Here is a 142,403-nt window from a genome sequence, read left to right on the forward strand (position 1 = left end):
ATGGTTCCGACGCGTTTCGAATGCAGTTGCGTTCTTCTTCAGGGCTGTTATAGCATTCGTTAAGTTCCTTCCTGAAATCCCTTTTCAAAGTGCTGGTATTGACATTCAAAGCCCTAAATGGTTTGGGGCCAGGTTATTTGAAGGAACGCCTCCTCCCATATGTACCTGCCCGGACCGTAAGATCATCTACAGGCGCCCTTCTCCGTGAGCCCCTGCCAAAGGAAGTGAGGCAGGTGGCAACTAGGAGGAGGGCCTTCTCCGCTGTGGCACCCCGGTTGTGGAATTAGTCAACACGCTGAAAGAGCGACCCGCTAGATAGGAGGCAAACCAGTTATAGACAGAGCCACAAAATCCAAGGTCATGAAGGGAATCTAAGAGAAGATCATGATCAACCGTGTCAAAGGCTGCAGTTAGATCAAGGAGAATAAGAACGGAATAATGGCCTTTAGACTTGGCAGTAAGGAGATCATTGGTGATCTTAGTAAGGGCTGTTTCGGTGGAATGCAGAGGACGGAATCCAGATTGAAAAGGATCCAAAGCAGAGTTACTAGAAAGAAAGTCAAGACAGCGAGAGTAGACCGCACGCTCCAGGATCTTTGAAACAAACGGCAACAAAGAGACAGGTCGGTAGTTAGACAGAGATAGCCTATCAAGAGTAGGTTTCTTGAGAATGGGAGAGACTGTAGCATGTTTAAAAGCAGAAGGAAATGAACCAGAGGACAGAGAAAGATTAATAATATGAAGCAAGGAAGGGAGGATAGCAGGAATAAGATTAATAAAGACGCGAGAAGGAATCGGATCACGAGAACAAGTGGAAGGCTTCGAAGAGCGCAGTATTGTAGACAGTTCATCCTCTGAGACCGAAGGAAACGCAGAGAAATTTGCAGGAGGAACTGACAGATGAGGAACAGGAACTGGAAGAGGAGCAGAACTGGCCAGATCAGAGCGGATAGTTTGGATTTTAGTATTGAAAAAAGAGGCAAAGTTATTAGCAGACAGAGAGGCGGGGAGAGATGGCGGATTAGGCTTCAGAAGAGAATTGAGGGACGCAAAGAACCGCTGAGGATGCCTAGCATTTGACTGGATCAGCGTTGAGTAGTACTGCTGTTTGGCCAATGAAATGGCAGAAGAGAAAGAGTAGAGTACAAATTTGTAATGGACAAAGTCCGCCCAGTCCCTGGTCTTACGCCAAAGACGTTCAGCTGCCCGGGAACAAGAGCGAAGGTAGCGGAGGAAAGAGGTGAGCCACGGTTGGGGTTGAGAAGGGCGAACTATCCGAGTTGTAGATGGAGCAAGATTATCAAGAGTTGAAGATAAGGAGGAATTAAAGAAGGGGACAGCTGAGTCCAAGGAGACAGCCGAAGAGACAGAAGGAAGGGAGGAGGCTAGAGACTGGGAAAAAGCCTCATAATTGATAGATTGCAAGTCACGACAAGAGCGAGAAGCGGGACGTGAAGGAGGAGGATTATGAGTAATATTGAAAGAAACTAAGTGATGATCTGACAACGGAAAGTGAGCAGTAGAAAAGTCCAACACAGAGCAATTCTGAGTGAGAACAAGATCCAGACAGTGTCCAAGGGAATGTGTGGGTGCATCAGACCAAAGCTTAAGATCATAAGAGGAAGATAATGAGCGAAATCGTAGAGCTGCAGCATCTTGAGGGTCATCCACATGAATATTGAAATCACCCAAAATAAGAGTAGGACAGTTATCAGAGAGGAAAAAGGACAGCCACGAATCAAAATCAGAGATAAATTTTGAGGACGAGCCTGGGGGGCGGTACAGAACTGCAATCCGCAGTCGCAATGGAGCGAAGAGCCTCACCACATGTACCTCAAAGGAGGAGAAGCAATGTGAAGATGGAATGGAAAGAGGCTGGAACTGGCACAAACTAGATAATAAAAGACCCACACCACCACCCCGACCCTCTGGGCGACTAGTGTGAGAGAAAGAGAGTCCTCCAAGAGAGAGGGCAGCAGAGATGGCAGTATCATGGGCAGGAAGCCAGGTTTCAGTAAGAGCAAGGAGGTGGAGAGACCTAGAGATAAACAAGTCCTGGATGACAGGGGCCTTAGAAGCAACAGAGCGACAGTTCCATAAGGAACACGAAAAAGGCAGGTGAGAAGAGGGGAGACACCGAATAGGAACTAAGTTAGGAGAGACGAGATTGGAACGAGCCATAAGGAACAGATATGAGGAGAAAAGAATTGAGAGGAGACAATGAGAAGATTGTGTCCTGAATCAGAAAGTGGCAGCGACCGGACCGCGGCTGGAGTATTTCCTCCGGAGTAGAAGTTCCGCTTGACCGGCTTCGCGCCCACGGCAGAGAGCCACAGGCCGAGACCCCTTGTGCTCTCACCCTTCAGCTCGCGCCGAAGGCTCGCGCCTCCAGCAGACTGGAGGCTAAAGAACCTGAAAAAGGGGAGGAGCAGATGCTGAAATACAGCAGATGCTGTATTTAGCCCCTACTTGTTGAGCGTATCTTCCGAGCCGCCACTGGGGTGCAGGAGCAGGATTTTTAAAAAATGCTTACATCTGTGAAAGCTTTAAAGATAAAGACACCAAAATTGGCACAGTAATAGATGTTAGGGAGAGCTTTAAGCATACCAGATTTGAATTGAATTGGGTCATCCGTTGATTTTTTATGATTTTTTATATTTCCTTCCCCCTTAAACTCACTTCCTGGTATGCAAAGGATCGATGTTGCCCAGTAGCAAAAACAACAACAACTGCGAAAGCTTAGCACTACGGGGATAATCCGAGGGAAGCAGGGACCTGGGATGAAGCTTTATAACTCTTAACACCAGGTGCTGACAATTCGCCCTGTAGCTTCTGAGCTCTGGCCTGCCGATGGAGGAGCCTTCTGATCCCCTTCACCATCATCCGATTCCATCCAAGGGGTGTCAGCTGGGTCTTTCCTGCCCTCTGGAAGTACGGGGTCCTGTTCTACTTGGCAGCTTGTCCCTTCCCCAGGATCTGCTGGAGTTTGCTCTTCTCCTTCATCCTCTGATGATGAGGACTCTGGTGGCACATCCTCAGGGGGAGGACTGTACCATGTGCTCCCCCATCCCCCAAAGATATAGCTCGGTCCTGCCTGATGACCCTGATCTCTTTGGCTGCCTGACGTTACTAGAAAACTAAATGAGGGTACTTTTGGTTGTAGGCAGCTCTTGAAAGGAGGTGGCTGAATACCTTTCAGATGATTTGTGAAAGGAAATGGGAAGGCAGGACGGCGTTCTGCATACGAGCCATGAATTAATCAAATTAAATTGTGCTCTCTGCAGCCATTGAAGAGACAGGGAGAAAAGGAAAATGACTGCCGTGCCAATAGCCTCTCCTTTATTAAAAGCTACTCTTCAGTTCTCTTTCTCTCTCCCACTCCTCTCCCCGAAGCTTTTAAAGCTCAGAGAGGTAAATTAAAATCCATCCAGCAGTTAAAAGCTACTTAGAGCCTGCTACTGAATGAACGAAAAAGTGCACTCTGGAAATTAGACCCATTAACAATTTTGGAGGAGTCATGGGGACGGGGGAACCAAAAGAGGAACGTTGCCTCCTTCACCCCAGAATGGATAAAAATGTGAAGTTCTGCAACATCAGGCTGGAACAAGACCTGACAATAAGCGCAGGGTTGGCGCAATTATATGCCATCCGGTTCCTCCTCCTCTCCTCCCACGGCACGTTCTTACGGAAGTGGGTCACGTGGCATTGTCCCGTTGTGTGATTCCTGCCCTGGCCCCGGTAGCAGCAACAGGCAGTAATTTTGCAGAGGAACAAATACGATAACATTAATATTATTAATAATAACTCATGTTTTTAGGCATTTATGTTATGATGGTTTGAACAAAATGTCTATTTTAATACTTAATACTCCTTGAGTGGAAATTAGGATATGAATAAATAAATAAATAAAAATAAAAATGCGTGATGGAGTGCGTGGGGTGGCAGAGGATGTGAAATATTTCTGTTACTTGAAGCACGGACCTCCCATCCCAGTTCCAGTACTGGATGTCCAGGTGATGTTTGCCCTGTCCTGGACGGGGTTGCACTCTCCCTAAAGGATCGGGTCCGTAGTTTGGGGATGCGCTTGGATCCAGAACTGTCACTTGAGGCACAGGTGAACTCAGTGGCAAAGAGCAGCTTTTATCAGCTTAGGCTGATATACCAACTGCGCCCTTATCTGAATCATAGAATCATAGAATAGCAGAGTTGGAAGGGTCCTACAAGGCCATCGAGTCCAACCCCCCGGTCAATGCAGGAATCTATCCTAAAGCATCCCTGACAGATGGTTGTCCAACTGCCACTTGAATGCCTCTAGTGTGGGAGAGCCCACAACCTCCCTAGGTAACTGATTCCATTGTTGTACTGCTCTAACAGTCAGGAAGTTTTTCCTGATGTCCAGCCGGAATCTGGCTTCCTTTAATTTGAGCCCGTTATTCCGTGTCCTGCACTCTGGGAGGATCGAGAAGAGATCTTGGCCCTCCTCTGTGTGACACCTTTTAAGTCTTTGAAGAGTGCTATCATGGCTCCCCTCAATCTTCTCTTCTCCAGGCTAAACATGCCCAGTTCTTTCAGTCTCTCTTCATAGGGCTTTGTTTCTAGACCCCTGATCATCCTGGTTGCCCTCTTCTGAACACGCTCCAGCTTGTCTGCGTCCTTCTTGAATTGTGGAGCCCAGAACTGGACACAATACTCTAGATGAGGCCTAACCAGGGCCGAATAGAGAGGAACCAGTACCTCACGTGATTTGGAAGCTATACTTCTATTAATGCAGCCCAAAATAGCATTTGCCTTTCTTGCAGCCATATCACACTGTTGGCTCATATTCAGCTTGCGATCTACAACAATTCCAAGATCTTTCTCGTTTGTAGTATTGCTGAGCCAAGTGTCCCCCATCTTGTAACTGTGCATTTGGTTTCTATTCCCTAAATGTAGAACTTGGCATTTATTCCTATTAAATTTCATTCTGTTGTTTTCAGCCCAGCACTCCAGCCTATCAAGATCACTTTGAAGTTTGTTTCTGTCTTCCAGGGTATTAGCTATCCCACCCAATTTTGTGTCATCTGCAAATTTGATCAGCGTTCCCTGCACCTCCTCATCCAAATCATTAATAAAAATGTTGAAGAGCACTGGGCCCAGGACTGAGCCCTGCGGCACCCACTCGTTGCCTCTCCCCAGTTTGAGAATGTTCCATTGATAAGCACTCTTTGAGTCCGATTCTGTAGCCAACTGTGAATCCACCTAATAATTGTTCCATATAGCCCACTTTTAGCTAGTTTGTTAATCAGAATGTCATGTGGTATTTTGTCAAAAGCTTTGCTGAAGTCAAGATATATGACGTCCACAGCATTCCCACAGTCCACAAGGGAGGTTAGCCGATCAAAAAATGAGATCAAATTAGTCTGACAGCATTTCTTCCTGACAAATCCATGTTGGCTTCTAGTAATCACTGCATTGATTTCAAGGTGTTTACAGATTGACTTCTTTATAATCTGCTCTAGAATTTTCCCAGGGATGGATGTCGGACTGACTGGTCTGTAGTTCCCAGGTTCCTCCTTTTTGCCCTTTTTGAAGATAGGGACAACGTTAGCTATCTGGACAGAGATAACCTAGCTACAGTTATACATGCTCTGATAACCTCTCGTTTGGATTACTGCAATGCGTTATACGTGGGGCTGCCTTTGAAAACGGTCCAGAAGCTTCAGCTGGTACAAAACAGAGAAGCCCATTTACTAACAGGGACTGGCCAATGAGACCACATCACACCAGTCCTTTTCCAGCTTCATTGGCTGCCAGTCCAGGTCCGGGCCCGATTCAAAGTGCTGGTATTAACATTTAAAGCCCTAAACGGCTTGGGGCCAGGCTATCTGAAGGAACGCCTCCTCCCATATGTACCTGCCCGGACCCTAAGGTCATCCTCAGGGGTCCTTCTCCGTGAGCCCCTGCCAAAGGCAGTGAGGCAGGTGGCTACCAGGAGGAGGGCCTTCTCTGCTGTGGCACCCCGGCTGTGGAATAAGCTCCCTAAGGAGGTTTGCTTGGCACCTACATTATATGCTTTTAGACGCCAGGTGAAGACCTTTTGTCCTGAGGAAGCGGCTTTGCAACCAGCCACTTTTTAACTTATCTACATGGGCTGTGTGCCCAGACTGGGAAGACCGCCAGGTACCAGCAAACACACCAAATGAAGAGATAACACTTAATTTGTATTTCTCACACAGTTCAAAACATAAAGAAACAGAACAGTCTTTCTGTGCTTACGCCGAAGTCAAAGCCAGTCCATAAATCCATCCAGTTGTCATAAAGGGTCCGGGAGAGAGGGTCACGAAAGTCCACAAAGCCAGTCCGAGTTCCAAAGGGCAGGAGACAGTCACAGAGTCCAAGAAGTCCGTAGTCCAACCGGTATAGCAGAAACACGACAAGGCCAAGGTTTCAAGGTCCAGAGCTTTCTCAGGCAAACCAGATTAAGTCTGACAAGATCCTGGCCTGCGCACTGTTCCTTAAATACCCAAGCCCAGAATCACAGCTGTTCCCTGTTTATCTGGCGTTTAGTAGCAATACGCTTGGATCTGCGTAACGCCTCCTTCTCCGCCCTTTGTTGTTTGAACGATGGCACCGGTAAGATGTTTGTTTGCTCTTCCTCTAAGGCTGAGCTGGATACCTCACAGTTCCTAACACTACTCCCCTCTCCATAATCCCCTCCTGCCGCCCTAGCCGGGCCAGGCTTTGAAGGGTAGTTATTGTGAAAGTCCTGCACCAAGAGAGGAGCATGAACATCCCCAGCATTCTCCCAGGAGCGCTCCTCCAGCCCATACCCCAGCCAATCTATTAAATACTGCAACCGCCCCTGATGTCTCCAAGAGTCTAGGACCTGTGCAACTTCATACTCCTCCTCCCCATCCACTAAAACCGGGACTGGAGGAGCCTTTGAGCCAGCATCCGGCCTCACCCCTGCTGCTGGGACCAATAGGGAGCGATGAAATACTGGGTGAATACGGAACGTCCGAGGCAGCTGCAACCGGAAAGCCACTGGATTGACCTGTGATGTCACTAAAAAAGGGCTGATGAAGTGGGCGTCCAACTTCCTGCAAGGTCGATGCCGTGGAAGATTCCGCGTCGACATCCACACCCGATCACCAACCGCGATTGCCGGACCCTCCTGCCTTTTCCAATCTGCCCCCACCTTGTAGGCTTCCTTGGCAACCTGCAGCTGCTCCTGCACAATAGATTGCACCGCCTGTAATTCCTGCAACCACTGGTCTGCCGCAGGAATTTTGGTGGAGGGCACCACTGCAGGGAACCAACGTGGATGGAAACCACCGGTTGCAAAGAAAGGTGTTCACTGTATCGAGGCGTGTACCGAGTTATTATAGGCGAACTCCGCCAAGGGAAGCAACCCCGCCCAATTGTCCTGTTGGTAATTAGAGTAGCAGCGCAGGTATTGCTCCAGCGTGCCATTTGTCCGCTCTGTCTGGCCGTCTGTCTGCGGATGAAAGGCTGAAGACATGTGTGCCTTGATATCCAAAACCTGCATCACAGCCTTCCAAAAACGTGCCGTAAACTGTGCTCCCCTATCAGAAACAATCCCCTCAGGCAGTCCATGCAAACGAAAGACATTATTTACAAACAAACGAGCAGTCTCCTGAGCGGTAGGCAAACCTGGACACGGGACAAAATGTGCCATCTTAGAGAAAAGATCGACCACCACAAATATAGTGGTGTGTCCTGCAGAAAGTGGCAAGTCCGTAGTAAAGTCCATCGAAATCACCCGCCACGGTCCATCAGGAGTAGGCAACGGATGCAGCAAACCTGTAGGCCGCCCCCTTGTATCCTTTGCCCGGTGGCACACCGGACAGCTCTGGATGTACCGAGCAACATCCGCTTGTACCCTAGGCCACCAAAAGTCTCTAGAAAGCAGGTGCAAAGTCTTGTATAGGCCACAATGTCCAGCTGTCTGTCTGTCATGGCACAGCTGTAATACAGAGTCCCTACATACACCTGCTGGCACATACAACCAGCCACGGTGATATAGGAGCCCCTCTCTCATGCAGAAAGGTGAAGTTGCCTCCTCTGCTGCGTGGTCCCGCACAAAAGCGTCCTGCCTCTGCAACTGGTGAATCTGCTCCCGCAACGTCGGGGACACCTGCGCCGCAGCAAAATGTTCAGGTCGCAAAATCGTTGAAAGAACCTCCCCCTCTGCCTGCGCTGCATACTCAGGCTTGCGGGACAAGGCGTCTGCCTGGCGATTTTGAGCACGAGGAATGTACTTCAACTGAAAGTTGAAGCGCCCCCCAAAAAAAGACCAATGCTTCTACCATTGTGTCAGCTTCCAGGCCGTCTGCAGGTGTTCCAGGTTCCAATGATCGGTACGAACTTCCACCGGATACGCCGCCCCCTCCAACAGATGTCGCCAAACCTCGAAAGCTGCCTTAACTGCCAAGAGTTCCTTCTCCCAGATAGTGTAGTTCCGTTCTGGAGGAGTAAGCTGCCTGGAAAAAAAAGCACAAGGCAACCAAAAAGAGCCTCTTGTACTTGCCTGCAGAAGAACTGCACCCACGGCGACATCAGAAGCATCAGTCTCCACCACAAAAGGTTTACGCGGATCTGGATGCTGCAAAATTGGGGCTGCCGTAAAACGCTGCTTCAGCTACTCAAAAGCGGACTGCGCCGCTGGCGTCCACTGAAAAACCAGCTTGCCCCTCAGCAACTGCATGATTTGTTCCACCAGAATCGCAAACTCTGGAATAAAGCAACGGTAGAAGTTCGCGAAACCCAGAAAGCGCTGCACTTCCTTTTGAGTCCTAGGAGGCTGCCAGGACAGAACCACCTCGACCTTGGAGTGATCCATCACCACCCCCTTTGCAGAGATCGTATACCCCAAGAAGTCCACTTCTGTGAGATCAAATGCACATTTGTCCAATTTTGCATATAATCTGTGCTCACGAAGTCTCTGCAAAACACCCTTGACATGAGCATCATGCACCGCCTGATTAGGGGAATAGATCAAAAAGTCATCTAGATAAATAATCACAAAACGATCCAGGTAGTCCCTGAAAACGTCATTGACAAAATGCTGGAACACGGCTGGGGCATTACACAACCCGAACAACATCACGGTATATTCATAGTGACCATATCTGGTCTGGAAAGCAGTCTTCTCGTCCCCTTCCTTTATTCTCACCAAATTATAGGCCCTGCGAAAATCTAATTTGGTAAAAATCTTCGCATGTCGCAGACTTTCCAAAAGTTCCGGAATCAAAGGTAAGGGGTAGCGGTTACGCACCGTGATGCGGTTCAAGCCTCTATAATCATTACAGAGACGCAAATCTCCTGTCTTCTTGCATACAAAGAACACTGGAACGCCCACAGGAGACTTAGAAGGGCGAATAAACCCCTTCTGTAGGTTGGTTTCCAAAAATTCCCGCAAAACCGCCAACTCCGGTTCTGAAAGAGAATAAAGGCGCCCCGCTGGTATAGAGGCCCCTGGTAACAAGTCAATAGTACAATCATATGGTCTATGCGGTGGAAGCCTATCCGCCTCCTTCTTGTCAAAAACATCTGCAAAGTCTGTGTACTTAGCCGGGAGAGCTACAGCCGCAGATATTGGAGACGATGCCACGGCTGCCTGCACACGCTCCGGCCAACAATATTCCTGACAATAGGGAGAGGCAAAAAGTACTTCCCGCCGACCCCAAGAGATATGGGGATCATGCTGAGTTAGCCAGGGCATCCCCAAGACTACTGCAAAATGCGGAACAGCTGCCACATAAAAACGTAGTCGTTCCACATGCCCCTGGATCTCCAACCTCAACACAGTAGTCTGATGAGTCACGGGACCCGATTTCAAAAGCCGCCCATCAATTGTCTCCACCTGCCTTGGCTTTGCAAGCGGCTCTAGCGAGATGTTGTGTTGACAAGCAAATGCCCAGTCCATAAAATTGCTGGATGCTCCAGAGTCAATCATAACTCCAACTGAACACCCCTGAGCATGCTCCCATGACAGAGTTGCTGAGACCAAGAGAGGGTCTTTTCTGGATTCTGCATGAGGCAAACCCGCCTCTGCCCCCAAAATTCCCAGGCTAGCGACCCCTCCTAAGCCTGGGGAGTCCCGTTTCCCGACATAGACCCCTTCTGTCCCTTGGCAGGGCATACTCGAGCAAAATGCCCCCCAAGCCCACAATATAAACACAAGCCTGCTGCTCTCCTTCGCTGCTTTTCTGCCACAGAGAGGCATGATTGCACAGCTCCCAGCTGCATGGGCTCCTCTCCAGTACAGGGAGAGACCACGACCGCAGGTGCTGATGATGACTCCACCACTGGCTCCACCTTCCACCCTGTTGTTCCTCTCCACGCCAAATGACGAGCCGACAGCCAAGCGTCCATATGGGTAGCCTGTTCTATGAGCAAAGCAAGCGACATAGGTGGTGCTGAGAGAGCCAATTCATCCAATAGCTCCTCAGCGAGGCCATAACGAAACTGGGACTGGAGCGCACTGTCGTTCCAGGTCAGGTCTTGCGCAAGGAGATGAAAGTGAGTAGCATATTCTGCCACAGACCCCTTTCCTTGACGCAACTCTCTAATGCAGTGCTCAGCTGTCTCTGCTTTCACAGGGTCTCCCCAGATGGCTGCCATTTCCTTAAGAAAATCATCTAAATTGCTAAGCAAAGGGCTATCCTGATTGAGATAAGGCGTAACCCATTTGCTCGCAGACCCAGACAGCAAGGAAACAATAAAGGCTACTTTATGCCCATCTGTAGCAAAATCCTCAGGTCTGACTTTGAAATGCAGCTTGCAGGTTGCAATGAAGCTGTCCAGCATTCCCCTTTCTCCTGAAAATCTCTCTGGCATTGCTGCAAAACATTTACTCCTACGAGGAGGCAGCGGCGGAGGCTGAGAAGCCGCAGTAGTTGCCTGATTCACTTGAGCTTGGACCGTGATTACTAATTGGGTGAGTTGGGTCACTTGGGCAGCTAACTGATTCTGCTGTTCAAGAAGGTTTTCCATTATTACTTTACTTAACAGCAAAAAGTGCTGGTTATCATTGGTCAGACTTAATTCTGTCCTGAGGAAGCGGCTTTGCAACCAGCCACTTTTTAACTTATCTACATGGGCTGTGTGCCCAGACTGGGAAGACCGCCAGGTACCAGCAAACACACCAAATGAAGAGATAACACTTAATTTGTATTTCTCACACAGTTCAAAACATAAAGAAACAAAACAGTCTTTCTGTGCTTACGCCGAAGTCAAAGCCAGTCCATAAATCCATCCAGTTGTCATAAAGGGTCCGGGAGAGAGGGTCACGACAGTCCACAAAGCCAGTCCGAGTTCCAAAGGGCAGGAGAGAGTCACAGAGTCCAAGAAGTCCGTAGTCCAACCGATATAGCAGAAACACGACAAGGCCAAGGTTTCAAGGTCCAGAGCTTTCTCAGGCAAACCAGATTAAGTCTGACAAGATCCTGGCCTGCGCACTGTTCCTTAAATACCCAAGCCCAGAATCACAGCTGTTCCCTGTTTATCTGGCGTTTAGTAGCAATACGCTTGGATCTGCGTAACGCCTCCTTCTCCGCCCTTTGTTGTTTGAACGATGGCACCGGTAAGATGTTTGTTTGCTCTTCCTCTAAGGCTGAGCTGGAGGGAGCCTCTGCAGGCTGCTGCCCAGCCATGCTGGTACTGGGTCCAGCCTGCGGCTCTTCATCCCCAGACTCCTCATCATCAGATACCTCACAGTTCCTAACACCTTTTTATTCTCCCAGCATTTTAACAGTCTATAAATACATTTTAACTTGGTGTTTTAAATTTGTAATTTTGCATTGCTGCTGTTTTTATCTGGTTGAGCTTTTATATTGTATTTTATATTATGATTCTATACTGTTGTTTTATACTTTGAATGTTTTTAAATTTTGTGAACCGCCCAGAGAGCTCCAGCTATTGGACGGTATAGAAATGCAGCGAATAAATAAATAAATAAATAAATAAATAATAAATATGTCATCTGTGCTAGGAACAAGTCGTTGGAAGCCATGTTTCAGATGGAGGGAATGCAGGGGAGGTTGGGGGGGGACTTCCCACTCTATTTTAACACAAAACAGTGTAACCTTGCCCCAGTGCATTATGGGGAATTAAAATGGCAGGTGATCCACAGCTGCCTGGGGCAGTGTTGGAGCGGGTGCCACCAGAGGGCGCTTTGCCAGGGATTCCCTGAGGATCTTGTTTGAGTTTGCAAATCACTTGAAAATGCCCCTGTTTGCAACCTTGAATGTGAATGGAAGCAGATGCGCTCTGAAAATGTTCACAAACTACTGAACTTGCATCTGCAAAATGTGCACTCCAAAAATGCACGTCTCGAAGTGCATTTTCATTTTTCAATGGGGGGAAAGTGCACACTTTTTAAAAAATACACACAATAAGAAATTCATGACTTTTTTTTTTAAAAAAAAGCATAACTTTTGAAAATGTGTGTAAAGACGATGTGTGCCTTTTCCTGATCCTCTTCTTTCATTTTTAGTGAGGGCTGGCTCCAAGTTTGAGACGCGCCCTGACAAATTGGCCCCCGGTGGGTCTTTCCTACTTAGGTGAACCCCCTCAATGTGTCTGGGCATTGTGGGTCGTTAAAAATGGCAGACACACATCAACCCATACATGCCGCAGCAGCATTGGATCTATCAACAAAATGCTAAAAGTTGGGAAATTGCAGAACTTCTAACACATGGGGCATATAGAACTGTGTCAAATAGGGTAGATTCCTGCCTTGAGCAGGGGGTTGGACTCGATGGCCTTATAGGCCCCTTCCAACTCTACTATTCTATGATTCTATGAAATAGCTATGGGACAAAAAAAGACATACCAACTGAAACTAGTCAAAGGCAATGTCAAACACTTGACTTTAAAAAAATAAATATATGGCAGGATTTTATTTTATATATCAATCAGGGTCGTATGAAGCAGTATTTGTCAAGGCTTTCCCCCAGACTCTGGAAAGGAGATTAAATATAATCTCTTATGATGAAGAAGTAGAAAGAAAACTTCCAAGCAGCCTATGGATTCCAGCTATATCTTGATTTGTAAGGTAAGGAGGGAAAATATACATGTATTTTAAATGTACTATTCTCTGGCAATAATTAGATTTAAATCCAATGTATTTCTTTTTCTTTTTCTTTCTGTGGGTTTATTAATTTTGTTTTGGAAAACTAATGAACCTTTAAATAAAAATAATAATGGCAGCTGGCATGCAGACCCAACCATCTGGTGCAATGGCGGGGACAGATTGAACATCAGAGTGGGTGTTATTATTATTATTATTATTATTTTATTATTATTATTATTTATATAGCACCATCAGTGTACATGGTGCTGTACAGAGTAAAACAGTAAATAGCAAGATCCTGCCGCATAGGCTTACAATCTAATAAAATCATAGTAAAACAATAAGGAGGGGAAGAGAATGCAAACAGGTACAGGGTAGGGTAAGCAGGCACAGGGTAGGGAAAAACTAACAGTAGAAAGTAACAGTAGAAGTCTGCACAACATCAAGTTTTAAAAGCTTTAGGAAAAAGAAAAGTTTTTAGTTGAGCTTTAAAAGCTGCGGTTGAACTTGTAGTTCTCAAATGTTCTGGAAGAGTGTTCCAGGCGTAAGGGGCAGCAGAAGAGAATGGACGAAGCCGAGCAAGGGAAGTAGAGGCCCTTGGGCAGGCGAGAAACATGGCATCAGAGGAGCGAAGAGCACGAGCGGGGCAATAGTGTGAGATGAGAGAGGAGAGATAGGAAGGAGCTAGACCGTGAAAAGCTTTGAAGGTTAACAGGAGAAGTTTATATTGGATTCTGTAGTGAATTGGAAGTGTAGTGTTCTTGGGGGGTTTGTCTGTGGGGGCCCCTGACACCTCCCTGAGGATTCCAGATGGCGGCACTGGCCTTGATTTCAGGGCTATCCTTTTGCCTTTAAACAAATCTATGGTGCACCCACACTTAGAATACTGTGTACAGTTCTGGTCACTACACCTAAAAAAAGATATTATAAAGCTGGGGAAAGTGCAGGAAAGTTTCAGAAAGTGCTGGAAGGGATTCAAAGGAATCCCCTGACCTCCAGAGACAGGGTATTCCATAGGAAGGGGGCCACCACACTGAAGGCTCTTCTGTGGACTCCAATCAGATTATAGGTCCATGTGGAATCACCAGGAGCATGTCCTCAGACGACTGGAGTGGAGCATCTCCCCTACGAGGGAAGGTTACATCAACTGGGATTGTTTAGCTTGGAAAAAAGGAGGCTAAGGGGAGACATGAGTAGTACAAGTATGACCATCCATCAAACTCCTAAGCCCCGCCCCCTGACAGGTGCCCCTCCCCTTTTAGACCGGAAGTCCCGCCTTAGACGGAAGTCCCGCCTCCGGAAGTCCCTCCTCCGGAAAGAGTGGTCACCTGACATGGATCACATGACCCCAGCGGGGTCATGTGACCCCTCTAGGGTTGCGTCAGACCCCCCTCGACCAATAGGAAGGGGTTTTAGAGCCCTAACCCTTACGGGATTGGAGAAATCCCCCCTAGATTGATATCTCGATGTTGATTGGTCCAAAGGGGGTCATGTGACCCCTCTAGGATTGCGGAAGGCTGGGCTCGACCAATAGGAAGGGGTTTTAGAGCCCTAACCCTTACGGGATTGGAGAAATCCCCCCTAGATTGATATCTCGATGCTGATTGGTCCAAAGGGGGTCATGTGACCCCTCACGGAAAGCGGAAGGCCGGCCTCGACCAATAGGATGAGGTTTTAGAGGGTGCATGTGGTCCTGTAAGGCCAACCCCCTCGCTCTAGACGCGTATAGAAGGGAGCCCCCCATTTTGCCTGCCCAGACACGTTTTCCTGCATAGAGAAGATGGCGAATCCAACCCCAGCCAGCGGATCTTCAACAGTGCCTCTACAGACCCCCCTGAGGAATCAAAACAGAAAGATGAATAAGATGGCGAATCCAACCTCCGCCAGTGGCTCTTCACCAGTTCCTCCACAGACACCCTTGAGGAATCAAAACAGAAAAATGAATAAAGCCTCACGTAAACGGTATATCAGCTCTAGTTCTGAAGATGATGTTTTCCTCCCATGTAAACGTCTAGACATGGAACAAACGGATCAGCCTGAGACACTCCAAATGTGGCACAGCGTCTTAGAAGTAATTTCTGCAGAGAACCTTGAGGTAATCAAAAATCAATCTATCCGTCTCTGTGCAATACTTACCTGTGGTATAAAGGCCCTCATACATGTTCTATTTATAGGCATCCGCTGTGAAAACACCCAACACAGAAAGTTCAGAGGTCCCCCCAGTTTCGGCCTTGATAAATATGTCTTCAAATGGAAATGCTGAAATAGAGGTGTGTGATTAATTCTATAATTTTAGACTGAAAACTCTGATGTGTATCTTTAATATACTAACCACCATCTTATAATTATTTTTTCAGGATTTTAATCTTACAGCTGGTCAAACAGGACCCGTCCACATGTGTGAGATTCTCGGGCTGCAAGCTAGTGAAATAGCTTATACCTCTCCACGAATGAGACGCAAAGCTATGGATATGCTAGTGCGATCTACAGTTTTTGCAATTTTGAGACATTGTTTAAACCAGTACCTGCATGAAACCTGCATGGGGTGTACTTTGAAGGCGCCTGGGCAATCCGCACACGAGTGTCTAGTCTGGCCCAAAAGTGTCATATCTAGAAAATTGCGAATTGTATGTGGGAAAATCAGTTTTAAAAGCATATTACATGTTGTCATTCTAATCGGTTACAGTTTAAACTGTCTTGTTCTCACACCAAGGCACGTTGATCAAATTTTGATATTAATTACAAAAATTGGGAGGTCACACAACGCCTTGAAAACATTAAATACACTCCTGAAACCAGTACATGAACCGTTTTTAAACCGTGTCGTACATGTTATTCAGAAAAGAAAATATCAATACTTCATGCAGTAGGTATAATAAAAGTGATTTATTTTTTAAAAAAAACATTAGTGTTTGCCTGTTTTGTAAAAAGAAAAATCATAAGTTGATCCATGCAGGGGCATTGCGTTGCCTTTGCTTTTTAGCACTTCTGTGAGAAAGGATAGGTGTGTGAACTGTTGTTGTTGTAAGGCTCTTGGGGGATTTTAGCTCATCCAAAGCTTCTCTGTTAGCAGGGTTGCCCACTACTGAGGTTGGAACGTTCAGTTCAGCCAGTGCCCTCATAAAAACATCCCAGCCTTTACACAGTATTAGAAATGCTGAAGGTCATGATTTAAAAGGAGAAATTATAATCATAGAAAATTAGTAAAGGAAAAGACAAGTTTTACGTTATGAAGGGGAAAGACAGAATCATGTACATTGTATTTTAAATCATATGAATTACACCTTCGTATAACATTAGTTTTCTAAGAAAACATGTGCCTAAGAAATGTATGTGCCTATTTAGACATTTCTCTTAAATTACAGCAAAAAAAAAAACTAGCTATATCTACACAGACTTCAGACCCTTAGATAAAATACCCCCAAACATACAGGTAAATAATACTCACGTGTTTTTGTTGCGCTGTATCTGCAGGCCAGGTTCAGGAAAGAGCATATCCGCGCAGCGTCTTTTATAACCCCATGTCTGGGGGCGTCTTCTATAACGATTGGTTCCCCTTGGGATAGTTTCTAATTGGTCATTAGATACATCATGTGACATAGGGCATCTCCACCCCCCGCCACACACACCCCGCCCTACCCAACCAATAACGGGCTCCCCCTAGGGAGAGATTCTAATTGGACATTGGGGACATCATATGATATATGACCATGCCACACCCCCACCACCCCACCCACCCACCCACCACCCAAAGAACAAACAAAAAAAGACCCTGCAAATCAAGCTTTTTTAAGTATAATTAGTAAATTGTAGGTCAGTCATATTTATTAAAATATTCTAGAAGACGGTTTTAGGGTGTGTGCGTGCTCTACTATTGACCAAGGTTTGATTCTCCAACATCTGCATGAAATAAAAGTTATAGGAGCTCAAATAGGCAGGCTTTTATTGATTTAAAATTGACCTAATTTCAAGAGAGAGGTTATGGGGGGGGGGGGGGAAAAACTGAGGTTACATATACTGATCCCAACTTTTTTAATGGGGTAAAGCAAAGAAACCAAAACAAAAATAATAAAGTATGTCCTCTTTAAGCCACACAAACAAATTTGTGTGTGTGTGTGTGTGTGTGTGTCCAGTGTTAGGATGCCCCAATGTTGTGTTCCAGATGTAATTGTCCATTTAGAGATAGGGTATATTTCTTTTTGAGACCTATATATGGATCCTTGAAAAGTTCAATCACAACTTTTAAAGCACAGCTAGAACCTTTTTCTTTTTTTCCTAAAGCTTTTAAAACTTAATTTTATTATGATTTTATTAGAATGTAAGCCTATGCATTAGGGTTTTGCTATTTTATTGTTTTACTCTGTACAACAACAACATGTACAGTGATGGTGCTATATTATTATTAATAATAATAATCCTTAGGATTTATTACAGTTTGTAAAGCTTATTTTCTCACCCAAAAGCTAAAATGACAATTCAAGAATGTTTTGTTAGGACCAGTTTTTGTGCAGCCGTCTGGAAAAAGGCTGTTGATTAATTTTATTGTCTGTTGGGATTTTTAATATTACAATGTAGGGTGTCTCAGAAGTATAGAGTTTATTATTGGCTGAGGTTACTTCAGGTCAAACAATACGGTGGTTCTCAGAAACACTGGTTCTTGCATTTTATCTTCTAATCAAGATTAAGTAAAATTATAACGATGAGTCTATCACCTAACCGATGTCACCTTTTAAGAATCTTAGAATGTTTCCCCTGAGAACAATGGATCGTCACATTTAGGACATTTCCCCATCACCCACCCCAGACTAGGAATGTCAAAATGATGAGTCTATCACCTAGCCGATGTCACCTTTTAAGCCTCTTAGAATGTTTCCCCTGAGAACAATGGATCGTCACATTTAGGACATTTCCCCATCACCCACCCCAGACTAGGAATCTCAAAATGATGAGTCTATCACCTGGCCAGGTCACCTTTTAAGCCTCTTAGAATGTTTCCCCTGAGAACAATGGATCGTCACGGAAACCTTTTAATCACATTCAGGACATTTCCCCATCACTCACCCCAGACTAGGAATCTCAAAATAAGGTGCTGTTTTTTTCCCCAGTCCTAAAAATAAATTTTTTAAAACATATTTATTTTGTGATATGAAACACCCAGCTATAAAAAAAGAAGAAGTCTTTTTTTAAAAACAACAACAACCCCCCTATTAGAGGTGGCTTTTATTGTGAAACTCATTACATGATATACAGCATTGTGATGTTTGGAACATATCTGATCTATGTCTGTACATATTCTTCTGGGTTTTTAAAGATTGCACCACCATCCGGTCATTTCTTTCCAAGTTTCGAGAATACAAGTCTTGAATCTGTCCAAATGTTAAACCCTTTGAGCGCTGTTGAAGAAAAAATATACAGTGATACCCACAAACCATCGAATCTGGGGCTTGAACTTGTCTTGGTTGATACACAATCTTGGTTGCATTTTTTCTTAAAAATGACAAAATAGTTTTAGGAAATTGTTCATAGTTGGGGGGATGACCGTAGGAATCAAAAAATTCCCCTCCCGTGCCTTCTGTCAAGTAGATAGCCAACCAATGCTCTCCAGGTAATTTATGAGGATGTGTGTTCACCACCAATGATACAGGTCTCTGTTGTAACCGCAGTCTGGGTAGAATGTCGCAGGGAAACACGCCATAGAATGACCGTTTAGTATGGGGGTTTGAACTGAGTTCATGTGCTAACTGGATGCTATCCATGTTACATATAGTCAAAAAGAACATTCCGTCGGTTATTAATCTGAATTAAGCTATCAAAAACCCCATAGACAATCATATTTATAGTGTCAGGCAGGGCTCTACTAAAGCGAAATTCAGCCCTCAGGTTTCCTGTTTTAATCAAAGAATAGTGGTCACCCCCCTCTTGATCGGGGGTTAGATCAAATGCAAACAGGGTGTAACCTCTGGCATACTCCTCACGGTTAATTAAAAGCGCCCGGTCTTTCATGTGTTTGCCAGCCGCCTGTACAAGGCTCATGTATTCTCTGACACAATTTCCGTCCTCAAAACACGGTTGAAAAGGTTTGGTGGGTATCTGTTCTCCATCCAGGTAAAGGGCCGCGAAATTGGTATTAAAATGTTGAAAATTAAATGGGTTTTTATGATAATCACCGCTATAAGAGTCATTGTCGACCATACCGATAATAACTTGCTTAGGTAATTGACCCAAAAACAGGTTTTCCTGATTGGCTACACGGCTCCCTCTAGGAATGCTAAACACTTTCATGCTGACACGGTCCACAGGATATTTGGCGTTAGAGGTCAGCAACGCTTCGGCATGGCCCAGACGTACACCTGGAGCTACTCTGACTTTTTTAACAAAAAGTGAGGCTGCCACAATTTGAAGTTTGAAAGGCCTATCTGCAACGTCAGACATTAAGCAGAAGGCATCTTTGCTCCGGGTAAGTTTGATTTTCACATCAACCCCATTTAAGAGCAGCTTTTCTTGGAAAAACAGGTCGGAGTGGAGATGACCCAACAGATCTATCTTCCTGCTTTGCGCGGTCAGATTTGCCCTTCTAATAAAACCGGTATTATCTCCCTCCAGATCCGCAGATTCATGTTCGCCAGCGACATCTTTGAAAAACAAGGCTGTAGAGAATTGTGTCTCCAAGGTAGCCTGACTGTAGTTTAGCACAGCTTCAAAATACCCTCGATAGGGATAGGAATTGTTGCTTTGGCTTATTAAACGATCGCCAAGTGTCACATCCAGCTGACTAAAGAGGGATGCTATTGGATAATTCACCAGGCCTACCTCCTCATTTACAGCGAGGTTGGTTCTGTCAGGATTGACAATTTTGCAACACACATAAAGCAAAGTGTTATTTAAGTCCATATAATCTTCCCCATTCCCTGGAATGTAGAAATCCAGTGGTGCAGAGTCTGAAAGGGCAGAGAGAGGGGGTACCTCTATAAACAGGCTTCTCTCAATACTGGTCTGTGTTGGGCCAATGTTGAATAAATCAAGTTCAGATTTAGCGCATTCTTCAGAGCCGCAGTGGATGAAAGCCATGGCGATGATTTTAAAATATATCTCTTTTAGCTGTAACAGACCGTCGTCTCTTTGATACAACACGTCTCTTCTGACGTTTCTTTCCTCTTGGTCGTTTTCTTTTAAGGTGGCGGGGTGGTCCAACCAATCTAACCCGTGAGGCCTTTCTTTTTAGAGGGCCCCGCCTTTTAATGTACATCAGGCCTGATCCGTCTTGCGGTGTTGGGGTGTTCACTCTGTTCAAAACCTCATGTGTAACATGTCCTATCATGTCTTTAGCAATATTACGTGCAGCAGTTTTTGCATGGGGTTTAATGATGTCTATACCTCTTCTCAACAGGGGTATAGCTTTTCGGAAAAGGCTTCTGAAAATACCACCAAGCCCTGCGCCATACATCACGGGGGCCCCATGGTAACCAGGCAATGCATAGCCAGCCTGTGCCTTATAATAATTCCTATAAACAGCTGGATCACCATAGCTTTTCAGAATAGCCATTTTTTTTAAAATACAGAGGCTCTCCGTGGGCGAAAGTGCAACTTCACAGACACCTTCCCAAAACAAAATGCTACGTTTTTGTTCTGGTCGTTCTTTATTTCTATCGTGATGGTGTCAATGTGATCCTTGATTACAGGCAGGTAGTGTGGTTTGTCATAACCAATGGTTACACAGCGGTTGTTCTTTCCACTCACGGGTACGCAACGCAGTAACGGTACATAATAGTCTCCTACTATCTGGTGCTCCACTATATCTGTGTACACGTATAAGGTATTAAAGCCCTGGGTAATGTCCGCATGAAAAGGGAATTCTTTGACTGGCATACCAGGCTTTGCGCCTAATATGTGGGCCAACTCTGCATCACATTGAAAGATAACACCTTCTTCGGGGTTTAGACTGACTTTTCTAGTCACAGAGTCGTACTGTAGGACCACTTTATCCCCCCCATATATAACTTTGTTCATCGCATTAATCAGCTCGGGGATGTCTGCATAATAACCATTGCACACAACTAAATGATGCATACTTCCCTTGTCAGAAATGTCAAATCGTGCGCAGGTTGTTAGAGTCTCCCAGGTGTGTGGATACTGTATTTCAGCTAACCCCACTTCCCAAGGCCCCTGGAGATCCAGAGCTCTTGCTAGTTGTATAGTGTATGCAGAACTCTTGTTATTTGGAAAAGCTGAAACACAGGCGTTGCTGGGCAAGGTAACGTAAAACCCTTGATCACCCATACTTCCTCTATACAGGTTCACGTAGATCAGAAGCGTTCACCCAGCTGTTGAACTTGCTAGGCCAACCTAACCATTTAACTAGGTGACATTTTCTTCGACCCCTGCCTTTTGTAGCTAAGATTTCTTCAATCCTATATGCCCTATCCGACCTGGCATTCACTTTTTGTAATTCTTCAGGATAGAAGGTCCCCAGCACTGCATCTCCTTCATAATCTTTTAACAGATATACAGGTCTCTTTGCTCTTTTGATGACTTCATCCACGATAAATAACTCCGTGGTAAAATTCTGTTCATAGCCCTTAGCAAAAACACCCTTACATTTAGATACCCGTACATGATCCCCTTTTTTGAAAAGTGGTAACTCTGCCTTTCTCTCTATATCGTGAACATATACGGTTCTCCAAACAGCCAAGGAGTTAGACTTATTAACATCAACGGGCCTAGTTTTGATAGTTCTGTGAAAGCTATGGTTATAACTTTTTAGGAATTGGGGTAGGACATCTATATATGTGTATGTGTTGTTAGCTGTGAAATACCTCCACATTTTTGTTTTTAAAGTCCTATTGAACCTCTCCACAACCCCAGCTTTGACTTCATTATTGGTAACAAAATGGTGTACCCCCTGTTTCTTGAATAGCTGATTCACATCCCTGTTTAGGAACTCACGACCTTTATCTGTCTGTATTTTGCCAGGAACTCTTCCGTCTCGTGTGAAAATAGCTTTGAAAGCGGCGGACACCTGCCTACCTGTCTTGTCTTTTAGAACCTCTGCCCAACCATATTTAGACAGAATATCTATAACCGTTAGAATGTATTTGTAGCCCTTGTTATATTTAGAAAATTGCTGCATATCGACTAGATCGGCCTGCCATTGGGCATCCACCTCAGACACAATTGTTCTATTCCTTTTAAAATGGATCCTGGCTGGTTTATGCAGGGTGTAAGCATCCTGATCTGACAGCCATCTGATAACATCTCTTCTGCTCAGGTCTTTGCTCTGTTTTTTGGCCTCCTGAAATAGGGAGTTCACACCACCCAACCCTCCTACGTGTCCGGGGTTATAATAAATATCCCTTAGGATTTCTTCATGATCTGCCATATTATAGGTTAACACAAGAATGGTAACGTAAGTTCACAACAAAATGTTTTTATTGACTCTGCGGCATCATTTTTTTAAATTTTATTTTAATTTTCATTGTTCAGATTTTTTGGAAACACATGATATGCAGGAAATGTTGACTGCTCGTGAAGTGTCAATCTGCATTTTCTCAAAAGCACCATGGGCCTGTGTAAAAACAAAAATATAGGGGTTTTTAGTAACCAATCTGGCCTTAATACTATGAGCAAAATTCATATATAAAAATACTCACATTCTCCGTCATAACGTCCATCGGTTCTTCCATTGGCGGGTATGTATCAGGATCTTCCTGCTCCATTTTCTCTTCAGACGGTAGAACCAATTTCATAAGGCCACTGCCATCCACAGCTTCATCATTGTACTTCTCCGCCTTTAGGCGCACATTTTTTAAATCACAGCCACAATCACACTCTGTATCAGACCATTGCTCGGTACAATCCATTCTCCAATCACCCCACTGTGAGGTTTCAGGAAAATAATTTGGCTCTGCCGGGTGCACAGATGAGGGTAAACTCCCGGGCATTCTCCAATCGAGCCATTGTGAGGTTTCAGGAAAAGAATTTGGCTCTGACGGGTACACAGATCCAGGTAAACGCCCAGTTGGCGGGTATGAGAAAGACCGAAACAGCTCCGGCTTTTGGGGCTGAAGAGGCAGGGGTGCCAGTGGATAAGAAAATCCAGAAGGCCCAATGGATAAGGGTTCACTCATTGTGGCATCAGAACTATTATTTATAATATTCTGTGCTGGCGTTGCAATTTCTCTGTCTTCTGGAGGATATGTGACAGCACGACTCACCCCTTTCTTTCTGTTTTGATTCCTCAGGGGGGTCTGTGGAGGTACTGTTGAAGATCCGCTGGCTGGGGTTGGATTCGCCATCTTCTCTATGCAGGAAAACGTGTCTGGGCAGGCAAAATGGGGGGCTCCCTTCTATACGCGTCTAGAGCGAGGGGGTTGGCCTTACAGGACCACATGCACCCTCTAAAACCTCATCCTATTGGTCGAGGCCGGCCTTCCGCTTTCCGTGAGGGGTCACATGACCCCCTTTGGACCAATCAGCATCGAGATATCAATCTAGGGGGGATTTCTCCAATCCCGTAAGGGTTAGGGCTCTAAAACCCCTTCCTATTGGTCGAGCCCGGCCTTCCGCAATCCTAGAGGGGTCACATGACCCCCTTTGGACCAATCAACATCGAGATATCAATCTAGGGGGGATTTCTCCAATCCCGTAAGGGTTAGGGCTCTAAAACCCCTTCCTATTGGTCGAGGGGGGTCTGATGCAACCCTAGAGGGGTCACATGACCCCCTTTGGACCAATCAACATCGAGATATCAATCTAGGGGGGATTTCTCCAATCCCGTAAGGGTTAGGGCTCTAAAACCCCTTCCTATTGGTCGAGGGGGGTCTGACGCAACCCTAGAGGGGTCACATGACCCCACTGGGGTCATGTGATCCATGTCAGGTGACCACTCTTTCCGGAGGAGGGACTTCCGGAGGCGGGACTTCCGTCTAAGGTGGGACTTCCGGTCTAAAAGGGGAGGGGCACCTGTCAGGGGGCGGGGCTTAGGAGTTTGATGGATGGTCATACTTGTACTACTGACATGATAGAGGTGTACAAAGTTATGCATGGTGTGGAGAATGTGGAGAGGGAGACGTTTTTCTCCCTCTCTCAAAATACTAGAACCCAAAGAAAATACTACTTCACACAGCGCATAGTTAAACTATGGAACTCACTACCGCAAGATGTGGTGACAGCCACCAATTTGGATGGCTTTAAAAGGGGGTTGGATAAATTCCTGGAGGAGAAGTCTATCAATGGCCACTAGCCCTGATGGTTGCGTGCTACCTCCAGTATTTGAGGCAGTAAGGCTGTGCGCACCAGTTGCTGGGGAACATGGGTGGGACGGTGCTGTTGCCCAGAGAGCTTCGGCTATTGGGCGGTATAAAAATGTAATAAATAAATAAATAAATAAATAATGTCCTGCTTTGTTGGTCCCTGGCCGATGCCTGCTTGACCACTCTGTGAACAGAGTGCTGGACTGGATGGACCATTTGTCTAAATCAGCATGACACTCCTTATGTCCTTATAGATAGCACAGCATATAGGCTAAATTCCTCAGCACTACATTCTTTATTGCACTAGAAAATTGTGTGTGAATATGGAGGGGGGGTCTTAATTCTTTGCAGCTTCCTTCCCTTCCCTTATGCAGCTGAATCTCTGCTGATGCATGTCTTACAGGCACCAGGGATGATTTCCAGGGGGTTGTCTTTGTGCTTAGACTTCTGAATGGGAAGTTAGCAAGGCGATGTTATTATCCTCCTCAGATTTTTCTCTCCTCTGCTTGCATGAATGTGGGGGGTTGCGGGTCAGTGAATGAAGAAACAAGAAATTGGCTCTTGTCCAGTGTTAACTCAAAGGCCCATGAACAATGCTTGAGATGAGGGACTCTTGATTTGCACGAAAGAGCCAGCTTGTTATCTGCACAGCAAAGAACGGGAAATTGTCCATCTCCTTCTACAGACATTAAGGCAGGCATTCAACAAGGGGGTTAAACCATTGTAGAGGACTGGAGGCCTTGGAAGGCCCTCACAGTTTTATTAAATAACTAACCAAGTGCCCTTTGTCATGATGAGCAGAGGGAGCAGAAATCCCGCACGCCTCCATTGGTTGGTCTGTTGGAAACATTGTCAACACCACTCTCCAGGTTTACAGCTCCTAGGGTGGATTCCAGTTGAGTATTTTAAACAATTAATAGCTTAAATAAAAATTCAAAACATCCCTGAAATAGCAGAGCAGAACAGGAGTAAGGGCTGTTGCAGAGGGGGGGAAAAAGAGGGGGGAGAGAGGTCTCAGGAGAAAAGTTTATTGTAGACATTTCAGCCTCTGGTTTTTTTTAAGGCCTTCTTCGGAGGGGCTGTAAGAGTACCGATATCAAAAGCAAAGATGAGACCACACAGAACTTAAACCCTTTTTCAATTATAACAGCACGTTGCAAGCACAGCCTGTGGAACCACGTAAACAACAACTTAACTTCAAGAAAATATGCAAAATTAAAATAAGAGGCTGAAACGCGTCGGACTTTTGTACAATGAAATTTTCAACAGTGAGCCTTCTCTCCTTTTTTGTGTACCTCTTGGATGCTCACCGGCCTTGTGCCCTATCTTTGAGGAGACTTGTGGGGAAATCGGGTGTTGAGCGTGGTCTTTGGTAGTGAAGGGTGGCCTCCACTGGGCTTGTGTTGGAATGGCTCAGATTAAGCTGAGCTATTCCTCCTCATGGTCATGAATGATCATCTACTTGGTAGGACCACCCCAGAACTAGATGAGACCCCACAGAGGAGGAGGCCCTTATTCCTAGTTCTACTCTTCATAGTGGTCAAGTAAGTCAACAAAAATGTCAACGGCCCTGCCGAGACCACCACCCTGGGGTGACACTAGAGATATGCGAATTAGCAAAACTTGAGCTCACCAGTATTCTCCAAATTCCATCTTGAAGCTGGTTCAGACACAAGTCCTTGTCAGATTGTGAGCATTTTTCTTTTCTTTTCACATGAAACCCCGTGTGTATTTTCGTGTATAGTCTGCCTCGTGTGACGCAGAGTGGTAAGCGGCAGTTACTGCAGCCAAAACTCTCCTCACGGCCTGAGTTCGATCCCAGTGGAAGCTGGTTCTCAGGCAGCCGGCTCAGGTCGACTCAGCCTTCCATCCTTCTGAGGTTGGTAAAATGAGTACCCAGCTAGCTGGGGGAAAGGTAACCGCGACTGGGGAAGGCAACAGCAAACCACCCCGCTACAAAGTCTGCCAAGAAAATGTCAGCGAAAGCAGGCGTCCCTCTAGGAGTCAGCAATGACTCAAGTGCTTGCACGAGAGGTTCCTTTCCTTTCTTTTCTGCCAAATATATGCATCAGTTGTGTGCATCTTTGAAATGGACGTGTTCTTCTCCCATGGATTAAAGTGTGTTTCTGTGCATTTTTCAAAACTGCGCATTTTTTCATGCACATTTTTCAAATGTATGCATGCTATCAAATGCATTTTCAAGGGATGTGTCTGCTCCGTGAATCACATTGCCAGCTCAGAAATGTACCAACTTTGACCACACATGGTGTCCAAGGCCTCATCTACACCAAGCAGGATATTGCACTATGAAAGTGGTATGAAAGCAGTATATAAAAAGCAGGAGCCACACTACCGCTTTATAGCAGTATTGAAGTGCACTGACAACTGTTGGGGCCCATTGACGCATACCATGTTCAGCTTTCATACCACTATATCCTGCTTGGTGTGGCTCCTGCCTTTTATATACTACTTTCATACCACTTTCATAGTGCAATATCCTGCTTGGTGTAGATGAGTCCCAAGTCTCTCTTTGGTTCAGAAAGTGCCGAACGGGTAAATGCTGATCAAAAATGAACTGAAACAAAATTGTCATACCTCCCTAGATTATGCTCCATGGTTTTGGACCCATTCCCCCACCTGCAGATCACCCCCAAGACAAAAGGCAGCACTACGTCTATACAGGATACACAGGCCGTAGCTAGACCTACCTTTTAACCCACGACGGAGGAGGGAAGATCTTGCTTTGTGTTTAACGTGAGATCCCTCCTCTGTTTACATGTGATGCACAGAAGGAGAGGTGTCGCACCCGCCATTTTTTATTTTTTAAAGGGACAGCAGCGCACAAACACTCGTGTGCAAAAAGGTAAATGTTTTTTTAAAACATTAAATTACTTTCCCCTCTCCCCCCTCCCTACCCCCAAAGGGCGCAGCTCCTGGCTCCTCACGAGGAATCGCACGGAGCTGGGTCAACCTGCTGCACCTGGCCACACGTTCCGTGGTCTCCGGCTCAGCCCAGGACCGTGGAAAAACTGGGGCCAAAGGGGAGGGTGAGATCCTGGGGCAAGGGAGGGAACATCCCTCCCTGATCCTAGGATCCCCTGCGCATCATGTGGACACACAGGGACGATCCCAGGGTTTGCCCTGGGATAAAGCCCCGTCTACCAATGGCCCCAGAGTAGGAGGAATGGTGTACATCTGGCAGCACTTCAAGTATCTCCGAGCCCTATTCATGAGAAGGCTGCACACTCTGGAACAGGGCCTTAATAATCATCCAGGAATGCTTTGGGCAGCAATATCAACCTTAAAGCTGGTCAACTGGACTCCAGCCATTGTTAAAGCAACATCTCTCTTTTTGTGCACCGTGCTGGACAGCTCCTTTGCTAGCTTGAACTTCTTTATCCTTTACCCACGGGTCTACTCTTGGTAAGGCAGGATTTGATCTACAGGGCATTGCTGGCAGGAACGGGGCACTCATGCCCTCTTTCAAAATTGAGAGATATCTTTACATATGAGCCTATCTGAACAACACGAGTCTATCTGAATCAATAGCAACCATATCTCTGTTCCAGAGCCTCCATCACCTAGGGATGGATGAATCTGTCAGTTTTATGTTCCAACACATCACTTAAAAAAAATAATAATTCTCAAGGGTGTTTTTGCTCCAAACGTGAAGAATTTTGCAAATTTTGGGAAACTATTATCAAACGTAAATTAAAGTCTTGCTCCTCCACAGTGGTCAAAATCTATAGGTACACCTATTACAGCATGGACAGGACCATGTTGTACCTGTCTGCCATGTAGCTGGTAAAAATGAGGAGTCAAAGATGGGTCAAGGCACATTCCTAAAAAAGAATTTTGGGATTCTTGAAGGACTACCTTCTCCCACATGAGGTTGAGCACCCACTGTGATCTTCATCTGAGACTTTGCTCTGTGTTCCATTACCATCAGAAATTTGGCCGCGTAGGACATGGTCTTTTTGGTTGTGATACCCAGGCTATGGAAGGCTTTCACCAGGGAATCCAAAAGACCCTGTTTCAATGCGTTTGGGGCACTCTGTTAAGACCTTTCTTTTTAGGCAGCTTTTCATGCTGATTTAAGTTCCACCCACCCATTGTAAGTGAATTATATTTTAGCTGGCTCTGTTTTTCAGCTCTCTTTTTTGGTTTTGTTGTCTTGGTTATAGCATGTTTCAACTTACATCTAGGGATGTACAAGAATTTCATTTCATTTCATTAAACATCAGAACATTAGTTTGCGCAAAGTGATCAGAAATTTGGGCAAATTGCGCAACCCGCAAAAACAAAATGAGCAAAGAAAGTTCCTGGAAAGAAAGGAAAGGAACCTCTCGTGCAAGCACTGAGTCACTACTGACTCTTGGAGGGGCGCCAGCTTTCGCTGACGTTTTCTTGGCAGGCCTTATAGCGGGGTGGTTTGCCGTTGCCTTCCCCAGCCATTATTACCTTTCCCCCAGCTAGCTGGGTACTCATTTTACCGACCTCGGGAGGATGGAAGGCTGAGTCGACCTGAGCCGGCTGCCTGAAACCAGCTTCTGCTCAGGCCGTGGGGAGAATTTCAGCTGCAGAAACTGCTGCTTTACCGCTCTGCGCCGCACAAGGCTAAAGTTCCTGGAGTTTAGGGGAAAGCTCATACCTCGGCTCGCCTGCACAAATCTCATCGTGCACATGGTGGAACTCATTTGACTCGAAAAAGAACTGAATTTCCTAGTGAAAGGCACCCCCAGCTGAACCTAGTCACTGTTTTAATTTCCCACAATGCCTTTGACCTAGCATCAATATGGTGTATTGTGGGAAAATTAAAAGGCTCTGGGTTTCAATCAGAACTAGCCAGAACTTTAAAGGAGCTATGCTAGATGATGAACTTGATGCTGAATCCTACTCCAAAAGTATGCTCAGTACCTTGGATAGTTCTTTCAGAGTTTTGATTGGTTCTGATTGGAATCCAGAGTGGATTCTAATCCCATTGACAATGGACCCACCAGCTTTCACTGTGCTCAATCCTAATTGGGCTGCTTTGGGGTCCCCCCTTAAGTCTCCCCCCCCCGAAATTTTGCCTTTTTTCTACTTCTGCAAACTTTTGGTTCTCTCAAGCTTTCTGATTCCTCCATCTTGTGCATGGATGGTGCTATTTTGGCTACAAAAGGACACAGGGAGAATTGAGTTTTCTACTGGAATATAAGACACTAGCTGTACCCGGCGTAACATACGCCGTTGCAGCATATCGTAAAGTTTATTAATTAAATATCATCGCAGGGGCGGGGGCCACACAGGTGGGTCTCCACACAAGAGAGAGCCTTCTCAGCAGTGGCCCCACACCTGTGGAATGAACTCCCACCGGTGGTCCACCGTGCACCATCCTTACAAGCTTTTAAGAAGGCCTTTAAAACGTTTTATTTTACTATGGCCTTTTCATAAATGAACTAGCTGTACCTGGCGTAACATACGCCGCTGTAGCATATCGTAAAGTTTATTAATTAAATATCATCGCAGGGGCGGGGGCTGCTTGGAGGCCACCGATACAGCGCTGTCTGGCAGAGCTGGGGGGCAGGGAGGTCAGAGGGTGGGGGAGCAGGTGTCTCCCTCTCCCCAGAGTTCCTGTCAGACTTGGGCCACCCACCCAGTTCGCATGAGATTAGGCTGGGGCCAGGGCTCGCAGCAGGTGAGCGGCCTCCCATCCAGCCACCAAGGGCCCCGGCCGTGCCTCACTCATGATCCAGACCGTGGCACTGCCCCCTTCATGAGGGGGAGTGAAGACAAAGAAAGGGGGGTAGGATTACCTTGGAAAGCCCGGAAGAGTCGGACGAGGGGCTTAGCAAACTCTATCAGCTGACGTTACATGTTGTTACTGTTGCTTAGCAACCTGTATCAGCTGAAGCCTTTACAGAAACATACCTAAGCATTTTATATATATAGATGCAGGCCCAATGCAAATCTCTTTCCCCTCCCTTGCCAATCATATATAGAAATAAAATGCCCTGAAACCAAATGGAGGCCCAGTCGAGATGGTCTAAGGCCAGTGTTACATGGTACATAGCGCACACGCCTGACGAAATTTGGGCCACTGGGTTTTGCACTTGCTGTAGTTTCTGAACACTTTGAGATCAGTCCTCAATAGAAGGCAATATAACAATCAAAGGGCACAATCCTGCACGTGTTTAGACTGAACAAAAGTCCTACAACTCCTACTATTCCCCGCCAGTATTTATTTTATTTATTTATTTATTTCATTTCATTTCTATACCGTCCAATAGCTGAAGCTCTCTGGGCGGTTCACAAAGATTAAAACCATGAAGAACACATTAAAACAACCAACAATTTAAAAACACAAATACTAAATACAATCTAAAAACCACCACCAGGATAAGACCACACAGCAAAAATTGATGTAGGTTAAAATATGAGATTAAAACAGCAGAGATTAAATTTAAGTTAAATTAGGTGTTAAAATACTGAGAAAATAAAAAGGTCTTCAGCTGGCAACAAAAGGAAAACAATGTAGGCACCAAGCAAACCTCTCTGGGGAGCTCATTCCACGGCCAGGGTGCCACAGCAGAGAAAGCCCTCCTCCTAGTAGCCACCTGCCTCACTTCTTTTGGCAGGGGCTCACGGAGAAAGACCCCTGTGGATGATCTTAAGGTCCAGGCAGGTACATTAGGAGGAGGTGTTCCTTCAAATAACCTGGCCCCAAGCCTATTTAGGGCTGGCAGTATCCACTCTAAATGACTGGTGATTAAGGCATAGGGTCACAATGGCCAGATTCTCCTTATGTAATGATGTCAGTGTGACATGGGTTGTCATGGGAACGGAAGGAGGGAGGAGAAGGGAGTGGCAGTTGGAAGCAGTTGGAAGGAGGAACTGGTGGGACAGAAAGGAGAAAGAAAGGAGGAGGGGGGGAAAGGAAAGGAGGGAAGTTTTCTGGGGATTTGGGGAAGAAAAGAAGGGCTTCCATGTTTGACTAAGGCTGTAGCTAGACCTAAGGTTTATCCCAGGATCATCCCGGGTTTGTCCCTGCCTGAACATTGGATGCCCTGTGTGGCACTTAGATGAACAGGTTTGACCCCAGGACAATCCTGGAATAAACCTTAGGTCTAGCTGTGGCCCCAGTCCTGGTGCGTCATCCAGATTCCTTATTTCCGGTCACATCAGGATAGGGTGTATGTTGGTATTGGGAAGACAGGTAATTGGGGAAAACTTTACAGTGGGCTTCCATTTTTAGCAGTTCCTCTTCATTCCATATAACATTTAATTCCAAGGAAGCCAAGGATCCCCCATGGAAATCAAGATCTTCTGCTATATTCCATTCCTTCTCCCACCCAAACATCCTCACATCAAACAATAACTCAAATATCCAACCGTCCTTCTGTTGGCGAAGCCGACCACGTATAAGGCAGAAAAGCCATTCTCTTGCCTTAATGAGATCTCTTGAGTCCTGCCGGCCTTCTGAACACTGCTACGATGATTCTGTTGGTACCTTTATGTATATCGTGGGAATGCAAAATAGAAACTGTAGATTTCGGTGGCTGAAGGGGACCTATTCATCAAGTTCAACATCATTGCAAGTAAGCGCAATCATAAGCCAATGGAGAAATCAAAACGCAATAAAATTATAGGCAGTTTGTGGAACAGAATCTCCAGTGTAATTTGCAAGTATTTGCTTCTTTAGTCATGTTTTTACGTATGTAGAATCGCAGACAGAAGTTCTCATAAAGCAAGGATGGGAACTGTAAACTTCCAGATTTTGCTGTGGACTTCCAGATGTTGCATTCTGAATCCAATCAGCCCTAGGTAGTATGGGATGCATTGGTCAGGGATGATAGAAGGTGTAGTCCACCAGTGTCTGGAGGGCTACAGGTTACTGTCCCGTTTCATAAAGATACCTTGCCTCTGTTGACTTTGGGGGAAGCCAATGAAGTTTACATAAGACTAGCAAGATTACTGAGGGCTGGTGAACTTTGATGCAAATAGGGAGGCTAAACCTCCTCAGCTTAGATGGCTGATAAAGCAAATTTGTGGAGGATGGGAGCTGTAGCAACAGCCACTACCCTTAATATCCAATTCCATCTTCCATATCCAGAGGCAGTATACCTCTGAAATCCAGTTGTTGTATGGATAACAATAGGGGAGGAATGCCCTTCCTGGAGGCTTCTCTCAGAAGCATCTGGCTGGACACTGCTGGAAACAAGATGCTCTCTAGGTAGATCTTTTGGCCTGGTGCAACTGGAATTTTTTAATATCCTGATGTTCAACATGAAAGGACAAAAGCCATGATCAAGAAACTAACATAAAGCCAGGGTCATAGGTAGGGATGTCATAAGAGTCCACGGTGAGGTGCTGGAGTTGCCAGAAGTTGATCGACCATGTCGGCATTTGACCTACAGGTCTGTGAACATGCTGTAGGCTGTGACGACCACCCTTCACTGGGCTTACTCTGGATCTCCCTTATTCTTTCTGGAACCCAAAGGTCCCAGCTCAGGTGCCTTCGTCAGGTGTTTGGGATGCTAAAGCCGTCCCTGTGCCGTGCCTACTTCTGCTTAGGCCCCACAGCTATACAGATCTGCACCCTCGCCCCAAACTTCTCCCTTCCACTGCCACCATTGATCGACCTGTACCCTTCCCCAATGACCACACCAGGTGTAAATGAATGTAATTTAATAACAAGACCTTAATGCAGGTTCAAAAGCTTAAAGGTTTCTCTCAGTTTACAAGCGTCATGGTTTCAAAGTACAATGCGTAACGGTTTCAGATGGTAATTTCACTTCAATGTTTCACAATATAACAAGGTTCTCCTACCTACTCTACCCCTTCTAGACTACTCTATTCTCTTTCCCACACTCTAATCCACCAAAACAACAAAACACGCAGACCCTTCTTATCTCAATTTCACATATCTCTCTCAACAACTCTCTTTACATACCCGACAGCAGCAGTATATAATATTAGGGGTGTGCACGGACCCCCCGCTCCGCTTCACTTGCAGATGCGCCATTTTTGGAGTGGGCCACTTCGCCCTGCCCCCGCTCCACTCATTTCCGCTCCGCTCCGCTCGGAGCTCCGGATCCGGATCGGAGCTCCGTTTTTTCCCCCCATAGGGTTGCATTGAAAGCTAAAAAAGTAAACAACTTTTTTTCTGTTCAAGTTAGAAACCTCATGTTTGGCACCATGATACCTCATGGGGGTATACACACGCATGCCAAGTTTCAAGCCAATCCCATCATCCCCTGATTTTTGGGGAATTTTTGAAAATCGGGCACCCCATTCAGACCCCTTTCCATAGCTCCGTCAATTTGCACATTAGAAACCTCAAACTCGCCACCATGATAGCTTATCCATGTGTCCACATGGACGCCAAGTTTCAAGGCAATCCCATCATCCCCTGATTTTTGGGGAATTTTTGAAAATCGGGCACCCCATTCAGACCCCTTTCCATAGCTCCGTCAATTTGCACGTTAGAAACCTCAAACTCGGCACCATGACAGCTTATCCAGGGATACACATACGCCGCACGCCAAGACTCAAGGCAGTCCCATCATCCCCTGTTTTTTGGCGGGGCTTAAACCTGCAGAACTCTCAATGGGGCCATTTCAAAGGAAATCCCAACATGCCATGAATTGGGGAGTAGAGATCAACCTATATGAATGTTCTTCCACACTTGAAAAATGGATTTGGAACTTGAGCACAGGAAGGACTTCTCCCCTGAGTCAAAGCCACACACACACAACATCCCTGCAAGGCGGGCAGGGGAGGAGAGAGGGAAGGCAGGCAGGCAGGCAGCAGACATTTCTGGGGGTATAAGGAAGTGAGCCAAGGATAAGCCAGTAATGCATATAAAATGGAATAAATAAATAAATAAATAAACGAAGGAGGGGTGGAATTAAAAGCAGCAGTGTTGCTGAATAAGCAACAAGAAGAATTTTTTAAAAAAGGCTATATCTGTCTTTTACCAGTAATAGGGGGACGTGCCCGGGGGAGAGGGAAGCAGCTGCCAGTTCAACTCAAGACAGCCATTGCTTCACCAACAGCTCTGAGGTAAACGCTCACTTCAACTCATAATAGGCATTGCTCCACCACTAAGAAGTAAACGCTCACTTCGACTCATGACAGGCATTGCTCCACTGTTTTACTCTCTTTGGAAGGCTCTGATGGCCTTCCAGTACAGGAGAGAGTGGGGGCACGTCCACGATGAGATGCCCTAGGGGAGCTCATCCGCTTGCACCACATCTTTTCAGTTGTTCCCCAAAGGTAGGGTGGGTAGCAGTGCTGTGTTTCTCTCTCTTATTATTAGCTTAGTATATGATTTCAGGTTGTGTTTGTGCATTTGGTGGGGCTACTGTGTTAAAAAACACTGGGAAAAGTCCGTTCAGATGAAGAAAGAGAAGTTTCCCAGAATCCCAAGTTACCCGTTTTGCCTATGCCCTCCTCTAACTTTGGGATCATGTGATCATGACCGGGAGCTGACTCTGCCCCTCAGCCCTTTGAAAAAGGTATTTTTCCCGCCGATTTTTTAAAAAATTCTAGCGCACGACCTGCACCACGCAGAGAGCTGAGAGTAGTCTCAAAATGACCCCCATCCATGACTCTCTGTGCTCAAGAATTTCCAGAACGATTTTTAAGCTATCAACCCAGTTATCCCCGATTCTTTCCCGCAATGCAATCCTATGGGCGAAAAGCCGAAAACTGCCGTTTGAGCCGCGCTGTCCCTGTTTGTTGACCCGATTTTTAAAAAAATATAGCACGCGACCCGCACGATGCAGAGAGGTGAGAGTAGTCTCAAAATGACCCCCATCCACGACTCTCTGTGCACAAGAATTTCCAGAACGATAGCTTCAAAAACAACCTAGTTATCCGCGATTATTTCCCGCAATGCAATCCTATGGCAAAATGTTTTCAAGATGGCGACCAGAGCGCTCCGCCTGGACTAGGAGCTCCGAAAAATGGGCGCTTCTCTTCGCCTTGCTTCTAGGGGTCCACGGTCCGCTTCTACTCCGCCTCTGGGTAAGGCGGAGCAGGCCAATCCACTACTGCTTCTCCGCTCCTAATCGGAGAGGAGCACATGCCTAGTATATATACCGCACAGCCCTCTGACTCCTCCCCTTCTCTCACAGCCAATCGAGATGCTCCACTCAAACATCCAATCAGCACTCTCCTTCCATCCAGCACTCACTCCACCCTCTATGGCATCATACTTAACATTCTGCTGCAAACACACAGTGAGTACCCTCTTTAAACTCTGCAAACCTTAATAAACTTTTATATTACACTTAACAACATAGCTATATGCAGTAAAACATCACATCGGCCTCTGATTGGGTCAGGGGGGCGGACACAGGGAAGTCCATTGGACTCTTGGACCAGTTTGGCGCCCATGACGCCCATGACATCCCTACCACAGAGCTACTGAGCAACTAGGAGGAGGGCTTTCTCCGCTGTGGCACCCCGGTTGTGGAGTGAGCTCCCCAGAGAGGTCCGCCTGGCGCCTACACTGCACTCCTTTCGTCGCCAGCTGAAGACCTTTTTATTCTCTCTGTATTTTAACACTTAATTTTAACTTAGATTTAAATTTTACTGTTCTAACTCTGTATTTTAATCTTTTATCAATTTTGCTGCGTGGTTTTATCCTGGTTGTGCTTTTGATGCTGTATTTTGTAATTGTGCTTTTAACCTGTTGATTGTTTTTATTATGGTCTCAATTTTTGTAAACCGCCCAGAGAGCTTCGGCTATCGGGCGGTATAAAAATGTAACAAATACATAAATAAATAAAATCGAGCTTGATGGATGCATCAACCCCTCAGGGCAAATATGTCTGGATACAGCTTGGTGATCCACAAGCCATTTTTGTGATGCACCTGGTTATGTCTGCAAGCACACCAGAAATAAACAAACAAACACTTTTGTAGCCAATATCAAAGAACCACAATTTCTTTCTTTCTTTCTTTCTTTCTTTCTTTTAAAAAGAAAGCAATGGCGCTCAATTAAAAGATGAAACGCTTGAAACAATCTGCACTCTACACTTTGCTGGCATCCATTTGCAGGATCAAAACTAAAAAGGAACCATGACCGCTGCAGCTGGGTAAATGTTAAAAATATCACCAATGTCTGGATTTTATGCCATTTCAAAAGTCTGCTATGTCTGCCCAACTAAAATCCATTGATTAATTTCAGGAAATAATGCAGCGTATTCAAAGCTCGTGTGTGTGTGTGTGTGTTTTAAAGCAAATTGCTCTGCAGCATTTAACAGCTTTTGCCCTAGCCTTTGGGCTTTTTTAAATCCTCAAAACAACAACAACACACTGAAAGCAGTGCGAGGAATCTAATTTGCTTTCTCGTCAAAAGCTGCTAGCTTGTTCATGCTAGCTTACATTTTATCCAACCTGACACTGAGGAAAGGGAGTTGCCTCTTGCGCTTGTTTCAGTTTTTACATTTCTTTAGATATCGTAAGAACATCCCTGGTGGGTCAAACCACAGGTCCATCAAATTCAGCGCCCTGCTTCCCAAAGTGGCCATCCAGATGGCTATGGAAAGGCCACAAGCAGGCAAGGGAGGGAATTGGACTCGCCAGCAACTGCTTCTCAGAGGCGCCTTGCTTCTAAATACTAAAGGCATTCTGGCCCGCTTGCATTGGCTGCCTGTACATTTCCAAGCCCAATTCAAGGTGCTAGTTTTGACCTATAAAGCCTTACACAGCTTGGGACCACAATACCTGATGGAACGCCTCTCCCGACATGAACCGACCTGCTCACTGCGCTCAGCATCTAAGGTCCTCCTCCGAGTGCCTACTCTGAGGGAAGCTTGGAGGATGGCAACAAGGGAGAGGGCCTTTTCGGTGGTGGCCCCCCAATTCTGGAATGATCTCCCCGATGAGGCTCGCCTGGCCCCAACAGTATCTTTTTGGCACCAGGTTAATACCTTTCTCTTCTCCCAGGCATTTAACATCATTTATCAACATATGCTGTTTGTTTTTAACGCACCCCAGAATAGCTGTGTTGTTTTTATGCTTTTTATGTTTTTAAACTTTGCATATTTGTTTTTAATGTTCACTGTTTTTAACTTTTGCAAGCCGCCCAGAGAGCTTCGGCTATGGGGTGGTATATAAATGCAATAAATAAATAAATAAACAAATACCACATATGGCCATCGTGACTAGAAACCATTTGTTAAGTATGTAATTTTCATATTTTGTTTCCCAATACAATCTCTTAAGACAGTAACAATGCTTCAGCTGAACACATATAGAGAGAGGAGCATAAAGGCAGCATTTGCGCCTTTAGCCTTGCATCAATGGGGGCTTTAATTGCGCAATTTAAGGAGGCTGCTGAAATTGCGCACATCCACCCATAGAATCAACGGTGGCTGCCTTTGATGCAGGAAGGGGGAACTGCATGATATCGGTGCCTGGGCGGGTGGCTGACAATAGTTTGGCCAGGTCTCACAAGCGTTTGAGTAGGGATCCACGTTCATGCCAGAAGCGCCTGAGTGGGTCTGGGGGCCATGTGCTGGGGGATCCACTGGATTCCTGGACTTGGTCGGGCACTCACAACATCCTTATCCCATTCCTAAAATAAGACCATCCCTGAATTCAAACCCCAGTCTAGCTATAATTGTACAGCTTCCATGTAACGGCACATCCAGGGGATTGAGATGTACAAGGCAACACACATTTGTGTCCATATTTCATCCATGTTTTGGAGTGCCAAGGCAGGTCACATTGCATATTTCACATACATCTGTGCACATCTGGAGGCCTATATGGAACCAGACCATAAATTTAATTTCTCATCTAGTAGGGAAATTGGCATGCTGATATTCTCATGTTCTTATATCCTTATACAGATGTGCCCACGTGTCCTGTATTCCACCAAGGTGCAGGGATACCTCTACAACAGTGATATATCTACTGCCTGGCAGTGCTATGCCATTCCGTAGTTACATAATTCAACATTTAACACTACTCGGTGCATAAAACTAAAAGAGTATCATCACTTGGGTTTTGTTTTCTTTTTAAAACCCAGCTACCATTAACAAAAGGCTTATCAGTAATCTAATTAATTTCCTTACTACAATTATTCTTCCTAAAGCACATTTGTGAATTTCCCCTGAGTACTTCAAATATGTACATGAAATCTTAATTCCGTTTGCTCACATTGTGCATTAGGAGAACAATCAAACTTTGTTTCCAGAGCAACTACCAAGGAAGGAGATCTTAAGATTAAAAACCTGTATATACTTTGCATCATATATTGATAGCTAGCTGATCTTCCATCCTCTCTCTCTCTCTCTTTTGTCAAGTTGGCATGTGAGATTGGCAGACTCAGAACAATCATTTTCACTGTGATTACCCAATCTATCAATGTGTTATTCAATGTCATGATAATGAATTTCTGCAGAAAAAAATGCTTCAGAATAGCTGGAGGTGCTGAAGCGTCTGCGTGTTTTATTGCAAAGGTGTTGTGACTGAATGGTATCGTCCCAAAATTTGCTGCCTCATATGGAGTTTGCATCCCAACTAAGGGTGTGCGAATTTGGGCATGTCTACATGATTTATTTATCCGGGGATCATCTCTAGGTCATCCCTGTGCTGGACAGGGGCCGTAGCTAGACCTAATCATCCCGGGTTCATCCCTGCCTGAGCGCTGGATGCCCTGTGTGGCACTTAGATGAACAGGTTTGACCCCAGGACAATCCTGGGATAAACCTTAGGTCTAGCTACAGCCAGGGTATCTCGGGGTCAACCAGAGACAACCAGAGACTATCCCTGGAATAACTGAAATCAGGGATTTCCCGGTTTTCCCACAGTCCCAGGACAACCCTGAGGACCACGACCAGTGGGCCCAGGGCTCCCAGGTCCTCCCTCTGAGTAGTGGGGATCTTTAAATGGGCATGGAACAGCACAGGGTGACTCCGTGCCATCGGGGGTGGATGGGGGAGAAATTTCACCATCCCCAAAATGGCTGTCGGCACTTTTGTTTAAAGTTTTTTATTATTATTACTTACGTTCTTTTTCAGAGGATTGGGGCTGCGTAATCATGCAACCGGCTCCTCCTTCCAAAAAACCCACACACGCCACACCATATATCCAGGGCTGGTGCCAGACTATTTTGCGCCCTAGGCAGGTGAGCTGCTTTCACCCACCCCCACCTACCCCCATTCCAGCATACCTGGGCGCGGGGCACCATCACGCCCACCCAGCTGAAGCGAAGCCAGGACGCTGGGTTGGCGGGGCGGCTTCGAATGGCACGCCCGGCTGGAAGCCACTCTGGGAGAGGTACTTCCGGGCACACTATTCCAAAGCTGCCCCCCCCGCCCCACCCCCTCCCCCAGTGTTTTGGCTTTGCTTCAGCTGGGCGCCCACCCAGGACGCTGGGGGGGGCGTGGCTTCACTTCGGCTGGGGGGGCGCCCAGCCGAAGTGAAGCCAGAACGCGGGGGGGGCAGATGGGCGGCTTTGGAACAGCGTGCCCAGAAGCCGCCCTCTCAAAGCCGCTGTGGGAGAGCAGCTGCCCGGTGTGGCGTTCGGCGCCCCCTTACCGTGGCGCTCTAGGCAGCCGCCTGAGTCGCCTCTATGGTAGCACCAGCCCTGCGTATATCCCTCTTTCCTTCCTGAACGTCGTGCTGCATATGGACACTGGAGGAAGAGTGCAGAAGCTGGAAAGCCGGGGGTGGGGGGAGAAGTTCCAGGATTTCTGGGAACAGCCTGCAGCTCAGTTCCCAAATGCAAAGCAAGTCAGACATGCCTTGGAACTCCATCAAGACAAAAAGGAAATGGATTTCCCACTGATGGACATCCCTGGAAATGGTCACCCTAAATCTGGCCTAATACTGCCTACTTGGACTAACAGCAGTTCTCCAGGCTCTACTATCTGTGTCATGGCTCAGGAGCCCTTTGGAGACTGAGGCCATGGCTAGACCAGGCCTATATCCCAGGATCATCCTGGGATCATCCCTGTACATCCAAATGACACACAGGGGATCTCGGGAGCAGGCAGGGGCGACCCCTCCATTTGCCTGGGATAATCCTTAGGTCTAGCTAAGGCCTGAATCCTCCTGTGACAATGCCTCCAATGAAGACCCCAGAATCCGTCCCCTGACCTTCTGAACTGGAGCCCACTGCTTCAAATCTCATATTCTGTTTAGAACCCCCAGCAGGTGGCATGACCCCTGACTCCAAAGAGTGGACCTCAGATTCTGCTAGTGATCAGGTAGACCCTGAGGCTCAGTCCCCAATTGGCTTATACAACTGTCACATCCCAGCAGAAGGCAACACACAGAGAAAAAGCCACTGAGCCTTCAACAGTCATACAGAGCACCTGAGGGGTGGTCCTTTTACAGGTTGAGAGGCTAGGGATTGGACATGATGCCTTCAACAAGTAAAGCATGTGCTCTGTTGAATGTGTTATGGTCCCCTCTCCAAGATGGTCCTCCCAGTTTGATCCCCATTCCATCTCCCATGAAAAGCTGGGAATGACCCCTGCCTGAGACCTTGGAGAATCATCAGTAATCACAATACAGGGCTAAAAGGATGCTCACTAAAGACAGTTCCACATGTCAAATAGTGACACCAGATCCCATTGGGTGCCAAATATCAGGCCAAGGAAGTCGCAGAAATTAGAGGAATATTCTACATGCACCATAATTGGCAGAGGATTTCTATTAAGATAACATTTGGGATGCAGATTCATTCCAGCTCTGGATCAACAGCTAGAAACCTTGTTATTAGCTTGGCCTCTCCTATTGCCAGCTTCCTAATGAGTATGTAAAGGAGGCTGTGTACTGTGATTGCATCATGCCAGGGGCTGCCCCCATAGACTAGCTTTTGCTTTATAATTTTATTCCCCCTCGTTATATTACTTTATGTGTATTGGAATGCCACTTAACATTTTTACAAGATACAATAAAGCTTGCTGGAAATCTAATTGGTTTCTCTAGCAAAAGGGTCCCCCCTCTCCCATTTCCTGCAAATGATCCACATGCATTTAAGAAGAGCCCTTGGAAAGTTCCATGACCAATGCTTTCATGGCAGGTCTTGTGTTACATCCAAGTGTAAAAACCATATCAATGATGGCCCTTTGATTCAAGGGTTTCCCGCCAGAGTTCTGAGCGGGTTCATCTGCAAGACAGCCCATCATAAGTGAGGTCTTTAATTTGTTTCCTAAAATTGTAATGTCGTGTATATCGGTTTCTGTTTTTGCTCCTCGATCTCTTGTCATCTTTTGATACCATCGACCATGGTATCCTCCTGGATCGACTCCGTGGGATGGGAACTGGAGGCACTGTGCTACCATAGTTCTGGTCATAGAATAGCAGAGTTGGAAGGGGCCTACAAGGCCATTGAGTCCAACCCCCTGCTCAATGCAGGAATCCACCCTAAAGCATACCTGACAGGTGGTTGTCCAGCTGCCTCTTGAAGGCCTCTAGTGTGGGAAAGCCCACAACTTCTCTAGGTAACTGGTTCCATTGTTGTACTGCTCTAACAGTCAGGAAGGTTTTCCTGATGTCCAGCTGGAATCTAGCTTCCTGTAACTTGAGCCCGTTATTCTGTGTCTTGCACTCTAGGAGGATCGAGAACAGATCCTGGCCCTCCTCTGTGTGACAACCTTTCAAGTATTTGAAGAGTGCTATCATGTCTCCCCTCAATCTTCTCTTCTCCAGGCTAAACCTGCCCAGTTCTTTCAGTCCCTCTTCATAGGGCTTTGTTTCCAGATCGCTGATCATCCTGGTTGCCCTCCTCTGAACAAGCTCCAGCTTGTCTGCGTCCTTCTTGAATTGTGGAGCCCAGAACTGGACACAATACGCTAGATGAGGCCTACCTATGGGGTCATTTTCAGAAAGTAGCATTGGGTGACCACTCCTCGGACCCTTGCCAATTGAGCTATGGGGTGCTGCATGGCACCATCTTGTCCCCAATGTTATTTAACATCTATATGAAGCCGCTGGGAGTGGTCATTAGGGGATTTGGATCTAAATGCCATCAATATGCTGATGACACACAGCTCTATCTGCCTGTGACAACTGAATCAGGTGAGGCTGTGCAGGTCCAGGATCAGTGCCAAGACTTAGGCCTCAGCTAGACCAGGGGGTTTTACAAAGCTGATTTTGCAATTTTATGAGGACAATTTAAACAAATATATGAAGTAATGTTATTTTTTTTGCCAAGAATCCTGATGAATCATCAGGAGAATGTTTTTGTTTTGTTTTCACAGGAAGATCCATGTGTGTTTTCATGTACCTTTTTTCTAAATGTATGAATCAATGGTAAACATCTTTGAAATACGTGCATTGTTCTTTCATTGTGCCCATCTTTTCAAATGTACACATCTTGTGGTTTGCAAATTGCATTGCAGATTGCATCTGAGTATATATTCACTCTGGAAGGCGTGAACTGAGTAAATCCTGATTTTAAAAAAACAAAGTGAAATGAAATTGTTAAACATCCTGAGTCATATTTAGAATAGACCTATTGAAATCAATGGGAGTCCAGTTGGTCATTGATTTCATTGGGTGGGATCTAAGTAGGAACACACAATAATTTTGTTCAATGCATCTTTCTAACAAGAACTTGCTAAAACTTGCAAACGTCTTCTTAAATGGGACAAATTTAACCAGAGGGATATCCATCCAGGCAGAGGTTAGCACCTACAATCATGTATAGTGCTCAGTTATGGCTGCCACCAATTTTTTTCTCAAAGGCTGCTCATCTTTGACAGTCATAATGGCAGTTAGCTAAAAAAATATGGCCTTTGGCAAAACTTACAGTGATAATGAGAGAAAGGTCAACAACTATGTTTATGCTGGAATGCAAACCTATGATAGAACATCTGAAAGAGATAGAGAAAAATGATGTATTTGTTTGTGGATTTTAGTCTTAAGATGGGGAAAGAGTGGAAAGAAGGCGGAATTAGAGAGAAATGAAGTACAACTCTGTGAATCCAATGTATAAGACTAAGGCCTTAGCTAGACTCGGCAAAATCCCAGGGTGATCCCCAGGATCATCCCTTTGCTTCCACATGACGCACAGGGGATCCCAGAATTAGGGAGGGATGATCCCTCCCTTGCCCCGGGATTTTGCCCTCCACTTTGGGCCTGCTTTTTCCACGGTCACAGGCTGACCCCAAGACTGTGAAATGTGTGGCCCGTTGCTACGGCTTGACCCAGCTCCGCGCAATTACTTGCGTAGAGCTGGGAGCCGCCCTCGGGAGTGCTGCACCCATCGGGGGTAGGGGGAGCGGGCAAATTAAGTTACAATTAAAAAAAACCCTTACCTTTGCGCACGACCGTTCGTGCGCTCCGTCTTCTTTAAAAAATAAAAAATGGCGGGCGCAACGCCTCCCCTCCTGAGGCCATCATGCCTTACGTGTAAACATAGCATTAATCACAACACGAGATCTTCCCTCCTCCGTCGTGGGATAGAAGGTAGGTCTAGCTAAGGCCTGAGATAAATCATAAGAAAGAACTGAATTTCATTGACATATAAACGGTAATTAAGAAATTAGAGGACATTTTTGGCATGAAGAGGGTTAAAAGTGTACTTCAACCTTACCCTTAAATGTTTTTAGTGTAATTGTAGTTGTTTCATGTATACCTTTGTTTGTACGTATTATATGTGATGTCTATGTAGGTGCTGTTAAATAAATAAATAAATACATAAATAAAGATTTCCTCTTACTGGAAATCCACTGAATTTGGCTGGTGCAGATAGGTTGAGATTTTCATTTCAGTTTGTTTTTTAATAAGGACTTACCAAAATTTCCAAATTTCATAATAAACAGTAGGGAAAAAAGCCTTGAGATTAAAAAAAGCAGGGTTGGAGAAGGCAAAACGAAAACGAACTATAATAAAGACTAGATCTAACTCAATGCCATTTTTTTTTGTCCCAGCTGAACAAACTAGCTAGGTCATGGCCTACAGACTGAGGCCCTTTCTACACCTAAGGATTATCCCAGGAAAATGGAACGATCATCCCTGCCTGCTCCCGGGATCCCCTGTGTGTCATTTGCATGCACAGGGATGATCCTGGGATGATCCCGGGGGGGAAGGCAGGTGTAGAAATGGCCTGAAACAACCGGGCATGTTTAGCCTGGAGAAGGGAAGATTGAGGTGAGACATGATAGCACTCTTCAAATACTTGAAAAGTTGTCCCACAGAGGAGGGTCAGGATCTCTTCTCAATCCTCCCAGAGTGCAGGACACGGAATAATGGGCTCAAGTTACAGGAAGCCGGATTCCGGCTGGACATCAGGAAAAACTTCCTGACTGTTAGAGCAGTATGACAATGGAACCAGTTACCTAGGGAGGTTGTGGGCTCTCCCACACTAGAGGCCTTCAAGAGGCAGCTGGACAACCATCTGTCAGGAATGCTTTAAGGTAGATTCCTGAAATGAGCAGCGGGTTGGACTCGATAGCCTTATAGGCCCCTTCCAACTCTACTATTCCAGAGACCTATTCTGTAGGTCGTGGGATACAGAGACTGAAAGAACTGGGCATGTTTAGCCTGGAAAAGTGAAGATTGAGGGGAGACATGATAGCACTCTTCAAATACTTGAAAGGTTGTCACACAAAGGAGGACCAGGATCTCTTCTCCATCATCCCAGAGTGCAGGACATGGACTAACTGGCTCAAGTTTATGGTGACCATATGAAAAGGAGGACAGGGCTCCTGTATCTTTTACAGTTGCATAGAAAAGGGAATTTCAGCAGGTGTCATTTGTTTATATGGAAAACCTGGTGAAATTTCCTCTGGTTAAAGCTGCAGGTGCCCTGCCCTCTTTTAAATCTGGTCACTCTAGTATAGCTCCTGCAGCTTTAACTGTTGTGATGAAGAGGGAATTTCACCAGGTTCTCCATATATACAAATGACACCTGCTGAAATTCCCTTTTCTATGCAACTGTAAAAGATACAGGAGCCCTGTCCTGCTTTTCATATGGTCACCCTACTCAAGTTACAGGAAGCCAGATTCCAGGTGGACATCAGAAAAAACTTCCTGACTGTTAGAGCAGTATGACAATGGAACCGATGACCTAGGGAGGTTGTGGGCTCTCCCACCCTAGAGGACTTCAAGAGGCAGCTGGACAACCACCTGTCAGGGATGCTTTAGGGTGGATTCCTGCCTTGAGCAGGGGGTTGGACTCAATGGCCTTATAGGCCCCTTCCAACTCTACTATTCTATGATTCTATGATTCTACTGGGTCCCGATTCATAACTGCTCCACTCACCAATCAGTTTGGAACATATTTGGATTGCCTGGGTGATGAGAAAAGATAAGTTGAAGCAGCTATTTTAAGCAGAAAGAAAAGTACTCAGAGATATATACCGCAAAAGGGGAGCAACTATAAGAACACGGTACACAAAACTGGGGGGAAATAAAGACGGTCACCTTTCTATTGTGATTCCAGGAAGACTGAATGTTCCTTGTGGACATTTGAGCAACAGAAAGAATAAATAGAAATATCCATATTTTTCTGAAACGTTCACCAGTCTGTTGTTCCTCCAACTCAAAGCCTGCAATCAAGCAAATTAGAGAGTCTGCTGTTGTTACTATAGTAATCAATGCAACAGACATAAAGGAAAATTGGGCAGCCTTGGAAATAGATCTCTGACAGAAAATCAAATACAATTTTACATAGTTTGGGCCACTTAGTTCTTTTGTTCGATGGGGCTCTTAGAGGCAGACATCCCATTGTCAACGTGGGCAGTATTTCTCCCCCTTGGTTTTGTTCCTTTTTCCTTTGTTCGTTCTTTTTTTCTTTTTAAAGTATTGAATAGACACGGAAGTCAAAGCCAAGTGTAAATCCGAAGGTAAAGGCTGTACAGATCAAAGACTGGAAGAAGTCCCAGCCCCCCCCCCCCCTATGAATTGGAATGGTATGAAGCTGGATTTGGCATGAGGAACCAGGAAGGTTTGTAAGCCAGGTCACAACTAGAGAAAATCAATGTATCTCTGGGCTCATCTACACCAAGCAGGATATTCCACTATGAAAGCGGTATATAAAAGGCAGGAGCCACACAACTGCTTTAGAGTTGTCAGTGCACCTCAGTACCGCTATAAAGCAGTAATGTAGATCCTGCAGTGCACTTCAATACCGCTGTAAAGCAGCAGTGTGGCTTCTGCCTTTTATATGTCAATTTCATACTGCTTTCATAGTGCAATATCCTGCTTGGTGTAGATGAGGCCTATATCTATAGAGAGAGAGGGTGGTCAGGGCCCACTTTTCACCAGGGTGGCTGTGCGTCCTACATGCATGGGTGCACTTTAAACATGACGAAATCTGGGCCCATGCATGGCTCCCAGCTCCACACGAAGAATCGCATGGAGCCGGGTCAACCCGCGGCAATCGGCCACACGTTCCATGGTCTCAGGTTCAGCCCGGGATCATCCTTGTGTGTCCACAGGGGATCCCGGGATCAGGGATGGATGATCCTTCCCTTGCTCCGGGATCTCACCCTCCCCTTTGGCCCCGTTTTTTCCGTGGTCCTGGGCTGAGCCTGAAACTGCGGAACGTGTGGCCCATTTCCACGGCTTGACCCAGCTCCGCGCGATTCCTCATGAGGAGTCAGGAGCTGCACACGGGGCGCAGCGCTACTCAGGAGTGCTGCGCCCATCGAGGGTAGGGTGGGGGGAGCGGGGAAAGTAATTTAATTTTTTTTAAAAAAACATACCTTTTGTGCATGAGCGCTTGTGCGCTGCTATCCCTTTAAAAAATAAAAATGGCGGGCGTGACACCTCTCCTTCTGAGGTCGTCGCACGTCATGTGTAAACAGAGGAGGGATCTTGCGTTAAACACAACAGGAGATCTTTCCGCCTGCGTTGCGGGATAAAAGGTAGGTTTAGCTAAGGCCACAGAACCAGTTGGAGAGTAAAAAGGTGATGCCCAGAGGTGGGAACTGAAAGGAAAAATAATCCACAGAGTGGGCATCCACATACCGACTGCGTTCATGGTTGAGATCCTTTAAATAGAAAGATAAAAAGGAGACCCAAGGTGAGCGGGGTCATGACAGTGGCCATCACCACATCTTGTGGCAGTGAATTCCATAATTTAACTATGCACTGTGTGAAGAAACACTTCCTTTTATTTGTCCTGAATCTCCCGCCAATCAGCTTCACGGGATGGCCCCCTTGGGTTCTAGTATTATGGGAGAAGGAGAAAAATGACTCCCTATCCACCTTCTCCACACTGTGCTTAATTTTGTATGCTCAGAGAGTGGAGGGGCAGGGGAGTCAACCAGACTCCTGGACCCAGTCGGGTGTCCACAATAGCCCTAGTTGCCACCAAACATACCTCTCAAGATGGTGGTCTTGAAAGTGGGTCCTCTCCCGAAGATCTTATGTCCCAGGTAGGCTAATGTGAAAGAAGTTGGACTTTCAGGTAGCCTGGACTCAAGCCCTACAGTATATTATAGGTCATAGCCAACACTACACCAACGCAGGTAACTGGGGGAGGGGGCTTACCTGCCTCCATCACAGTCCGGCGGTGGCTTCAACTGAGGCCCAGGCCTGCTTCTGGCTTGAGGCCTGGGCCTCAATTGAAGCCGCCGCCAGACCACGACGGATGCAGGTAAGGGGGGGAGGGGGCTTACCTGGCTCCACCACCCGCCCCCGCTGCAGTCCATGCGGCGGTGGACGGTGGAGCCAGGTAAGGGGGAGGGGGCTTATCCGGCCCCCATTTTGCCCCCCCTTCCCCACTTACCTGCCTCCGCCACCCTCCACAGAGGCAAGTAAGTATTGTAATAAGAGAGTCATGATGTCCCTGTAACCAGCACCAGTCAACAGTCTGGTTGCAGCATTCTGGTTCAGCTAAAGTTTCTGAAAAGTTTTCAAAGGCAGCCCCATGTAGAGAGTATTACAGTAGACAAATGGGAGTTAACTAAAGCATGCATGACAGACTTCTCTGGGACAGGCACAGTTGCTGCACAAGGCCAACCTTTGCTATCGCTGTGCAAACAAAGGGAGAATTGCAAATGTGGAAGTTGTGCAAAACACATCTCAAATTTGTGCAACGTTTCCCCATACGGTAAAGTAAGAAACGGCACTTTAAAAAAAAAAAAAAAAAAAAAAAGTTGAGCAACTGCAAACCTTTTTCTCATTAAAATTAAATTTGCGCATGTTTTCAAACACGAGCACACGTTTGAGAATTCGCGGGGGGGTTGGGGAGAACACATTCTCCCGCTCACTTTCTCATTCAGGGCTGCAAACAGGGCGTGCTTGCTTGTGTGTGAGAATAAACGAAATTCTTGCACAACTCTACTTTTGGCCTCTGCCACAACCAGGGTGTCCAGGTTCAGGGGTGTGTGTCAGAAATTGACAGCTGGAGTCTTCAGAGGGTGTGTGACCACATCCAACACTGGCTGATTCCCTGTTCTCTGATCTGCCTTCTAACCAACAGTATATAAGTAAGCCTTTAAGTTTAAACCTGAGGATCTCCTTGCACAAATATGCACAAATATATCTTCACTCTCTGGCCTGAACTGCAACTGGAAATGAAGGATTGATGGCCATAGGAATCATTTTCCCTGAAGAAATTTCAAGTGCTATGGCCCTGACATCCACACAATCTGAAGCCAGCTGTTTGCGTGTTTCATCTGAAAGGGGGGGGGGAATCAGCTCTAAGCAGAAAAGAACCATGGTTCATGTACCAGTTTTGTGTGTTTTTAATGCGTGAAGTGTTTATGAACCTTTACTGAGTTCACCATGACAACAGCACTACGAGCTTCTTGGTCATTATTATTTCATGGGCAGAGAACTACTTCTCTATGCTGGCTATTTTTTTCTGAACTGGATTCCAGATCAGAACGTACTGGGAACAGTTCGTGAGGCTGATTCCAGCTGGTGTCAACACATTAAGGCTGCTCTTCCAGTTTTGTTCCAGGAAGCCAATATCTCATGAAAAAGGCTTTGCCTAGGGATGTCGTGAGCTGAGCATCCAACTGGCTCCATTTGAGCGCAAGTGTGGGTCACCCTGGCTTCCAGCATCCATTCATGCCCTTTCCCCCAACTGCATTATCACAGAATCATAGAATAGTAGAGTTGGAAGGGGCCTATAAGGCCATCGAGTCCAACCCCCTGCTCAATGCAGGAATCCACCCTAAAGCATACCTGACAGATGGTTGTCCAGCTGTCTCTTGAATGCCTCTAGTGTGGGAGAGCCCACAACCTCCCTAGGTCACTGGTTCCATTGTCATACTGCTCTAACAGTCAGGGAGTTTTTCCTGATGTCCAGCCGGAATCTGGCTTCCTGTAACTTGAGCCCGTTACTCCGTGTCCTGCACTCTGGGAGGATTGAGAAGAGATCCTGGCCCTCCTCTGTGGGACAACCTTTCAAGTATTTGAAGAGTGCTATCATGTCTCCTCTTAATCTTCTCTTCTCCAGGCTAAACAGCCCAGTTCTTTCAGCCTCTCTTCGTAGGTCTCTGTTTCCAGACCCCTGATCATCCTGGTTGCCCTCCTCTGAACACGCTCCAGCTTGCCTGCGTCCTTCTTGAATTGTGGAGCCAAGAAATGGACGCAATACTCTAGATGAGGCCTAACCAGGGCCAAATAGAGAGGAACCTCACACGATTTGGAAGCTATACTTCTATTAATGCAGCCCAAAATAGTATTTGCCTTTCTTGCAGCCATATCGCACTGTTGGCTCTTATTCAGCTTGTGATCTACAACAATTCCAAGATCCTTCTTGTTTGTAGTATTGCATTAATGGTGGCCATCATTAACCCAGCAAGCCAGTGTGGGTGGTGGCCGAGCACTCATGAGCCTTGCAAGCACTCGGTGGAGACTCGTATGTCCCCCAGGGTGAGCACTTGCCAGTTTCACCCACCCCTAGTATGATCTCTTCCAGAATTCCTAAGATGTGGTAACACAGAGAATTTTGGTCCCACCCACCTCTTTTCCCTGTGTCCCCACCCTCCACCACTGGAATGCAGCCACCGAAGGCTTCTCTGAAATGGAATTTGGCCCTTGGACTGGAAGAAGTTCAGCACCCCTGTTCTGTGCATTCAAGCATGCTTTGAAAACAGTAATATTTAGAAGGGCCTTTTGACAATGAGATTCAATCTGGTTGTGTTTAGGGATATCACAGACATCCAATACAGGGGGGAGTCTGACAGACTGCTGCTCTCACTCCACCGCCCCCCCCCCCCCAGGCCTCAGTTCGTGGACTGTGCAGCACTTACTTAGGGTGACCATACGAAAAGGAGGACAGGGCTCTGTATCTTTAACAGTTGCAAAGCAAAGGGAATTTCAGCCGATGTCATTTGTTTAATATGGAGAACCTGGTGAAATTCCCTCTTCATCACAACAGTTAAAGGTGCAGGAGCTATACTAGAGTGACCAGATTTAAAAAAGGGCAGGGTACCTGCAGCTTTAACTGTTTTGATGAAGATGAACTTTCACCAGGTTCTCCATATATACAAATGACACCTGCTGAAATTTCCTTTTCAATACAACTGTTAAAGGTACTGGAGCCCTGTCCTCCTTTTCATATGGTCACCCTAACTTACTGGACTCATTCACTGAGCACTGCACAGTCCATGAATGGGGTTCAGCCGCCCGCTCCTTCCCCAAGCCATCATTTTTACTCAAAATGGCAGCCAAATTCACTTCCTCCATATAGGGATGTTGTGAGAGTCTGTGGGGTGGTGGAGTCCAGTGGTCAACCCACCCCCTTAGCAAGCCAGCAATCTGTGCAAAAATGGCAGCTCAAGCTTTTCTGGGAAAGTAATGTTACGTGAATGGCCCCCTTACAGCCACAATTTACTTGACATTACCTTCCTGGGAAAGCCTGAGCCACTATTTTTGCACAAAATGGCATCTCACTAAGAGGACAGATGGCCCCTTGGTGGTTGTCAAGCACTCGCCAGGCCATCCAGAATCTTATGAGGCAGGGACAGGTGACAGGTGAGCAGGGACAGGTGGCAGGTGTGTCTGTCCATCCCATACTTCCAAATGGTAGTTATAGATTTGTGTCCCATGTTGTAACCAGATGACTGAACTCACAGCCAAGGAAGTGGCACTCAACTAGGACTGAAGCAAGGTGTATTTCTTCAGGTCTCGCGGCCCTTTTTTCTTTCTTTCTGGAGTGCCTTAGACTAATTATGTTGGTACATGAAGTTCCAATCTCCTCCCCCATCTTTCTCTGTACTTTCCTGCCTGTACAAACATATGTGCCTTCGAATTGAATCCTCTGGATATAAAATATTGTGCCATTTTGTAAGATGCCCCTGAAGAGATCGTGTGGGTGGCTTTGGCCAGGAGACGATCTGCTATTATTATTAGCATTTATAAATAGTAGCATACCACTCAGAAATAATCTTTTCATCTCCCACAGAAGACATCTTTTACCGTCATTGCAATTTACAAAAATGTCAATACAAAAAAAGCAATTGCAAAAAAAGAAAATTGAAGACTGTATCCCTATTTTGGGATTCATATATTATTAGCATTCTTATTTGACTATCAACCAGGGCCCCATTCAATGCATCTGCAGAACAACCAATGGGTTTTATTCATCCCATTTTCATTTTTTTAAAAAAATAATAATAATCAAGTTTTGCTGGAAAAGCTGCTAACAGATAAGCCACCCTTGATGGCTACAATCAAGTCCTTGCAAAATGCCAGCCAAGATTCAAGCAACTGGCTGCCATCTAGTGGATTGGTGACTTAAGCTACTCCTATTTAAAATGTTACAAATTGAAGGGCTTCTCAGGGAAGGACGTTTTTGAACAGGACAGGAGTAGATGTCCTTTATTTATTTATTTCTATGCCGCCCCATAGCCAAAGCTCTCTGGGTGGTTCACCAAAATTAAAACCATAAGATACAGTGTAACATGTAAAACAATGGAAGCTTAAAACCACAATATAAAAGTATGACCCAAATGAAACCAAACAGCAATGTCCAGATTTAAAAGGCCACATATAGTTATGATAATTTTAGATGTCATAAAAAAGGAAAGGCAGGGCCAGCACTACCATAGGGCAGAGTGAGAGGACCCGTGATGTTGGACGTCATGAAACCCACGTTTGACAAAGTACTAAATTCCTATGGGCGAAATGTTTCAAGATGGCGACAGAAGCGGACCGCGGAAACCAGAGCGCTCCGAAAATGAGCGCTTCTCTTCGCCTTGCTTCTAGGGGTCCGCGGTCCGCTTCTACTCTGCCTCTGGGCAAGGCGGAGCAGGCCAATTCGCTCCTGCATCTGCGCTTCTAATCGGAGCGGAGCACATGCCTAACTTTTATTAATACAGACCAAAATAGCATTTGCTTTTTTTTGCAGCCAGATCATACTGTTGGCTCATAATTAGGTTATTATGACTGTTTTATCAATTCCTGATCTGTTTATTGTTTTTATTATATTGTATTTCATTCTTTTAAATATTTCTGTTTATTTATTTATTTATTTTTTATTTATTACATTTTTATACCGCTCAATAGCCGAAGCTCTCTGGGCGGTTCACAAATTGTATTTTTACAATTTTTAATGGTTGTATTTTTAACGGTTGTATTTTTAACTGTTTTATGGCCTTTTAATTTGTTAATTGTTTGTAATCCACCCAGAGAACATTAGATGATGATGATGATGATGATGATGATGATGATGATGATGATGATGGGTACTTCATCACTGGAAGTATTTAAGCAGAGGCTGGCTGGCCATCTGTCAGAGATGTAACTCCTTCCTGCATTGATCAGATGGTTGAACTAGATGATCCCCAATGTCCCATCCAATTCTATGGTTTACAGTATAAAATTGCCCAAGTTGTAACCCATAAAGACCTGTTCAGTTGACACCCTAATCCATGGTGGTCAAGCATTTTGAGCTTAACGTTTCATGCGAACCATGACTTAGCATATCATGTGAGCCATGCCTAACCATGGTGGCCACATAACCACTGTTTAAATATGCTCATTAACCATTTGCTGCAAAAGGGTTCTTAGCCTAACCATGGCTTAACGTGCTGTCTGAACAGGCCCAAAGTTATGCACACACAGCCTCCAACCACGTATAGTGGCCCAACAGGAGTCTGATAAGCCAAAAAAGAGTGAGGAACATGGAGCTGTCAAGAATCTGTTTCTCCTTATATATGATTGGTGGGCTACTTTTGAGTTGATGGGTCACATGTTTTGCTACCCTGTGATGATACCCCTATCAAAAGTCTCTGAGTTATGGTTATTATTTAATTATTTATTTATTTATATAGCACCATCAGTGTACATGGTTTTGGCAATAATTTATTGAATTTTAAATTTATACTTTGAATGGTTTTAATTTTTGTGAACCACCCAGGGAGCTTCGGCTATCAGGCGGTATAAAAATGCAATAATTAAATAAAATAAAATAAATAATACATGGTGCTGTACAGAGTAAAACAATAAAATAGCAAAACCCTGACACATAGGCTTACATTCTAATAGAATCATAATAAAACAATAAGGGGGAGAGAATGCACCAAACAGGCACAGGGTAGAGTAAAACGAACAGTATAAAAGTCAGATCAAAATCAAGTTTTAAAAGCTTTAGAAAAAAGAAAAGTTTTTTAGCTGAGCTTTAAAAACTGCGATTGAACTTGTAGTTCGCAAATGTTCTGGAAGAGCGTTCCAGGCGTAAGGGGCAGCGGAAGAAAATGGACGAAGCCGAGCAAGGGAAGGAGAGACCCTTGGGCAGGTGAGAAACATGGCATCAGAAGTGACCCTAATCAGGGCAGATCGAGCTGATGGAATTCAATTCCATAATGCAGCAGCCAGAATGGATATTACTTGTGAAGAATTTGTTCCCCGCTGACAGGTGACATTTCCAAGAACCGGAAACTGGATGCGACCTGGAGTCTGTGTCTCCACTTGATTGAAGAGGTGCAATTATTTGGTTGGGTGCTGCCCTGCGTCCAGGCTCCCATGTCCCAAGTTGCTATTATGAGGCACTCAAAAATGAAATCACCATCCAATTATTCCAGGGAGCATAATGCTTTTAATCAAGCGCTATTATCAAGAGCCAAAACAGCAGCCCTTGAAAGCCTGACCCTGAGTCGTTTGTGAGGGAGAAGATGAATTATTTGATGAAAATTGTCATATAATTTAAAGACCCAAGACCAATTACAGATATTCTGCCAGAGGAAAAAGGAAAGTGGCCTTTTATTACAGGGCCAAAGAAAGTTCACTCGGCGTTTTGTCTCACTGCAGTCAAGGTCGTGGTCTAATCGAAGTTTGAATTCCCACTTTTGCAACCCAGTGGGTCAGAGGGTAAAGTACGACCAGGGTCCAAGATCACAGACTCAATATTTTAATTGAGACAAATCAATTAGTTAATTGGTAAAGAATGCCTAAGGGAAATATTATCTTCCTATAGAAAATAATAGTTTTAACTTGAAGACTGACATAGGCAATATTTTAAATGGTCAGAGTAGGTAATAGGGAAACACGCAAACAAACAACAAAGCAATATGAATGGTTTAAGAATGGTCTAAAAATGGAATGGAAATGACATTTAATGAAGCAGTCAAGCTATTTGAATATATGCCCCTCTAGCTAACAGAGGAATTCATTTTAGTTTGGTTTTGACCAAGATTTACCGAGTTCACACCTTCCAGACCGAATAAGGACTTGGATGTAATCTGAGGTCAAAGTCCATACATTTCTGAGCTTTCAATGTCATTCGTGGACACCCTCACCCCAAATGCATGTGATAGCATGCATGCGTACATTTGGAAAAGTTCGGCATGACCCCAAAGGGCTGTATATCCTAGCTACAGTCTGCCATCCCTCTCCAATTTCACATTCAGAAAACATCTGCTGAAATGCGTTCCTCATTTTATTCCAGCTTGCTTGTATGAAAAACTTAGGGCAGTTTTGCTATGGGATTGGAGAACGAATGGTTGTTTGCACCCTTAGAGTGATTGTGATCAGCTACCTTTGATTCGAAAAGAAGCCTAGTGCGTGTTAAGAGAAAAATGATGCTTCCATTTTTCCTATTTGTGCCTGTAAAACTCAAGGAGAAGTGCCGTTTGGGGAGGGAAAACAAAGGCAGTGTCCTCAAGATAACTTGCCTTTGGGTCTTTATTGTTGTCTCCACTGGCACTTATTTTCAGTTGCTTTGGCAACACAGTAGCAATCTTGGAACCCCAACAATTCATCATGTTTTGGTGTGGTAGCTTTGAAAAGCATTTCTCATTCATTTATTATATTTTATCCCATTTTTCAAACACTAACTGCCTACCGAAGTAAGCAAGGCTCTTTGGAGTCACCTCAAAGTTCACTTCAGGGACATTTAGCTGGTCACACTTATGAGACATCATTCTTAGCTCCATCACGACTCACCCACTCACTAAAAACATATAGATTTAGACAAACCCAGCCTTTCCCCCTCTTTTAGCAAACTAGGGAGACATTTTTCTCCCTCTCTCAAAATACTAGAACCCGGGGTCATCCCATGAAGCTGATTGGTGGGAGATCCAGGACAAATAAAAGGAAGGACTTCTTCACACAGCGCATAGTTAAATGATGGAACTCACGACCACAAGATGTAGTGATGGCCACCAATCTGGATGGCTTAAAAGGGGATTGGATAAACTCCTGGAGGTAAAGGCTATCCATGGCTACTCGCCCTGATGGTGTGCTACCTCCAGTATTCATGGCAGTGAGACTACGTGCACCAGTTGCTGGGGAACATGGGTGGGACGGTGCAGTTGCACCATGTCCTGCTTGCTTATCCCTGGCTAATGGCTGGTTGGCGACTATGTGAACAGAGTACTGGACTAGATGGTCCCTTAGTCTGATCCAGCATCAGGGCACTTCTTACGTTCTTATGTTAGGGGTGGACAAATCCATCTGTTTCTGGAATGTGTCATTTTCACACCCATAAGTCCATTCCGTACCCTTGTGTGTGTTGTTGTTGTTGTTGACTGCGCACTGATCAAGTCCTTTAGTCTAATACAGTCTTGTCTATGGCCACCAGTTGTCCAACATCCACCCATTGCTACCCCATTAGGCTTTTATCTGTATGCCACCATGAGATCCGAGAGATAGAGGGCAGGATACAAATGTTTTAATAAAAATAAATAAATAAAAAGGTACCTTCAGGACCACACACACACACACACACACACACACACACACACACGCAAACACACACGCATGAGGAATTTGTTTTAGTTCATTTTTTATCAGGATTTACCCAGTTCACACCTTCTGGACTAATCATGAACTCAGACGCAACCCATACATTTCTGAGATTGCAAAGTGATTTGTGGACCCCTGAAATTTATTTATTTATTATTTATCTAAGGATTTTTATGCCGCCATTCAGCCAAAAAAGGCTCTCACGGCGGCTTACAAAAGTATTTCTTGACAGTCCCTGCCCACAGGCTTACAATCTAAAAGACATGACACAAAAAGAAAGGGGATTGGGAGGGAGGAGGAGGGGGAAAAGGAAAGCAAACTCAGGCACTATAATCTTAGTTGTAAAGTTCAGCAGTTACAGTTGACAGCAGGAGGGAGGGGGCTCTCAGCTGGAGCTGGACCCAGGCACTGTGGAGGGGTGCCTGGCTGCTGCTTCCTCCCTCACTGGTGGCCTCTCCAGAGATAGTTGGTAGCAGGAGGGAGGGGGCTCTCAGCTGGAGCTGGACCCAGGCACGGTGGAGAGGTGCCTGGCTGCTGCTTCCTCCCTCACTGGTGGCCTCTGCAGAGACAGTTGACAGCAGGAGGGAGGGGACTCTCAGCTGGAGCTGGACCCAGGCATGGTGGAGAGGTGCCTGGCTGCTGCTTCCTCCCTCATTGGTGGCCTCTGCAGTGACAGTTGGTAGCAGGAGGGAGAGGGCTCTCAGCTGGAGCTGGACCCAGGCACGGTGGAGAGGTGCCTGGCTGCTGCTTCCTCCCTCACTGGTGGCCTCTCCAGAGACAGTTGACAGCAGGAGGGAGGGGGCTCTCAGCTGGAGCCGGACCCAGGCACGGTGGAGAGGTGCCTGGCTGCTGCTTCCTCCCTCACTGGTGGCCTCTGCAGAGACAGTTGGTAGCAGGAGGGAGGGGGCTCTCAGCTGGAGCTGGACCCAGGCACGGTGGACAGGTGCCTGGCTGCTGCTTCCTCCCTCACTGGTGGCCTCTGCAGAGACAGTTGACAGCAGGAGGGAGGGGACTCTCAGCTGGAGCTGGACCCAGGCATGGTGGAGAGGTGCCTGGCTGCTGCTTCCTCCCTCACTGGTGGCCTCTGCAGTGACAGTTGGTAGCAGGAGGGAGAGGGCTCTCAGCTGGAGCTGGACCCAGGCACGGTGGAGAGGTGCCTGGCTGCTGCTTCCTCCCTCACTGGTGGCCTCTGCAGAGACAGTTGACAGCAGGAGGGAGGGGACTCTCAGCTGGAGCTGGAACCAGGCATGGTGGAGAGGTGCCTGGCTGCTGCTTCCTCCCTCACTGGTGGCCTCTGCAGTGACAGTTGGTAGCAGGAGGGAGAGGGCTCTCAGCTGGAGCTGGACCCAGGCACGGTGGAGAGGTGCCTGGCTGCTGCTTCCTCCCTCACTGGTGGCCTCTGCAGAGACAGTTGACAGCAGGAGGGAGGGGGCTCTCAGCTGGAGCTGGACCCAGGCACGGTGGAGAGGTGCCTGGCTGCTGCTTCCTCCCTCACTGGTGGCCTCTGCAGAGACAGTTGACAGCAGGAGGGAGGGGGCTCTCAGCTGGAGCTGGACCCAGGCACGGTGGAGAGGTGCCTGGCTGCTGCTTCCTCCCTCATTGGTGGCCTCTGCAGAAACAGTTGACAGCAGGAGGGAGGGGGCTCTCAGCTGGAGCTGGACCCAGGCACGGTGGAGAGGTGCCTGGCTGCTGCTTCCTCCCTCACTGGTGGCCTCTGCAGAGACAGTTGACAGCAGGAGGGAGGGGGCTCTCAGCTGGAGCCGGACCCAGGCACGGTGGAGAGGTGCCTGGCTGCTGCTTCCTCCCTCACTGGTGGCCTCTGCAGAGACAGTTGACAGCAGGAGGGAGGGGGCTCTCAGCTGGAGCTGGACCCAGGCACGGTGGAGAGGTGCCTGGCTGCTGCTTCCTCCCTCACTGGTGGCCTCTGCAGAGACAGTTCACAGCAGGAGGGAGGGGGCTCTCAGCTGAAGCTGGACCCAGGCACGATGGAGAGGTGCCTGGCTGCTGCTTCCTCCCTCACTGGTGGCCTCTGCAGAGACAGTTGACAGCAGGAGGGAGGGGGCTCTCAGCTGGAGCTGGACCCAGGCACGGTGGAGAGGTGCCTGGCTGCTGCTTCCTCCCTCACTGGTGGCCTCTGCAGAGACAGTTGACAGCAGGAGGGAGGGGGCTCTCAGCTGAAGCTGGACCCAGGCACGATGGAGAGGTGCCTGGCTGCTGCTTCCTCCCTCACTGGTGGCCTCTCCAGAGACAGTTGACAGCAGGAGGGAGGGGGCTCTCAGCTGGAGCTGGACCCAGGCACGGTGGAGAGGTGCCTGGCTGCTGCTTCCTCCCTCACTGGTGGCCTCTGCAGAGACAGTTGACAGAAGGAGGGAGGGGGCTCTCAGCTGGAGCTGGACCCAGGCACGGTGGAGAGGTGCCTGGCTGCTGCTTCCTCCCTCATTGGTGGCCTCTGCAGAGACAGTTGACAGCAGGAGGGAGGGGGCTCTCAGCTGGAGCTGGACCCAGGCACGGTGGAGAGGTGCCTGGCTGCTGCTTCCTCCCTCACTGGTGGCCTCTGCAGAGACAGTTGACAGCAGGACGGAGGGGACTCTCAGCTGGAGCCGGACCCAGGCACAGTGGAGAGGTGCCTGGCTGCTGCTTCCTCCCTCACTGGTGGCCTCTGCAGAGACAGTTGACAGCAGGAGGGAGGGGGCTCTCAGCTGGAGCTGGACCCAGGCACGGTGGAGAGGTGCCTGGCTGCTGCTTCCTCCCTCACTGGTGGCCTCTGCAGAGACAGTTGACAGCAGGAGGGAGGGGGCTCTCAGCTGGAGCTGGACCCAGGCACGGTGGAGAGGTGCCTGGCTGCTGCTTCCTCCCTCACTGGTGGCCTCTGCAGAGACAGTTGACAGCAGGAGGGAGGGGGCTCTCAGCTGGAGCTGGACCCAGGCACGGTGGAGAGGTGCCTGGCTGCTGCTTCCTCCCTCACTGGTGGCCTCTCCAGCGACAGTTGACAGCAGGAGGGAGGGGGCTCTCAGCTGGAGCTGGACCCAGGCACGGTGGAGAGGTGCCTGGCTGCTGCTTCCTCCCTCACTGGTGGCCTCTGCAGAGACAGTTCACAGCAGGAGGGAGGGGGCTCTCAGCTGAAGCTGGACCCAGGCACGATGGAGAGGTGCCTGGCTGCTGCTTCCTCCCTCACTGGTGGCCTCCCCAGAGACAGTTGACAGCAGGAGGGAGGGGGCTCTCAGCTGGAGCTGGACCCAGGCACGGTGGAGAGGTGCCTGGCTGCTGCTTCCTCCCTCACTGGTGGCCTCTGCAGAGACAGTTGACAGCAGGAGGGAGGGGGCTCTCAGCTGGAGCTGGACCCAGGCACGGTGGAGAGGTGCCTGGCTGCTGCTTCCTCCCTCATTGGTGGCCTCTGCAGAGACAGTTGACAGCAGGACGGAGGGGACTCTCAGCTGGAGCTGGACCCAGGCATGGTGGAGAGGTGCCTGGCTGCTGCTTCCTCCCTCACTGGTGGCCTCTCCAGAGACAGTTGACAGCAGGAGGGAGGGGGCTCTCAGCTGGAGCTGGACCCAGGCACGGTGGAGAGGTGCCTGGCTGCTGCTTCCTCCCTCACTGGTGGCCTCTCCAGAGACAGTTGATAGCAGGAGGGAGGGGGCTCTCATCTGGAGCCGGACCCAGGCACGGTGGAGAGGTGCCTGGCTGCTGCTTCCTCCCTCACTGGTGGCCTCTGCAGAGACAGTTGACAGCAGGAGGGAGGGGGCTCTCAGCTGGAGCTGGACCCAGGCACGGTGGAGAGGTGCCTGGCTGCTGCTTCCTCCCTCACTGGTGGCCTCTGCAGAGACAGTTGACAGCAGGAGGGAGGGGGCTCTCAGCTGGAGCTGGACCCAGGCACGGTGGAGAGGTGCCTGGCTGCTACTTCCTCCCTCATTGGTGGCCTCTGCAGAGACAGTTGACAGCAGGACGGAGGGGACTCTCAGCTGGAGCTGGACCCAGGCATGGTGGAGAGGTGCCTGGCTGCTGCTTCCTCCCTCACTGGTGGCCTCTCCAGAGACAGTTGACAGCAGGAGGGAGGGGGCTCTCAGCTGGAGCTGGACCCAGGCACGGTGGAGAGGTGCCTGGCTGCTGCTTCCTCCCTCACTGGTGGCCTCTGCAGAGACAGTTGGTAGCAGGAGGGAGGGGGCTCTCATCTGGAGCCGGACCCAGGCACGGTGGAGAGGTGCCTGGCTGCTGCTTCCTCCCTCACTGGTGGCCTCTGCAGAGACAGTTGACAGCAGGAGGGAGGGGGCTCTCAGCTGGAGCTGGACCCAGGCATGGTGGAGAGGTGCCTGGCTGCTGCTTCCTCCCTCACTGGTGGCCTCTGCAGAGACAGTTGACAGCAGGAGGGAGGGGGCTCTCAGCTGGAGCTGGACCCAGGCACAGTGGAGAGGTGCCTGGCTGCTGCTTCCTCCCTCACTGGTGGCCTCTGCAGTGACAGTTGGTAGCAGGAGGGAGGGGGCTCTCAGCTGGAGCTGGACCCAGGCACGGTGGAGAGGTGCCTGGCTGCTGCTTCCTCCCTCACTGGTGGCCTCTGCAGAGACAGTTGACAGCAGGAGGGAGGGGGCTCTCAGCTGGAGCTGGACCCAGGCACGGTGGAGAGGTGCCTGGCTGCTGCTTCCTCCCTCACTGGTGGCCTCTGCAGAGACAGTTGACAGCAGGAGGGAGGGGGCTCTCAGCTGGAGCTGGACCCAGGCACGGTGGAGAGGTGCCTGGCTGCTGCTTCCTCCCTCACTGGTGGCCTCTGCAGAGCTTTATAGATTTACAGAAAAAGGTGTGCTTTATATGCATGCATGTCAAATGCATTTTTAGAGGTGCTAACGTCTAGGACCCACTTCTTCCTTTGCATTACGGAGCAAGTAGACACAAATCACTCAAGCAAGCGAGCCAACCCACATACCACAGAGGATGGCTAAAAACCACTATATATGTTGGGAAAGAATTTCCTTCATGAATCAAAATTCCTGATCCCAAGTATGATGACCCAGCAAAGGCTTTAGGAAATCTAGTTCATAATGGCATAGGTTGAGATATTTTGCTGGTCAGAATTTTCATCAGTAGAACTCCAATGGAAATACTTTAATGGGAGACTTGCCAGTGAGATGGTGTGGCAAGGCAGTGGTAAAGTTCCACCCTCCTTTCAAAGACCCTGTAGTGATGTTGGGCAGCCCTGGCCATGCATATTTAAGCATGACTAAGTCCCACAGAGTTCAATGAGATTTACTCCAAGGGTCCCACCTATATGTACATAGGATTGCTGGCACTTATCATTATCCCCACTCACCCTCAGTTTCCATTTGCAAAATAATCTTAGAATCATAGAATCGTAGAATAGTACAGTTGGAAGGGGCCTATAAGACCGTCGAGTCCAACCCCCTGCTCAACGCAAGAATCCACCCTAAGCATCCCTGACAGGTGGTTGTCCAGCTGCCTCTTGAAGGCCTCTAGTGTGGGAGAGCCCACAACCTCCCTAGGTAACTGGTTCCATTGTCGTACTGCTCTAACAGTCAGGAAGTTTTTCCTGATGTCCAGCCGGAATCTGGCTTCCTGTAACTTGAGCCTGTTATTCCATGTCCTGCACTCTGGGAGGATCGAGAAGAGATCCTGGCCCTCCTCTGTGTGACAACCTTTTAAGTAGGGGTGTGCACGGACCCCCCGCTCCGCTTCACTTGCAGATCTGCCATTTTCCGGATTGGGCCGCTCCGCCCCGCCCCCGCTCCGCCCACTTCCGCTCCGCTCCGCCCGGAGCTCCGGATCCGGATCCGGAGCTCCGTTTCCCCCCCCATAGGCTTGCATTGAAAGCTAAAAAATTATACAACTTTTTTTCTTTTCAAGTTAGAAACCTCATGTTTGGCACCATGACACCTCATGGGGATATACACACGCACGCCAAGTTTCAAAGCAATCCCATCATCCCCTGATTTTTGGGGAATTTTTGAAAATCGGGCACCCCACACACAACATCCCTGCGAGGTGGGCAGGGGAGGAGGGAGGGAAGGCAGGCAGGCATGCAGCTGGCATTTCTGGGGGCATAAGGAAGTGAGCCAAGGATAAGCCAGTAATGCATATAAAATGAAATAAATCAATCAATAAACAAAGGAGGGGTGGAATTAAAAGCAGCAGTGTTGCTCAATAAACAGCAAGAAGAATTTTTTTTAAAAGGCTATATCTGTCTTTTACCAGCAATAGGGGGACGTGCCCGGGGGAGGGGGAAGTAGCTGCCAGTTCAAGACAGCCACCAACAGCTCTGAGAAGAAGTAAAACGCTCACTTCAGCTCATAACAGGCATTGCTCTACCACTGAAAAGTGACCATTCACTTCAACTCATGATAGGCATTGCTCCACCGTTTTACTCTCTTTGGAAGGCTCTAATGGCCTTCCAGTGCAGGAGAGAGTGGGGGCACGTCCACGATGAGATGCCCTAGGGGAGCTCATCCCCTTGCACCACATCGATTCAGTTGTTCACCAAGGTTTGGGTGGGGAGCAGTGCTGTGTTTCTATCTCTTATTCTTGGCTTAGTATATGATTTCAGGTTGTGTTTGTGCATTTGGTGGGGCTACTGTTTTAAAAAACACGGGGAAAAGCCCGTTCAGATGAAGAAAGAGAAGTTTCCCAGAATCCCAAGTTACCTGTTTTGCCTATGCCCTCCTCCAACTTTGGGATCATCATGACCGGGAGCTGACTCTGCCCCTCAGCCCTTTGAAAAAGGTATTTTTCCCGCCGATTTTTTTAAAACTTCTAGCCCGCGACCCATACGATGCAGAAAGTTGAGAGTGGTCTCAAAATGACCCCCATCCACGACTCTCTGTGCACAAGAATTTTCAGAATGATAGCTTAAACCCCCCCCAGTTATCCCCGATTCTTTCCCTCAATGCAATCCTATGGGCGAAAAGCCGAAAACGCAGTTTGAGCCGCGCGGTTGACCCGATTTTCACAAAAATATAGCCCGCGACCCAGACAACGCAGAGAGGTGAGAGTGGTCTCAAAATGACCCCCATCCACGACTCTCTGTGCACAAGAATTTTCAGAATGATAGCTTCAAAAACAACGTAGTTATGCGCGATTATTTGCTGCAATGCAATCCTATGGCGAAATGTTTTCAAGATGGCGACCGGAGCGCTCCGCCTGAACTCGGAGCTCCGAAAAATGGTCGCTTCTCTTCGCCTTGCTTCTAGGGGGTCCACGGTCCGCTCCTACTCCGCCTCTGGGTAAGGCGGAGCAGGCCAATCCGCTACTGCTTCTACGCTCCTAATCGGAGCGGAGCACATCCCTACTTTTAAGTATTTGAAGAGTGCTATCATGTCTCCCCTCAATCTTCTCTTCTCCAGGTTAATGCCCAGTTGTTTCAGTCTGTCTTCGTAGGGCTTTGTTTCCAGACCCCTGATCATTCTGGTTGCCCTCCTCTGAACACGCTCCAGCTTGTCTGCGTCCTTCTTGAATTGTGGAGCCCAGAACTGGACACAATACTTTAGATGAGGCCTAACCAGGGCCATATAGAGAGGAACCATTACCTCGCACAATTTGGAAGCTATACTTCTATTAATGCAGCCCAAAATAGCATTTCCCTTTCTTGCAGCCATATTGCATTGTTGTGTCATATTCAGCTTGTGATCTACAACAATTCCAAGATCCTTCTCATTTGTAGTATTGCTGAGCCAAGTATCCCCCATCTTGTAACTGTGCATTTGGTTTCTATTTCCTAGATGTAGAACTTGGCATTTATCCCTATTCAATTCCATTCTGTTGTTTTCAGCCCAGCCCTCCAGCCTATCAAGATCCCTTGGAAGTTTGTTTCTGTCTTCCAGGGTATTAGCTATCCCACCCATTTTTGTGTCATCTGCAAATTTGATAAGCGTTCCCTGCACCTCCTCATCCAAATCATTAATAAAAATGACTCCCATTCCACATAAAAGATTCCTCACACATGAGGCTAAAAGCACAAAATGATGAGTTGGCAGAGGGTAACACTTCAATAGGATAGTTGGGCTGCAATCCAATCACACTTTCCTGGGAGTAAGTCTCACTGAACATAGGTGGGACTTACTTCTGAGTAAACATACTCCTCTGCCCCCTTCCCTCAACCCAGATCTCTTTCCTACAATTTTCCTGGCTCCTCAGACTCCCCTCGTCCTCTCTTTGCTAAGCCCAAGTCAGTCAGGCCAGGCCATCCTCCTCTTCCTCCACCTCTCCCCTCTGAACCCACTCACTCACCCCCTGAAACAGCAGCCGCTGCTAAGGAAACAAAAGAGGGCATTGTTGCTTCCTTGAAACTACCCGAATGCTTGTCAAGGTGAGCACAGGCATTTGTTTAACTGCAGGAAATGTGCTCGTTTCAAACTGAATATTGAAATTAAAGAATATTTGGCATAGCTTTCATTGTGATATGGGGGGAGTTCTCACAGGGGATAAACAGCAGTGGCTCTCAGTTGGACTATGACATCTCCTGTGTTTCATGTATTTATATCTTGCTTTTTGAAAACAGGATTTAAAAACCCTTTGGGTTCAATCCAGAGTGAACCATCCACAAACGGAGAGAGAAACATGCACAAAAAATGCCTATACATGTTCATGCAAACTGTGGCCATAGCTAGACCGAAGGTTTATCCCTGGATCGTCCAGGGGCCAAACCTGTTCATCTAGGTGACACACAGGGGATCCAGTGCTCAGGCAGGGGCGAACCCTGGATGAACCCTGGATGATCCTCCCAGAATGCAGGACACGGAATAACGGGCTCAAGTTACAGGAAGCCAGATTCCAGCTGGACATCAGGAAAAACTTCCTGACTGTTAGAGCAGTATGACAATGGAATCAGTGACCTAGGGAGGTTGTGGGCTCTCCCATACTAGAGGCATTCAAGAGGCAGCTGGACAACCATCTGTCAGGGATGCTTTAGGGTGGATTCCTGCATTGAGCAGGGGGTTGGACTCGATGGCCTTATAGGCCCCTTCCAACTCTGCTATTCTATGATTCTATGATTCTATGAAACCTTAGGTCTAGCTGTGGCCTGTGTGTGTGTGTGTGGGGGGGGGAATGATCCGATCAATGGCTGCATTCGGACAACACAATAGACAACGGTGGGATAATAATCAACTCAACAGTTGTTTTTCTAGAGGCTACTCCCTACACAACATGATAATAATTAGGGGTGTAATAATAATAATTAATATTGTTATAATAATTAATAATTAACATGATAATAATTAGTGGTGCCAGGTAAGGCTAGGAGAGGAGGGGGGTTACCGGGCCCTGTCGCCGTCGCCACCCATGCGGCGACGGCGGCAGAGCCCGGTAAGGGACCAAGGGGGAGGGGGGCCTTACCTGCCTCCATCCGCGGTCCCTCGGCTTCTTCAATTGAGCCCACGGTTCAACCAGGAAGTCTGGACGCAGGTAAGGGAGAGGAGGGGGGTTACCGGGCCCTGCTGCTGTCGCCGCATGGGCGACAGCGACAGTGGCAGGGCCTGGTAAACCCCACTTACCTTTCTGGTGGAGCTCCGGATCGAGGCGAAGGATCCGCCTTCACCTTGATCCTCTTTGCCATGCTCCGCCAGCCCCCCAATCCTCTTCGCCTCCGCCTTAAGGGCAGGCGAAGCCCCCCGCTCCACTCCTGCTTCTCCGGTTTGAGGAGAAGCGGAGCACATCCCTAATAATAATCGAGTGCCAGTGTGGTGTAGTGGCTAAGGTGTTGGACGGGGAGTCGGGAGATCTGGGTTCTAGTCCCCACTCAGCTATGGAAACCCACTGGGTGACTTTGGGCCATTCACAAACTCTCAGCTCAACCTACCTCACAGGGTTGTTGTTGTGAGGATAAAATGGAGAGGAGGAGGGTTATGTATGCCAGTTTGGTTCATAGGAGGAAAAAAAAGGTGGGATATAAATGCAATAATAATAATCAACTGTGGTGTGGATGGGGATCACCGTTGAATTGACTATTAGTCCATACTGAGTTGACTCACTCATCCCCCTCCCTCAGTCCTCCTGCTGGTATCCCATCAGCCATTCCTGCCGAAAATCTATCCTGCCAACTAGACTAGAGTAGCAGCCACCACTTTGACCACTCTTGTCTTGCAACTCTATAGCTGATGAAATAACCAACGGTACCCTCCACACAACATGAAAACTCTGCACAGCACTGGTAACTTGTGTTGGTTACTTCTGCCAAAAAACCACCCATTGATTAAAAAACTCCCTCCACACAACACAATATCCCATGGTGTGTTAAGTAACCAACCACTGATTATTTAAACCACCATTGGTTATCGTGTTGTCTTAATCCAGTCATAGAATCATAGAACAGTACAGTTGGAAGGGAACTCTAAGGCCATCGAGTCCAACCCGCAGCTCAATGCAGGAATCCACCTGAAAGCATTCCTGACAGATGGTTGTCCAGCTGCCTCTTGAAGGCCTCTAGGGTGGGAGAGCCCACCACCTCCCAAGGTAGCTGATTCCATTGTCCTACTGCTCTAACAGTCAGGAAGTTTTTCCTGATGTCCAGCCGGAATCTGGCTTCCTGTAACTTGAGCCCGTTATTCCATGTCCTGCACTCTGGGAGGATTGAGAAGAGATCCTGGCCCTCTTCTGTGGGACAACCTTTCAAGTATATGAAGAGTGCTATTATGTCTACCCTCAATCTTCTCTTCTCCAGGCTAAACAGTCTTTGAGTGGGAAAATGAGAAAATGAGAAGAACTAAGACTGACAGATTCATCAATCCCTAGTTGTTGTGGTTTTCAATTCCCCTTTGTCCCCTCTACACACACACACACACACACACACACACACACACACACCACCTTCTACAATGTTCTCAAAAGTCCCCAATCCTCTGGAGCATCTCTTCATGAGCACAGGGATCTTGAGGGGAAGGAAGAATGAGTGAAATAAGGAGGAATGAGCTTCCTGCAGTGGGAACATCCCTTGAGCATAGTTTCACCCATGGGAGCTCTGTATCTAAGGTGTTGTACTCATTCTGCCATACCAAACCAGAATTAAGCAATAACCACCAAGGGAACAATTTAAAACAATAAACCTTCAAAAACATGAGAAAAGGTCCTATCATTTAAAAGATTCTTTAAAAAATGATCAGCAGCAGTATTAACTAAAACAGATGAGCATTAAACATTAAAAGCCTGCTTGTATTAAAAAAAACACACACAAAGCAATAACAAACTTAACTAACAGCAGCTTTTCTGGTCTGGTCAAACAACAGCCCTGCCCAGCCTCTCTGTTTCTGTTGCCGCCTCTCAACCCCACCACTGAGTACTCCTCAGTGGCAGTGTCCAAATTCAACTACCACCTCACCTCACCAGCCACAATCTGAGGCACGCACTGGTTATCTCTCGGTTGGACTACTGCAACCTTCTTCTCTCTGGCCTTCCTTCGTCTCACATCAGTCCACTGGTCTCTGTCCACCACTCTGCCACTAAGATCATCTTCCTGGCCCGCCGCTCTGACCATGTCACTCCACTTCTGAAATCTCTTCATTGGCTTCCAATTCACTCCAGAATCCAATATAAACTTCTCCTGTTGACCTTCAAAGCTTTTCACGGTCTAGCTCCTGCCTATCTCTCCTCTCTCATCTCACACTATCGCCCCGCTCGTGCTCTCCGCTCCTCTGATGCCATGCTTCTCGCCTGCCCAAGGACCTCCACTTCCCTTACTCGGCTTCGTCCTTTTTCTTCTGCTGCCCCTTACGCCTGGAACGCTCTTCCACAACACTTGAGAACTACCAAGTCAATCACAGCTTTTAAAACTCAGCTAAAAACTTTTCTGTTCCCTATAGCTTTTAAATATTGAGTTTGTTCTGACTCTATACTGTTTAGCTTCACCCTACCCGGTGCCTGTTTACACTTCCCTGTGCCTGTTTGCATTCTCTTTCCCTCCTTATTGTTTACTGCAACTTTATTAGATTGTAAGCCTATGCGGCAGGGTCTTGCTATTTACTGTGTATGATCTGTACAGCACCATGTTCATTGATGGTGCTATATAAATAAATAATAATAATAATAATAATAATAATAATAATAATAATAATTCTCCATTTCGCTGCTATGGCCTTTCTGGAAAATAGAATGTTTGTCATCCTTAGGGTGACCCTATGAAAAGGAGGGCAGGGCTCCTGTATCCTTAACAGTTGTATTGAAAAGGAAATTTCAGCAGGTGTCAGTTGTATATATCATAGAATCATAGAATAGCAGAGTTGGAAGGGGCCTACAAGGCCATCGAGTCCAACCCCCTGCTCAATGCAGGAATCCAACATAAAGCAGCCCTGACAGAGGGTTGTCCAGCTGCCTCTTGAATGCTTCTAGTGTGAGAGAGCCCACAACCTCCCTAAGTAACTGATTCCATTGTCGTACTGCTCTAACAGTCAGGAAGTTTTTCTTGATGTCCAGTTGGAATCTGGCTTCCTTTAACTTGAGCCCATTATTCCGTGTCCTGCACTCTGGGAGGATTGAGAAGAGATGAGAGAGAGAGAGAGAGAGAGAGAGAGAGAGAGAGAGGGAGAGGGAGAGGGAGAGAGTGGAGAACCTGGTGAAATTTCTTCTTCAACACAACAGTTAAAGCTGCAGGGGCCCTGCCCTCTTTTAAATCTGGTCACTCTAGTATAACTCCTGCAGCTTTAACTGTGGTGATGAAGAGGGAATTTCACCAGTTTCTCCTCCCTCTCCCTCTCTCTCTCTCTCTCTCAAATGACAGCTGCTGAAATTCCCTTTTCAATACAACTGTTAAAGATACAGTAGCCCGGTCCTCTTTTCCATATGGTCACCCTAGTCATCCTTCTATATCAGGAGTGGGCTACTGTCCCCATCCCAGTGGACCACACTGGGAGAGGAATCATCACCATCATCCATTAATCACATCAGTCACCGGCGTCACATCAAAAAACTATGCAGAAAACCTTCAGAACCTGGGCCTACCAAAATACATCCACACCAACATCCAGAAAGCAGTCATACTTAAAACATGCTCAATTGCCAGGAAATTCCTGAAGCAGTAAAAGACAGTATGACTTGGCAATGTGTGTCATGTCCATCTAGAAAAACCGCCATGAGCCAGAAAAGAGAGGAGATGATGATGATGATGATGATGATGATGATGATGATGATGATGGTGAACTTCATAATTTGTAGGGATCGATGGACTCACTCATGTCGTGCTCCACTAAATGCCCACCAACCCAATGGCACTGCCTGCCCCCACTCACAACACCACAGAAGTTTCCCAGCAAGCACTCCATTGTGTGCAACAATGACAGCTCTGGAAACTGCATAAGTGGTCGCAGTAAAGACCCCATTTACACAAAATTAAAGGCATGAACGGAACGGCACTCAAAGAACAGGCCCGCAAAAGTGCCATGGCCCAGTGAGCTGGATCCAGAGGAGTAGGCATGGGGGAGTCTGCCCAACTCCTGGACCCAGTCAGGTGCCCGTGACATCCCTAATGATCTGTCACTGGAATTTTGTGTAGTGGCTACAGGCTGCCGAAAGGACCAATTCAGTTTGCAAAGAAGCTAAATTTGTTTGTTTGAGCACTCCGTAGCTGCTATACTATGGAATGCACTGCCACAAGATGTAGTGATGGCCACCAGTTAGGATGGCTTTAAAAGGGGAATTGGATAAATTCCTGGAGGAGAAGGCTATCAAGGGCTACTAGCCCTGATGGTTATGTGCTACCTCCAGTATCCGAGGCAGTAAGCCTACATGGACCAGTCACTGGGGAACATGGGTGGGAGGGTGCTGTTGCACCATGTCCTGCTTTGTTGATCCCTGGTTGACAGCTGTTTGGTCACTGTCTGAACAGAGTGCTGGACTAGACGGACCCTTGGTCTGATCCAGCAGGGCTCTTCTTATTTTCTGATTTTTTTCCCTTTTAAAATATTCTATTTAAGGGCCCGTGTGTTGCCCAGCTCTGTTCTACACCTTCAAAGTAGCTCATAAAATGGCACGGAGAGCAGAGTTGACTAGCAAGTATGACAGAGAGTTTCCATGATATCGTTTCAAATACATCAAAGAAGTAGGTCAGGTTTCCCATAATGAAAAAAGAAAGCAACGTAAGAGAAAACTCGGCTCGTAATGTTAAGCGTCTTTATTCGCAAACTGGAATATGCATAAGACACACAAGTGAAATATTAAGACAACAATTCATTTGGTATGGTCTTCTAAATTTCATGCCAGACATACATTTATATATAAGAAAGGAAGAGTAATAGTTTCACATTTTTATTAAATTCCTGATGTACAATACAAGCCTACTCAAACTGGATCAGCCGTTCAGTTCAAAAGCATTTAGGCTACAATCCTCAATATGTTTACTTGGGAGTAAGCTGCACTGAACATAATAGGACTTACTTACAAGTAAGTATGGGTAGGTGCGGACTATATGAGTAGAAAATTATCAGTGCCCCATCACCACCTCCCGGCTCTGAAATGAAGTTAGGACAACTCTAGTGGAGTGGAAAACAGGCAGAAATTGTCAATAATTAGATATTCGAGGTGTGATATGCTAATTCAAATGTACAAATCAAATTGTGTTGCATTTTAAAACTGACACTCCCAAGAGCCCTGGAGACATATCTCTAAATTCAGATATATTTTTAATACTGTCAGGCACTTCATCCTTTCAAATCATAATAGGAAAGTAATCACATTGAAGCTGGGTAATTTCTTTTGTCTGGGCTTTAAACTCAATTAATGGTCGTGGGGTTTTAATTTGACAAGGCCTCTGAATTAATTCTCATTCCTTACACTTCTTGCTCACATTATATAAGGGCCAGACAACATGGGGGAACTCGGGAGATATTTTCATTAATGTGACAAATCTAATGTTTTCTGCCAGTTAAATGTACTCTTTCTTTCTTTCTTTCTTTCTTTCTTTCTTTCTTTCTTTCTTTCTTTCTTTCTTTCTTTCAGATGCCATATGAAGATTTTCATATTAACCATGAAACGCCCCCCTAAATTATGAGAAATGCTCACATCCCCTCCTGCACAAAAGTAAAGAGCCCCCTAGAGGGATCTGTGAGGGATGGTGTTGCCATGACAACTTGAACATGGAGGCCATTTTTCTGTGGACTTCATGAAGATGATGGCTTCTTATTCCACAATTTGAGGGATGGGGTGGAAGGAAATAACAGGTGTTGGCAAAGGCTGAAGGTTCATTCGATACTTGGATATATTGAAAGCTGTCATAAATGCTCTCAAAACATCTGTCCTCAGGGTTCCCAGACTGGGGGAGGCAACTGAGGCAATTTGGCCAAAATCCCTGTAAATCAATGGGGCCCTTGCCTCAGCTCCTGTGTATAACATTAGCCCTGCTCCAGCTCCATACAAGCCTCCTGGGGGGGGGGCAATGTGACATCTGCCCCATAAAAGCCAAGCCTGAAGCCCAATAATCATCTCAATGTGCCATCAACCAATGCCATTGCTGAAGAGCAATGGGGGCACAGGTCCATCAATGAGTCCACTTGAAAAATAAGCACAAAAATATACAGGATTCCCCTCCTTTTCCCCCTTTTTTCCTTTTAATGTTTTTTAACCAGCATGGAATGGAGACTGGGGCCATAGCTAGATCTAAGGTTTATCCCTGGATCGTCCAGGGGTCAAACTTGTTCACCTAGGTGACACACAGGGGATCCAGTGCTCAGGCAGGGGCGTACCCTGGATGATCCCAGGATAAACCTTCGGTCTAGCTGTGGCCTTGGAGGCGGGAAAAGGAGTATGTCTGCAGAAATGGACTTGATAGATCTAGCCATCCTTACACCCTATATAAACTGGAATGATAACCATGATGTGCATATCTTTTGTATTAAACATCCTTTTTCCTACCCTTTTGCCCTGGGCTTTTTTGGCAGTTCATTGGCAAAACACCCTACAGAAAGAACCATACCGCAACTATACGTAGGGATGTCCATTGCTGGGAAATGTGTTTCTCTTTTTTGCAGCATGCCCAACACAGTTTGCATTCGCGGGTCAAACCGCAGGTTATTCCCAAACTCGGAATGTTTAGCGTTAAGGTCCAGCCGTAATTTGCACACCTAGGGATTTGTGAAAATTGCAGCCAAAAGTTGCATAACTCCCAGCAATCGTGGCTGAAAGTTGTGCAATTCCCACAAATTACGCGCATTTGCACACAATTCAGCCATAAATTGCACAATATATAACGAAATATATGTGAACTGGCCCGACCTGATGCAGATTGAGTCAAGCTCTGCAGCAGAAATTGGACCAAAGTCCGGGGTGGGGGACATATTAAGGAAAGGCGAGTGAGCTTCAGCTACCACCACCCATGGATTCCTCTGATATCCTGAACTGTACAGTCGTACCAAGATGGGGTTCTTTGGCAGTGTTTTACCAATGTCTTTCTGCATCAGTAATGTAGAGTTCAGCATGAGAAGCTGCCTCCTGTCAGTCAGACTATTGATCTCATCTACCCTTTTTGACTTCCAGTCTCAGCAGGAGATATTCCTATCACCTGTTACCCAATGCTTTTAATGCGAGATGGCCAGGTTTGACCTTGGAACCTTCTGCATCTAATCCATGTGCTCTACCGCTGCGTTACGGTCCCTTCCCCATGAGAAGATGGAGGGATTGAAACAAACAGCGAAGCGGACTCTGTACAAAATTCAGAAGTTTAAGAAACGAACATTAGGGAATACTGAATGAACAGCTCTCGACTTCGGAAGTGAGGCCAGATAATTCTGAACTGCACAATCCGAGGAATTCAGATGAAAAGTTTTGTAGCGTCCCTGCCGATGAAATTTGCGGTCTTTAAGAGTTTAAGCAATGGAGGTGGATGTTACAGCCAGTCTTAAACTTCACAACGAATCTGAGTGAAATGTTTTTCCTTCCTTCTTTTCCGGAACTCCAGGTCTTCTGTTTATGCTCTTCTTTCTCCTTTTTTGGGCACCCCTAACTCACAGAACTTGTCATTTTGATGCCAGAACTTGACGGCATGGCCCACCTTCTCCTCTTCCTCCAAACGGGCAAAAATCTGTAGTTGTTGCCACGCCACTTCCGGCAAATCTCCGCTTGCACCTTGAAAGTTAAAGACCCACAGTTACCGGAAAGCTGTCATTTTAGCTTTCAGATACAGCAAGAAAAGGAAAACAAAACTTCGGGAGTGACATTCATGATTACACCATAACATAGTCCTTAAGGGATGGACCAGTCATCTGAAACATGTGAAATATAGTTGGTATTAGGGTGACCCTATGGAAAGGAGGACTAGGCTCCTGTATCTTTAACAGTAATGTAGAAAAGGGAATTTCAGCAGGTGTCAATTGAAGAGGGTGAAATTCCCTCTTCGTGGCCAGATAGAAAAGAGGGCAGGGCTTCTGCAGCTTTAACTGTTGTGATGAAGAGGGAATTACACCCTCTTCAATTGACACCTGCTGAAATTCCCTTTTCTACATTACTGTTAAAGATACAGGAACCTTGTCCTCCTTTTCATATGGTCACCCTAGTTGGTGTGCCCAATTCTTAACTCCTGATAACATTTCATTGTAATTCCTCAGGGGGAGGGATCCCAATCACATGCATAACTTAGTTTTAAAAGCTAAAGGAAGCTTGGATGCCAGAGTCTTGAGAAATTCTTATTTCTCCACCTTCTGCCAGCTTCATCCTTGGTTCTTACAACCCACCTATGCTGGCCTCCAGTCCCTGCTAAAGTCATGGGGGAGCAATGTTTCCTATTGCCACTAGAGGGCCACATCCACATGAATAAAAAAGGCAGAATTGCAAATTATAGGGATGGGAAAACCAGGGACCCTGGAGCTCACCAAAATTCTCCTGACTTCACTACAAAGCTTGGTTTGGATCGGTCCCATTCTCATTTACAGACTGGTTGTTGTTTTTTTCCAGAGCATCTTACGTAAATGGTGGCTTTACAGATTTGGTATTGCTAGGTTTTATTGTGATTCTCCAGACTCTATTACAGTCTGGAGGAATCACAATAAAATCAAAATAATCCAGCCCCCTTACCTCTTGATTCAGGAAACAGTATAGAACAGCTACAATGAAGCCCTAGATAAGAAAAAGCACAGAAGTGATATTATTAGCCCATACAAAGGAATATGTAGACCATCTAGAATAGCATGTTATGCTATTGGATTAACACCTCCATCATCCCTGTCCATTGGACCTGCTGATGGGAATTGTAGTCCAACAACTTCTGGGGGTGGGCAGGTGGCTGGGTTAGATCTAGTGAAGCAGTCTGACTTGTACAATGCAACTTCAAATGATTACATCAGTGAGTAATATATAACTTGGCCTTTATTGAAATACAAGACTAGAAGGCAAATAGCAATCTTAGTTGTAGTCGTGGTCAGCTGAAACAGGATGTCCAGAGGATCTGGTCATGGATGCATTCATGTGTGCATTAGCCCAAAGAGAATTGCATCATAGGCCCAGGGCATCATAGGCCCTACTATGATGCAGAGTGAAATGGCCACCTCAGTGGCAGATGCTGAGGGGCAGGGAATGGCGGTGCGTTGTTAGAAGATAGAGCAGTCTATGGCACTCACCCTAAACTTCACCCTGTGAGCATGTCTGCAGCCATCAGGTGCAGTATAAAACATGTCCCGTTGCCAGGGTCAACATAACTTCAACTGCTAGTCCAGTTGGCTTTTGTATGTGGAACGGGGGAAGCCATCTTGTCTTTCGCTAGCATTGTTTCCAAACAGTAGCCAACCAGCTGCCCACAGGAAACGCACAAGCAGGACCTGAGTGCAACAGCACCCTCCCCTCCTCCATGTTCCCCAGCAACTGGTGTACGTAGTCCTATTGCCTATGATACTGAAGCTACCACACAGCCATACAGGACTAGTGGCCATCGATAACCTTCTCCACCAGGAATTTATCCAACCCTGTTTTAAAGCCATTCAAAGTCGTGGCCATGACTACATCTTGTGGAAGTGAGTTCTATAGTTTTACTTTGTGCTGTCTGAAGGGGTCCCTCCTTTTATCTGTCCTGGATCTCCCACCAATCAGCTTCATGGGATGACCCCGTCGGATTCTAGCATTTTGAGAGAGGGAGAAAAATGGCTCCCTCCCCACTTTCTCCACACCAGGCATAGTTTTGTACAACCCCTTATAAGGCAGCTTCCAGTGTTTCTAACCTTAACGCTGCAGCTCAAAAGGGGAGTGGGAAATGCTGATGGGTTTTAAACATGTAAACAATGCTCCTGAACAAGAGAGTGAAGAACTCAAAGCAGCAATTTTGCTTAAAAATGCAGAAGGACGTCCTAATCTAAGCTCACCAGCAGTAACTCTTCCTAGGAGTGCTGCTCCCTCAAAACATCTAACATCCTTTAATAATTCCATACTCCACCTGGAATGATCCAATACAGAGCTCCAAGTAGAGGCGGACTCCCACATTGGCGTAATCGGGAAGGAAGTTGAAGAGGATGTAATGCATTCCAAACAGAGGGATGAGAAGCAGAGTTGACTTCGAGAGGCGTCTATTAAGGGGTGAGAAAGGGGAAGGGCAAAAGGAATAAAGTCGCGACACCTGCACAGCGCTGTAGTGATGGCCACTAGATGGCATTCCCGCCATTTCACCTAGTGACTGTCACAACCTTGCGCATCCATGCATTCCTTACATCAGCAGGGTTTGGTGTCAGAAGTACTTTTATTTGTCTGTCCTGAATCAACTGCCAATCATTGGGTGACCCCAAGTTGTAAAGTTATAAGAGAAAGGGAAATATCTCTCTCTCTCTCTCTCTCTCTCTCTCTCTCTCTCTCTCTCTCTCTCTCTCTCTGTCTCTCTCTCTCTCTCTCTCTCTCTCTCTCTCTCTCTCTCTCTCTCTCTCTCTCTCTCTCTCTCTCTCTGCATGTCTAGACCGGGGGGGGGAGGGGGAGGATCTCACGAAATGCTGATCACAAGATCCTCCCCCTCAGTCTACACGTGGCACATGACGTCCCAAGAGGAAGAGGACGTTGGCCCTGCCATTTTGTTTTTTATCGAAAATGAGCACAGGAGTGCTCCAGCGATAAAGAATATATATATATATATATATATATATATATATATATATATATATATATATATCACGCCACCCCGAATTGCTGAAGAGCTCCGTGCCCTGCACCTGGTTCACCCGCTTTTCACGGTTACTCGCGAGGAGCCGGGATAAACTGGGACAGCCGCCCACATGCCCCATGGTCTCGGGATCATCCCGGACCACAGGAAAAACCAGGATTAAAAGGTAGAGCAATATCCCAGGGAAATGCAGGGATCTTCCCTCCCTGACTCCAGGATCCCCTGTGTGTTGTGTGACACTCCCTCTCTCTCTCTTCACATCAGCAGTTACCTGTATTGGGATGAGTTGTTGAAATTGATTTGTCTCGGGTCCAGTTTTTTCAGCAAGATCCGGATGATGTTGATAAAAAGAATGAAGTTGACCTGTCCCAAAGGAATGGGTGGGAAGGCGGGAGAGAGAAAACGCACTTAACTTTAGAACGTTTATTGTCTAGAGTTTGTTCACATTTTGTTGAGTGCGATTTGCAAAATGAATACATTCAGACACGTTGTGTTTTGTTTGATGGCCTGCATTTAAAATTGTACATAGTGTGTGTGCGCTTTTCAATTGTATGCAATTTTGCGCACCCTATTTCAAATGCATACGTGTTGTGCATTTTATTTTTCCATTGAATGAAATCTTTTTGTGCACTTTCCCCCAAATTTATTTATTTATTTATTTATTTATTTTATTATTGCATTTATACACCGCCCCATAGCCGAAGCAATCTGGGCTGTTTACAACAGTTAAAAATGGTAAACATTAAAAAGTATACAAAATTTAAAAAAATTAAAAAAAACCCATCAGAAACATAAAAACAACAGTATAAAAACAAATATACATATTCTGTAAACACTCTTTCAAATGTACATTTTTTGTACATTTTGCATATACATTTTGTATTATGATTATGATTATGATTATTTGAAAGACTGTATTCTCCGATATGAGCCTGCCCGTGCTCTGAGATCTTCTGGGGAGGGCTTTCTCTCAGTCCCACCAACATCCCAGGCACGCCTGATGGATACGCAGGACAGGGCCTTCTCGGTGGCTGCTCCAAGGCTCTAGAACTCCCTTCCCAGGGAGGCTAGGCTGGCTCCCTCTGTGCTACCGTTTCAGAGGCAGGCAAAAACTTTTTTGTTCTGGCAGGCTTTTGGAACTACTTTGGACCTGTGTTAATGTATTGGATCCCCCCTTTTAACCTGGGAGAGGCCACCAGTGAGGGAGGAAGCAGCAGCCAGGCACCTCTCCACCGTGCCTGGGTCCAGCTCCAGCTGAGAGCCCCCTCCCTCCTGCTGTCAACTGTCTCTGCAGAGGCCACCAGTGAGGGAGGAAGCAACAGCCAGGCACCTCTCCACCGTGCCTGGGTCCAGCTCCAGCTGAGAGCCCCCTCCTTCATGCTACCAACTGTCTCTGAAGAGGCCACCAGTGAGGGAGGAAGCAGCAGCCAGGCACCTCTCCACCGTGCCTGGGTCCAGCTCCAGCTCAGAGCCCCCTCCCTCCTGCTGTCAACTGTAACTGCTGAACTTTCCAAATAAGATTGTAGTGCCTGAATTTGCTTTCCTTTTCCCCCTCCTCCTCCTCCCTCCCAATCCCCTTTCCTTTTGTGTCATGTCTTTTAGATTGTAAGCCTGTGGGCAGGGACTGTCAAGAAATACTTTGTAAGCCGCCGTGAGAGCCTTTTTTGGCTGAATGGCAGCATAAAAATCCTTAAATAAATAAATAAAATAAATAAACCTGTTACTGTTTTCTTAATATATATATATATATATATATATATACACACACATTTTTAAAAAATTTACTGCAGTTTTAATTCTATTTCAACTTTTGTAAATTTGTATTTATATGTTTTAATTGTACATGTTTTAATCTTGTAAACTGGCTTGAGCCCAGTACTGGGGAAAATGAGGAATATAACTAAATATCATCATCATCATCATCATCATAATCATCAAATAGAACTGTAAAGTTGGAAAATGCATATTTGGTAAATTTTCATTGAAATGCAAATCGAACAGGAATTCCTTACCCATCTCCACATGCAAGTCATAACCCACTACTATTAATGTGTACAAAGCCCAAAACGTGATACACACCCCTACAGAAAGGATAATCGGCCCTTTGATTAGCCACCTGTAAGGAGATCCGGGGTATTCATCCCAACACCTGGAAATAATGCATCATAGTTAGTGCAAATAAGCATATATGATCGTTTTATAACACTGCTTTGTCAAATGTATCCATCCCCTTGTGTCCCATTCCTCTATTTGTAGTGGATTGAGAGGACTGCTGGGACCTGTTTGTTTTGTTTTGTTTGCGGGGAGGGATTCTTTTATTGCAAGCCCAAATGCAGGATTTGTTCTTCTGTCTTCTTTACCATGTCACCTGTTGTGTTAAGGCACAGAGGCCTTAACTAGATGGGGCGAAATCCCGGGGCGATCCCCGGGATTGTCCCTGTGTGTCCACATGATTCACAGGGGATCCCGGGATCAGGGAGTGATGATCCCTCCCTTGCCCCAGGATCTTGCCCTACACTTTAGGCCTGCTTTTTCTAAGGTCTCGGGCTGAGCCCCAGACTGCAGAATGCGCGTGCTGGCATTGCGGTTTGTCCCGGTTCCTCGCGGTTCCTCGTGAGGAGCTGGGACCCGCACACGGGGTGCAGAGCTCCTCAGGAGCTCTGTGCCGATTTGGGGTGGGGTGGGGGTGGAGTGGGGTAAATTATTTTTTTTTTAAAAAAAATACTTTTTGTGCACAAGCACTTGTGCGCATCTTCTGGGTTTTTTTTTTTTAAACCAAAATGTATAAACAGAGGGGAGGATCTAACGATAAAAACATCATGAGATCTTATTTATTTATTTATTTATTTATTACATTTTTCTACCGCCCAATAGCCGGAGCTCTCTGGGCGGTTCACAAAAATTAAACTTCACCCCCTCCATCACACAATAACAGGTAGGTCTAGCTAAGGACAGAGATAAATCATCATCATCATCAGGGTGTACATAGGCACATACTTTGTGCCTATGTACATACTTTGTGCCTAGCCCAGAAACTTCACCTAGTTCAAAATATGGCAGCCAGGTTGGTCACCAGTACACCTAGGGATGACTATATAACATCAACTCTAAAATCACTTCACTGGCTGCCAATTAGTTTCCTGGCAAAGTAAAAAGTGTTGGTTATTACCTTTAAAAGTCCTACATGGTTTGGGTCCAGGTTACCTGCGGGATCGCCTTCTCCCGTACAATCCACACCACACACTCAGGTCCTCTGGGGAGAACTTACTTTAGTCAGCCAAAACTAGGCTGACAACTGTTACCCAGAGGACCTTCTCTTCTGCCACTCCCAGTCTGTGGAATGGCCTGCTGGGAGAGATTCGCCAGCTTAACAGTCTTTCCAAATTTTAAAAAAAGCTATAACGGTTGATCTCTTCCAGAAGGCCTACCCAGTCAATTTTTAAGAAGCTTGGCTGTTATTTTAATAATGTATTCGTTTTTATATGTTTTTAATCAGTTTTAATACTTCAAATACTTGAAAGGCTGTCACACAGAGGAGGGCCAGGATCTCTTCTCGATCATCCCAGAGTGCAGGACATGGAATAATCAGCTCAAGTTACAGGAAGCCAGTTTCCGGCTGGACATCAGGAAAAACTTCCTGACTGTTAGAGCAGTACAATAATGGAATCAATGACCTAGGAGGTGGTGGGCTCTCCCACCCTAGAGGCCTTTCAAGAAGCAGCTTGGCAACCATCTGTCAGGGATGCTTTGAGATGGATTCCTGCATTGAGCTGGGGGTTGGACTCGATGGCCTTATAGGCCCCTTCCAACTCTACTATTCTATGATTCTATGATTCTATATATTTTATGGTATTTTTATCTAATGATGTTCCCCACCTCAATCCAGAGGGAGAGGAGGGTAAGAAATAAATATCATCATCATCATCATCTTTACTATCATTATTAAATAAATACTTGATCATTACTTTCAAAGTGATTTTGAATAGAGCTCAATTCTAAATAGGTGACTATCAAGGGCTGCATCTACTATTTCTGCTTAAAGCTCTCTAACCATTGATGGTTTAATACATCTACATTCCCCGTGTGTTGTTCAATGACTTCAGCTCTCATATACCTGGAAAAAAAATATTTCTACCAAGGGAAGATTTCGTTCTCCAGAGATGAGTGGGGTGCAATTTTCTCCCTATAAAAGAAACACTTCCTGGCTTTTTGTGCAGTTTCTCCCCATTCTAAAAGGTTCACACATTCTATATGTACATCATATAGATGTACATCACCAATATACCATGGTGTGCAAAACAAGAAAAAGAAAACTCCGGCTCGACATTGATCTGAATCTTTCAAGATGCACTATATGCCTACCAGACAGCTACACTGCCGAAACACACACCGGTTTTGCAATACCAGGCAGGGATCAGAAAGAAAATGAGACTGAGATGATTCACTATGTATGGCTAGTAGACCTGGGAGGTCAGTTTTTGCACAAGCCTGGATTACCTTCCAGTCTCCTGCACACACACACACACACACACACACACACACACCTGTGAATCTGAAAAGAAGGCATTACTTACGAAATATCTTCAAAATGCACCTTAACTACTATCCACAGTATCGTAAAAAAAGTGGGAACACCTATAGGGACAAAAATGGAGGACACTGTGATTTTTTTATGAATGCATTCGCTCCTGGATTTTTCAAAGCTGGAAACCTTTCTTGGGGGATACACACAAGGATCCTTGAATTGGGACCAGTGTCTCTGTCTGGGAAGAGATAGGGAGAGAGTGCTCCACTTTCTACCCATTTTTTGCTAACCTGGGGGGGGGGGGGAAATCTACACTACTGTTTTAAAGCACTTTATAACAGTTTTGACAACTGTTGGGGCCCAGGACACACTGCATATACAGGTTTCAAAACGTTTTCAACGTGCTTTAAAGCGCTTTAAAAGCAGTAGTGTAGATCCCCTTTTCTGTGCGACTGTTAAAGATGCAGGAGTCCTGTCTTCCTTTCCGTATGGTCACCCTAGCAGAGGGGCTTTTCAAGGGCTGCAGTGGGGAAAGAGGGAACAAGCTACTTTTCTTCCATGAACATCCTTATGGCATCCCCCTGGCGTCTCTTCTCAGCTGCAGGACAAGTAACATTGAATCTATTCTGCTCCCGTGCAAGGCAGGCCATACAGACATGGCCTCACACCTGGGTGGTAACTGGGAATGTACAGATTTCGTTAAATCCAGTCCACCTGGGTTTTGTGGATTGCCAGGTGCTGTTCGTTCTGTTATCTGCTCATTGACGGAATCAGTTTTTCGCTTAATTTCCCAAACTTGCACAAATGGGCACGTCTGAAAATGCGCAAATCCCACCCCAAAATGTGCATTTTCACCCTTTAGCCTACGGAAGGAAATGCGCATTTTCGGTCTTTTTCATATTTTTGTATGATGTAACTTTTGCCCACTTCTGGAAAAGAACAATCCGGTCCACAAGTCTGCGGAATCGGGAAAAGGCTGGTCTACTTTGGAATCCACAGATCAGAACGATTGAAATCAAAATTCACTGGACTCCACGGCAAATTTCTCTGACATCCCCAGGTGCAATTTACAAAGCCAGAGCTGGAAATAGGCACAGAGCCTCTGGGCCTCTAAAGTGGTGACTGGTATGAAAAGGTGCCACTTTCACCCATGAGGATGGCAGCTAAAGGCACTTTTCCTAGCCTGGCAGAACAGCTTATAGATTTTTGGGAAGAAAAGACAATGTTTGGGTTCAGCATGCTGGTGCCTCATGAACAGCCTACCAATGTGCTGCTTTCTGCACCCTTAGGAACACCTCTTCAAACTAGGGGTGTGCTCTGCTCCTTTACGGATCCCCGGATCCGAAGAGGAGCGGGCCAATCCGGACCTCCGAAGCCCGGTTCCGGAGCGGATCAGGGGAGGTCTGGATCAGCCCAAAGCGGTTTGGAATGATCTCAAGAGATTCGGACTGTTCTGAAGCTTCGGAGCCAGGTAAGGGGGGAGGGGAGCTTACCTGGCTCCCCCGTCCGTCACCACCGCGGCCTCTGCAGCAATGGAAGCAGAGCCAGGTAAGGGGGGAGGGGAGGGTGACCCTATGAAAAGGAGGACCGGGCTCCTGTACAGTTGTATTGAAAAGGGGATTTCAGCAGTTGTCATTTGTATATACGGGAAACCTGGTGAAATTCCCTCTTCATCACCACAGTTAAAGCTGCAGGTGCCCTGCCCTCTTTTAAATCTGGTCACTCTAGTATAGCTCCTGCACCTTTAACTGTGGTGATGAAGAGGGAATTTCACCAGGTTCTCCATATATACAAATGACACCTGCCGAAATTCCCTTTTCTATGCAACTGTTAAAGACACAGGAGCCCGGTCCTCCTTTTCATATGGTCACCCTAGGGGAGGGAGGCTTACCTCGCTTCACTGCTGCCGCAGAGCCACGTAAGTGGGGAGGGGGAGGGGGCTTTCCTGGGTCCATCATACACCGCGGTCCATGCAGCAGCTTCAACTGCGGCCCAGGCCTAAGGCAGGAAATAGGCCTGTTTCCGGCCATAGGCCTGGGCTGCAGTTGAAGCCGCCGGACCGAGGCGGCGGTGGCAGATGACGAAGCCAGGTAAGTGGGGGAGGAGGGCTTACCTGGCTCTGCCATCCGCCACCGCCATGGTCTGCGTAACAGCGGGCGGCGAAGCCAGGTAAGAGGGGAGGCGGGCTTATTCAGCCCCCATTTTGTCCCCCCTTCGCCACTTACTTGCTGTGGAGGCAAGTAAGTGGGGAAGGGGGGCAAAATGTCGTCCGAATATCGATCCACACCTCCGGAGCTTGTTCTGGATCCAGTTCTGGAGCGGATCAGGGGAGGTCCGGATCAACTTGATCCAGTTCGGGCCTGATCCGGAAGGTCCAGATCAGGATCCGAAGCCATTCGGGGAGAGGGTGCACAGCCCTACTTCAAACTCTACATTTCTAAACCAGCAGTTAGGAGGATGCCGTCAGTCACCCTTACTTACCCCAACCAAACAGAACAAGCCACCAGAAATATCTTCTTCCATGGGGGAAGGACGATAGCAACAGGCAGTTGATGTACAGAGCCTCCACCAGAAGCCACATGAAGTTGGTCATGGTGAAAAAATGACAGAAAACCACCGAGATCTTGCATTCAATCTAAGGAACGGAAAAAGCGAGTGAGCTGGTTCATCGATTGTTGTGAAAAAAATAAAATCATGTCAAAATCTCGCAATGGCGAAACTACCCTGGAGTAGGGTGACCATATGGAAAGGAGGACAGGGCTCCTGTATCTTAAACAGTTGTGATGAAGAAGGAATTTCAGTAGGTGTCAGTAGCTGACCTGGTCTCAGGTCAGGCTGAGGCCGGGACCACGGGCATGTGGACCATTCCGCCACTTTTCCCGGCTACAGCACTTACGTGTGAGTAGCCGGGAAAAGCGGCGGACGGGCCACAGCCCTCCCTCTCCCTTCCTCCGATTCCCCCCTACAACCTCCCCTGGCCTCCAATCCCCCCCGTCCCCACGTCCATGTCTCACACACCCCTGTCCCCACTTCCTGTGATCTGCCGCCGCCGCCGCCACTGTCCCCAGCTGGCATTTCCTGTTGTCGCCATGTCCAGCCTGCAGGACATGGCGACAGCAAGCATCACAGGCCGGACAGGGCGACAACAGGAAACGCCGGCTGGGGACAGTGGTGGTGGCAGCGGGACAGAGCGGCTGGGGACATCGGCGGCACGGCGGCGGCAGGACACAGGAGGTGGGGACAGGGGGGGATCGCAGGCCATGGGAGGTCATGGGGGGGAAATTGGGGGATGGGGACAGGGGGACCCTTTTTTATAATTTTTATTAACACAAATTAAAATACATCAACATAAACAATCAATCAAAAAATAATAATTTGAATACACAAAAAAACCCAAAGCTCAACTATTAACATTTGTAATTTGTCAATATTCATAATCAAACAATACAATACAATACAGTTGCTCCCCTTCACCCTTTGGGATCTATTCCTGCTTCCAAAATCTCATTACTTCTTCTGGTGGTGGTTTTCCACTTCCCTTAGAGAACACATATACCAGGAACTGTTTCCAAATTCCCTCAAATTCATTCGTATTTGTTATGCCTCTTCTTACTTTAATATTACATGTCTATCATTAATGGCAATAGGGGGACCCTTTTTTTAAAAAAAAACCTTACTTTTTCGGTGGTGCGCTCCTGCACACACCGGCCCCTTTAACAAAAAAAAAAAATGGCGGACGCGACTGGACTCCGTCGCATCTGACGTGTAGATAGGCGTGGCGGCCCGTGCTAATTGTAGCGCCGCGTCGCCGCGCCTGAAGCACCGATTTTCAGGTAGGTCTAGCAAGGCCCTGGGTGACCTTGGGCCATTCACTATGGCCTAATCTACACCAAGCAGGATATTGCACTAAGAAAGTGGCATATAAGAGGCAGGAGACACCCTACTGCTTTATAGTGGTATTGAAGTGCACTGACAACTGTTGGGGCCCATGAAAGCTTTCATACCGCTTTCAAACCATTATATCCTGCTTGGTGTGGCTCCTGCCTTTTATATACCGCTTTCATACCACTTTCCTAGTGCAATATCCTGCTTGGTGTAGATGAGGCCCCTCTCTTAGCTTAACCTACCTCACAGGAGTGTTGTGAGGATCAATTGGAAAAGAGGGCTATTTGTGTAAGCTAACACACTGGAGAAAAGGTGGGAATATAATAAATGTAATGAAAGTAAAAATTGAATTCATTGACCTGAGATGTAGTAACGGCCACTAGCTTAAATACTGTATTTTCTGGCGTATGAGACTACTTTTTAACCCAGGAAAATCTTCTCAAAAGTTGGGGGTCGTCTTATACGCTCAGTATAAGATGACTTTTTAACCCAGGAAGATCTTCTCAAAAGTTGGGGGTCGTCTTATACGCCCAGTCGTCTTATACGCCGGAAAATACGGTAGTTTTATTTTTAAAAAATGTGAAGAATTGACCTCTGATTTCCACGTATCGGGGACAGCCACTGTGTTCATAGAACACTGGACCAGACAGACCTTTGACCTGGTCCAGTGATGCAATTGGTATGTTCAAGGAAGATCAGTCAACCAACAGCAATGGAAACTCCATGCTCAGAGGAGTTTGAATGCAAGGACAAACATCTTGGTTTGAATGCAAGGACAAACATAATCTTCATGTGCTGTTTTGAGAGCTTCCAAGACATCCATGGGGGCATGGCTAGAAACAGAGTACTACACATTGTGTCTGTTCCTGCCAGGAAGTTTTTGAGATTCTTTTGAGGGTTTCTGTTCCACGCTTCCCCAGAACCTGATTTCGATGTTCACTCGAGAGTCAAGTGCAATCTGTGCCAGGGAAGACAGCGAGCAGGAGAAAACAGCCCTGCTATGCATGAGGACGTGCCACGCAGTGCCCTTTGCATTATGGGAGCAAGAGCTGCAGCCAGCCAAAACATACCGTGGAAAAGCCGCAAGCGTCGGGGTCTTCCGTTTGGAAAAGGACCAGGTCCTTGATGAAGGTGGCAGCAGCTTTCAGGATGAAAGTGAGGAAGAGGTGGACGTGGATGTAGTTTCTGGGGCAATGGAGTCTCCTGCAGGACAGGAAGGCAGAAGAGGATGAACTGATGTTGTGTAACCTCTCAGAGGCTGGCACCTCAATCCTGTAAATGTCTACTATGCAGAAATAGTATGAGTTCAATGGGACTTAAACCAAAAAGGCCTTGGTTTAAGGGGGAGGGAGGCAAAGCATACTTTCCAGTGCCTCTGGAAAGTGCGCAATTCCCCTGGCATACTATTAGCATTCCGGGGGAATTGTGCAGTTTCCAAAGTCCCCGGAAAGTGAGCTCCACCCCACCCACCCCGCTGCACCAATAGTGGCCTTAAATGCCCTCTTAATCCTAGCGTGGAGGGAGAAAATACACAATTTCCCAGCATGCCATTAGCATGCTGGGGGAACTGCACACTTTCCAGAGGCCCAGAAAGTGCGCATTACCGAGCACTCAGCCAGGCTGGCTCCTAGAACAGGGCGCTCAGCCGGGCAGCACTTGGTGAACCCATTCTCTACAGAGCCATATTCCATACCGGTCAAAGAATTTGTCAATTTAATCCTCCGCTTCAGCACTTCCTATGGTAGAAAATTTGCCATTTGTGCAAATTGTGGTACTCAAATAATGCACAAAATATTTACAGAATAGTGTGTGTGTGTGTGGGGATCCACTACAGTCCACCACTGCTTTTTGGAATGGAAACACTGTGAAATCCTGTCAGACTTAAACGGAACGGAATTCCCAGCATTACACTTCCCTAGACGCATATAAACACTTAAGTCGTAAGAATGCATAGCGCATATTTCAGACATGACTGAAATGAGTCTAGAGAAAGGAAATCCCATAATTCCCTTTGTGAGGCTCCTCTGACCATACCTGAATCCAGAGAGGACCATGATTGCCATGGCAAGAGAGGTGGTAGAGACACTGTAACCCACTGTGTAGATGGTTTTGATTGTTGAAAAGAAGGCCATTTGCTGTGGAAACAGAACCAAGGCATTAACTAGGCTTTAGGAAAAGGAACATTTTTCCAGAGTGAAAATTCCCTGCTGATTGTTTTCTCATGCTCTACATCTCTGTCCACCCACCCCCAGTTTCTGCTCTAGGTCCACTGTACACATCAGAACACAACTGAGAATATTCTGGCTGTAATCCTGTACACATTTTCCTGTGAGATAGGCCATAGCTAGACGGGGCGACATCCCCGGGATTGTCCCTGTGCATCCACATGACACACAGGGGATCCCGGGATCAGGGAGGGATGATCCCTCCTTTGCCCCGGGATCTTGCCCTATACTTTAGGCCCGCTTTTTCCGCGGTCTTAGTATCATCGGGATCACCGCAGAACGTGTGGGCAGGCATCGCAGTTGTCCCAGTGCCTTGTGGTTCCTCACAAGGAGCTGGGACATGCGCACGGGATGGGGGGTTCTGTGCCCATTGGGGGTGGGGTGGGGTGGGGGAAGGGGGAAATTAAGTTTAAATTTTAAAAACCTACCTTTCTGCACGCAAGCATTCGTGCACTCTTCTTTAAGAAAAAAAAATGGAAAATGGCGGCCATGAGGTCTTCGCCTTCCGAGGGGGAGATCTCGCGATAAAAATATTGTGAGATCTTCACCCCTCTGTCCCGCTAGACTGCTAAGTCTAGCTAAGGCGTAAGGCTCATTAAAGTCAGTACGGCTTACTTCAGACTAGACATGCATACAATTACACTGACAGGATAGCACAAATCTTTGTGATTGCCTACTACCGTATTTCTTCGATTCTAAGACGCACTTTCCCCCCAATATAAACATCTCTAAAAACGGGCTGCGTCTTAGAATCAATGGCGTCTTAGAATCGCCTGCAAAGTACACCGTTATCCGTCCACCCTGCTCTCGATGCCCAGGCGGCTCAAGGGCTCGTTGAGCGCCTAAGCGACCCTGCACTCACAATGTAGGCTGGGGAATGTGCGTGGCCTGACTGGGGGCCTCAGCGACGACCCGCGGCTGCCCTGAGCCTATTTGTGCTCCCCAGAGCTAACCAGGCTCACCCACGCGCCAATGGAGCGCCGAACCCTAAGCGGGCCCCGCCCGCCGCACCACAAGCACAGCTGGGTTGGGCTGTGGTTGGGCCCAGTGAGCATGGCTATGCAGCTCCAGCCGGGTCGGGCCGGGGCTGGGGCGGCCGGGCGGCCGGGCGCCGCAGGGCTCGTGAAGGGTTGTGCGAGGCGGGCAGGCACCGCCGGCTTCTCTACCACAGCTGCGGCTGCTGGTTCTGCGCAGCGGAGGAGGCGCAGCAGCAGCGGCCAGAGAGATGGAGGCGACGACCGGGAGGTGAGTTGCTGGGCCCGGGTGCGGGCAGGATGCGCTCCGGGACTCGCAGCCGCGCCATTCTCATGCGACGTGTGTGTGAGAAGAGCCCAGGGTGCCTGCGGGGCAGGGGGGGTCTCTCCACCACCGCTGGGCCGGGGGCGGCAGTGCACGTGCAGCCAGCTCCTTCGCACCTCGGGGAGTTTCCACGGCCTATCTAGCCATGCCTGGAAGAGGCCTCTCAGCACTGACAGCTGGAGCTGGCCCAAAGGCGGGCGCCTCGTGAACAACCCCCTCGCGCTCCTCACAAGAAGAGGTGGCAGCTGGGAAAGCCTCCGGGCCCTTGCACGTGCTCCCCGGTTGGCCCCCACCCCCGGCAGGTACCCTCCGCCTGGCAGGGCCCACCCCACCAGGCAACGTGGGCCTGCGACATTCGGGGTAAGTGCCTCGATTTTGGCTTACTTGTAACCTGTCCCAGCCCTGTGGCGCCAAAACCGTTGGCCCAATAAGAACTGGCCACATCTCTTTCCTTACCTGCTTGCAATCTGCTCCCCATGCCCAGGCTTTGCCGGGCATGGCAGAATACTTTTCCCCCCATATAAACATCTCTAAAAACTGGGTGCGTCTTAGAATCGATGGCGTCTTAGAACCAAAGAAATACGGTACTGATACAGAACAACCATATTTAGTTATGCTTAAAGTAGATCCATTGAAATAATGGAACAAGTTAGTAACCTAAATCCCATTGAGTTTCTTGGCGAAGGGTGGGAGAAAATGTAATAAATGGAATCAGTGTGGTAGACAAAATTAGACAAAATTAGGGAGAGGATTCCTTCCGTCAATCCAGATGCGCTAATCCAGCACCTAGGCTTTCCCAACAAGTAAGGCCTAGCTTTGTAGTGTTCTCAAGTAAGGATGGATAGATCTGACAATCTCAGTCTCACTGGGATTCCCATTTTTTTGAAGTCAGACTCATTCCATTCTATTTCCACACAAGCTTGAAGGGTTTGGGGGTGGGAATCTGTATGAAAAATCTGTACCCATTTTTGCAACACATGCATTCACGTATGCATTTTTGTGTATATTTTTAGAGGTACATGTTTCTGGATTTCATTTTTATCCTATTTATTCATTACACTTTTATGAATTTGCCCAATTACCCAATTTCTCTGGGTAGTGTACCGTTCATTTAAAAAGTACGATACACGCCATAAAGCAATGAGCAAAAATATCCATTGTCTAAAGTGTGTTTGTGCTCATTTTTCTTAGACCGTTTTTCAAATGTGCACAGGTTGTTGAGTGTGTGCGTAGCCTGTCTTACACTAAAAAAAAAAGATATGGGTTTCTGATAGCAATTTGTATTCATTCTGTGAGGTGCAAACTGGGCAAATACACTTTAAGGAACCCCAAATAGAGTGAATTTCTTACACAGCCCTAATCTCAAGGCCACCGGTATGGAGCACAATTCCTTTCCATCCAACCTCCTCTCATTCAGCTGTACTCACTTCACCAAGAGTGACATCTTCATCCAGTGGACACACTATTGAATATGGAGGAAATGGATCAGACCAGCCTTCTGTTGTGCAATTCCTTTTTACCAAGCCTATGAAAAATAGAGTTAGCAAAATTAGATGGTTTCTCTAACTCCAAGACTGTCTCTTCTTCAGCATTGTCTTGGGCTGGGCCAGCTAGTCGAGCAATGAAATGGGGCCACCACAGGCAAGTAGTTTAGAAATGATTACACACACACACACACACACACACACACACACACACACACACACACAATTTATTCCATGAGCACTAAAGCTGTAAGATCCAGAAAGTGATTCTTCCATTGTCCTTGGAAGCACTGGGGAAAGATTGAACTAGATGTCGACCCTGTTCAGAAGACACCTTAAATCATGGCTTTAACCACAGTGGTTAAGCCAGAAAGCCAAGCTGGGATCAGAAGACACCTTAAACTACAGTTTTAACCATGGTGAATAAAGCAAAAAGTCTTATTCGCTGTGGTTAAAGCCATGGTTTTAGGTGTCTTCTGAACATGGCCTAGCTTTCTGGCTTAACCACCATGGTTAAAGCCATGGTTTAAGGTGACTTTTGAACGGGCCCATTCAGAAACAAAGGGCAAAGGACTGGAATGAGAAAGGCTGGCTGTAGATGATGCCCCAAAGCAAATGGAACCCAACTAGGTCAGCTGTGACCACCAACCTCCTCACCTGGTTGCTGTGTGAAATGGAAGAGGATACCCGGGCAGGTAAAGGTGAGTGTTTGTCCAGGATTTGTCTCTGGCCAGCACAGTACTTGGTCCCATATTCTCTTGCAACCTCACAAAGAGGAAGAAAAACACATGTTGAAATCCACTCATTTCCCACCCACATGCCTGGAAATGGGAATACAAAGGAAATGAGAACACACCAACCCTTCGAACTGAGGGCCTTGCTAGACCTACCGGATAATCCGGCCGGGAGTCGGGGCTGCAGTGCGCTACAGCTAGCACGCGCCGTTGCCCTTTTCCACACGTAACAAGCGATGGGGCAAGGGGAAGCCCCGTCGCATCCGCCATTTTTGTTCAGAATTAAAGGGCCATGTGCGTAGGAGGGCACCACCGGAGAAAGTAAGTGTTTTTTAAAATGAATATAGGGTCCTCGCTCCCCCTGCCCCTGATTCCCCCCCACAATGCCTGATGGCACCCCTGGCTGCTCGCTCACCTGTCCTCCCCCCTCCTCGATGCCCTGTCCCCCGTCCTTCTTCCCCCATCCCCCATCTGCCCTGTCCGTACCCTGTCCCCCATCCTTCTTCCTCCATCCCCTGTCTGCCATGTCCGTGCCCTGTCCCCCATCCTTCTTCCCCCCCTCTCCTGCCAGGTCCGGCCTTTCCCCCGGCCCCTATCTCCCCCCCCCGTGATTCCCCCCCCCAACCTGATGGGCACAGCACTCCTATGAGCACTGTGCCCAGTCCGTGGCTTCTCCCAGCCAGGAAACACCATGGACCCTGCTAGACTTTCTGCAGCCATGGCCTCAGGCCAGGGCTGTGGAAAAGCAGGGCCATGAGTGACTCTGCTTATCCCAGATTAAGGGAGGTCTAGCCCGGCCTGACCCCAGAATCCCCTGTGCATCATCTGGATGCACAGGAGGGAGACCGGGCCTCACACCGCGCTAACGCCTCGTCTAGCAACGGCCTAAGTCTGGAAGCTGACTTGTAAATGGAGATGAATGAAACAGCCGGTTTCACGTTCTCCTGCATTTTCAACCCGCAGAAGTGAATTTTGTCGATTTCTTATCAAAACTGAAATGAAATTCTCAACCATTTGAAGTGGCTAAATTCAGTAGGTGCAGCTACTCCTAGCATGGAGAATGATCAGGTTTTACCTGCTCATCATGTAGGCGTTAAGGAGAAGGAGGCTGTCCAAAAAAGAAAAGAAAAGAAAAAGAAGAGGAAGAGGAGGCGGAGGAGGAGGCTGGCAACCCTAATTCAGGACCACAAATATGGCTGAATGCATAGGGATTCAATCCCAGACTTTGTAAAAGCTAAACACGCAAAGCCCTGGGCTTGGATGGATGAATCTGTGAGTTTCAGTTTCCCCAACATTTGATCTATCAACAACAACAACAACAACAACAACGACAACAACAACCTCAAATCCTCTTCATCCCATTTATGAAGAAATTTGCAAATTTTGCTAACTTCTTATAAAATAAGCAAACCAAACGGAAGTTTCACGCATCCCTACTTTAACCAGTGGATTTCTTTCAATATCACTGATCTAATAATTTCCGGGGGTGGGGGGAGCACATTAGCCTCTTGCAGCAAAATGTCAGAAGAGTCTTGTGGCCACCTTAAAGTGGCCATTCTTGAACAAAGGGACCTCAGAGGGAGACTGCAACATGAAACTGCTGAATGACAATACATCAAGGGGTTCAGTTCTATGACATGTGGCTTGAATCAAGATAAAGGTGTGGAAGGAAGGAAGGAAGGAAGGAAGGAAGGAAGGAAGGAAGGAAGGAAGGAAGGCAGGCAGGCAGGCAGGCAGGCAGGCAGGCAGGCAGGCAGGCAGGCAGGCAGGAAGGAAGGAAGGAAGGAAGGAAAATCTCACTCTGGGTTGGGTTCAGAAAGGGATGTTCCACAAGAGGAAGGACCCTGCTCACAGAAAGCCCCACCACCTGATTTTGGGGTTCCCTCCATCAAAATCAGAGCTCCCACCCTTTTTAGCCTTCTTTGTGCCACAAGAAAACACCCCAGTAAGTCCAATTTATTTTTAAAACTGTGGTTTTTATATTGTTTTTATGTTTCTGAAAGTTTTTAAATTTTGTATACTTTTTAATGTTAACCATTTTTAATTGTTGTAAACCGCCCAGAGAGCTTCGGCTATGGGGCGGTATATAAATGTAATAAATAAATAAATAAATAAATCAAGATGGAAGTTGCCGCTATCTCTCCTGCTGTGTGCAGGAGAAGCAGCGGGATCAAAACGGCCCACTGAATGGGCCACGGGAACGTTGTTTGCTTCCTCTTTCAAAAGAGGAAGTGATGAGGGACAATCACATGGGCGGAGAAGTGACGGTAAGCAATCGCAGTTCCACCCCAATGCCATTGTCACTGTCTGCACTTCGTGCCTTCCATTTCCATCTCTTTATGTACCCAAAACTCAGGATAACACTTCATGCATCCGATGTGCAAGTCCCATTCTGGCCGCCTGCAGCACCCAAGCCATCTGAATGGGCATGAGTGCCAACCTATGGGAAGGGGACTAAGATGGCAGGGTCATCACATGGGCAACCAGCTGTGGCGCAAGTTGCACTATTCTAATATAGATTACACCCCTCTAACATAAGTACACAGAAATTAAGAGCTTTGCAAGACATACCTGTTAATCCGGGCATGTGGAGGGGCCAGCCCACGCTGCAGCTAGTGCAGGCTGTCGCTCCTAGCTATACGTCAGATGCGACGGGATAAAAAAGGTTTCCCCGCTCCCCCCTGCTCCCAATCTCCCCCCCCCCCCAGCTCCGCTCTTCCCCCCATCTCTCCCACCGGCTCCGCTCTTCCCCCCTGGCCCCGATCTCTCCCCCCCCATGATTCCCCCCCACTGATGGGCACAGTGCTCCTGTGGAGCGCTGTGCCCAGTGTGAAGCTTCTCCCGGCTACTCGCGGGTAAGCCGCATAGCCGGGAAAAGCCACGGAACAGGCTAGACCTTCTGCGTAGGGTGACCATATGAAAAGGAGGACAGGGCTCCTGTATCTTTAACAGTTGTAGAGCAAAGGGATTTTCAGCAGGTGTCATTTGTATGCAGACAGCATCTGGTGAAATTACCTTTTCATAGCAATAGTTAAAGGTGCAGGTACCCTCCTTTCTTTTGTATCTGGTCAAGAGGGCAGGACTCCTGCAGCTTTAACTCTTATGATGAGGACAAAATTTCACCAGCTGCTACATGCATTCAAATGACACTTGCTGAAATTTCCTTTTCTATACAACTTTAAAGATACAGGAGCCCTGTCCTCCTTTTAATATGGTCACCCTACTTCTGCGGCCCCGGCCTCAGCCAAAATACTGGGCCAAAAGCGGTGCCGGTTATCCCAGGCCAAGGGAGGTTGACCCCAGGCTGACCCCGGGATCCCCTGTGTGTCATCTTGATGCACAGGGGTGAGCCCAGGTATCAGCCCCAGCTAAACCCTCATCTAGCAAAGGCCTAAGTTACTCTCTCTCTCTCTCTCTCTCTCTGTGTGTGCTTGTGTGTGTATGTAACGGGTGCAGAATATCAGGCCCAAGGGGCCATATGTGGCCCTCCAGATTTCTCCAGAGAACCTTGCCCTATTCCCTTGGCTCACACCCTTTCTCCCGACATCTGATCATTCGGTGCAGTTGGTTTTTGTGCAGTCCCACCTCCCCATTTTAAAGGTTTACCTGCCCCTCCTAAGGCTTAGGTCAGATCTACTCCAAGCAAGATATAGCACTATGAAAGTGGTATGAAAGCCGTATATAAGAGGCAGGAGCCACACGACTGCTTTATAGCGGTATTGAAGTGCGCTGACAACTGTTGGGGCCCATTGACACATTCCATATACCGCTTTCATACCACTTTCACAGCGTTATATCTTGCTTGGTGTAGATCTGGCCTTAGTTACTGTCAGTAAGAGCTTTAAGCTAAACTATCCTGATCAGGGTTTTTGTTTGTTTTTCATTTTTAGGATCGCCGCCACCACTCGCAATGCAGCTCCCGAGAGCTTCGGCAGAATGGAATTTGGCCCTTGAACTGAAAGCGGAACTGCACCCGTGGCAGGTAAGTATATGGAACTAAAGTTCCCGTGCGCAGGTGTTTACATTTCTTTCTCAGAGCCTCCCTCCAGTTCCCCGGTTCTCAAACACTTCTGCTCCTAAGGTACCTGCTGTTTCATTGGTGTGCTCATTGATCTCCCTTAAGCAATCGCTCTCATTTTTCTTCCACTCCATAAAGAAATCACATTCTGGACGAGATTGTGCAAGACCCTAGAAAAAGAGGGAGAAGAATAGCTTGGATGCATGGGTACGATCTCAAGTTCTCTCTGCACACGCGCACAAATCTGTATTTGATTTCTGTGCAATTAAAATCACAAACATTCTCCGTTGCATTGATGTCATAAAAGACAATACATCAAGGGGGCTAATAGTTGTGTGTGTGTGTTTTAACGATATATTTCTTTTCTTTCTTCCCCTCTGTTCACCACGTATGACTTCGATATCCTTTTCACTACAGTATCAACTATTATCCAATTATCAACAAGAAGATAGCATTGCACAGTTATTCTGGGATTTCATTAAGGTGCTCTTGTAAACATGCAATCAGAACCCAAGAATCTAATATAAAGTTGTCTTTGTTTTGCGTGATGACTTGCGCTTGTATTTTGACATCCCATAGACTAGAGATGAACAAACCTTTCAGTCTCAAGAGAGGGAATGATGCTGGCTTGTGGGTTGGGAGTCATGTGTACACATGTACTCTCTCTCTCTGTGTCAGCTAGACCTACCTTTTGTTCTGGGAGAGAGGAGGGGAGACCTCGCATTGGGATTAACTAGCTACAGTTATCCATGCTCTGATAACCTCTCGTTTGGATTACTGCAATGCGTTATACGTGGGGCTGCCTTTGAAAATGGTCCGGAAACTTCAACTGGTACAAAACAGGGCAGCACAGGGACTGGCCAACGAGACCACATCACACCAGTCCTTTTACAACTTCATTGGCTGCCAGTCCAGGTCCGGGCCCGATTCAAAGTGCTGGTATAAACATTTAAAGCCCTAAACGGCTTGGGGCCAGGCTATCTGAAGGAACGCCTCCTCCCGTATGTACCTGCCTGGACCCTAAGGTCATCCTCAGGGGTCCTTCTCCATGAGCCCCTGCCAAAGGAAGTGAGGCAGGTGGCTACCAGGAGGAGGACCTTCTCTGCTGTGGCACCCCGGCTGTGGAATGAGCTCCCTAAGGAGGTTCGCTTGGCACCTACATTATATGCTTTTAGACGCCTTTTTATTCTCCCAGCATTTTAACAGTCTATAAAAAATTTTAACTTGGTGTTTTAAATTTGTAATTTTGCATTGCTGCTGTTTTTATCTGGTTGAGCTTTTATATTGTATTTTATATTATGGTTTTATACTGTTGTTTTATATTTTGAATGTTTTTTAATTTTTGTGAACTGCCCAGAGAGCTCTGGCTATTGGGCGGTATAGAAATGTAATTAATTAATAAATAAATAAATAAATCTCGCCCCCATTTACACGTAAGGCGCGATGACCTCAGGAAGAGAGGCGTCGCGCCCGCCATTTTTTAATTTTTAAAAGGGGAGGAGTGCATGAACGCTTGTGCGCTGAAGGTAGGTGCTTTTTTAAATTTCATTTCATTTCCCCACTCCCCCCACCCTATCCCTGATTGGCACAGCACCTGTGTCCCGTGCGTGGCTCGCGGATCCGCGCGAGTAATCGCACAGAGAGGGGTCAAGCTGAGGAAACAGGCCAGACATTCCGTGGTCTCAGGCTCAGCCAAGGACCACGGGAAAAAAGGCCCGAAGGGGAGGGCTATATCCCAGGACAAGGGAGGGATGATCCCTCACTGATCCCGGGATCCCCTGTGCATCATGTGGACACACAGGGATGATCCCAGGGTTCACCCTGGGATATAGCCTGGTCTAGCTAAGGCCTCTCTCTCTCACACACACCCCTATGCACACACACATATGTACACATTATGGATATACAAATCTGTCAGTGTTGGTTTCATTTGCTTCTCATTTTTCCAATCATAAATTAAGTCACCTCTAATCCTAAATTTGGTTTATCCCAAACTTTGAGGGTTGTTTTTTTAAAAAAAAAAAATGCATGAAAACTCAGAAGCATTTTTCTGCACATTTCTCCTGATACATGCATTTTAAGTACAGTGTTTGCAATCATTCCCCCACCCCCAATAAAATGCATGGTTAGTGTTATTTTCCCTAATGTGTGCACGTGCGCACGCGTTTCGTGATTGGAGAACTCCATCGTGAAATTCTGAAAACTGCGAATTTTGAAGGATAACCAAGGGCTCATCTACACCAAGCAGGATATTGCACTATGAAAGTGGTTTTAAAGCAGTATATAAAAGGCAGGAACCACACTACTGCTTTATAGCGGTATTGAAGTGCACTGACAACTGTTGGGGCCAAGAACACATACAATATACCGATTTCATAGTGTTATATATCCTGCTTGGGGTAGCTGTGTCCTGGGCCCCAACAGTTGTCAGTGCACTTCAGTACCACTATAAAGCAGTCATGTAGATCCTGCAGTGCACTTCAATACAGCTATAAAGCAGTCGTGTGGCTCCTGCCTTTTGTATACCGCTTTCATACCACTTTCATAGTGGAATATCCTGCTTTGTGTGGATGAGCCCCGAGTTTCAGTTTGCACAGTGGTTCAAAGGTATTAATTTAGGCAACTTTGCATTAAAATGCTAACTGAACTAATTCCTCCCTCATCCCTAATACACATGCACACATTTCCAGCAATCCTTGTGCAAGGTTTTGACTAGGGGTGTGCACACACACCCCAATCCGCTTCATGGCCCGATCCAGAAAATCCGGATCGGGCCCGATCCTCTTCGCGTCGCTCCACCCGTCTCCCGCTCCGCTCTGCGGAGTGAGATCCGGCTTCGCCGCCGTCACTATATGGACGGCGGTGGCGGCGCAAGATAAGCCACCCACCCACCCCACCTCCTTACCTTCCTCCGTTGCGGGTTTCAATTGAGGCCCCAGTTGAAGCCGGAAGAGGCCTTGGCCTTCACTTCCGGCTTCAACCGGGGCCTCAATTGAAGCCCGCGACGGAGGAAGGTAAGCGTCCCTCCTCCCTGCTCCCTTACCTGGCGCCGGCGCTGCCGCATGGATGGCGCCGGCGGCGGTGCCAGGTAGACCAGGCCCCTGCCCCCTTACCTTCCTCCGTTGCGGGCTTCAATTGAGGCCCCGGTTGAAGCCGGACTTCCGGCTTCAACCGGGGCCTCAATTGAAGCCGGCGACGGAGGAAGGTAAGTGTCCTTCCTCCCTGCTCCCTTACCTGGTGCTGCTGCTGCCACTGCCACATGAATGGCGGCGCCGGCAGCACCAGATTAGTCCCCCTCCCCCCCGACTTACCTGCAGGCAAAGCTCCGGATTGAGGCAATCCTCTTCGCCTCAATCCGCAGCCCCCCCCCGACTCTCTTCGCCTCCGCCTTTTCCGGAGGCAAATTAGGCCGCCTCGCTCCTGCTTCTCTGAACCGAAGAGAAGCGGAGCACATCCCTAGTTTTGACCCTCATCCTGATTCTTTCCTTGTTGCTCCCAGCAGTGGGGAAAGAGGGAGCTGTATCAGGATCTCAGGGGGCAGGGAATGAAGTGTACGGCCAGTGGGGGGGGCAATTTGGCAGTGGTGGCTGGTTCGAGGCAACCCTGGAGAGTCACATAAATGCCAGCAGGGCAGGGTACAAACCTGGGCAAATATTTCAAAAACTGGGCAAATATTTCAAAAACTGGGCAAATAAAGCATCAGCAAGGCAATCTCCATCAATCCCAGTTTTGGACTTGCTGGCATCCTGTGTTCAACACTAATGTAGCCACCAAACTGGGACTCAGAGACCATATAGAGAACACATGATGTGTGAACTCATTTCCAAAAGTCACGGATATCTCGCTCCTTGTAGCCTCTGCTCTTTGTTCCTTGTTCTCCTCCCTATTCATGGCAGAATGTCACATCCCATTGATTCGTTCTCTTTCTAGTGGGTGGGGGATAAACCCAGAGAGATCAAAACATGGTGAAATCGACCCGCTGAACAGGTGGAGGGCTTTACGCTACTCAGCTTGTTTCCACACCAGAGGGATAAATATTCAGCAAGATTTCAACATCTCATTATTGCAGCTCTATTTGGGTCATGCAGAGGGCAGAAGACAATAATTCTAGTGAGTGTGTCTCCCCCATACACGTTCGTATGGCTCAATACCAGCCTTTACTGAGGTGAAGTTTTGGAATACAGTTCCAACCACCTCCAGTCAGCATGGGGAATACTGGCTGGATGATGAGCATTGCCCAACACATCTGGAGGATCTCATGTTGGGGAAAGCTGTTCTACCCTATAGCATGACTTAGGGCTTAGCTAGTGGGCTTTAACCTGGGGTGAACCCCGGGATCATCCCTGTGCATCCACATGATGCACAGGTGATCCCGGGATCAGGGAGGGATGTTCTCTCCCTTGCTCCAAGATCTCGTCCTACACTTTGGCCCTAGTTTTTCCACAGTCCCGGGCTGAGCCCAAGACTGCAGAACATGTGGCCTGCTGCCACAGGGTGGCCCATTGCCACAGGTTGACTCAGCTCCACGCAATTCCTCACACGGAGCCGGGAGCCGCACATGAGGCACAGCGCTCCTCAGGGGGGAACGGGAATTTAAATTATTGTTTAAAAAAACACACTTTGTGCACTCCTTCCTCTTTAAAAATTAAAAAAATTGGCTGGTGCGACACCTCTCCTGCTGAGGTCATCACGTGTCACGTGTAGACAGAGGGGGGATCTCGTGATAAACACATTGCGGGATCTTCCCTCCTCCATCGTGGGATTAAAAGGTAGGCCTAGCTAAGGCCTTAGAGGTCTGCAGCCAAATATTTATTATTATTATTATTATTATTATTATTATTATTATTATTATTACCATATTTCTTCAATTTTAAGACACACTTTTTTCCCCATATAAACATCTTTAAAAATGGGGTGCGTCTTAGAATCGCAGGCGTGTCTTAGGATTTTTTTTCTTTCTGTTGGTGGTACTGAAATTACTGTGTGTCTTATAATTGATGGCGTCTTACAATTGAAGAAGTACAGTATTATATTATATTTATTTGTATCCCGCCTTTTGCCCAATGCTGGGCCTCAAGGCGGCCTTACAAAGTTTAAAACATACATTTTGGGGGGGCGGGGGGAAGCAAAACCATAAACGTTGTTTATGAGAGGCTCAGAGTGTGGCAACGAGGGATAGGGCCTTTTCGGTGGTGGCCTCCAGACTGTGGAACGATCTCCCCGACGAGGCTCGCCTGGCACCAATGCTGCTATCTTTCCGGCGCCAGGTTAAGACTTTCCTCTTTGCCCAGGCATATGGTGGCACATCTTAATCACCCACGTGTTTAGTTTTTAACGGTTTTTAATGCTTTATGTGTGTATGTTCTGTGTTTTAGAATTTTAAATTTTGTATACTTGTTTTTATCTCAATTTTAGAATTTCTGTAAACCGCCCAGAGAGCCCTGGCTATGGGAGCGGCATATGTGTAATAAATAAATAAATAAATAAATAAATAAATAAATAAATATACACAACAAAATTATAAGACATTAACATAGATGGAGGGCCAGATTATTCTCTAATTAGTAGGTCTTCTATTACTACTGTGACTCCTGGACCATCTCTTGCCTCCATTCCTCTGGCTTTCTTCCAACCCTCCTGCCTAAGGACTCTGTGGTTCCCTTGACCTGATCCTTTTTACCACCCACCCCCTCTCTGTGAAAAGCCTTGCATGTAGGAAAAATAGGATGTCAAGGAGAAGGCCAAGCTAATTTAGTTTTCCAAAGTTCTTTGAATTCTATCTTGAAACTTGTTTTGACTCGAGTCCCTATCAGACTGCGATTTTTGAGAGGGGCGGTGTCCTTCCCCCCCTCCTTTTTTTCTTTTCGCATGAAAATCCATGTGTATTTTTGTGCATATTTTTTGTGCGTATTTTGTGCATGCACCAATTGTGCACATCTTTGAAATGTATGCATTCTTCCCCCCTTGGTTAAAGTGTATTTGTGTGCATTAAAATAAAAAAAGCTGTGCGTTTTTAAAAAATGTACGCATGCTGTCAAATGCGTTTGGTTTTGGTCTGCAAATCATGTTGCAAGCTCACAAATGAACAGAGCCCAACTCCAGATGGTGTCCAAGTCCATGTTTGGTCCAGAGGGTGAAAACTGGGTAAATCATGATCACAAATGAACTGAAATGCATTCTTCATACATCCCTACCCTAGCTAGAATCATAGAATCATAGAATAGCAGAGTTGGAAGGGGCCTACAAGGCCATCGAGTCCAACCCCCTGCTCAATGCAGGAATCCACCCTAAAGCATCCCTGACAGATGGTTGTCCAGCTACCTCTTGAAGGCCTCGAGTGTGGGAGAGCCCACAACCTCCCTAGGTAATTGGTTCCAATTGTCGTACTGCTCTAACAGTCAGGAAGTTTTTCCTGATGCCCAGCTGGAATCTGGCTTCTTTTAACTTGAGCCCGTTATTCCATGTCCTGCACGCTGGGAGTATCGAGAAGAGATCCTGGCCCTGGCTTTCTACATACAGGGAGGCAGGACTTTTTCTTCCTTTCTGTGTATTTGGACCTGTCAAACATGCAATCTGAGGTGTTGGAGCCCAGGAAAATCAGGACTGTTTGCTTCCGTTGCACAAATAAATTGGGCTGAATGGTTGGATGCTAATCAAACTGTGCCAGAGCACAGCTCTAACTGGTACCTGTCTGTCTGCCAACAGATGACCAATTCCTTCATGTAGAGCAGTGAGAATCTAGTGTCAGACAAAGATGCAGAGCTGAAAATCAAAACCTCTGCTGTCTACTGCTAACATATACGTCAGTTTCCTGCCCCTTGCATGAAGCCGGGAGGTCAAGAGCTACCCATTCCCTTGTTTTCCCTCACCCACCCCTTCTCCACGTTGAAACCTAAACAACGATGAAACAAGATAGGCACACATTTAACAGTTCTGCGGGTCACGCAACTGCTTTGCCATTTCAATGCGCGCGCACGTATGCGGTGATTGAAAATCAAACGTCTCCATGTCTGAAGGGCTCATTTGCATTCCCTTCGGTCATATTCACGATCTCCTCCTCTGCTGCTGCTTAGTCCCTGACGCCTGTTTTTCAGCGGTGTTTACAAAGGGGTCAGAAGGCCTCCAAAATGTTCCAAAGCTGGGATGGATGGGTGGTGTCAAAAGATAAGAGAAACGAAGGAACTGCAGCAACACGTTGCAGTGTGGTGGGTGTTCTGGTTCAGGGTCCATTTTCAGGATACTTCATTGGCTCCCAATTCACTCCAGAATCCAATATAAACTTCTCCTGTTGACCTTCAAAGCTTTTCATGGTCTAGCTCCTGCCTATCTCTCCTCTCTCATCTCACACTATTCCCCCGCTCGTGCTCTCCGCTCCTCTGATGCCATGCTTCTCGCCTGCCCAAGGGCCTCTACTTCCCTTACTCGGCTTCGTCCTTTTTCTTCTGCTGCCCCTTACGCCTGGAACGCTCTTCCAGAACACTTGAGAACTACAAACTCAATCACAGCTTTTAAAACTCAGCTAAAAACTTTTCTTTTCCCTATAGCTTTTAAATATTGAGTTTGTTCTGACTCTATACTGTTAGCTTCACCCTACCCGGTGCCTGTTTACACTTCCCTGTGCCTGTTTGCATTCTCTTTCCCTCCTTATTGTTTACTACAACTTTATTAGATTGTAAGCCTATGCGGCAGGGTCTTGCTATTTACTGTGTATAATCTGTACAGCACCATGTACATTGATGGTGCTATATAAATAAATAAATAAATAAATAATAATAATAATAATAATAATAATAATAATAATGCTGTGGACTTATTGGGTTGTTTGGGGAGGATTTCCCCCCTCACTGGAGTCTTGTGCAGGCCAATAGATGATTCACACCTTTATTTTTAAACATGCCTCTCGTGATCTAATCAGCTGCAGCCCAAGTTGGGGGGAAGCTATCATCATCATCATCATCATCATCATCATCATCATCATCTCAATTTATGAGTCACCCTATAGTCGAGTGACTTCCAGGACAAAAGCAAAAACAATACAAACAGTAATAAAAACAACAACTACAAAAACAAGTATTATTTTAAAAAGCAGCAGCCAAACTCAGCATTAAAAAGAGATAAATAAGCAAAAGCCTGAAAACACAGTCCATAATTTTAATATGCAGCATTACCCATATTAAAAAATAAAGCCAGCAGCGGGGAGGCTACAAAGATCATTGCCCAGCACTGGAAAGACAGCTGAGTCGGTCCCAGGCAGACCTCCAGAGAGGGCGTTCCACAATCTGAGGGCTACCACAGAAAAGGCATCAAATCTCAGTGTGTGGGGCAGAGGGATGTAAAAGTAATGAATATATTAGGGATGTCTGTCACTGGTAGGGTGACCCTGGCCTTAGCTAGACCTAAGGTTTATCCCTGGATCGTCCAGGGGTCAAACCTGTTCATCTAGGTGACACACAGGGGATCCAGTGCTCAGGCAGGGGCGAACCCTGGATGATCCCAGGATAAACCTTAGGTCTAGCTGTGGCCCCTATGCAAAGGAAGACAGGGCTCCTGTATCTTTAACAGTTGTATAGAAGAGGGAATTTTAGTAGGTGTCATTTGTATGCATACAGCACCTGGCGAAATTCCCTCTTCATCACCACAGTTTAATCTGCAGGAGCCCTGCCCTCTTGACCAGATACAAAAGAGGGTAGGGCTCCTGCAGTTTTAGCTGTTGTGATGAGGAGGGGATTTCAACAGGTGCTGCATGCCTACAAATGACACCTGCTGAAATTCCCTTTTCAATACAACTGTTAAAGATACAGGAGCCCTGTCCTCCTTTTCATATTGTTAGATCAATGTTCTTCACCCAGGGACGAGATCCAAACAGCCACTAAGCATGACTCCACACTTCCAGCGACAGGGGGTTCAAAAGCGCTTTATTGAAAAGCAGCAGTTTCTGCAGCCGAAACTCTCCCCACAGCCTGAGTTCGATCCCAGCGGAAGCTGGTTTCAGGCAGCTGGCTCGGGTCGACTCAGCCTTCCATCCTCCCGAGGTCGGTAAAATGAGTACCCAGCTAGCTGGGGGAAAGGTAATAATGGTCGGGGAAGGCAACGGCAAACCACCCCGCTATAAGGCCTGCCAAGAAAATGTCAGCGAAACCTGGTGTCCCTCCAAGAGTCAGCAATGACTCAGTGCTTGCAGAAGAGATTCCTTTCCTTTTTCCAATCAAGGTCTGGTCTCTTGAAGGCGAGCAGTCAGAGAAAGACATTGGGAATTCCGCACAGCATTTCAAGCCTGCAAAGGGCAGGGCTCAGTAGCAGCATGAGCCAATCAGAACGTAACACTGGGGCATAACTAATTTCTGTTAAACAATCCCCTTTGCTCTACTCTAAGCAAAGTTGCTGTAACCTAACCTCTGCTCTACTGTAAGCTAACTTTTGCACTGGAGCTGAGACTATGTTTTCATTAGATAAGACAGACACAAGGAGACATCCAAGGAGAATACTCAAGGAGACGCTCTTGCATACGTGATGCTTCGTTTGCTGCTTAATGGCTGCTTCATAGCTTCCTTTAGAAAAAGGAGGCACCTATGCTAACATTTCCCCCCTTTAAAGCAATTTAAAACTCAAGCTTGTTAGCTTCTTCTAGGTCATCTACGGCTAAGGCTTCATAATGCAAATACATTTGCTGGTTGATTACAGATTTTGCAAGATTTTCACAAGAGACAAATACAGGGAAGACAAAAAGCAGGAGGCACCTATGCTAACAATATGGTCACCCTAGTCACTGATAAACCTGCCCCTCTTTGGGTCAATGAATTCCTGTGAGCCAGGGATTTGTTCCTGAAATCCAATAACTTTTTTTGTGTGGGGAGAGGGGGACAGATTCCGTTAAAAGAAATGTGTGCCAATTTCTGCAAATTATGCCAATTTCAGCCTTAATTTGCACAAACTACGCAAATTACAGCTGCAATCCGCGTGATTTGTGAAAACTATGGCTGCAATTTGTGCAAATTGCTTTACACAAATTTAAAGGGGGGAAATTAAGTCAGATTGAGTCAGACCAGCTCTCAGGAAAGTGAGGCAAAGTCCAGGGAGTCAAGCTGACTAGGGTGACCCTAAGGAAAGGAGGACAGGGCTCCTGCATCTTTAACAGTTGAATAGAAAAGGGCATTTCAGCAGTTGTCATTTGTCCGCATGCAGCACCTGGTGAAATTCCCTCTTCATCACAAGAGTTAAAGCTGCAGGAGCCCTGCCCTCTTTTGTATCTGGTCACTCTAGCTAAAGAGGGCAGGGCTCCTCCAGTTTTAACTGTTGTGATGAAGAGGGAATTTCACCAGGTGCTGCATGCAGACAAAGGACACCTGCTGAAATGCCCTTTTGTATACAACTGTAAAAGATACAGGAGCCCTGTCCTCCTTTCCACAGGGTCACTCTAAAGCTGACTAAGGCCTTAGCTAGACCTTAGGATTATCCCAGGCAAATGGAGGGGGTCATCCCTGCCTGCTCCTGGTATACTCTGTGTGTCATTTGGATGCACAGGGCTGATCCCGGGACAATCCTGGGATATGGGCCTGGTCTAGCCATGGCCTATAGCTCAATGAACGTCACCCTCTGGGACGGATTCCTCCAACATTCCTAGAATATTGTCATGAATATAAAAATAAGGCAAGCTTGCAAAGGAGTCTACTTCTACAACCACCAGGAGGGTGTGGAAGACACATACACCCCAGGTGACAAAGCGACTCGGCCCCAGCAACAATGCCTTAAATTAGGGTGACCATATGAAAAGGAGGACAGGGCTCCTGTATCTTTAAGAGTTGCATAGAAAAGGGAATTTCAGCAGGTGTCATTTGTATATATGGAGAACCTGGTGAAATTCCCTCTTCATCACAACAGTTAAAGGTGCAGGAGCTATACTAGAGTGACCAGATACAAAAGAGGGCAGGGCACCTGCAGCTTTAACTGTTGTGAAGAAGAGGAAATTTCACCAGGTTCCCCATATATACAAATGACACCTGCTGAAATTCCCTTTTCAATACAACTGTTAAAGATACAGGAGCCCTGTCCTCCTTTTCATATGGTCAACCTACTTAAATGTAAATAGTTAACCAGACAGACAAGTAAACAATCTGTGCGAGATGCTAAGTATGATTCATTTATTTAGTTTATCCATCATCCGCTGGAGCTGACACAGGCACACAACAAGCCTGGTCAATACATGGATCGTAGACAGCCTGGCAGCCAACGTGCTCTGAGCCCTTCAAAGGAGGAACATGATGCTCATGCTATGCGCCTCACAGTCATGGTGCGGATCAGGACCTCCTTTTTAGCAGGTTATCCCACGTCTTGGCCACTAGGTACATCTACCTTCTCCATGGATTGGCGACACCCATCAGTACCCAGGAAAGAAGTAGAAACAATGTCCCAGTACTGCTATTTCTTGGAATGGTCCCCCATGGCTCACCTTCAACAATTCGTCGTTCGAGGGGTTCTGCCTACTCTCAGTGGTTGGCATGCAAAAGGTCTCATATTCAGTCTGTGGCTTCTCCAGGTAAGGCTAGGACTGGAAGAAGATCCCAACTGAAAACCTGCAGGCCCTGATCATCCTGGAGGGCAACCAGGATGATCAGGGGTCTGGAAACAAAGCCCTATGAAGAGAGACTGAAAGAACTGGGCATGTTTAGCCTGGAGAAGAGAAGATTGAGGGGAGACATGAGAGCACTCTTCAAGTACGTGAAAGGTTGTCACACAGAGGAGGGCCAGGATCTCTTCTCGATCCTCCCAGAGTGCAGGACACGGAATAACGGGCTCAAGTTAAAGGAAGCCAGATTCCATCTGGACATCAGGAAAAACTTCCTGACTGTTAGAGCAGTACGACAATGGAATCAGTTGCCTGGTGAGGTTGTGGCCTCTCCCACACTAGGGGACTTCAAGAGGCAGCTGGACAGCCATCTGTCAGGGATGCTTTAGGGTGGATTCCTGAATTGAGCAGGGGGCCTTGTAGGCCCCTTCCAGCTCTGCTATTCTATGATTCTATTATTCTAGGGCTGTCTTCTCATATGAGATGCTGTCCAAAACATCTGAGGACATTAGGTTGGGAGCCCTAAGTTGATAGGGGGGCATTGGGCGAGGAATATATATTCTGACAAAATGCAAACTGAAAATCAAAACTGAAAATCTGAGGCATCTTTGTTTGAATCTTTCCTTTGAAAGGTTATCGACGGAAACCACAGCTCCAGCAAAACGTCACACAACAATAGCAACGTTTGTCAAGGGGAAACTTTTGAACTCTGGCAGGACTCACACTTTGCTTTTGAAATTCACCTCTGAGGTGTACTCTGAACGAAGGGAATCTCCAGCTACTACAACAAAGTTTAACGCAATCTATCATGCCGAGCGCAATTTGCCTTACTGAATATTTTCATTACTTCGCTTCCCCGCGTCCCCTGCCCCCTCACGCTTAAATCCCTAAAATGTATTGGGAGGAAATTGAATTTAGGAAGACGACTGTAGATTTGAGTTCTTAGACGCTACATGGTTTGAGAATTTCTTTTCAAACTGCTACAGTGGAGTAGAGAATGTGTGCGGAATTTTCTCCCCAGATGCACATTTTGTCACTGTTTATTTTATTTTATGGATATTTCAAATATGCAGTCTGCATAAGACCTGGGAAAGGTGCCTTATAGTGAGTGAAACCATCACTCCATCTAAAACTCAGTGTTGCCAACACTGGACCTACGGGTGTGGAGGGGGCGATCCCGGACTTACCTGCTTCCGGGATCATCACACTCAGTCCACATGGAACGCGTGACATCACAGGTGTTGCGCCTGTCATGGCCGCCATTTTTTTTAAAGAGAAAGAGTTGAAGCACACTTGCGCTCCAGCGAAAATTAAGGTAAAAGAAAAAAGGGGGAAAGCCCACCCCCACTCCCCACCCCACACCCGAGGGCCTTGGGGGGAATCCACACATCTTACCGAGATCGCTTCTAAGCGACCCCAGTGTGGCGTGAAAGCGATTGTGTAACTGGCCTTTGGAAGAGCCGATGAAGAGATGTCCTTCCCCCCGCCGCCGCCGCCGCTGCCACTGCCACAACCCACAGACCTCCTCGCTGACCGGCGAGGAGAGCTCGGCTGAAGAAGGCGGGGTTGAGAGCGGAAGAAGCTCTCCACCCCGCCTTCTTCCCCCGAGCTCTCCATCCCAGCCGGCGAGGAGGTCTGCGGGTGGCAGCAGCAGCGGCGGCGGCGGCAAAGACGTCTCTTCATCAGCTCTTCCAAAGGCAAGTTACACGATCGCTTTCATGCCGCATTGGGGTCGCTTAGAAGCGATCTCGGTACGACATGCGGATTCCCCCTTGGACTCCCCTTGTCATAGCTCCTTCCCTCTGATTACCTCCGCTACTTATGGGGAAGAGGGAAGAAGCTGGGATGGGAGCTCACACCGCCTGTGGTCTTCAGGATCATCCCAGGACCGCAAGTAAAACCAGTTTAGCTGAAGTTTCCCCTGTGCATCATTTGGACACACAGGGGCCTTAGCTAGACCTAAGGTTTACCCCGGGATCGTCCCGAGGTCATCCCTGTTCATGTAAATGACACACAGGGGATCCCGGGAGCAGGCAGAGACGACCCCGGGACAATCCTGGGATAAACCTAAGGTCTAGCTAAGGCCAGGGATGATCCAGGGATGATCCCAAGGAAAATAGATGGTGTAGAATGGGCCAGTGAGCTATGGGAGCTCACAGGGTTTCAGATGGGAGTCTTTCCTGGAGAAGCTGGGGATTTGAACCCGGATGTAAATGCATGTAAAACGGGTGCTCTATCCGTAAGCTATAGGCCCCTCTCCTAAGCAGATGAGCAGATGGAGCTGTGTTGTACCAGTTAGAACATTGCTCCATCTATCTCAGTGCAGTCAACACTGGCTGGCAGCATCTCTCTAGGTTTTCAGACAGGAGTCTGTTTCCCAGCCCTACCTGGAGAAGACGGAGGTTGAAGCTGGGACTTTTTGCACACAAAACTGTGTTCCACCACGGACCCTTTCTCTATAAGCACTACTTTATAAACAAACCATTCAGGGATACCACTCCATTCTGACACACTGGCCACAGCTAGACCTAAGGTTTATCCTGGGATCATCCAGGGTTCGCCCCTGCCTGAGCACTGGATCCCCTGTGTGTCACCTAGATGAACAGGTTTAACCCCTGGACGATCCAGGGATAAACCTTAGGTCTAGCTATGGCCAAAGTTTATCAAGCCCTATTCCGTCATTATGTCAGAACAAGCCCTTAAGGTTGTGGGAAGGGGGTGCCATCGTCCCCAATTTGTTCCTCTTATCTCAAGTACTCCTGAAAAATAAAATTAGCAGCATAGTTTCATTCACGTAAAACATGCCCAATTATGCAGCCCAACTTGACAGCTGAAAAAGCCAGCCTGCCTCACACCTCTCTGCGCCTCTTCAGACCGATCAGCTCTGAAGAGAAAAGATTTGACTTCTCTCTGCACAAGCATCTGCTCCCGACAGAAGTGGGAAGAACTGTAAAAGCAAACAAAACGAAACAAAAAACTAGAGGCAAATCTTTCAGGCTGTTTACTTACAAGAGATGGCAAAGTCAACAAGAAGAAGAAGAAGACAACCCGGTAGTCCTGCGGATTTGGGGAGCTCATGTCGCGGACGTCGAAAAGGATCCCACTCGGAAAATTGCTCTCTCCTCTCCTCTCTGTCGGTGATCTGGAGCATCTGTCTTTTGGCACACAGACAGCCAAGAGTATTGGGGGGGGGGAGTGGGTGTATTGGGGGCGGAGGTAGAGACTCGATCTTATTAATAATCCGCCAGGCTGTGATTGATTTGTCTTCCACCTGTGCACTTGTGCTACATGCTCTGAGGAATCTGTCACTCGTTGCCGAAGAGAGATCGCGAGTCCCTCCAAAATCCTGATATGGCGAAGGGTAAGCAGCAGATCAGGATGGGTTACCTGCATCCATTCCACTCAGGGCAACCTGTACAAGGCATGTGCAGCAAACATAGAAATGAGGGGAGCTGTCTGTTCTGCAACAACAGGATTATTTGGAGTTATATTGTGAGCCATTGTGGTGTAGCGACTTGAGCAGTCTCCTTCCAGACTGGAGCTCCTCCAGATGTAGAATCATCGAAACACAGAATGGTGGGGTTGGAAGGGACCCATGGATCATCTAGTCCAACCCTCTGCAATGTGCCATCCATGAGTGGTGGCTGTTCAGACTTCAACTCCCATCGGTCGTAGCCAGCATGGCCAATGGTCAGGAATGCTAGGAGTTGTCACCCAAAACATCTGGAGAGCATCACACTGGGGGAAAGTGTAGGGTTTAAACTTTGGAGGTCTGCGTTCAAATCCTAATTGACCATAAATTTCACTGGATGATCTTTGGCTGGTCACCACCTTTCTCTCCATGGATGAAAGGGCTCTACTCACTGAATGTGACACCACCTGGTTGGAGGGCATTCCCCTCCCCTGACCCAACATAAAAAGGAGATGCAGACATTTGGGATAACGCAGACATTGGGGCGGGGGGAACCATGTGTACAAACTTAGACTCATAGAACAGTAGAGTTGGAAGTGGCCTACTATAAGGCCATCGAGTCCAACCCCCTGCTCAATGCAGGAATCCACCTCAAAGCATCCCTGACAGATGGTTGTCCAGCTGCCTCTTGAAGGCCTCGAGTGTGGGAGATGTAATGTGGAAAGAAGATGGAAGGAATGCAGCCCCCAACACAACCTTTCTGATGAACTCAAGAAGTTGACTAATTCAGATTCAGATTCAGGATGCAAGCCAGTTCAATAGGCTAGTATCCCATCTTAGTCCTGCTTAAAGTAGACCCATTGAAATGAATGGGGCAACTTAGCCATGACTAACTTAAGTCCTATTCGTTCCAATAGGTCTACTCCAATTAAAACTAATATTGGATACTACCCATAATGATGTTCAGCAAACTGAACTTTTTAGATCTACTCACAGTGAAAAATAAGGCAATCTCAAGACAAATTCTGAGCATCGTCCGGAGTGTGAACAGGACTAAGCCTCCCTACATGAGCTCCCAACCCCTGCCCATATTCCACAAATCCCATGAATGGTTTTTCCCACTTACCTGGCCTTCTGGTGGTGGCTATAATGTCAACAGCAGTGTCAGGGAGGCATCTGCTAGAAGGTTCTATAGCACCATCCTAGGTGCCATGAAGCCTGGAAAATGTGAGCTTCCCCAGTACACCTGCCAATATTTCCATGGATGTGAAGTGCCCTGGAAACTATACATCACCAAGTTACTGGCACCAGGAGTCCTGGGACATGTAGTTTCCAAGGTGCCAGGTATCCATACAAAGGATGTCAGATACTCTGGGGAAAACACTCAGCTTGCTAAACGTAGCAGAGTTCAAAGCATCAGAGATGGAGGGAGGACTCAGCAGCCATCAGGTGAGTGCATGAATGGGGGAGTGGAGGGGTTCTCCCTCTTGGACTAGAATCCAAGCCAGAGTAGAAATCTAGGGTAAGAAGGCTCATCTTGCATTGGAGACAAGCATTATGGTTGTTTTCCAAATTTCAGCATCATCGCTGGTGCTCAACCGCCCAGAAAATTAATGAAACGGAGGGCCTTGCTAGACCTACCTGATAATCTGGTGGGGAGTCAGGGCGAGGCCACGCTACAGCTAGCGCGGTCCGTCGCCCTTTTCTACACGTAACACGTGACGGGGAAAGGGAAAGCCCCAACGCGTCCGCCATTTTTTTTAAATTAAAGGGCCGTGTGTGCAGGAGCGCACCAATGGAAAGGTAAGGTTTTTTTTAAAAAAAATAAAGGGTTCCCCGCTCCCCCTGCCCCTGATCTCCCCCCCCACAATGTTTGATGCAACCCCGCCCGCTCACTCGCCTGTCCTCCCCCCGCTCGTCATGTCCGCCCCCCGCTCGCTAGCCCATCCCCGATCTCCTTGCCCTGGCCCCATTCTTCTTCCCCCCATCCGCCATGTCTGATGCCCCCCTGCCCGCTCACCAGCCCACTCGCCATGCCCACCTGATCACCCGCCTGCTATTTCCGATGACCCCTCCACGCCCCCCCCCCGTCTGTGATCTCCCCAACCTGGCTCCGCTCTTCCCCCCCATCTCTCCTGCTGGGTACGCTCTTTCCCCCAGCCCCCATCTCCCCCCCGTGATTCCCCCCCCATCTCGATGGGCACAGCGCTCGGCTTCTCCCAGCTACTCACAAGTAAGCGAGCAGCTGGGAAAAGCCATGGAAGTAGCTAGACCTTCCACAGCCCCAGGCTCAGCCCAGGGCTGCAGAAAAGCCAGGCCATAAGCGGATCCGGTTATCCCTGGTCAAGGGAGGATTTAGCCCGGCCTGACCCCGGGATCCCCTGTGCATCGTCTGAACGCACAGCAGGGAGCCCGGGCCTCACACCAGGCTAAGTCCTCATCTAGCAACGGCCGGAGGCAAAGTGTAGCATAAAATGAAAACAGGTGACAGTGACACTTCGCCCATGGTAAATATCACAAAGAAGACTGTTCCTCTTTGGATTTATGGTAAACACTCACAAAGCATACTCAAGTTGGAGGGCTGGATACTCTGCCATGCATGCTATTTCCCCTCCCCCCCCTCAACATACAGGAAGTTTCCTTTTAATTATGTCTAAAATGGGCAGGTGGATTTTGATCAGCTGCAGGAGGAGAAACTGGGAGGTGATTCGTGGAAATGTTGAATAAGAAGCTTTAAATGAAACTAAACTGAAGGTAGCTGTGCTGCACAAATATAAATAGGCACAGCTGCCCAATGCAAAATTAATTTTGTCCCCCTCTCTCATTTTCTCGTACGGGGGAGAGAAATACTGCTCGCTGTTTGAGGTTTTCTTTCATTGTATACCCTTTTCCTCGTCCGTGTGCATGTGTGTGTGTGTGTGTGTGTATGTTTGTGTGTGAACCAAATGAAGAAAATGTTGGCAATCAAGAAAAATGTGTGGGAATTTTTTTAAGAAAAAATTGTTTCAGTTCATTTTTTTTATTGATTGATTAATTGATCGCATTTTTATACTGCCCCATAGCGAAGCTCCCTGGGCAGTTCACAAAAATTAAAACCAAAGTATAAAACAAACAGTATAAAAAACATGGTATAAAATACAATATAAAAGCACAACCTGGATTTTTGATCAAGATTTAACCAGTTCGCTCCCTCCGGATTCAACATGAAGTCGGGCACAACCTGCAGTTGAAACCCATACGCTCCTGAGTTCGCCCCTGTCATTCACAGACCCAAAAGAACGGGCTTGATACTTTACATTTGAAAAACGTGCAATGAAAACAAAAATACAGTTTTCAAAAATGCACACGAATATGCCATGGGAGAAGAATGTGTACATTTCAAAGATGCATGCAATTGATGCGTACATCTGAGCGTGGGGAGGATCCACACCCAAATATGCATAAATGTTCATGCAAAAGGGGAAAAAAAGCAAAGCTTGCAAACTGTTATGGATTTCCAAGATGGAAGTTGGAGGACCTTGGCTAGCACATATTTTCCTGATTCGCATGTCTCAAGTCGGAAGAATCTGTGCCCTCTACAATTCTTCAGAGAACAGGGACTAGAATGAGAAAAGAATTTGGTTGCCCCCCTGAGAGATTTCGTGGTTATGGGACTGTGTTTATGTTTCATTTCACAGCCCCTTGGGACCACTGCATACTTGAGACTTTTGCTCCATTTTGCTGAATGAACTAAGCCAGGGATGGGGAGCAGATGGTTCTCCAGATGTTCCTGGACACCAATTCCCATCATCCCTCACTATTGGCTATGCTGCCTCGGTCTGATGGGAGTTGTATTCCAACACCATTCTCTGCTGCTGGAATTCATTATTATTTTATATATTTGCTGAATTTTCACCCTGCTTTTCAACCGCCTCTCCCGACATGAACCTACCCGTACACTACGCTCAACGTCTAAGGTCCTCCTCCGAGTGTCTACTCCGAGGGAAGCTCGGAGGATGGTAACAAGGGAGAGGGCCTTTTCGGTGGTGGCCCCCTGACTGTGGAATGATCTCCCCGACGAGGCTCGCCTGGCGCCAACGCTGTTATCTTTTCGGCGCCAGGTCAAGACTTTTCTCTTCTCCCAGGCAGTTAACAACATATGCTGAGGTTTTTTTTAACTAACCCCAGAATAGTTGTTTTAAACGGATCTTGTTGTTTTTATGCTTTTGATGGTTTTAAATTTTTGTATATTTGTTTTTAATGTTCACTGTTTTTAACTTTTGTAAACTGCCCAGAGAGCTTCAGCTATGAGGCGGTATATTGTAATAAATAAATAAAAAAATAAATCCGACATGCAGGCGATGTGATGGGCAGAGTACAACACTCCAAAAATGAAATAAAGGACCACACAGAGTGCACCCAGTTTATAACATTTTTGTAGATTGAAACTTTTTAAAAATTCTAAAATTTGAAATTTTATAGCTTTAAATTCTTATATATATATATATATGTATGTATGTGTGTGTGTGTGTGTGTGTGTGAAATGTTTTGGTATAATACACCGCCTCACTTCACAAATAAGAGTCTGCTACAATACCATTTATAAGGTGAGTTGTGGGAAAAGAGGGGAAAAGCACCACAAAAAGGCAATGAGAAAAAGAGGCGACCAGCTCTGGTGCTACGAAATGTCAAAAGAGGTTTCTTTATTTTTCTTATCCGAAATAATAATAAAAAAAACTTTCAAAAAAACTTTTAACCAAACTTGTACAACGCTCAAAGTTTCGGATCTGGAGCTCCTTTGTCAGGAGCTCTACAACGAAATGAATTATATTTTTTGAAGTAATTATAAATTTGAAACCTTATATTTTTTTACAAGACCGCAGCCGTGTTCATTCTGTCTCTGTCAGCCTCTTTTTCTCATTGCATTTATAAGATGAACCAGAACCAATCAGGAATAGGTCAAACCTCCATGAGGGAACAGGGATTAATAATCAATTGACGCCTGTCATGTTGCGTCCATAGCCCCTTGGAGGACGCCATTTGACAAATGGGACATTTACAGACGAGAATGAGCTGCCATTTCTGTGGAAGATGGCAGCTCAGCAAGAGAACGGGAGCCCACATGCCACTGTTGAGCACCCGGAGACCTCACAGCATCTTGGCCCACACACTGAGCATCAGGTAAGTAGCAGGGATTGGGCAAAAGTGCAGCAGGGCAGGTATGCAGGGTGGGTCCACTAGGGTGACCCTATGAAAAGGAGGACAGGGCTCCTGTATCTTTAACAGTTGCATATAAAAGTGAATGTCAGCAGGTGTCATTTGCATGCATGTCACACCTGGTGAAATTTCCTCTTCCTCTCAATGGTTAAAGCTGCAGGAGCTATACTGCAGCTATACTGTGACCAGATTTAAAGGAGGGCAAGGCACCTGCAGCTTTCACTGTTGTGATGAAGAGGAAATTTCTCCAGGTGCAACATGCATACAAATGACACCTGCTGAAATTCCCTTTTCTATGCAATTGTTAAAGATACAGGAGCCCTGTCCTCCTTTTCATATGGCCACCCTAGGTCCACCCATCCCTACAAGGCACACAAGGGAAGAGGAGTGGAGTGGAAGGAGAGGAGAGCAGTTTTTCAAAGTCAGAACAAGGTGGTGAGCTCTAAGCAGGCATTGACCCCTTTCAGAAGACACCTTAAACCATGGCTTTAACCACAGTGGTTAAAGAAAGCCAGGCTGTGTTCAGAAGACACCTTAAACCACGGCTTTAACAATGGTGAATAAAGCAAAAAGCTTTAAGGTGGTTTAAGGTGTCTTCTGAACATGGCCTAGCTTTCTGGCTTTTTTTATTATTATTATTTTATTATTATTTATTTTTATTATTGAAACAACAAACACAAATCAAAATCACTTAATACAAAGACATTATAATACCTTACTATCATATATTCGATGTTAACCTATTAAACATAATATAATAAACATAACAGTGCTCCCCCCACCTCGGGATCTCATTCTTGTTTCCAAAAACTCATAGTTTCATCAGTTGGTGGATCCCCCCTTCCTTTAGAAAATACAAACTCCAGGAACTTTTTCCATATACTCTCAAAATCATTCGTTTTTACTATGCCTCTTTGCATTTTTATATTACATGTCAATTTATCGTTTATAGCAATGTCCCACACTTCTTTATACCATTCTTCAATACAATAATCTCCTGTGATTTTCCAATTCCTAGTTACTATCAACCTCGCAGCTGTCAGCAGGTTCGTTATCAATTCTTTCATTTCTTTATTACATTTAAGATCATCATGCAGTGAGAGTAATGCAATCCTTGGTGTAACTTCTACTTTAAATCCCACAATCTGTTCAATCTCATAAAACACCATCTTCCATAACTTTTGCACATGTACACAATCCCACCACATATGTAAATACGTTCCCTTTTCACCACAACCCCTCCAACAATCTGCTGAAAGCTGATTATTAATCTTATTTAATCTAACCGGAGTTAAATACCACCTCCATACAAGTTTGTAGTAATTCTCCTTTATTCTTACTGACATATTTCTCAACACTCTCTGTCTCCATAGTCCATCCCACCTCTGTTGTCCTATTTGTGTCTTCAAATCAGTCTCACAAACCATTTTCCCAGCACTATCCAACACTCCTTTCTCAACTAATATATTATATAGTTGACTCACTAACCCCTTTATCCCTATATTTTGCCCCTTATCTAATTCTTTTTGTTCAATTAATTCCTCAAATTTCGTCCTCTTTCTACATTCTCCATTTTCTCTTACCCAATTTTTAGTCCGTTGTTCTAATTGAAAATAATTTAACCACGTTAATTCCAAATCTCTCAAAACTTCTTCCAACCTCTCTCTTCCAACCTCTAGCTTTCTGGCTTAACCACCGTTGTTAAAGCCATGGTTTAAGGTGTCTTCTGAACGGGCCCAGTGACATACTTTGGGCCAGACTGATCTTCACTTGCTAGTGTTCATGCTTGAATGAGGCTCCTGATCCTTTGGCCACTGGATGGGGCCCAGAGCACGCTTTTCCCAGCAAGTTTCCCAGACCAGCAAACAGAGCGTTCTTATTTCTGCAATCCCAAGTGGGCCTCTGACAGTAGGAGCCCAGTGTTATTTATTTATTTTCTCACAGGGAGGGAAAGGCAAGCTCCTTGAAACTGCCTCTTCTTTGGCCAAAGGATGGGGCAGGTTGGTCTCTCCTTGGCTTGATGCTCCTCCTGAGAAGCAGAGGGGGCAGTTCCTAGTAGCCCCAAGCTGATGGCAGAAGTAGGGTGACCCTATGGAAAGGAGGACAGGGCTCCTGTGTCTTTAACAGTTTCATAGAAAAGGGAATTTCAGTGGTTATTTCTATGCATGCCGCACCTGGTGAAATTTCCCTCTTCATCACAACTGTTAAAGCTGCAGGAGACCTGCCCTCTTTTGTATCTGGTCACTCTAATACAGATGAGATACAAAAGAGGGCAGGGCTCCTGCATCTTTAACTGTTGGAATGAAGAGGGAATTTCACCAGGTGCTGCATGCATAAAAATGACACCTGCTGAAATTCCCGGTTCTGTTCAACTGTTAAAGATACAGGAGCCCAGTCCTCCTTTCCATAGGGTCACCCTAGGCAGAAGCCAAAATAAAAAAGACAACAGAGACTGTGCTTAAGAAACTGAAAGGCAATGTAGTTGCACCCATATCTTAGACTGCCAATTAGCTTAGGCTGTGTGTGTGTGTGTGTGTGTGTGTGTGTGTGTAAGAGAAACAGAGAACAGGCACACACACACATGCTTGGGTGCACACTAGGGCTGTGCATGGTTTGCTTCAGAGGCCGAATCAGGGCTTCCAACTCATCCTTGATTCGACTCGGGCTGCTTTGAGCTCAGGCCGACCCACTTCGGATCCAGATTTAAAGTGAGATCCAGACACCCAAAGTGGGTTGGCCATTGTGGGTTCTGAGGTGTGAGGCCAATCGGGACTCCCCACCCTCCCAGCTCATCCCCCCCCCAAACCCAGAGCCACTGCCCTCCCATAGGACGTACCTGAGCCACCCAGCAGCTGCGTGTCCTTGATGAGAGCTGCCATTTTCAAAGAACATGGCTAAGTCCTGTCGGTTTCTCTTATATAATATTGCCAGGATCCAATCATTTTTGTCTGACTCTTCTGCCAAGACTATTTATTTATTTATTTAAGCATTTTTATGCCGCCATTCAGCCAAAAAAGGCTTTCACGGCGGCTTACAAAAATATTTCTTGACAGTCCCTGCCCACAGGCTTACAATCTAAAAGACATGACACAAAAGGAAAGGGGATTGGGAGGGAGGAGGAGGGGGGAAAGGAAAGCAAATTCAGGCACTACAGTCTTAGTTGCAAAGTTCAGCAGTTAAAGTTGGCAGTTGGCAGCAGGAGGGAGGGAGCTCTCGGCTGGAGCTGGACCCAGGCACGATGGAGAGGTGCCTGGCTGCTGCTTCCTCCCTCACTGGTGGTCTCTGCAGAGACAGCCGGTAGCAGGAGGGAGGGGGCCCTCAGCTGGAGCTGGAGCCAGGCACGATGGAGAGGTGCCTGGCTGCTGCTTCCTCCCTCACTGGTGGTCTCTGCAGAGACAGTTGGTAGCAGGAGGGAAGGGAGTCTCAGCTGGAGCTGGAGCCAGGCATGATGGAGAGGTGCCTGGCTGCTGCTTCCTCCCCCACTGGTGGCCTCTGCAGAGACAGTTGGTAGCAGGAGGGAGGGGGCTCTCAGCTGGAGCTGGACCCAGGCACGATGGAGAGGTGCCTGGCTGCTGCTTCCTCCCTCACTGGTGGTCTCTGCAGAGACAGTTGGTACTCTTGTTCTTGCATTGCTGACTGGCCTTCCTTCTTCTCACATCAGTGCATTGGTTTCTATTCACCCCTCTGCTGCTAAGATCATCTTCTTGGCTCGCCGCTCTGACCATGTTACTCCACTTCTGAAATTTCTTCATTGGCTTCCAATTCACATCTCCTGTTAACCTACAGAGCTTTTCACTGTCTAGCTCCTTCCTATCTTTCCTCTCTCATCTCACACTATCACCCTGCTCATGCTCTTCGCTCCTCAGATGCCATGTTTCTTACCCGACCAAGGGTCTCTACTTCTCTTGCTCGGCTTCGTCCACTTTCTCTCACTGCCCCTTAGGGCTTGAATTCTCTTCCAGAGCATTTGCGGACCACGAGTTCGAGTGCAATTACAGTCTTAAAAGCTCAACTGAAAACTTTTCTTTCTTCTACAGCTTTTAGTACTTGACTCTGTTCTTACTTTCACACTGTTAGTTTTATTGTCCCCTGTACCTATCTGGTGAGTCCTCTTCCCTTTCTTATTGTTTTATTATGATTTTATTAGAATGTAAGCCTATGTGGCAGGGTGTTGCTGTTTTATTTTTTTACTATGTACAGCACCATGTACATTGATGGTGTTATATAAATAAATAAATAAATATAACATGGGGGTTCTAGAGTTTCCGAAATCTACGGTCTCAAACTACAGTGGCCATAAAGGGCCATTTCTGGAAACATGTGGTGTGAAAGCGCACTCAGTTCTTTTCTAAATCCAAGAATTTTAACTGAGGCCTTAGCTAGACCTAAGGTTTATCCCGGGATCGTCCCTGCCTGTTCCCGGGATATTGTGTGTGTCATTTAGATGAACAGGGATGACCCCAGGACAATCCCGGGATAAACCTTAGGTCTAGCTAAGGCCCCAATCGGATAGCAGATGAGAAATGCCAGCCTTCACTGTCAAAAAGACCTCTGAGTCCTTGGTTGATGTTTGCTGGTCGTATGAAATCAGAAAAGAGTATTTTGTATGCAGCAACAGAACCTGGACATATTTGTCCCTGCCAACCAAGGAAACAATTCTAATTACCTGGTTAGCTGTCCTTTATTTATATTTTGTGAAAATCTCCCCTCAGGAACAAACCAATCCACATGTTTGGCTGGCTACATCATGGTGCATCGATTCCGTTTGTTTTTGATACGGCCAAAGGCCAGGGGCCCAATCAGTACAATTAAGGTGGCTCTTTCTGGATGTGTGTTTCTATGCAAAAATGTCCCTCCTGCAGGAAAGTTATAAATAGGCCCGTTCAGTGTCAGTGATGCAGATTTTCATATTGATAGGATCCATGAGATACCGCTCCTGTCAACAATCCCTTTTTTCCAACATGGATAGATTTGATGTCCTCTACAAGCTAGGCATTCTAGTTCAGTGACGTCTGTAAGGAGAAACTCTCTGAAATCAAATTGGTTTGTATTAGAGCCGTGACGAAAATTTCGATTATTCAATTTTGGGCAGTTTGTGGGGAGGGGGGAATGAAAACTCTAGTGAAAGAGGCTGGGCGAGGTGAGTTATTTGGAGAATTTTCCCCTTGGGGAGGGGGAGGCAGGCTTTCCACATACTTTTTTTTAAGTATAGGCATTTTTAAGGGATCATCTTTCTATTATTTTTATTTAAAACACACACACCTGACACTTGCAGGAGCCCAGGAGTTCTTCCTGAATGCCTAGTAGAGAGGATGACTTCACATGGGCCTTAGCTAGACCTACCTGTTAGTCTACGATGGAGGGGTGAAGATCTCGCAGTGGTTTTATCACAAGATTTCCCCTCTGTTTACATGCGGCGTGCGACGACCTCAGAAGGAGACGCGTCGCGCCTGCCATTTCTTATTTTCTTAAAGAGGCAGCAGCGCACGAGCGTTCGTGCACAAAAGGTAAGATATATATATTCCCCGCTCTCCCCCCCGCATGGGCGCAGTGCTCCTCAGGAGCTCTGCTCTCCTTGCGAGGAGCCGGGACACATCGCAGCACCCAGCCGTATGTTCCGTGATGTCGGGTTCAGACCGAGACCACAGAAAAACTGGGCCTAAAGAGGAGGGTGAGATCTCAGTGCAAGAGAGGGAACATCCTCCCTGATCCTGGGATCCCCTGTGCATCATGTGGACACACAGGGACGATCCTGGGGATCACCCCAGGATTTCGCCCGGTCTAGCTATGGCCATGGTCTCCAATAGTCATTCAGGAAGAAATGCCAAGCTCCTCGAAAAAATAATAAAAATAAAAATAAAAATAAAATAGAAAGAAGGCCCCTCAGCAACTGGCCACATCTTAAAGAGGTAAGTGGAAATGCTGTCCCCCCTCCCCAAAGAGAAAATTCTCCCCCTCCTCTTTTGCAGGGAGGGAAAAAGTTCCCGAAAATAGGAGACAGGATTCAGCACTGCTCTAGTTTGTATCAGTGCATTTATCCATCGCAAAATGTTGGAAGGATTCTAAAGATTTGTTAGTAAAATTATTATTATTATTATTATTATTATTATTATTATTATTATTATTATTAGATTTATTAGAATTATATACCACCCTATAGCTGAAGCACTCTGGGTGGTTTACAAAAGTTAAAAACAGTGAACATTAAAAAATATACAAAATTTAAAACCATCAAAAACATAAAAACAACAGTATATGATATATGGACGATTATATTGGCAGAAATTGTTTTGACAAGACAGCAATACAAAGGCAAAAATGGAATGAGATTCATTTCATGAAATACAATGTGCACTTATTGGTTTGATTAACAGACAGGATGAGATGAGAAACCCACTGAAAACCCAAGGAAAGATACATTTTAATAACAGGATTGAACACTAAAACCCTCTAATGTGTTGTGTGATTAATTTTTTCTTAATGATAAGCCTTTATGATGGATTTTATTAATTGTATTGTATATGAACCTTTCCGCTTGATGAATCTTGTTAATTATTGTTCTGCAAGTCAAGAACCAGGTCATGCTTTGATTCTGAGAAAAAAGGAAGTGGGCCTGGCCGGTCCTCGGAGAGGCTAATTTTTGTAACTTTTAACACACAAGATTCTGTAGGCTTTTAGCACAACCTACTTTGTCAGTTGCACAAAGTGGGAATCAGCAGATCAATTCCGGGGATATGTGGAGCGTGAGCTTGACAGGCACAAATTCATCCTGCTAACTGTTTGCATAAAACAGGATTTTGACATGATTACAGGCTCCTGACCTGTTAAAAGCACAAGCCCCTGGAGTTTAACTCACGTCATATACATGGAAGAAGTCTTAGAAATTAGGGTGACCCTATGAAAAAGAGGACAGGGCCCCTGCATCTTAAACAGTTGTATAGAAAAGGGAATTTCAGCAGCCAGGCTATCTGAAGGAACGCCTCCTCCCATATCTACCTGCCCGGACCCTAAGGTCATCCTCAGGGGTCCTTCTCCGCGAGCCCCTGCCAAAGGAAGTGAGGCAGGTGGCTACCAGGAGCAGGGCCTTCTCTGCTGTGGCACCCCGGCTGTGGAATGAGCTCCCTAAGGAGGTTCGCTTGGCACCTACACTATATGCTTTTAGATGCCAGGTGAAGACCTTTTTATTCTCCCAGTCTAAAAATAAATTTTAACTTGGTGTTTTAAATTTGTAATTTTGCATTGCTGCTGTTTTTTATCTAGTTGAGATTTTATGTTGTATTTTATAGTATGGTTTTATACCGTTGTTTTATACTTTGAATGTTTTTCATTTTTGTGAACCGCCCAGAGAGCCCCGGCTATTGGGCGGTATAGAAATGTAATAAATAAATAAATAAACAAACAAACAAATAAATAAATAATAGGTGTCATTTGTATGCCTGCAGCTCCTGGTGAAATTCCCTCTCCATCACAACTGTTAAAGCTGTAGGTGCCCTGCCCTCTTTTGTAACTGGTCACCCTAGTATAGCTATATACAGAAACTGACAGATTCATTCATCCAGGCAAAGGACTTTGAGTGTTTAGTATTTGGGGGTCTGGGTTTGAATCCCTGCATATTCAAGCGTGTTAATTCTATGTTAGAGTCGCCACCTCTTTATTTCTGACAGGCTCCTGATCTTTAAGAGCTACATGAGAGGTGGGCTAGTGCAGATGGTTGAGAAGTTGAATTTGGTTTATTTTTTATAAGAATTTACCACAATTCACATTCTCTCTCTCTAGCCTTAGCTAGACCTACCTGTTAGCCCAAGCAGTTTCTGCAGCTGAAACTCTCCCCACGGCCTGAGTTCGATCCCAGCAGAAGCTGGTTTCAGGCAGCGGGCTCGGGTTGATTCAGCCTTCCATCCTCCCGAGGTCGGTAAAATGAGTACCCAGCTAGCTGGGGGAAAGGTAATCACGGCCAGGGAAGGCAATGGCAAACCACCCCGCTATAAGGCCTGCCAAGAAAATGTCAGCGAAAGCTGGCATCCCTCCAAGAGTCAGTAATGACTCAGTGCTTGCAAAAGAGGTTCCTTTCCCTTTCCCTATCATTACATTTATTTTGAATCAATTTTTGTTTATTGCCTGCCAGCACCTTGGAAGCCTGTCATCAGGGAGAAAGGTAGGAGATCGACATTTGAAATATAGACATGAAAAAACTCTCAGGTACACACACACACACACACACACACACACACACACACACAAAGAGGACTTTTGATAAGACACATGAAGGTTCTTGAAATGGGGTGGGTCCACCCCTCAAAGGGCACCACCTGTTGAGGGTCCACACTAGGGTGACCATATAAAAAGGAGGACAGGGCTCCTGTATCTTTAACAGTTGCATAGAAACGGGAATTTCAGCAGGTGTCATTTGTATATATGGGGAACCTGGTGAAATTCCCTCTTCATCACAACAGTTAAAGGTGCAGGAGCTATACTAGAGCGACCAGATTTGAAAGAGGGCAGGGCAAGTGCAGCTTTAACTGTTGTGATGAAGAGAGAATTTCAGCAGGTTCTCCATATATACAAATGACATCTGCTGAAATTCCCTTTTCAATACAACTGTTAAAGATACAGGAGCCCTGTCCTCCTTTTCATATGGCCACCCTAGTCCACACCCGACACTGACAAAAGCCCCCAAGATTTGCTCCTCCCCTTCACCATGGCAACCTGCTTGTTCACCAGCCTCTCACTCTGGTCCAGACAGGGGTGATGGTGAGACGGAAGAGCAGCAGATGCCACGGCCTACCTGCTCTCTGCCTCCTAAGCAAGCAAGTGGTAGCCATGATGAGAAAGAAGAGGAGGAGGAGGAGCTGGTGATAATGGAGGTGAAAAATTATAATCACTGAGGGGGGGGACATTGAGGGTTTCTTGCCAAAGAATCCTCAAAAATCAGGAGATGACACTGTTTGAAAAGACATGCCATAGTTTTCTATATTCAACACAAGCCTGATTATGTATTTAAAGGAGGGCCTTTTCTGCTGTGGCACCCAGCTGTAGAATGAGCTTCCTACAGAGGTTCGCCTGGCACCTATGTTAGGTGAAGACCTTCTTATTCTCCCAATATTTTAACATTTTACCATCTTAGTCTTTTAACTGTATTTTTAAATCTCTTCAATGCTGCTTGGATTTATTCTGGTTGTACTTTTACATTGCAGTTTAAGTTTTATACTTTCAGTTGTAGTTGGTGGTTTTAATTTTTGTGAACCGCCCAGAGATCTTTGGCTATTGGGCGGTAGGTATAGAAATGCAATAAATAAATAAATGCAAATTTTGCACAACATCTGAAAGTTCCCGGAAACGTCTGACGTTTCACATCGCCCTAGTCAATGTGTGCTAGAAAAGTAAAACTGGTGTTCAGCCGCAATTATTTTTCCCGTCCAGATAAACATGAACACGGCTTTTCCTAGAAACTAGGAGGCAGCGGTTGCAGCCATTGGTTTTATTAGAGCTTAATTACCCAGGGCTGAACTGTGTTGCAAGCTCACGTCTCAGTACATGAATTTCCAGCTTGTGGTTGTGTTCATTCTTTTCTTTTCTTTCATTGGGGGGGGGAGGGGGGGAGGAAAGCAAACAAAATAAAAGGCAAGCATCTCATATAGGAGATCCTATTTATGCCTTGAATTATTTAATTAGTGCTAATAATACTTGGGAGAGATGTTCAAATGCTGAGCTGAAAGGACAGATAGTACAGTGGCAATGAATGGATCAGGCATAACCTGGGCCTTATACCAGACTTCCTCCACCTGCTTCTCTCCAGATAAGAACATAGGAACATAAGAAGAGCCCTGCTGGATCACACCAAGGGTCCATTATTATTATTATTATTATTATTATTATTATTATTATTATTATTATTATTATTTATTTATATAGCACCATCAGTGTACATGGTGCTGTACAGAGTAAAACAGTAAATAGCAAGACTCTGCCGCATAGGCTTAAAATCATAGTAAAACAATAAGGAGGGGAAGAGAATGCAAACAGGTACAGGGTAGGGTAAGCAGGCACAGGGTAGGGTAAAACTAACAGTAGAAAGTAACAGTAGAAGTCTGCACAACATCAAGTTTTAAAAGCTTTAGGAAAAAGAAAAGTTTTTAGTTGAGCTTTAAAAGCTGCGGTTGAACTTGTAGTTCTCAAATGTTCTGGAAGAGCGTTCCAGGCGTAAGGGGCAGCAGAAGAGAATGGACGAAGCCGAGCAAGGGAAGTAGTCCAGCACTCTGTTCACATAGTGGACAACCAGCCATTGGCCAGGGACCAACATGGTGCAACAGCACCCTCTCACCCATGTTCCCCAGCAACTGGTGCACACAGGCTTACTGCCTCAAATACTGGAGATAGCACACAACCATCAGGGCTAGTAGCCATGGATAGCCTTCGCCTCCAGGAATTTATCCAACACCCCTTTTAAAGCCATCCAAATCGGTGGCCATCACTACATCTTGTGGTAGTGAGTTCCATAATTTAACTATGCGCTGTGTGAAGAAGTCCTTCCTTTTATTTGTCCTGGATCTCCCACCAGTCAGCTTCATGGGATGGCCATGGGTTCTAGTATTTTGAGAGAGGGAGAAAAATGTCTCCCTATCCACATTCTCCAAACCATGCATAATTTTGTATACCTCTAACATTTCTCCCCTTAGCCTCCCTTTTCCCAAGCTAAACAATCCCAGTTGTGCAGACTTCTACTGTTACTTTCTACTGTTAGTTTTACCCTACCCTGTGCCTGCTTACCCTACCCTGTACCTGTTTGCATTCTCCTCCCCTCCTTATTGTTTTACTATGATTTTATTAGATTGTAAGCCTATGCGGCAGGGTCTTGCTGTTTACTGTTTTACTCTGTACAGCACCATGTACATTGATGGTGCTATATAAATAAATAAATAATAATAATAATAATAATAATAATAATAATAATAATAATGTAACCTTCCCTCATAGGGGAGATGCTCCAGCCCCTTTATCATTTTAGTTGCCCTTTCCTGCACTTTTTCCAGCTCTATAATATCCTTTTTTAAGGTGTGGTGACCAGAACTGTATTCTAAGTGTGTTCGCACCATAGGTTTGTATAAGGGCAGTATGATACTGGCCATTTTATTCTCTTATAATGTCTAACATGGAGTTTGCCTTCTTTTCAGCGGCTACACACTGGGTGGACATTTTCATCAAGCTGTCCACCACAACCCCAAGATATCTCTGAATTTCTGAACATGCACTCACATTTGCAAAATGTGAGTTTGAAAAAGACCCAACTTTCTTCAAATGTGCAACTTTCTTGAACTTCACAACTTTCTCCAAAATGTGCAACTTTTAAATCACCCCCATTTTAATCTATGGGGAAAATTCACACAAATTTGGGGTTGCTTTTGAGGCACAACTTTCACATTGGCTAGCTGTTGTTTTGCACAATTTTCCCATTCGTGCAAAACTAATAGCGACTGCAAATATGAGTGCAAATCAAAGAGAGACCAACAGTGAGGTGATGTTCGGAGAATCTTGGTGAGCTCGAACATTGCTGTTTCACCCATCGTTTCCCTCACAAACACTCCTTGCATGGAGAAAACTAATATTTATTTATTTATTTATTTATTTATTACATTTCTATACCGCCCAATAGCCAGAGCTCTCTGGGCGGTTCACAAAAATTAAAAACATTCGAAGTATAAAACAACAGTATAAAACCATAATATAAAATACAATATAAAAGCTCAACCAGATCAAAACAGCAGCAACGCAAAATTACAAATTTAAAACACCGAGTTAAAATTTATTTGTAGACTGTTAAAATGCTAGGAGAATAAAAAGGTCTTCACCCGGCGTCTAAAAGCATATAACGTAGGTGCCAAGCGAACCTCCTTAGGGAGCTCATTCCACAGCCGGGGTGCCACAGCAGAGAAGGCCCTCCTCCTGGTAGCCACCTGCCTCACTTCCTTTGGCAGGGGCTCGCGGAGAAGGACCCCTGAGGAAGACCTTAGGGTCCGGGCAGGTACATACGGGAGGAAGCGTTCCTTCAGATAGCCTGGCCCCAAGCTGTTTAGGGCTTTAAATGTTAATACCAGCACTTTGAATCGGGCCCGGACCTGGCAGCCAATGAAGCTGGAAAAGGACTGGCATGATGTGGTCTCATTGGCCAGTCCCTGTTAGTAACCGTGCTGCCCTGCTTTGTACCAGTTGAAGTTTCCGGACCGTTTTCAAAGGCAGCCCCATGTATAACGCATTGCAGTAATCCAAACGAGAGGTTATCAGAGCATGGATAACTGTAGCTAGGCTATCTCTGTCCAGATAAGGGCGCAGTTGGTATATCAGCCTAAGCTGATAAAAGGTGCTCTTTGCCACTGAGTTCACCTGTGCCTCAAGTGACAGTTCTGGATCCAAGAGCACCCCCAAACTACGGACCTGATCCTTTAGGGAGAGTGCAACCCCATCCAGGACAGGGCAAACATCACCTCGCTGGACAGATGAACCACCCGCTAACAGTACCTCCGTCTTGTCTGGATTGAGTCTCAGTTTATTAGCCCTCGTCCAGTCCATTACCATGCCCAGGCACTGGTTCAGAACAGCCACTGCCTCACCTGGGTTTGATGAAAAGGAAAGTTAGAGCTGGGTATCTTCCGCATATTGATGACATTGAGGAGAAAGCTTTTATTCCTCTCTCTCTCTCTCATGTTATTTTTTTTTCTACTAAAGTGGCCACTTGTGCATTGGCAAAGAAGAGGAAATGCATCTCTCCAAAAGAGCATACATTTGCATAAAATTTGCATGTATTAATTTGTATGTATAGTTGAAAATTCAGAAATAATTACTAGAAGTTCAAGAGGAATTCACTAGATTTCAGCATAGTGGGAGAAGGCTAGGACCAGATGGTCTGTGTACCTGCTCAGTCTGCTTTCATAAGAACATCAGAAGAGCCCTGCTGGATCAGACCAAGGGTCCATCTAGTCCAGCACTCTGTCCACACAGTGGCCAACCAGCCATCGGCCAGGGATGAACAAGCAGGACATGGTGCAACAGCACCTTCCCACCCATGTTCCCCAGCAACTGGCACACACAGGCTTACTGCCTCGGATACTGGAGGTGGCACATAGCCATCAGGGCTAGTAGCCATTTATAGCCTTCTCCTCCAGGTGCTTAGGTCACTTCAAGGCCCTTGGTCTCCCAGATTCTTATGTGTGTGTTTTTATCTTCAAACTGGACTTGGACTGGAAAGCCCATCAAATAGAGGACATCTTCAAATTCAGGGCGGTCCCCTATCAGCCATTCAAAGAGAGGACTGTCTCCTGCAAAGTAGGACAATGGCCACCCTATGAGGCTGTTTTTATTGCTGTCTAATGTCGAGGCGCTTTCACATCTGTGATTCCACACCCACACAGCCCTTTCTACCGCCTTGTGCCCCTGACCCCTTCACCCTGCTGGGCAGGTATAGCTGGCCTCATTCTTCCCTCTGCTACAGCTCAACCACTACCAGTGTGCTAACTGATATTGCTCCGCGCTGCTGACATAGAGCATCTGTTTGACCAGATGCTCTTTTATGTGGTTATTTCCCCCCTTGCACACGGCAAGCTATGTGGCCAATTAGCGCGGGTATCATTTCTGCAGGCCGTGCCGTGGCCAAAATCATCTCCTGAGCAGCATGGTTCGGTTTAGACAAAAGGATCATTTCGCCGCTCTTCTTTCACTGCAGCTGGAGGCAATTAGGTTATTCCTTAACACAGCCTGTCTAGTCGTGCATTTTTCTTCTTCTTTTCTTTTCTTGCCCTGGGACCGATTCATTTCCTTTCCTGGCAGACTAGATCCACTGCTTAATGTCTTCAGTTCTTACGGAATTAGGCTGGGCTTCCCTCTCTCTGTTTTTTCTCTCCCCACAACGCTAATCCAACTTCTCCCTGCTGCCTCACCAATCCATTATTCGATCTTCCCTCATTGATATGGGTCAGCTCATTGATTCCTACGTCTTGTGGGTTATTTCTTCAGCCACTTCTTCAAAGACAACAAGCCAGAATTACCAGTTCTTGATTTCATAGAATCATAGAATCATAGAATAGCAGAATTGGAAGGGGCATACAAGGCCATCGAGTCCAACCCCCTGCTCAATGCAGGAATCCACCCTAAAGCACCCACCAACATGTCCAGCCCCCAAGGGGGTGTGATCACCAGCATGCCCAGCCCCCAAAGGGGCGTGCCCACCCAAACATGGCCTTGGTCACAGGTCTGATTTCACAGCACACAATTAAGACAGACCTGTTCTACATTACATCTTAATGTTAAAATCATAGAATAGCAGAGTTGGAAGGGGCCTACAAGGCCATCGAATCCAACCCCCTGCTCAATGCAGGAATCCACCCTAAAGCATCCCTGACAGATGGTTGTCCAGCTGCCTCTTCAACACCTCTAGTGTGGGAGAGCCCACAACCTCCCTAGGTAACTGATTCCATTGTCGTACTGCTCTAACAGTCACGAACTTTTTCCTGATGTCCAGCTGGAACCTGGCTTTCTTTAACTTGAGCCCGTTATTCCGTGTCCTGCACTCTGGGAGGATCGAGAAGAGATCCTGGCCCTCCTCTGTGTGACAACCTTTTAAGTATTTGAAGAGTGCTATCATGTCTCCCCTCAATCTTCTCTTCTCCAGGCTAAACATGCCCAGTTCTTTCAGTCTCTCTTCATAGGGCTTTGTTTCCAGACCCCTGATCATCCTGGTTGCCCTCCTCTCACCCAGGTGGGTTAGATTTGAGCTTTTCAGCATAAACCTTTAGATTTCACTGGGCAATCGGCCACAAAAAATGCTTGTTCACCCATACCTAATTTAAACTACCTTCCCTGTTCACATTTAATGCAGAGAATTGGCAGTTTGACTTTAAACTAGGGATGTGCTCCGCTCCGATTAGGAGCGTAGAAGCAGTAGCGGATTGGCCTGCTCCGCCTTACCCAGAGGCGGAGTAGGAGCGGACCGCGGACCCCCTAGAAGCAAGGCGAAGAGAAGCGGCCATTTTTCGGAGCTCCGAGTTCAGGCGGAGCGCTCCGGTCGCCATCTTGAAAACATTTCGCCATAGGATTGCATTGCGGCAAATAATCGTGCATAACTACGTTGTTTTTGAAGCTATCATTCTGAAAATTCTTGTGCACAGAGAGTCGTGGATGGGGGTCATTTTGAGACCACTCTCACCTCTCTGCATCGTACGGGTCACGGGCTATATTTTTGTGAAAATCGGGTCAACCGCGCGGCTCAAACTGCGTTTTCGGCTTTTCGCCCATAGGATTGCATTGAGGGAAAGAATCGGGGATAACTGGGGGGGGGGTTAAGCTATCATTCTGAAAATTCTTGTGCACAGAGAGTCGTGGATGGGGGTCATTTTGAGACCACTCTCACCTCTCTGCATCGTACGGGTCGCGGGCTATATTTTTGTGAAAATCGGGTCAACCGCGCGGCTCAAACTGCGTTTTCGGCTTTTCGCCCATAGGATTGCATTGAGGGAAAGAATCGGGGATAACTGGGGGGGGGTTAAGCTATCATTCTGAAAATTCTTGTGCACAGAGAGTCGTGGATGGGGGTCATTTTGAGACCACTCTCAACTTTCTGCATCGTACGGGTCGCGGGCTAGAATTTTTTAAAAAATCGGCGGGAAAAATACCTTTTTCAAAGGGCTGAGGGGCAGAGTCACCTCCCGGTCATGATGATCCCAAAGTTGGAGGAGGGCATAGGCAAAACAGGTAACTTGGGATTCTGGGAAACTTCTCTTTCTTCATCTGAACGGGCTTTTCCCCGTGTTTTTTAACACACCTCGCAGGGATGTTGTGTGTGGGGTGCACGATTTTCAAAAATTCGCCAAAAATCAGGGGATGATGGGATTGCTTTGAAACTTGGCGTGCGTGTGTATATCCCCATGAGGTGTCATGGTGCCAAACATGAGGTTTCTAACTTGAACAGAAAAAAAGTTGTATACTTTTTTAGCTTTCAATGCAAGCCTATGGGGGGGGGAAACGGAGCTCCGGAGCCGGATCCGGAGCTCCGGGCGGAGCGGAGCGGAAGTGGGCGGAGCGGGGGCGGGGCGGAGCGGCCCGATCTGAAAAATGGCGGATCTGCAAGTGAAGCGGAGCGGGGGGTCCGTGCACACCCCTACTTTAAACACCGAAAGGATCACACAGGTGGTGCCAAACCTCTCCTTCCCCAGGGTCCATGTCCCAAACTCTCCCTTCTGCAAACTGCCCAGAGAGCCCTGGCTATGGGAGCGGTATATAAGTGCAATAAATAAAATAAATTCCCTCCATCCCCGCACACCCATTTTGCTTTCAGTACCGAGCTGGGAGAAAAGTCTTTCAGGCAATGATGGATCTTGTGTTTATTATTTTTCAAAGTAAACATTGAAAACAAAGTAAACATTGAAAACAAACAAAGTAAACTGCAAGATAAGTAATTCTTGCTGAATCTCGGGCCTCATCTACACCAAGCAGGATATTCCACTCTGAAAGTGGTATGAAAGCAGTATATAAAAGGCAGGAGCCACACTACTGCTTTATAGCAGTACTGAAGTGCACTGACAACTGCTGGGCAACATTGACACATACCATCTACCACTTTCATATAACTTTCATAGTGTTATATCCTGCTTGGTGTACACAGAGGAGGGCCAGGATCTCTTCTCGATCCTCCCAGAGTACAGGACACAGAATAACGGGCTCAAGTTAAAGGAAGCTAGATTCCAGCTGGACATCAGGAAAAAACATCCTTACTGTTAGAGCAGTACAACAATGGAATCAGTTACCTAGGGAGGTGGAGGACTCTCCCACACTAGAAGCATTCAAGAGGCAGCTGGACAACCATCTGTCAGGGATGCTTTAGGGTGGATTCCTGCATTGAGCAGGGGGTTGGACTCGATGGCCTTGTAGGCCCCTACCAACTCTTCCAAATCACGTGAGGTACTGGTTCCTCTCTATTCGGCCCTGGTTAGGCCTCATCTAGAGTATTGCATCCAATTCTGGGCTCCACAATTCAAGAAGGATGCAGACAAGCTGGAGCGTGTTCAGAGGAGGGCAACCAGGATGATCAGGGGTCTGGAAACAAAGCCCTGTGAAGAGAGAAAGAAAGAACTGGGCATGTTTAGCCTGGAGAAGAGAAGCTTGAGGGGAGACATGATAGCACTCTTCAAATATTTAAAAGGTTGTCACACAGAGGAGGGCCAGGATCTCTTCTCAATCCTACCAGAGTGCAGGACACGGAATAACGGGCTCAAGTTAAAGGAAGCCAGATTCCAGCTGGACATCAGGAAAAACTTCCTGACTGTTAGAGCAGTACGACAATGGAACCAGTTACCTAGGGAGGTTGTGGGCTCTCCCACACTAGAGGCCTTCAAGAGGCAGCTGGACAACCATCTGTCAGGGATGCTTTAGGGTGGATTCCTGCATTGAGCAGGGGGTTGGACTCGATGGCCTTGTAGGCCCCTTCCAACTCTGCTATTCTAAGATTCTATGTGTCAATGGGCCCCAACGGTTGTCAGTGCACTTCAGTACCACTATAAAGCAGTAATGTAGCTCCTGCCTCAGAGGCAGAGCGCCAGTTCAGCCTCCAGCCAATGGGTGTCACAATGACGGGAAAACCTAAAGTGATCACCACAATTCAGGTTGTGATAAGACCTTGGCAGTAACCGAAACATCACCCAGAGTTAAAACCCAATTCTGATCAGATGCTGACCATTTTCAACGGGAAACAACAGTGTTGCCCTTCATTTTTTGAGCCAATATACAATTTCTACTGGGTCCTTCAAGCCCCACTATGAGTAAACATCCAGTATAGTCAGTTGGTTACTGGTTGGTCTGGATAAAAGATGATGTCTTGCCTATTCTTTGTTTCTTGGGCATCTCCCATCCTGAAATATACGAGAACACAGGAAAACAGTTTAAGCTGAGTCACGTCATGGTGTATTTTGTCCAGGACTTTCAGTCCTGATCCTTCGTGTTTCTCTAACCCAGCATTCTAGATCTAGGAATGCCTATGCCTTTGTAGACCAGCTTGGTGACAACCTTCAATGGTTTGGGTGAGGTGAGTATCTAGCTCACGGCCTACTCAGTGGTGGCCCCAGTTGTAGAACACCCTCCACAGATCTATCCACCAGGCCCCAATGCTGTTGGACTTAAAGCAACTGTCCAACATTTTGCTCCCTCATCCCCCAGACATGCAGGAGTATATAACTTTTGCTGTCTCTCTGATAATTCATGTGTATGGATATTCAACATAAACTTTGTGATGATCCTGTATACAATATTGTTTGATTCGTAAACTGCCTTGGAGAGCGTGTTGTTGTACAGCAGGATAGAAATATTTCATTAAATCAATACATGTTGTTGCTTTGGTTGTTACAAGGCAACAGACAAAGATGTTTCACAGTTTCAGGAAGAGTCAGAAATGCAATTTGCAGATAGGACATGGGTTTCTTCCAGCCTGATCGTTCACGTGCTGAAGAATCTGGAGGATGACAGACTTCAGGGGCCAAGGAAAACACAGCCATCTCTATCACTTGTAACCCCAACACCCCAGCTACCAGGAGACTTTTCGCATATGCTTTCCCCTCTGTGACATGGAATGATAAAGAGACAACAGATTCTTCTTTATAGCATTGTCCTTTTCAAATTAGAAAAATTGCTATGGAAACCATAAAGGGGGAGGGATCATTCAAATGCAAGATTTTCTTCACAAATGGTTCAAGTTGCCACTTATTTATTTATTTATTTAGCACCATCAGGGCACATGGTACTGTACAGGATAAAACAATAAAACAGCAACTCCGTGCCACAGAGGCATACTTTCCAATAAAATCACAAAATGAAATGAAAAAGGAAGGGAAGGGAATGCACCAAATTGCACAGGAGACACATCAAAAACTAAGATTCCGGAGAAATCACATGGCCTTACCGGGGTTTGGCTTCCTGCTTCTCTTGCGGAATTGTAATAGGTTGCATTACATGGACAGAGAGGGGTGACCACCTGGTCTATAATGGAAAACTTCCCCTCTTCCAGCTGCTCAGAGCTCTGAATGGAACAGCGCCCTCTAGTGGGTGATTTGCAACACAACTTCCCCTGTACACAGCAGGAAATCCCAAGATATTTCAGCAGAATCAGAAAATTACAGAGATTTTTTTAAAGACAGAATTACTGGGGGAAGGTGCAGGAGACGTGCAGGAGCTTGCCAATATCATCAAAAGGACCTGTGAACTTGTGTGAGTGGCCAGTCACAAGCGTGCCTTATTTCGCTTCTGGGAAGAAGCCCTAAATCAACATTACAAAACAGTGAATAAAATCTAAACTAAATTCCTAAAGCTTTTGGAAAGAGAAGAGTTTTTAAATGACTTTTATAAAATCAGTGATTGACCCAGTAGTGCTCTGGGAGAGAATTCCAGACATAGGGAATAGTGAGAGAAAATCATAGAATCATAGAATGGAAGGGGCCTACAAGGCCATTGAGTCCAACCCCCTGCTCAATGCAGGAATCCATCCTAAAGCATCCCTGACAGAGGGTTGTCCAGCTGCCTCTTGAAGGCCTCTAGTGTGGGAGAGCCCACCACCTCCCTAGGTAACTGATTCCATTGTCGTACTGTTGTAACAGCCAGGAAGTTTTTCCTGATGTCCAGCTGGAATCTGGCTTCCTTCAACTTGAGCCCGTTATTCCGTGTCCTGCACTCTGGGAGAAAATGGATGGAGCCAAGCAACAGAAGTAGAAATCCTTGGGCGGATAAGAATTCACAGAGTCTTGGACTTGCTCTGTGGATTTCCCTTCCTCCCCTCCCAAGTTCTGCCCCAATTTTGTGAGGATGCATTTCTCCTTTTGGGGTGATTCATAAGTCTCCGCCCTAAGTATTGGAGTAGCCGGCATGGCAGGGCATTGTGGGGGGAGAGAGATGCAGTTCTCTTAAGAGTTTCTGAAAAAGAAGTAAGGCCCACATTCCAATATGTGCTCAGATGCTTACTGTAGGCCACAAACTTTAGCCTCTCCTCTGGTTCCTACCACCAAGGAGAACCTCAGGGTATGGACCCATCTCTCTGATGCAGTCTCCCTGTAACTCTTGTGACCTGTGCCAGCATCGAGTTCAACCTTTCCCCAACCTAGTGTCCTCCAGGTGTACGGACCATGCTGACTGGGGATGGTGAGAGTTGTAACCTGGAGAACTACAGGTTGGGGAAGGCTGCTCCAGTTACATGGGGGTGGGGGGCAGCTTACAGACAAGTTCAAGCTTAGGGCAAGTCAAACTTCCTTGTTCCCATTAAGCTGTGCCCTATGTCCTGAGGGAGTGCAGTTTCCTGGAGCGTTAACACCCAGCCTTTGAGGGGGGTTGCACATTGGGGTCTGGTGTCTCTGATTTCAGTGCGGCTGTGATTCCATTCTGGGTTGCAGTCAGGCCCAGCTAGAACCCTAAAGGAACTATCCAAGGTGCTGAACCCTAGCCCCAAAATAGCTTCAGGACCTTGGATAGCACCTTTTTCATTCTGGCTGATTCTGACTGAAACCCGGAATGGATTCACCGCCCATCCAATATCGGAGGCATCAGTCTCCATTACTTTTGCACAAATCCTTACCATGGCTGTCTAGGACTTGGATGTGAAGCAGAGAAACCCTATCAACTCCTTGTGCAGTCTCTGCTAACCTGCTCGGCAAACCGTTCTCCCTTGATTTTCACATGGGCAAATTCCCACGTGAAAATCAAAATTCACCCCAAAATTGCTTCAGCGTAAATTGCTTTCGAAATTGACTTTTTGAATCATAACTTATTTATTTATTTATCTATTTATTACATTTCTATACCGCCCAATAGCCGGAGCTCTCTGGGCGGTTCACAAAAATTAAAAACATTCAAAGTATAAAACAACAGTATAAAACCATACTATAAAATACAATATAAAAGCTCAACCAGATAAAAAACAGCAGCAATGCAAAATGACAAATTTAAAACACCGAGTTAAAATTTATTTGTAGACTGTTAAAATGCTGGGAGAATAAAAAGGCCTTCACCTGGCGTCTAAAAGCATCTAATGTAGGTGCCAAGCGAACCTCCTTAGGGAGCTCATTCCACAGCTGGGGTGCCACAGCAGAGAAGGCCCTGCTCCTGGTAGCCACCTGCCTCACTTCCTTTGGCAGGGGCTCGTGGAGAAGGACCCCTGAGGATGACCTTAGGGTCCGGGCAGGTCCATTTGGGAGGAGGCGTTCCTTCAGATAACCTGACCCCTAGCCTTTTAGGGGCCACAACTGAACACAATGATAATTACTCTCTTGTAGGAATGGACAGGACTCTGCAGGTTTATTTCGTGCATATTTATTCAGTCCCATTAAATTCAACCAGGTTTACGTAAGAACATGAGAACATAAGAAGAGTCGTGCTGGATCAAACCAAGAGTCCCTCCAGTCTAGCACTCTGTTCACACGGTGGCCAACCAGCTGTTGACCAAGGAACTACAAGCAAAGCATGATGCAACAGCACCCTCCCACCCTTGTTCCCCAGCAACTGGTATATTACTTATTCCCAAATAAATATCCATCTGATTGCAACTTCAGGCTCAATTCAATGCTCGCTTATTTGGGAGTAAGTTACATTGAACTCAATGGGACTTAGTGTCAACACACACACACACACACACACACACTGATTGCACTGTTCATCTTTTTTATTTAAATAATTTAGAATAACATTTCCCAGCCAGCACTCACAATCCACTGTTCTCTTCTCTTCTCTATAGCATTTACCAAAGCGATGTCAACACCCAAATGCTGGCTGTTAATAGAATCTAGAAATGGATGTTAGCATGTTATGGGCCGTGCTTAGAACTGCTTTCCTTTGACTTCTGGAAATGTCAAGCGAGTCAAATCCTTTTACTCTTTGGCTTTCACTTCTTGTCTCTGAGGTGATTTTTTTTCTTCTTCTTTTTTTTCAAGAAAAAGAAAAATAAGCTTTCTGTACAGATTAGGAACCAACCCCTCTGGCTGCTTTCCGAAACAGATGCCAGGAAAGATTTCAGAAATGGCAGAGGTTGGCAACTCTTCACTCTCCGAAATGAAAAGAAGAGCCAAAGGGATAGTTCTAATTCTGAAAGAATTGAGATCTCCCTAGGACATGCTGAGCATTCTCGACTCCAGAAGAAAGTCAAGGCCACTCAGTTGCTCACACACTTAGGCCTCAAAAGAAACCTTTTGTCTTTTGTTTTCTGTTTCTTTTCTTTTTTAAAAAGAAGAGCTCTCTTTCCAAAGAATTCCTCTTCTCCAAAGTAGCCTCACTGACTCCAGGGGGGGATAAGTGCCAGAGAAATTAGGCCACAGAGGGGCTGTTTGAATTTGGCATGGCACAATTTGCCCTCTGCTCTCCAAGATCCAGTAATGAAGTAAATATTTGGTTGCTTTGGTGTTCCTTTTTTAAAGAGTGAGGAAGCCTTTCTGTTGCTTTGAATTGAGGTTTGCTTGAGCCCATTGTAAAGACCGTCCTACTTAAGGTGACCGTGTAGAAAGGAGGACAGGGCTCCTGTATCTTTAACAGTTGCATAGAAAAGGGAATTTCAGCAGGTGTCGTTTGTATATGTGGAGAAGCTGGTGAAATTCCCTCTTCATCACAACAGTTAAAGGTGCAGGAGCTATACTAGAGTGACGAGATACAAAAGGGGGCAGGGACCCTGCAGCTTTAACTGTTGTGTTGAAGAGGGAATTTCGCCAGGTGCTGCATGCATACAAAGGACACCTGCTGAAATTTCCTTTTCAATACAACTGTTAAAGATACAGGAGCCCTGTCCTCCTTTTCATATAGCCACCCTAGTCCACACCCCACACTGACAAAAGCCCCCAAGATTTGCTCCTCCCCTTCACCATGGCAACCTGCTTGTTCACCTGCCTCTCACTCTGGTCCAGACAGGGGTGATGGTGAGACGGAAGAGCAGCAGATGCCACGGCCTACCTGCTCTCTGCCTCCTAAGCAAGCAAGTGGTAGCCATGATGAGAAAGAAGAGGAGGAGGAGGAGCTGGTGATAATGGAGGTGAAAAATTATAATCACTGAGGGGGGGCATTGAGGGTTTCTTGCCAAAGAATCCTCAAAAATCAGGAGATGACAAAAGGGGGCAGGGACCCTGCAGCTTTAACTGTTGTGTTGAAGAGGGAATTTCGCCAGGTGCTGCATGCATACAAAGGACACCTGCTGAAATTTCCTTTTCAATACAACTGTTAAAGATACAGGAGCCCTGTCCTCCTTTCCATATGGTCACCCAAGTAGAAGAGAGGCCCGTGAATGGAGTGTAGGAGGGGGTGGCCCTATTGAACCTGAAGAAGAGTTCAAAGGCATTATTCAGAAGGCCTGGCCATTGGGAAGGGGGAAGGTGAGAGTCTGCGGTGATTTAGAATTGAATCCTGCTCTTTCTCAAAGGCTGTGAGCTGGTCATATATATTAAAACTAAAATATAAACACAAATGCTGACTGCCCAGTCCGGAATAGCCTTCCACCCACACCAATAAATCCATACCTAATATTTTCCATTGTAAACATAAAGCCATGCACTTACAGCCCTATCCTGTGCATGTTTTCTTGGAAGTAAACATTGATGTTTGCGTGATTTAGAAGGTTTTCTTGACTTTAGCAGGGCTTAATCCCACGTGAAGATGTATTGGTTTGTATCCTAAACCAAGTTAGGTTGTAATCTTTTCCTTTCCTTGCGTCTTGTGCTTCTTTTTCCTGGCTCCTGTGTCTTTAACACCAGTCAGACACACAGATGTGGGTAGCCAGGTGTCCTCTTTTATAGAGGTACATCCTCTATTTAAAGGGATGCCATCCTGAATTTCAAAGGCAGCATCCTCCAATTCCAGTTTAAAGATAAAGAACCCTAAAAACTGTTGGCCATCAATGGTGAGCCCCTGGACAGTAGGCTGGTCAGGCAGGTACATGGATCACCTGGTCCCAATCGTCCGCAGTATGGCGAGATGTAATGTATTTCTGCTTAAATTATTGTCTTGATTTCTAAATTGGCATTGACTTGCAATATACTTGCAATATACAAATGTGAGTCCTCTATTGTCCTCTTTTCTGGTGGTGCATTTCCTCTTTTTTAGCAATTCCCAAGTGGCTACCCTATGCCCATTCCACTTCTGTGTCTCTGGGCCTTGCTAGACCTACCTGATAATCCGTCTGGGAGGCGGGGCGACGGCATGCTACAGCTAGCGCGAGCCGTCGCCCTTTTCCAGATGTCAGCACACGACGGGGCAAGGGAAAGCCCCGTCGCGCGCTCCATGTTTTCCCCCCTTAAAGGGCCATGTGTGCAGGAGCGCACCGCCGAAAAGATAAGTACTTTTTAAAAAAAATTAAGGGTCCCTGCTCCCCTTGCCCCTGATTTCCCCCCACAATGCCTGATGCCCCTCTGCCCGCTCGCTCGCCCGTCCTCCCCTGTTCCCCGTCCTTCTTTCCCCCCCTCCCTGACACCCACTCGCTCGTCCTTCTTTCCCCCTCTCCCCGATGCCCGTGCCCATCCTTCTTCCCCCCCCACCTGCCGGGTCCGGCCTTTCCCCAGGCCCCTATTTCCCCCCTCCGTGATTCCCCCCCCAGCCCAATGGGCGCTGTGCCCAGTCCGTGGTATGAGCGCTGTGCCCAGTCCATGGTATGAGCGTTGTGCCCAGTCCGTGGCTTCTCTCGGCTACTCGTAAGTGAGCAGCTGGAAAAAGCCACGGACCCTGCTAGACCTTCCGCAGCCCCGGCCTCGGGCCGGGGCTGCAGAAAAGCCGGGCCATAAGCGAATCCGCTTATGCCGGTTCAAGCGAGGTCTTAGCCCGGCCTGACCCTGGAATCCCCTGTGCGTCATCTGGATGCACAGGAGGGAGACCGGGCCTCACACCACGCTAAGGCCTCGTCTAGCAACGGCCTCTGACTGCTGTTCAAGGATCCCCCTTCCTTTGAGGCTTGCTGCCTTGTCAACAGCCATGTGCCCTTTAATGAATGGTTTCCAAACAAAAAATATGGGGGGGGGTGTCTTTCATTTTTCATTAAAAGCACATCTGTACATTTCAGGACTTGAGTCCAATGAAATGTGCACTTTAGAAAACAAAGAAAAGTACATGCTGAATAAAAAAATGCGCATAAACGTGCTTTGGTGAATGACTGGGTACTTACAAAAATGTGTAAGGTTTGAAAAATGGACACAAAAATCCTCACTTTTCAAAAAGTACAAAAAAACCAAACCCATCGATTTATGTCCAGACACATAAAAAATAAAACCTGCATAAAACCCTAGCACGGTTTGGACTCAGCTGTGAAAAACAGTGGAAGTCTGCAGAGTGAGATATGGCATGTCTGTTCATCTCTAGTTAGCTGGCAATTAGCTTTATCGCCCTGTAGAAATGAAGGAGAAACACAATTTCTACATTATAATTGTAGCAGAGCTGGGCCAAAAAGTTTCATAGCCCACCTTTTCAAATATTTTGGAAATTTGATATTTGGATATAGGGTGGGTGTGAGACTTACAGTACTCTTCTAACCGCTGACATTCCACCCCCTAAAAAATAATGGAATGAAGCCATGGGATGGATCCAGATATAGACACACTTGGAGTAGTAGGCCCATTGGAATTAATGGGACAAGTATCCATGACAAACCTGCCTCATTGATTTGAATTGGTCTACTCTAGGTATAATTATATTTCCATCCAAACCTACATCATCACTATCTCATCAACATTTTTCAGTGGTGGCTGCCATTTTGTGATCCATAGTTCTCTGCAGCCGGGGCAGGCAAACTGGAACCTTCCAGATGTTTTGGCCTACAACTCCCATAAGCCATAGCCAATGGTGAGGGATCATGGGAGTTACTGTACATAGGAAGCTGACTTATACTGAGTCAGTCTTAAAATCTCTTCACTGGCTGCCAATTCGTTTCCGGGCGAAGTATAAAGTGTTGGTTATCACCTTTAAAGCCCTACATGGTTTGGGTCCAGGCTACCTGCGGGATCGCCTTCTCCCGTACAATCCGCCCTGCACACTCAGGTCCTCTGGGAAGAATTTACTCCAGCCAACAAAAACAAGGCTGACAACTATTACCCAGACAACCTTTTCTTCTGCCGTTCCCAGTTTGTGGAATGGCTTGCTGGGCGAGATTCGTCAACTTAACAGTCTTCCAGAATTTAAGAAAGCCATAAAGACTGATTTCTTCCGGCAGGCCTACCCAGTTGAATTTTAAGATGCCTTTTTTAATGGTGTCCTGCTTTTAATGATGCACTGGTTTTAAATGTTTGAATTAGTTGTATGTATTTTATGGTGTTTTTATTTTTGTTGTACCCCGCCTCGATCCAGAGAGAGAGGCGGGTAACAAATAAATAAATGTATTATTATTATGATTATTGGTCCGTCTAACCTAGCATTGTTGATACAGACTGGCAGCGTCTTTCCAAGGTTTCAGACAGGAGTTTTTCCAACCCTACCTGGAGATGCCTAGGATTGAACCTGTGGCCGCCTGCATGCAAGGCATGTACTCTGTCACTGAGCTACAGCTTCTCCCATGGTTGAAACCCAAAATACCCGGAAGGCCACAAGCTGCTCTTCAGAAGGATGATTTGTGATGACACAGCACCATTCCTTCTACATTGTGGGTGGAAAATGGCCTCTGCCTTTCTGAGAGTGATATGGTGGGGGGGTGTTTAAAAGAAAGAGCAGTGGAATGGTTCAACCTGTTCCCCCTTGCTTTTGATCCCAAACTCCCCACTACCTCCAACTTGAGCCAAATGTTCACTTTCATCTCAGCCCTTCATTGCACACCCCATGGCTCAAAAATGCAGGCTTCAACAGACACTAGTCAGTGTGCTTCTAAATGGTGTGTGGGGAGGGAGGGAGGGAGGGAGGGAGAGACAGACAGAGAGAGAGAGAGACCCAAACACTTCCCAGCAAAGGCACTGAAAAACTCTACATCTCTGCCAAGTGCTGCTGCCTCCATTTCCCCTTTGCCACAAGGGAGCTTTTTGTCTTTCAAATGGCAAAGCGAATGAATAAATGCTTCGGTTCCTCCACCATCTGCCTTCGGGCCACATGTACCGTACATTGAAGAAGCTTGTCAGCAAGTATGGAAAAGCATATTTTTTGGGGGAAATAAATAAATAAATAAACAAACAAACAACCACCACAACGCTACTGGAGAATGAAGAAAGAGGTTGAGATTAGGGGTGTGCACGGACCCCCCCGCTCCGCCCCGCGGGCCGATCCGAAAATTTCGGATCGGCCCGCTCCGCTCCACGCTGCTCCGCCCATAGTCCGCTCCTCTTCGCTGCGGAGCTCCGGCTCCGAATCAGAGCTCCGCAGTGGAGGGGAGTGGCGCCAGGTAAGGCCCCCCTCCCTCCTCTCCCTTATCTGCAGAGCCCGGTAAGGGACCAAGGGGGAGGGGGGCCTTACCTGCATCCGTCTGCTGTCCCTCGGCTTCTTCAATTGTGCCCGTGGCTCAACCGGCCTAGACTTCCTGGTTGAGCTGCGGGCTCAATTGAAGAAGACGAGGGACCGCGGACAGACGCAGGTAAGGGAGAGGAGGGAGCGGGGGTTTACCGGGCCCTGCCGCTGTCGCTGCATGGGCGA

General features: G+C 46.7%; 1 protein-coding gene across 1 annotated transcript; it reads right to left on the reverse strand.

Annotated features, from left to right (window-relative positions):
* Positions 1-7,333: 7,333 nt before the first annotated feature.
* Positions 7,334-109,288, reverse strand: GHRHR (growth hormone releasing hormone receptor). The gene is made up of 17 exons (XM_063147536.1): positions 109,220-109,288; positions 94,715-94,817; positions 90,553-90,660; positions 89,839-89,936; positions 86,922-87,022; positions 85,958-86,090; positions 83,484-83,637; positions 81,052-81,112; positions 78,557-78,626; positions 76,749-76,840; positions 75,767-75,896; positions 74,419-74,460; positions 73,357-73,473; positions 22,726-22,863; positions 20,696-20,902; positions 8,060-8,233; positions 7,334-7,477 (listed from the first exon to the last, which is right to left on the reverse strand). Exons 1-17 carry the CDS (start codon positions 109,286-109,288, stop codon positions 7,334-7,336), a joined length of 1,941 nt encoding a protein of 646 aa, XP_063003606.1.
* Positions 109,289-142,403: the final 33,115 nt, after the last annotated feature.

This window comes from Elgaria multicarinata, chromosome 1 (genome assembly GCF_023053635.1).
Source record: "Elgaria multicarinata webbii isolate HBS135686 ecotype San Diego chromosome 1, rElgMul1.1.pri, whole genome shotgun sequence".
NCBI classification, from domain to species: domain Eukaryota; kingdom Metazoa; phylum Chordata; class Lepidosauria; order Squamata; family Anguidae; genus Elgaria; species Elgaria multicarinata.

Coding starts and splice junctions, on each gene's coding strand:
- GHRHR (XM_063147536.1), bottom strand. CDS start 109,288: ATGAGCTCCCCAAATCCGCAGGACTACCGGGTTGTCTTCTTCTTCTTC. Junction 94,818..109,219: donor TGTTGACTTTGCCATCTCTT/GTAAGTAAACAG, acceptor CTCTTTTTCTAG/GGTCTTGCACAATCTCGTCC. Junction 90,661..94,714: donor GCACACCAATGAAACAGCAG/GTACCTTAGGAG, acceptor CCTCTTTGTGAG/GTTGCAAGAGAATATGGGAC.